Below are 144,179 nucleotides of genomic sequence, written 5' to 3' on the forward strand. Positions count from 1 at the left end.
GCACGTTGCTCTCTTCTGCCTCTTCCAGCAGCAGATGAGGAAAGTAAGACTCACGGAAAGAAGGCAGACAAAGGCGAGACAGCAAAAAGATGAGGAAGACCTGGGAAGCATGATATTATTTAGCTCTTCGCCGGAAGTGGCAGTGGCTACAAGCATAGACAACCAAGAGGGGACTGGATAATCATATGGAGCAGAGGTCTATGTGTGGCTATTAGCCACAAGGTATGGCTGGAACACTACATCTGGAACAGTGATAATCTGTATTCTTGGTGCTTGGAGAGCAACAGTAGGAGGGCTTCTGGAGTTCTGGTTCCATTAGTGCACCTCCTGATGGAACCTAGGTTTTAGCCACTGTGTGTCATAGAATGTTGGGCTGGATGGTCCATTGGCCTGAACCAGCTTGATTTCTTTTATGTTATTATATATGTTCTTAATTTGTAATAGCCTAGCAGTACTAAAAAGTATTCTGGATTTTGGGGATGTTTCTGGAGAAAACATATTTCTGTAGGGGAGCACTGAAGTAAGATGAACTTAACTTCTGAGTAAGCATGCATTTGATCAAGATGTAGAGCATGGGGCCACAATATATTGAAAAATGTAAGATTTGCTGACCGTCGTGTTCTGTTCATTATTCATTTCTTATGCAGAATATTAAATGGGATTGAGGTTTAACGTGTCATTGCTAAAACAGAGGAGTCCTCCCCCTCAAAAAAAAAAACCCATTGGATTGTAATGTTGTCATCATCCATGTTTACTTTAAAAGACCACACTTGTAAAAATAGACACATGCCATTTACCAAAAAATGCTTTTGTCCAAAATCTGAGTCAATGATATCTGGAGACTTACAATTCATTTCCCCCCAATAGTTCTTTATGGTTAACTGAGCTTCAGATTTTTCATATAGAGACCACAGATTTCACCATGATTAAAAGCAACATTAAATCAAAACCGTGAACCCAGCAGTTCTGATCCCCAAAGTTATTCTGCATGCACAATTAAACCTCAGAGCTTCATCTTAATTTTCCTACTTTATTAGGCAACATCTTGTGTTTTTGATGCCCAATTTAGATCTGCTCAGAAACACCAAGAAACTTCCTTTCTGAGTCGCCAGCTTTGATATGTTGTTAAAAAAAAAGAGTCCAGATTAGGACCATATGGACTATAAGTGGGGATTTAGATTGTGAAGCTCATTGTGCTGGATGCCTTGTAGCACATATGGTGGCATGCTTTGTATTAGTGTCCTCTGCTGGGTGAGCTTCTGAGTCTGTGGAGACAGAGTGGAATATAAGTTCAAATATAGGAAAAATAAATAAATCAAAATGAAAAAATAAGCAAAATTTTATAGAATCATAGAATCATACAGTTGGAAGGGGCCTAATCCAACCCCCTGCCCAATACAGGAGGGATGAGCCTAAAGCAGGGGTGGCCAAACTGTAGCTTTCCTGATGTCTATGGACTACAATTACCATGATCCCCTGTCAATTGGCCATGCCAATTTGTCCACATCTTTTTTGAAGTGAGGCCTCCAGAACTGTACACTGTACTAAGGATTTAATTCTCTTTCATGTTGCCAGCATTTTGAATAGTTCTCAAGCCCTGAAACCACACAGGCGCTACCATTAAGAAAAACCCTAGCACAGGCATATGCACTCCAGTGATGAGTGAGGCAAAGTCTCAGCAATGTGCATTCTAATCCTCTCAGAGTAAGTTGGGTCTCCCCTCCCCACACACACATCATTTTACAAGATGGATGAGATACCACAACACTCCAATAAAATGTATGTTAGCTTTATAGCAATAGCTTTTTGCAACTACCTCAGCTCTGTGATTTCCTGTTTTTTGCTTTTTTCCAGAGGGTAGCAAGCATTGCCAGCTTCCAGGAAGCAGCTGGAGATCTTCAGGAATTCCTACTCATCTCCAGGCTATAGAGTTCCATTGGTCTGGAGAAAATGGCTGTTTTGGAAGGTGGCATTATATCCTGCTGGCATGATATCCTGCTGAGGATTAGATCCCTCCCCTCCCCAAACTCCATTCTCTCTGGGTTCCACCCCACAAAGCTCCAGGAATAATTTCCCAATCTCTGCTTTCAGCAGTTCTGTGGCAGTGAATCTAGGAATTCCAATTACGGTTGTGCATGGTGGTGACCAGATCGGCTGTTCCAGGCCAATGCAGCCAGCGCCACACTGCTGGGTGGGGGGAGGGGAGTCACGGGCGCTGAGTTACGCACGGGCACCCCCGCCTCCCCCTCCCGCGGTGCAGTGCTGGCTGCGTCGGCCTGGAACGGCAGATTTGGATGCTGTCACACACAACCCTAAAACCTCCAGGAGGGGATCCCCTGGAATTATAGCACATCTGCACACTACAGAGATAGGTTCCCATGGAGGAAATGGATGCTCTGGAGGGTGGACTCTATGTCATTGTACCTCACTGAGGTCCCTGTCCTTCCCAAGCTGCATCCCTAAATCTCCATGGGTTTCCCAGCATGGATATGGCAACCAGACACCTCTATCCTCCACCACTGGCTAGGGGGGACCTGATAACCTTAGGTGGACCACAGATTTACACAAGGTAGTTTCTGTCACCTCCGCTCAATCTACGTACTTTGAGGTAAACTGAAGGACAGAAATTGGGCCAGGCAAGATATAGTAAGTGGTATGATTGTACCTGCACAGCCTGTGACCTGCCAAGTGGGCAATCACCAGCCCTGATTTGCAACCCAACGAACTTCTCGTTTCTCCTGCCTGCTGGGCCTGCAAAAACAGGGGAATGACAAGCACTCTGGTAGCAGATCGAGCTGCATTCTGCTTGGTGATTTACAAAGTATGCAGCCCTGGGAATACATATAATCCTGGTTTCTTTACTAACAATTTTTAAAGTGAGAGGTAGATGCAATAGTCCCTTCCAACCAATGCAAAATTGCTATCCTGCAGTTTGCTATTATGTAATTTATTGCTTTCCTAGAAACTCTTCCTGCCTTTCAGAGATTTGCACTTTCACCCATTTCCAATAATCTGAAGAGACCCCCCCAACCCCTGTGAAGTTTTGTAGCTGTTGGAAGTTATGTAGGCTTTGGAACAGGCCCTCTTCTCTGCCTTCCCTTCCATACTTTCTAATCCAATTTAGTCAACTAGTTAGTCCAAATCCCTCAGAGGCCTACAGTTTGTTCATTCTCCCACAGAGCTGAGATTTCCCTCCAGCCCAGCTGGCAGGAGTTTTTAGAAATAACAATATCTCAGGGGGGTGAGGGGAAAAGAGCTAAAGACTGAATGGGCCTTTTGTCCAGACTTCTATGAAGCCAGATTAATTATGCATTGCAGAACACAGTTTAAAGCACTGAATTAGGTCCTTGAAGCAATGAAAGGGGAGAGTGCGAAGACTTGAAAGTGAAAGCCGTTTCCACTGCCCATGAGAAGGACAGATTTATAATGACCAAGGAGCAGAAGAATTTCTGAAAACGGCAATCACAGTATGTTGTGGGAGCCTCTCAGTTGCAGTTATATTTAGCATTTCCAAAGATGATTCTTCAGCAACCCTCCTTCCATTATCGCTCCCATCAATGAGTGAACTGCATAGCCCGCCCCCCCTCATCTGAGTTACTAAATTGCTCCTGAAAGTAATTGGCCTGTGATATATGAGAAAAATTGTCTTTAGCTATTGCAGACCTGAATAAATAATCTTAAAGTACCACCCATACAATAAAAAACCGCCTTGCTGATACCAGAACTGAAGGCAATGTTTGCTGTTTCAAAGCTAATCTTATACTCTTTGAATATCACACTTCAGTTATACAGTAGTCAGAGAAAGGGTAATGCTTGATTGTCTCAAAATCCTTGAGTTGGCAGCACTTGCCAATCATGAGGACATTTTGAGGGTGGCACCTAGGGACAGTGTAGTACAAGCAGGATGTGATGTCACTTCCAGGTGATGTTCCATGAATTTCCCTTCATCTCTATGGTAAATGCCATTTCCCAGCCATTTCCTGTCTACTCATCAATGGTCTTTTCCATGTGTGTAAGGGTTACGTGTGCACAGCTACTCCTGATTTTTAGTGTGCTTGATCTGATATGAATGCTACACTTATAATCTGTACTCTTTCGGTACTCTCCAAGATTTCTCCATGGAATCAGTACTCATAGTACAGACATAATACATATAATAATCAGACAAAATATACAAATAGGAACAATCTAATCATAACACAAAATAGAACTTTTATATACTATTAATAAGAGTGACTAAAAGGAGCTTAAGATTTTATAAAATAACTTGGGTCTTTTTGCATGCCATAGATTTAGTGTGATACTTAGCTCCCGAAGACACTATATTCCAGGCGCTCCGTAAGATGTCGCCAACCTCCTGCTTCCGGCCAGCAAACATCAGGCTAAATCTGCCATTTTAAAGCGTTTTAAGCCTAAAAAGTGCTTTTCGCCAGTGGACAACTAGCACTCTACATGCCAAAGAAATTTATGGAGACAGTGCTATGTCCGCCTCCAAAGTCCCACCCTCGCACCCACCTGCCTCTCCCTTCTCCCGGGGACAGGATTTTTTAAAAAAGCAAACTGCCTGGAGCAACAAATAGGTGTACAAGCATTCAGGCAAAGCCAAAAATAATTCTTCCTAAAAGTTGTCACACAAAGCATGCCTCTCTAAATCCCCGCCCCCCCAATCAGGAACGAGATTAATTTTTTTTAAGATTCAACACTTGTGATTCCATAAGGGGTGGCATTATAAAAAGCTTAAATGGAGAACTATTAATTTTAAAAAAATGGAGGGCATCACTGGACCTTTAAAAAAAGGAGAAAGGGGATTGGCTGCCTGGCTTTATTGACAGGCAGAAGAGAGTCGTGTATAAACCGCATTGTTCTCTTCTACTATTTCCAGCACCACTTGTGGATGGTAAGAAGCCCAAAAAGGCAGCAGTCTACAGTGAGACAGGAAAAAGGTGAGGAATGGCTGGAGGTACAATAATATTTAGTGCTATGTCATTCAGCTGGCATAATGCTATTTTTTGCAATGTGTGGAAATGCCTGATCTTTCAGTCTTACCTATCATAAGCTAAAGACAATAAAATTGGTAGAGGAATCCATTTATGCATTCGACATCAGGAATTAGATTATGCTGCCGCAGCAGCCTGGGTATGCAAGGAAGGGCCACAAAAGACAAACACTGGTAAATCCCTTCCTGCCCACCCATTCACAATCTGCCTAAGTTCATAAAATCAGCATTTCTGTCAGATGACTATCTAGCTTCTACTTAAAAACTTCCAAAGAAGGAGAACCCACCACCTCCCAAGGAAGTCTGTTCCACTGAGGAACTGTTCTAACTCTCAGGAACTTCTTCCAGATGTTCCAACCTCGGGGGCAACAGAATACAACTGTGCTCCATCTTCTATATGGCAGCCCTTCAAATATTTGAAGATGGTTATCATATCACCACTTAGTCATCTTCTCTTCAGGCTAAATAGAACAAGCTCCCTCAACCTTTCCTCATACGAGTTGGTCTCCAGACCTCTCACCATCTTTGTAGCCCTCCTCTGGAAATGCTCCAGTTTCTCTACATCTTTCTTCAGTTGTGGTTCCCAAAACTGAACACAGTATTCCAAGAGAGGTCTTAGCAATGCAGAATAAAGTGATAACATCACCTTGTGTGATATGGACATTATTCTTATAGAATCATAGAGTTGGAAGGGGCCATACAGGCCATCTAGTCCAACCCCCTGCTCAATGCAGGATCAGCTCTAAGCATCCTAAAGCATCCAAGAAAAGTGTGTATCCAACCTTTGCTTGAAGACTGCCAGTGAGGGGGAGCTCACCACCTCCTTAGGCAGCCTATTCCACCGCTGAACTACTCTGACTGTGAAATTTTTTCCTGATATCTAGCCTATATCGTTGTACTTGTAGTTTAAACCCATTACTGCGTGTCCTCTCCTCTGCAGCCATCAGAAACAGCTGTTACAGAAACAGCTGTTAATGCAGCCCCAAATCCTATTTGCCTTTTTAGCCACGGAGTCACACTGCTGACTTATATTCAGTGTATGGTCTACTAAGATCCCCAGATCCTTTTCATGTGTACTACTGCCAAGACAAGTCTCAGTCATCCTATAGTGATTCATAGGATTTTTCCTACCTAAATGAAGAACTTTTATCACTATTGAAATTCATTTTATTCTTTTTAGCCCAGTTTTCTACTCTGTCAAAATCATCCTGTATTCTAATTCTGTCTCCTGGTGTGTTTGCTACCCCTCTCAGTTTAGTGTGATCTGCAGATTTAATAAGTAACCCCTCAATTCCTTCATCCAAATCATTTATAAATATATTGAACAACTCAAAAAAATTCAAGTAAATTACTTGGAACGCAGTAGCTTAGGAGGGCATTCGGCTGAGGATGGAAAGGTGTGCAGTTCGATCTCGGCTGTGGGAACTAATATTATTTCCTCTCTTCCCAATTCCTAATGCAGTATGCACATCTATTTCATCTTTTTTTTTTTAAGCTACCATTTAGGTTGTTATTGCTGTTGTTAGGTGCGAAGTCGTGTCTGACCCATCACGATCCCATTGACAATGATCGTCCATGCCTTCCTGTACTCTATCACAGTGGTCCCCAACTCCCGCTTTGAAGACTGGTCCCTGTCCATGGATCCGTCGGTACTGGGCCGTGGCACCTCCTGTCCTCCTCCCCGACTGTTGCCTCGGGGGCTGCCCTGCCACTCTGCCGCCAGCTCACCTTTGGTCCTCTCCAGTGGCCGTCATGGCTGGGGCTCCCTCTCGACATGGCACTGCGCAGCTGCTGCTGGCAGTGCCCCCCCCAGTGGGCAGCAGGAAGTCAGGGGTGCTGGCAGGAAAGCAAGTGGACCAGGGGCTCAGGCAGTGGCAATGTCCCTCAGCAAAAGACTACCCCCCCCCCGGGCCTCAGTAAAATTGTCAAGCATTGACTGGTCCCCGGTGATAAAAAGGTTGGGGACCACTGCTCTACCATTCCTCGAAGTCCATTTAAGTTTGCACCGACCGCTTCAGTGACTCCAGCCAGCCACCTCATTCTCTGTCGTCCCCTTCTCCTTTTGTCTTCAATCGCTCCCAGCATTAGGCTCTTCTCCAAGGAGTCCTTCCTTCTCATGAGGTGGCCAAAGTATTTGAGTTTCATCTTCAGGATCTGGCCTTCTAAGGAGCAGGCAGGGCTGATCTCCTCTAGGACTGACTGGTTTGTTCGCCTTGCAGTCCAAGGGACTCGCAAGAGTCTTCTCCAGCACCAGAGTTCAAAAGCCTCAATTCTTTGACACTCGGCCTTCCTGGAATTCTACAAGTGCTGGTGTGTGTGTGTGTGTGTGTGTGTGTGTGTTTGCAATGGGACTGGTTTCCAGTCCTCACCTCCTTCCTTCCCCTCAGCCATTTTGAAGCTTGCAAAAAGGCTGTGAGCCAGAGTGGGGTAATAATTAAGAGCGGTGGACTCTAATCTGGAGAACTGTGTGACTTTATCTAGGTTTAGCATTCAACATGTGCTTTTAGTAGACAATGCATGATGTCCTCCCCCCCAATGTAACAATTCAACAGATGTAATGAGGTAATAGAACTTATACACTGAGGGGTGAAGGCAGGTGAAAGGAAGTGGTCTCATTGTGGGTAGCAGAAGAGTGGCCTCTGAAAGCTGGGAGAAAGGTGGGGAGAGAAATGATGAAGGAATGTTCCTTCTTTTAATTTAACTTCAACTTGGGAACAAAGCAAGACTAAAAACCATGGCAAAAGCAGTCTAAAAAAACCCATGGTTAAACAGCAAAGAGAAAGCAGGCTGAGGGCTGAAGGGAAGACAACCCATGCAGAATCAAAAATAAATCTGACATGTCACATGAGTTCGTTCTAGCTTTTGAAGTCCCTCCCCTGGCCCAAGTTTCAATTATTTACTGGGCATTCTGGGCAGAAAGGGCTGAAGAATTTTTTTGCAATCCAGGAATTCACAGAGAGGGCAGGGTATATTTCTGAGGCAGCATTCCTCCTAGACACCACTAGGTATGAGTCTGGTGATTTACCAGGCAAAAGTTCATAAACCCTCTCAAGAAATTTAAGTTTGGAGCCTGATTAGGGGTGTCACACACTTCATGGTGAACATGTTTAATAAGTGAATGTAATATGTTTGATTACATCTATGAGTCAGATTTCTGTCTGCCATCCACCCCTAACAGCTAGCAAACAGCTTTGTAACTTTACAGTAGCTGTGGAGGAAAACTTTCATTTCCTTTGGTGATGGAATTTCATTTCCTTGCCCATAGAGGCCTTTGCATCTGCATAGCAGGTGAAGTAATTTTGTTTAGGGAAATGAATACTCATGTTAGGCAACTGTGAGAAGTTGCATTATACCTCCCATAAGGCTATGTGAAAATGTACTTGTCCAAATAACTGTGATAAGTAAATTTAAATATCAGTTTGTAAGATCTTTTTTAAATCACTGTTTATAATCACTGACACCCTGACCTGAATGACTCAGGGTAGCCCAATCACATCATATCTTTGAAGCTATGTAAGGTCAACCTTAGTTACTATTTGGATGGGAGACCAATAAGGAATTCCAGGGTTGCTACACAGAGGAAAGCAATGGCAAGCCACCTCTGAGTGTCTCTTGCCTTACAAACCCTGTCACCTTAATTCAGCTACAACTTGATGGCAGTTTACACACACAATTACTGTTAGACTGATTTATCTCCCCCCCACACATTTAATGACAGCTCAGTGGGTACAATGACAATATCTATTTGGGGAAGGGGGAAAGAGTACTCTTTGAGTTGTGTGGCAATGTGCATGCATGAAAAATATTGTCAATTGCATTGTAAGCTTGAACTGTGAGTGAACAGCCGAACCATCTGATGAAAAATTGGCTCCCTGTTTTTGACTGGTAAACAAACCATGTGATGAACTGGTGAGTGAAGGTCTCTAAACCTAATAACTCAATTCAAACTCTAAACCCAGTTCTTCCAGATCACTTTTATTCAAATATTTTTCTGTAGATCTAGGATGGCATGATAAATTTCGCAAAAGGATCCTTGGGAAACAATGCATCATACATGATTTTCAACCTATCTTGAGTTGCTTTCCTCACTCGCAGGAGTGATTTCTTATTTGAGTGATTAATGTGTGACCTAGGCCCTTCTGGATCATTTGCAGCCATGGCAACTTCTGAAAAGAACTTTTCCTCACTTTAGGGATTGTGGAATTTGCTGTGGCTCAAAATCATGAGCTCCCAGCTCCCTGGTTACACTGCTCACATAACACATAACACTCTTATGAGTGAAGTCAGCAGCCAACAGAAACATAGCTGTTCTGTTCCAATTGTAAAACAAAGCTCTGTGCTAGAATGTATATTTTGCAGTCGTCAGGCCCCAGGGTCAGTCCTCACATCTCCACTTAAAAGACTCTCAGGTAGCAGGGCTGGGAAAGAGTTCTAAATGAGACCTTGGAGAACTCATGCTTGTTATAGGAGTCATGGTGTAATGATCTGACTCAGTGTAAAACCACTTCATATGTAACTCTGGGATAAAATGGAATGAGCGCCAACTCCTTATTCTATATTTCTGATCTTTGATTCCTCCTGAATGCTCTATGACTTGATTAAATTTAATTGGAAACTTGATAGATGTTATGCATGTTTGATGCTCAATGATTCTGAAATTAGAAAAATTGATTTCCTATATGGAACCTTCCAATGTACAAAGCATAGTATGCATGGACTGCAGCCAACATGTGAAGAGAAATAGAAACCATCAGGCATGGAGTTGATTTGATTTTTTTTTAATGGTAGAAAAAATTGAATAGCCAAAGAATATGTTAAGCCACATACCTTTCTTGCTGGGAGGCTGGAGTATGCTTAGTTCACAATAAAGTATCTGTTACAGAGGTCAGAATTTTGTTATATCTGAAATATAACTGACGTGGATCTCCTGTCACATTGAGCCACCACAAAAGGTGGGATATAAATATTTTAATGAATACATAAAAATAATGTACAAAGAGAAATTATAATTATATTTATTAAATTAGTTTTCTTTCCTTATGAAAGTGGTATAGCACAGGACTTTCCCTTCACCTTTCTCTTCACAGATGGGATTAGATTAAGTAATTGAGGGAGGTGAGTTGGATTGACAAGTGGATTTTTCCTTGGGCCTTTTAAAGTATTAACTGTAATAATTGTTTTTGAATATTTTCCTTGTTAACAGCCACACAGCTTCTTTCCAGACACCACCAGGAGGCAGATGACCTCTCCTCCAAACAGTAACTCTTTCTTAATTTTGCCATGGTTACATGTATGCATGCTAACTTTTTTTTGTCAGAGAATAAAGGAAAAGATTTCAGTATGAAGCTGATATTTGGTGAGGAAAAAACCTCAGAACAAACTCAGTCTCTGACATGGCAAATATTAGCAAAGCTTTCTTTATTTTTGGGGGGTGGGTGGGTGGGAAGGAGGTATTCACTGGAAGTATTTGCCCTTTGAAATTGTTGCGATAAAATATTATGATAACTTATTTTGATGAAACAGGATGTCTTTCACAATTACTTTTGCTGTATCATAAATAAATAACTAAATAAAAATAACGTGTGAATTGGCTTCTACACAAAGCAAAGCGATAGAATCTTGTTTCTTCTGGCTGAGAAGGAATTAATGTAGAGTTTTACAAATATGGCCATTTTCTGGCTGCTCCCTCACACATGTTTTCAGTTAAAAGTAATATCAGGAGCAGCTTTTCATGGGTGAAAACTGACACAGCCTCTTCCTACGCAGGCCTCCTTATGTATTCCACAAATGGTTATATAACTTACCCTAGTAAAGTCACTGGATGTAATCCTAGACAGCTATACTGCGGGTGGGGGAGAAACGCGTGGAGCCAGAGGCATTCTGAGAATTTATTTATTTATTGGAGACATTTATGTACTGTTCTGAACAAAGCTGTTGAGGTCACCTAGCTGAACAATCAAGTTGGGGTTAAATGGAAGGGTAGCTTGCTTGTCCTGCTGAGTGTTTGGCTGCTACAGAACACTTTTCCAAAATTCTTCCCAGCCATGCACAAGCCACTGGCCATTTTCCCAATCGCTTTGGAACGAAGTCCAACCCAAGCGGCATTCCGTGGCAGGATCATCACGGAGGGGCATGCTGAATCCATAATTCATGAAAGAATTCATGAAAGAACCCCAAAGGGGATAATGTTACAAAAACAAAAAGCAACAAACTTAACCAACAGGTAGTTAGAACCCCAAAGGTTAGGTGTCCACAAAATATAAATAATCAAATTATTTTAACATTTATTGCACACAATTTATAAAGTTAAAAACTTTAAAATATAATCATTGGCTAATCATTGAAATAATGTAATATGCACTATCCAACTGTTTTTTCCCCCAATAATATGTCTTTAGGAAATTGTTCTATTTTCATATATATTTTTGATGAACAAATTTTTTTAAATTTGTCTATTTTACACGTGTGTACTTTGGATTCTCTATAGTGTGTATTATTTATTTCCCGGGTTATTCAACAATAAGCTGTGACTTTGTCAAAACTATTTACATTATACGATTTCTGGGTGTGCATATGTAAATAAGATTTTCTTTGGTTCATCAAAAATATAGGAAAGTGGAACATTATTTATTTAACTTGTATACATTTTCTGTTAGTTTATCAAAACAAAAATTGAATCCAATAGCACCTTTAAGGCCAACAAAGATTTGTTCAGGACATGCATTTTCAAGTGCATCTCTGTTGATCTCAAATCTTTGTTGGTCTTAAAGGTGCTATTGGACTCAGTTTTTGTTTTGCTGCTTTAGACCAACATGGCTACCCACTTGAATATGTTAATCAGTTATGCCACTGTTTAAAATGATATTGAAAATGTGTAAATAACTGGTTTGTGTTTTGGCTTGACTGAAGAACTGTTTTAATAAAGAAGATTTTCCAGCTACTTGGGCTGATTCTGGAACCTGCTGAATTCAGATAGATTTGAACTCGAATCTTCCTCTATCCCCCCCTCCAATTGAAACAGAAAGTGTTGTGCACTTGATTGGGGAAGCTCAGTGGGGAGGGGAGCCAAGCACAGCAGGAGTCTCTTTCTTTTGTTGAATGGTGTGCGGGGGAGGATTGCAGACAGCAGAGGAGGGGGAAATAAATCCAAGAGGCAAATCTCTGCTGAGAGAAGTTAGGGCTTTTGGAGCACAGTCACTTTAAGGGACGCCTTGCAACTGGGAAGCAGAAAGTCTTTGAACTGATGCCCTGGCCAATCAGGGAAGACTGCTTTGCTATCAGGCACGGAGAAGGGAGTTTATTTGCACAAAGCAGGAATGTGCACACTTCCTGATGCCGATTTTTTTAAATATCAAGCGTTATATTAATTTCTGGATATCGTGGGAGAAATGTAGGATCACTCCTGATCAGTCATGCATGTTGCAGAGGGAAAATTTAAAGCGCCCAAAATCAAATGGAAATCAAATTCAGTGTAGATGACTGGTAGTGGGGAAAAAGTCCCATGCAGATTACACCTAGAATGGTAGCCCTTGGAGTTGTGCGCTTTGGCATCCAAAGCAGCTGTTCCAGGCTGAAGCAGCTAGTGCCACGGTGTGTGTGGGGGAGGGGTGGTGCTGGCGCATGAGTCGGTGCACATAAACAGGCGCAAAGCTCTACACCTGCGTGCAGGCACCAGGTTGCACACCCCCACTGGTGCCTCCCTCCCCTGTGCTGTGGTGCTGGCTGTTTCAGCCTGGAACGGCCACTTCGGACACCGAAGCACACAACCCTAGTAGCCCTACTGTCAATTTTTGCTCATTTGCTTTCTGCAACACTAACAGGTTGCCCTCATCTTGGCTTTAGTCTCCAGGTGGTGCCTGGAGATCTCCTGGGATTAAAAGTGATCTTCAGGCTGCAGAGATCACGTCCTCTAGAGAAAATGGCTGTTTTGGAGGGGGGGACTCTATGGCATTATACAATGTTGAGGTCTGTCCCTCCCAACCCCCCTCCTCAGGCTCCACCCCTGAAGTCACCGGGCATTTCTCAACCCGGAGCTGGCAAACCTATGCTACTGAGAGAACTCTCTTAATTATTGCACTAATAACTAGGCAGCATTCTGTACAGCAGTCATCCCACACCTTTAGAATTCCTGCCTATTGGGATTCAACAACCCCTGAGTTGGAGGCAATTCAGTTGGTAGTCAGGGTATCAGACAGAGATTAGGTAGACCCATTTCTGTGTGAAAATCACTGCATAACCATGGGCCAGTCATTCTCCTTTAGCCTAACCTTCTTCGTAATATGGTAATGAGGATTCCATTGCTGAACTACTCTGACTGTGAAATTTTTTTCCTGATATGTAGCCTATATCGTTGTACTTGTAGTTTAAACCCATTACTGCATGTCCTCTCCTCTGCAGCCAACAGAAACAGCATCCTGCTCTCCTCCAAGTGACAACCTTTCAAATACTTAAAGAGGGCTATTGTGTCCCCTCTCAACCTCCTTTTCTCCAGGCTGAACATTCCAAGTGTCATAATGCAAGTTTCATTTATTATTCTGTATTCTATTTTTTTTAAAAAAAATATTATATAGAAAAGAGAAGAGAAGAAATAGAATAAGAGGAAACCAATAGAAGACTGGAATTTTCAGAAGCTGAATAAAAAAACAACAACCCAATATCAGAAACTGTAGCAATGTTTAATTGGAATCTAATGGGATATTTCCCTTCTAATCCTACTGCTCCAAAACCCAAGCTTTGGGACAAGGTGAACTATAAACACATAAACAAAACCCCATAAAAGGTGAAAAGAGGGGCTTGTGGGAAGCAGAGTAAAATGACACAGAGCTTGGTTTATTAAACTGTGATGAAAACCAGGATCGTGTTGGGGGAGGGCAAGAGAGAGGGAAAGATAGGCCTGCCTGTTTCATGCTTGGCTCAGATTTGAGAGAGAGAGAGAAAGCAGCTGAGCGCAGTGCTTCTGGCTGCATCTTTCTGTATGTTCCCAGTCGCCACTGCTCACAAAGAGTGTGTTATGTAATGTGCTCCTATCAGGAATCCAAGTTCAAAAACATTTCATGAAGTCTCATGCTGTGCTTGCCTAAGTAATTGTTTCAGATAATGAAAAGTCTGTATCAGCGCATTTCAGCTGCCTTGGCTCTCAGCATGCAACCGCACTGCTCTGTCCTCCCTCCCTGCAGTCTCTAGGTTACAATCTCTGCTCATTCCTTGCGGAAAATATTTCTCCTCAAAAACACTTGGTTGGCTGGAGAAAGGAAATGGAGATAATTGCCAGGTGTATCCTCCTTCTAGAGCTTCTAACTTAGATCTCTGAAACACCCCCTTGTGCATTGTTTGCAGGGTTCAACCGGATCCCAGTACATGCTGGGACACAGCAAACAGCTAGCTTCAGAGTTGTTTGTTTACACTGCAATCCTAAACTGAGTTGCACTGAAGGCAATATTAGAGGTAGTGGTTTTCTGAACCTAGTTTTAATTGTTTCCCGTCAAGTTTTTCATTTAAAAAATCACTTTAAACTTAAAAAGTCACTTACGTTTCAACAAACCAAAGAACAGATGATTCTTTTGTGGATGGAGCTGCAGGCCAAAGTTTTATGATTGACAACAATGGGCTAGGAAGGTGTATATTTGCTTATGATTACCCTCCGTATGAATGTACAACTCACTAAGGCACATCACCACCTACCAAATAAGTATTGCATGCTAGAACAAAAATAACTGATCGTCCTAAAGGCTGGTGGCATGAATACAGGAAATGCCATCATGTCACTGGTATGATGGCATTGCACCAGTGCTCTAGGATTTGGGCAATACTCTATGGCAGGGGTAGTCAAACTGCGGCCCTCCAGATGTCCATGGACTACAATTCCCAGGAACCCCCTGCCAGCGAACGCTGGCAGGGGGCTCCTGGGAATTGTAGTCCATGGACATCTGGAGGGCCGCAGTTTGACTACCCCTGCTCTATGGTAACACCAATGGCATAGTAACATCTTCTTTAAAAATTTCTTTCCACTGGCACTCAACTGGTCAGTATGCAAAGTAAGGGGGAGAAACGGGATGCCTCCTTTCTTAAAGACTTGTCATTAAAATGACTGTGATGCCTCCAGGACCTATTATGCACAGCGGTCACTACCCCGGGCAGCCGCAGTGTTGTTGTGGCAGGGCAGGATGTCCCGCCATTCCCCATGTACGCACAAGGGGCGGGGCTCCCCAACATACACCGACACCCTGGCTTAGCGCACACACATGTGCTATGCTGGGGCCGGGTAGCCCAGGATGCTGCCCTCAGTGGCAGCGGCCGGGGGGGATGGGGAGGGGCTGGCCCCCCACTGTACGTTACGGTGGGGCAGGAGGATGCCCCTGCCAGCTTCGTGACTCCACAGAGCTCGCAGGGGCATGTGGTGTCCCTACAGGGACACCATAGGTTAAGGCTGGGCGGGCCAAAAGGGTGGGCTGGGCCATGCCCATGCTGGCAGCAGGGGGGGGGGTGCATCATCAGTGATTTTCCCCAATGCCCTGCCGCCGCCAGCATGGGCATTCTGGCTCATGCATAATGGGTCCAGATGAGCTTCATTGGTTGATAGCTCATCTTTTCATAGCTGTCTCTTCATTGGACAGTCAAGAGAACATTTTCCTGTGATTTTAGTTCGTAGCCAGAAAAAGGTTCTTCAGATATCTCTGTCCCAAGCCATGTAGGGCTTTAAAGGTGAAAATCAGCACTGTATATTGGGCTCAGGGACAGATCAGTAGCCAGTGTAATTGCTGTAAGACTGAGATCACTTAATCCTGGTAAATGACCCCAGCCCACAATTTAGAGGAAGAATAGTTGGTTCTTTTATTCCACATTTCTCTACCTGAGTGAGTCTCAAAGTGGCTTACAGTTGCCTTCCCTTCCCCCACAACAGACACCCTGTGAGGTAGGTGAGGCTGAGCCTTGATATTACTGCTGGGACAGAACAGCTTTATCAGTGCTTTGGCAAGGCCAAGGTCACCCAGGTGGCTGCATGTGGAGGAGGAGTGGGGAATCAAAGTTGGCTCACCAGATTAGAAGCCACTAAACCAAGCTAGCTTCTTAAGCACTAAACCAAGCTAGCCTCAGCACTCTGCACTAGCTACAGTTTCTGAACATTCTTCAAGCGTGGTCCCAAGTAGAACACACTGCAATAGTCCAGTCTACATGTAACTAAGGCATGGATCACTGTGGCTGGATCAGACTTAGCCAGGACCAAGCTGTAAGCCTGACTTTTCAAGAGGAGTATAGCCCCATTCAAAACAGGGAAGATCTCATCCCCTGGTCTGCCTTTCTCCTCACCCAGAGCACTTCTGTGTTGTCAGGATTGTTTCAGTTTAAAATATCACTTTCAAAATCAAAATTCAAATAATGTTTAATGATGAAAGTGGACAGTTTACTGAATTTACATTGCTTGTCATCTTTATATCCTACTTAGGAGTCATAGAACTCAAGACAGTGTACATAAGGATTCCAGGTCCTACCCAGGCATTGAACACACTCATATTTGCTTTGGTTCAATAAGGCCAGGAAATCATACACCCTCAGACCACATAGTCTTCAACTGTACTTACTAATAATCCACAGTATGATGATGCAAGATATGCCCACACTGTCCCTAAAAGCCAGTGTACCTCTTAATATTTTCATCAGCTCTTCATGCACAGATTTGAAATGGGGTGATCTAAAAATCTGAATGAATGAATGACTGTCTCTTCACTAGTAAGTTAATTAATGAATGGGTTCATTCAGGGAAGACAAAGGCCACAAGGTAATGCATATTTCATTTGTGTAGCTTCTTAAAGAAGAGAGTGAAAACTTCAACTACCAAGTTTCATTTCAATATTGACTGCAGAATGTGTCATTGGAGACTCCAAATAAATGAAAACCATTTTGTTTGTTAGCCATCTCCTTCAACCAAAAGCATTATGAATGAAACATGGAAGGAGAATGGCTGGATAGGCATTGATTAAAGTCTCTGGGAAATGTTTATGACTTGAAGTCACTGACTATCTTAGCAAAGGGAGCTATTTACTGCAACAAGCTTTACATGAATGCATGTGTTTTTTTCTTCCAAAAGGATTAATTATTGCAATCAGAATGACTCATTCATAATGCCTGCACCATTCAAATATAGTTCAGTGGGGGGGAAAGTGCATTGTTTATTGGCTATTATCAGCAGCAAACATAGTGTAAGCTATATTTAGAAGCTGATAATTTATTCTCCCAAGTTTTTTGATTTTCTGAAGCTAGTGGTATGAATACATGGTATATCTCAAGAATACAGAACATGCTTTGTCATAGAGGATCCCAGTTTTAGTCACTGCAAACTTGCACTGAAATCATCTTAGTCAGATGCCTGAGAACATGGGTAGCTGTCATAATCAGCTTTTTGATATATATGGTAGAACCCATAGACCTCCTCTAGAATACAGATGTTGCAACTAGGGAGTCCCTAATATCTATAGATTAAAAGCAGTAAACTAGAAAATAATCTTTGCCTGAGACCATGGAAAACCATTAGTAGGACTGAACTTACTAGGCAATATAGAACCATAGAGTTGGAAGTATCCATGGAGGCCATCTAGTCTATCCCACCTCCACCCCTGCTCAATGCAGGATCAGCTTAAAGCATCCAGGATAAGTATCTGTACAGCTGCTGCTTGAAGACTGCTGGAGTCTTTCAGTCAGGCTATAATCAGCACTATATGTTCCAGTTGGATGATGAAAAAATCGGATGAGAGAAGAATCCATTTGTTTGAACTCTGGTGTTGGAGAAGGCTTATGTGGGTTCCATGGACAGCAAAAGCCACCAACAAGGAAATACTACAGCGAATAAAGTCTGATGTATCTTTAGTAGGCAAAATCAAGAAAATTCGGCTCACCTACTTTGGTTATATCATGCGATCTGACTCAATGGAGAAAGCAATTCTGTTAGGATTGGTCAGGGGAAAAAGGAAGCCGGGCCAACAAAGAACAAAATGGACACTGGCCTGAACATTGCATGGCTGAGGGAGTTGGTGTCGGATTGGAGATTGTGGTGATGGCTGTGCCATGGGATTGCCAAGAGTCGGGCACAACAACAACAAATATGTTCCAGTTATGTACATATATGCATGTTGTCAAATCAAACTAAGGTGATCCTAGTAAGGGCTTTCAAGGCAAGCAAGAAGTAGAGGTGGTTGGCCATTGTCCCTTTCTGCACAGACAGCTTACTTTCAATTCAAAATTTGAGTGGCACCGTTAAGACCAACAAAGTTTTATTCAAGGTGTGTGTTTTTGTGTGCATTCATACTTCCTCAGACAATGGAACAGGGATCATAAGAGTACAGATATAAGGAGACAGTAAATTAGTAGTAAATTAGTAAACAGCATCACAAAGGCATCCACAAATATGCAGAAACTCCCTGATTGAAACTTACATGGGACAGACGTAGGGTATGCCCCATAGATGCCTCTTGTGTCCCACTGCCACTTGGAGTAGTAGTGGGAGCATTTTTTAAAATGGCCATCAGGCTAGTGACATTTCCACATCTGTGGAAACTCTGGAAGCAACATCCTGCCTGTCTAGGAATCCCAAAAATCTGGTGATTCCTAGAGAGGCCTGATGTCATGTCTGGGATTTTCCTCAGAAGTGATGTCATGCCATTGCCTCAGGAGGCTCCCGTGTCCCCCCATGTCTCCCAGTGGTTGCCAGGCAAGCAGACCGCATAAATAAACATGACTGCTCTCCTAATGCCTAGTGTAGCTCTGAGCCAGGTACTCAGCTGACCTATATGATCCAGCCTCATGTGATACTGCAATAAGTTCAGCTGTCATCCAAAAGCTGTCATCTAAAAGCATTTTAGTCAACATCTCATTTAAGATAGTCAGGTATACAAAGAAGAACGCATTTTGGCCCAAAGGAAGACAGCCATATGAAAATAAGTATTTTTGAAGGAGCTGTGCCACAAGATTCTGTTTTGAGCATTCAGGACGGAAAGAAAGTTCAATTTTATTCACTTCAGAATCTTCTATTTTCATGACAAATGTTTCTCTGTTCAGTTTTGCCAAGATGCCTGCTTTCCCTATTTTTCAGATCTCCATGGTACCTTTGAGTTAACAAAAGACTATTTTAGCAAATGAGGCATTTGAATGACTGAATTTCTGAAGTTTTCTTGTTTACACAGAATAGGGTGGGGGGATTTGAAACCTTTATTCTTCCGTGTTTATTTTACATTCCTTCAGGGAGAAAGTAATCAGGCATTTGTATTGGAAGAAATGCTTTTACCAAGAGTAAAGTCCATCTTACTTGGAAAAACACAAAGCTCTGTTTTCAGTCAGATGTTAGGGAGAGAGCTTCAGGGACGTGGGCCAGCCGCCAAGGAGGCCTGATTTTCCCTCCACCCACTCTACTCAGCTCCATTCTTGGCACTGCATCTTGATGATTCCAGCTGTCATGCTGGGTCATGGTTAGCTGTCAAGGGAGATAATACATATGATAACCAAGGCCTAGTCTACTGGGAGTTTTTTAACTGGAACCTAAACAAGACAGCATGTGAAGAAGACGATAATCCTAACATCCAGCTATTGTCATGAAGATTGAGATATTAAACAGAGTTGAGGGGTTATTTTTGAATCCCATTTTTTACCAAAGGAGTCTCAAAGTGGCTTATAATAGCCTACTCTTCCTTTCCCCACAACAGACACTCTGCTAGGTAGAGAGCTCTGAGAGAACTGTAACTGGTCCAGGGTAAAAGGTCACTGGCCCAAGGTCATCCAGCTGGCTACATGTGGAGGAGAAGGAAATCAAATCTGGTTCTCCAGATCAGAGGCTGCTGCTCTTAACCACTACACCAAGCTGACTCTTGAAGCAAGTGAAGCTATTACATGGTTAGTCCCATGGACAAATAATATATGTGAATTCTTGCAGGGATCAAACGCAAGGACATGATAGAAGCCTCATTTTAGAGTTAAGCACCAAAATAATGACTGTCCATATCCAAAATGTTGTTTGTAGATTTAAGGGTTAACTCTGTCCTACCTCAGATATTGACAGAGGAATCAGGATCCTGTTGGGGAAGAAAGCAAATAAGATCCAGCAGTTAATCCACATCTGAAAAAACCCGGCCTCTTAGATAGAAGCAGTCACCAAAAGATTGGGATTTATGTCTTACACATGAAGAGTAATCCTGGGAGGTGGGTACAGGAAATATGAGCAGTTGTGAAGAGCTGTGTATCAGAGGAAGAAGAGAGGTGCTGAGGAGGATGGGTCTTCTGAGCTGCTTTTCCAGTCAGACAAGGTGGAAAGGGAATGTATTTATCAGCCCCCTTATCTCTTTTTGCTTCTTGTGATGTGCTGATGGGGCCACAGCAGGTATGTGCAAGATGCCTTCATAATCTGCGCATGCAGCATGATGCAAGGAGGTAAGTAGAAAGTCCCTGGCTCAAATGTCATTTCTTCTGTGTACGCACTAGGTTATTATTTATTTATTTCATGGCTTATGTGTAGTATAGCCAGGAGTTCCTAATATTATCTCGCACTCAGACAAAATATATTCAGAGGTGGTTTGCCATTGCCCACCTCCATGTCATGACTCTAATGTTCCTTGTGGTCTTTCATCCAAATACTAGCCAGGTTCAACCCTACATAGCTTCCAAAATCTGACAAGATCAGGGTTGCCTGGGCTATCTAGGATAGTTTCCACATTTGAGACATACCTTATTTTAGCTTTGCTTTGGTTTTCCATTGGATGCTGTGAGCTGATACTTTGCTTTCCACATTTGGGCTTTCCTCCTGTCATTTCCCAATTTATCATATGTTTTCTGCACTGATAGTCAGAAGGAGGCAGCTCTCACACTGCTTTGCTCCCTTCCTCTTTTCTATTTTTCTTGGTAAGATGGTATCTGCTTGCACCTTTCTTTTTTTGTGCCCCTTAATTCCACCATTGTGTGCCCTTGATCGCCTCTGCTTTCTCCCCCAAGTATACTGGATGTGATTTTTTTTTAAGTAGGTCATTGCATTATAACACATCCGCAGTGTGATGAGCAAGACGGCTGCTATTTTTCTATGGTTAGAAACAGCGTTGTAACACAATCACGCCCTTTAAAAAAAATAGTCAGATTATCAGGACAAAGGGAGGGAGGGGGAGGAAGAGAGGGCTGATGGGGATGGCAACAAGGAAAGGAGTGTGCACAAATGACTCGAAATGGCGGCTGCTGGAAAAAAAATGAATGCAAGGATTTCTCCATTGGGCAGCCCCTAATTAGATTCTGGCTCAAAAATAAAATTGCTGGAACCAGGAATTCAATAACCACAAGTTAAGTGAGAGGGAAATTCAGGTATGCGCCTGGAAGGGTAGATTTTAATGCAAAAATAGGTGGAAAAGTTGGCCCTTTAAAAGTGCAAAACTGAGCAATATCACTAGTGTGGAAATGGTCCAGGTCAGGGCACTCACCAGGTGGTCTTGAATAAGCTGCTATAATTCCAGTGCCAGCATAGTGGAGCTGTTATAAGAAGTACTGAGATAATGTATGTCTTAAGTGCTTTGGAGGATGTGTTCATACAGAGCTGGTGAGCCCTAAACATGTTTCTCATTCTGAAGGATCCTTATGGTGTGTCCTTACAGTCCCAGAAGATATTGCATCCACACACCCTGCCGACTTGGTCGTCTCCCATGCTCCAGGGGACTATAAATGAATGATTCTCCAATTAGGCAGAGCAAAAATTATCACTCTTTATCCCTGTGCTCCTCTTCCAAAAAGCTCAAAATGCATGAAAAATTTCAGTTTGGTTATAATAGTGAAAGTACATTTAAAAATGTAATATTGTCTTCTACCAAATCCAGCAAGACACAACAGTCATAGAAAAATGTCACCATTATAGTGACTGTATCACTGTTAGACAGAATCTGCTCTTCAATAATGCATGAGTTATCTACTTAGAAGATGCACAGATTGCTTTCCCCCAAGTCCACAAAGCAAAAGTGCAATCCTAAGCATTTTTCTTAGTCCAGCAAAAGCAATGACTTCTGAAGGATGCAAGGCCTGCTTAGGCTCGCACTGCAGTTTTAGAAGAAATAACAAAAACTATGAGAGCTGCTTCTGGCTGATGTGATTCTTTCATAGGAGTTGAAAGGATGAGCAGAGAAACTGCTCAGCACTGTCGAATATCAGCTTTAACAAATATTTAAAAGTATGAGTATACAGGCCTGTATTCATTCAATTTGCAATGTGCTAAATATTCTAAATCTGTTGCACCACTTTTGTATTATTTGACACCATTATATAATGGAATGCCCATCATTCAGATGGGCAGCACTGAGTGTCTGGATTTCAGGGACTACAATGAGCCTCTGTGTACTGTATAGACAAAGATACATTGTCCCTTTCTGAAGGAGTAGACCCCTCTAAGCTGAGGGTAAAGAACAGGTTTTCCTTCCTTATCAATTCATTGCACTATCTTCTATTGGAGTGAACTGTAGCCACAGCTCGGGACAATAATATAGTACGCTAAGAGACCCTATCCGCATTGGGGCTAAGCCCACTTCTGGTGACTCCAGAGTATGGCCTGGTTTTGATCCCAACTACATCTCAAATGTTAGCCTATTGACTTTCCCCCATTTACTTCAGCAGAGGCCACTGAATGTAGAGCCAGTCTTTTCATGCATAGCCCTATCCATTTGTTTTGGAAGCTACCTTTTAGAAGAGTACTTTTTTAAAAATGAGTTTTTTTATTTTAAAAAGTTTACTAAAAATGCTTTGTTGCAAACAGATAAAATCCCCAAGAAGTTCATGGGCCCTGCTCTCATGTAGTTTCATAATGATGACTTCTGGAACTGCAGCAAAACATCTGCTACATCTCCCAGTGAGACATAACATTTGCCCAATCTGTGTCAAAGACTCTGTGACTCTCTCATTCCCCTGACCGATATATATTTCGTCTCTTTGCTCAATTCTCCCCAAAGCCATAAGGCATTTAAATAATGATATTGCCATATGAAGAATTTCAGGATTCCAGCCCTCAGACTCCCCTGTTTGTGTCTGTTGTATCAGCTCTGGATCTACATGTTACCTGTCAGATTCTTGCATGCTCTTCCATGTGTATAATCTCCACAGGCTAAATCAAGCATTCTTAAAATGGAGCATTCTTTTTCTTGTTTACCTGTCTACCTATGACACTTGATTTATTTCTTATACAGATTTAGTTGGAATATGCAAGATCTGTAGTGTGCATAATTGAACGGAATATAGGGGATGTCCTGCAGGGGCATTGGAGAAGATGTTAGCATATTTAGTTAGCATATTTAGGTCAGGAACTTCCTGATATTAAAAAAATAATAATCTCCTTTGTGCCGTGATTGGCTCAACTGGAGACTTCCTGAACCCTTGAACACGCTTCCTCCCTGCTTGTCTCCAGAAAAGACAAAACATTATTTAAATAGTTAGATTATCAGGACTCTTTTTCTATACAAAGTTGTTTCTCTCTTCACAGTAAAACTATTTTATTCTTTTAAGCAGCCTTCATGTAATTAAACCCTGCCAAAAGATAAACATCAGGATAACACAGCTGGTGATCTAAGGAAAGGCAAACCATTAGCTTGGTCCTTACTAGTAGGTTTAGCAGTTTAGGGAGGTAGTGGTTTTGCTGCAGTAGTTGATAGAAGGGACAGATTGTGCTGCACAGGTTCTTTTTGTTGCACATGCCTCTGCATGCTTTAGGAACAACAGGGAGAGCTCATTGCAGACATGAAGCAAAAAAGAAGCATGCAAGAAGTGAGGGATCATCCCAAAATGGCAAGTAAGTCCGTCTGGCTTGTACCTAGATGTGTGTGTGTGTGTGTGTGTGTGTGTGTGTGTGTGTGTGTGACCTCCAGAAAGAATGGACTTGTTTATTAAAACTATTTTGGTCACACCTTTCTAAGTCCATCCAAGGCAAACAATGCAACTATCAGTCATAACGATGAACAAATTTAGATTACCCAGAAGCAGAAAATTGTTCACCCAAAGAACTGGAATGCTTTGTATTTCGTACAAATGCTTCACTATATTTTGTAGTCTTTAACATGCTTAAAAGCTAGTTGCTAGTTGTCTATGAAATCAGTCCAGAGACTCCAGTTGGACTCCAGAATGATGCAGGTTTCTTATTATCAGAAGCTAGATTGGGCATGCACATTCAGTCTATTCTATGGTCATTCTGATGACTGCGCGCCAGCTACTGAGTCCAGTTCGAGGTACAAAATCCTGCATTGCCTTGGACCCTCATACCTGCAGGACTACCTCTCTTTCCATGTTCTGTTATGACAGCTCCCCTCATCTGTTCTGGGCCTCCTGAAAAATCCTGAATACTTTTCTATTTTATTTTTCAGGTTCAGCCATTTTGGTAGTTGAAAAAAATATATAGCAAAAATAAATAAATAATTCTGACTGAATCAATACCCCAAAAGTACTGATAAGATATTTTGGGGTTTTTTTCCATCTTAGATTAGCTGAATGCATGGCCCTGCTATGGTCCCACCTTGTGGAATGCCTACCTAAGAAAATCAGGAAAGCTCCCATGTCGCTGTCATTCTGCAAACTATGTAAAATTGAATGGTTCAGGGGAGCTTTTCTGTAACATTGTAGCTCAGGAACTTGCTTGATAACGGGAAGTTACCGTTGATTGTACCACTGTGTAGAAGTGCTGCAAATATTGCTTTGTTTCTTTGTCTTCTAGTGATGTAATACAAATTTTCTTCATTATATCCACACTGTATCATGCCCAATATTTTACATGCATTCAGATTTTAGTAAGCCTAGTCCTAGTACATTGCTCATTTACCTTTAAGGCCATATGCGGTTTGGACCCAGTGTTCCCGAGGGACTGCCTCTCTGCCTACATACCTCAAAGAGCTATATGCTCCACTACCTTCGACTGCCTGGTGATCCCTGGCCCCAAGGAAGCTTGCCTAACCTCAGCCAAGGCCAGAGCTTTCTCCATCCTGCCCCTCACCTGGTGGAATGAGCTCCCAGAGGAGATCAGAGCCCTGATGGAAATCTAACAATTCTGTAGGGCCCACAAAAGGGAGCTCCGCCAGGCATTTGTTTGAGGTCAACCTGAACCAATCACTTTCCATTGGCCCCCATCCTCCCTCCCATGAAAACACCACGGATTAATCCAACCCACAGGGCCATCAATATGCTGTAGTTTGAATTACTGTTCCCACCATTGTTCTACTGTTCTATCATATTGTTCTATTTGTTATTGTTCTATTGTTGCTGTTTTTAACTACTGAGTTATCTTGACTGTTCTGTGTTCTGCTAGGTTTTATATAAACTGCCCTGAGCCTCAGGGGAAGGTGGCAAATAAACAAACAAACAAACAAATAAAATAAAGATGTCTCATTAATTTCATCAATCTACACTGTGGCTATTAAGTCACTTTGTATGATCTATTGATTTACTTCCCAATCTGCTTTGAATCTCAGTGACAAAGGCATACTATAAATACAATAAAATATATAGGCACATTCCTAAGAATGGCAGATTGTAGAATGAAAACCATAATTTTTGTATAAGAATTTTCAAAAATGAACTAATAAACTTGCTTTTTAGTGTGCCTGTGAATGCCAGTGTCTACAACTACAACTGTATTTTGAATTTGTTTGTTCCTCAATAGGCTCTAACTATGCAATGCACAAACCTCATCATAGTGTGCTGCCATGCTACCTGCACATGCATCTGTAGGGTAAGGGAGACAAAGCTTTTTTGAGCCTTTTGGAATACTTTGTGTGCAGAGACTGCACCTGTGATGGGGATGTACCATGACCAATCTATATGATTAAAATTAAATGACAAAGGCTAATGCCATTTCTAATTTCACCCCAACCACACTATTGTCTGGGCAGAATATTCTCTTCTTATGTTATTACCTACCCTGGGCCATTGGGGAAGGGCATGTTGTTGTTGAAGGGTGGGTGCTATCAAAACTTGAACCACAGATGGCAGTTAGGTTGGTTGGTTTATATTCAGGTGGGTAGCCATGTAGGTCTGAAGCAACAGAACAAAATTAGAATCCTGTGGCACTTTTAAGGACAACAAAGCTTGATTCAAGGTATAAGCTTTCTTGTATATGCACATTTCTTCAAATACATTGAAATGGAAGTTACCTGTCCATACATATAAACATAACGGTGAGCAGACAATTAGCATACAACATAATTAAGTTGTTTAACAGATGGAAGGACAAAGCAGGAATACCAAGCTTCATTTATATGGTCACCATTTGTTTTTAAGTTTAATTCTGGTGGGGTGGGGAACATAGTGAAGCAAATAAATATATCAAAATTGGAGATTGATTTGTACATGTGGTCTTCTTAATTGTGGGCTGTTGAAAACAATTAACTAGACCTGTTGTTTTGCTCCATCTCTCTCCTCTCAAATATGCTCATAAATAACATCATCCTTTTATTTAAGGTGAGGTGACTGGTTGTGTGGTCTTATGTCTCTTTTGTCACCAGACCAGAGAAGTACATTCCAAATCCCCACCATTCTCAATAACATTACATTCTACTATTCATTATATTACAATAATTGTTCCAATCTTCTATTTCAAATAAAAAATACAACAAAATACAATAAAATAAAGAGGATTTGACTATTTTTGGTGAGCAGACAGATGTAAGACTGAATGAGATTAACATATTTAGTGGGATAAGAAACTAATATCCCTGTTATGTCCTGGAGGTTTATTGTTCTGAGTATTGTAGTAACTTGTTTTAGAGAGGATGATATGATAGAGGTGAGAAGAACAGCCAAATAATGAAAATCTATGTAGGTTAAAATCAGCACCTTGCATTCTGTCCAGTTGGCAGCAATGTGTTTGATCCATTGTTGGATCTCTAGATGCTAAATGTCATAGATGGATATGATATTGCAGCTCAAGAGACATAAATATGATGAACATTGATGTATACCAGATTACTTAGGAGAGAATCAAGGTCTGTACTGGTGAACAGAGAAATAAACTGAATAGTTTTGAGAGTAAGAGCCAAAGACTGAGTTAATGGTTGGCACATACTAGGTAAATAGTCTGGACAGAAGCCATCTTTCTGTCTACCCCATGGACAGCAACATTCCCAGAAAGGCTATCCACTTTGGCATGGCTTGTTCTTTACTAACTAAATTCTTGGTTTGCTTTCTCCACTTTACTTACCGAAGTAAAAGATGTACTGACATAAATACATGTACACTAATGTTGCACCTTTTCTTAAATGAGGAGAATGTTTCCCCGGAATTATGTGGTATTTTGTTTTTGCCCATGTAATACAAAGTATGTGAGTGCCAAGGTTTGAGATCTAAGGAAACTCAGACGAACAGACTGAGACAACTCAAAAGTTTTTTTTTTGAAGAAAAATACATTGTTTAGTAAACTTGTCTAAATGTGCACTAGAAAGAGAGGTAGGCATAGGTACTGTCCGGTATGAGGTCACAAAATGCATATTACATATGCTGGGATGTTTGTTTCTGTTTTAAGAATGTAATTGTTGCCTTGCCGAATCAGGCCAAAATCCACCTGGTCCAGGATTCTATTTCCCTTGGTAGTCAACCAGATATACAATATGTTAAATGCTTCTGAATTTTCATGCAATCAGCATCTAGTATTCACCGGTAACCCATCTGCTTAAGTGGTGCTGTTTAGCAATCTTCATTAATAGTGGGCCATAGACCTGTCCATAAATCTGTCTAATCCCCCTTTACAGTCAGCTATGCTATTGACAGTTACTACTACATTGAATGACAATGAATTCCATAAGTATGTTCTGCATTATATGAAGAGGTATCCCTGAACCTGTGTTCAATCAACTTCATTGGTGGCCCTTAGTTCTAATATTAAGAGAGAAGGAGAAAACTTTTTCAAAAATTAATTTCTAACGATGTCCATAATTATATTTTTAAATAAAAATCTCCAGCGTTTTATGGAAGGTGCTTTATCCCTTTTATCATATGAGCTGCACATTTCGGTACTGTATCCAACTCTGCGGTTTCTTCATTTGAGAAGAATAGTCCATGTTTTGAAAAGCCGTAGAAACATACCAAACCTATTTGAACAGAGGCCATGTTGGGACATTAAAATAAAAATAAACATTTATGCCATGGGTTGAGAGAGAACAGTAACACTGACTCCAAGTTTCCAAAAAAACTATCATGATCACACCCTCAGAAAAATGCCACTAACCTACATCCATCCTGGCAGGCCCATTTGGACATACGTATGCATCAGAACTTAGGGGTCACCTATACACCTTAAAATGGAAACTGTCAAAAGTCAAAATTTAGGAAGGCTATGTCAACTCCTGCCAGATAATTAGAGAAGAATGTGCAAGTAATATTCTATATCTCTTGTTCCTCAGTCCCTTTCCAAAGCTCTTATCTTTTCTAGTTTTATATATTGTTCAGTCTAGACAGCGGAAAGTGTCTAGCATACCTATATGTCAAGAATGTAGCGGTAAATCTTTCACATAAATATAGCCGAGCATTTAAAAGTAAAAATAAATGTCTAAAGCTCTCGACTTATTAGCAGCATCTGTCTCAGGCTTGATGTGCACTTCTCAGAAATATTCTAATACCTACTGGGTCTATATTTAAGCAACCTTGTTTCTGCTCTAGTGATCACATGTCATAAACCATCTCTATATTGTTGATTTTGTTGCTAAGCCCCACTGTGACTACTGGTTTCCAGTGTTTCAGGTTACACTTTTAAACCAGGCCTTCCAACTGTTTCACACTCTACATTTAAAGATGATACTCGGGCTGATCTAACTATTCCACACTGGGTCCACTTTGGCATTAGAGAGTTACAGCTGAGGGAGGAGCTAGGGTTACAGACTTGTCATACCCTGGAGCTGCTAACTTTCCATTCTGGAAATATCATTTTAGAAGAAAGTGACAGACTTGGATGCATGGTCAACGCATTATCCCACGCTTTCCACAAATTCCTGGAGGGTTGCAGGAATCTTTACAAGCTCTCAAGAAAAAGAAAAGTCCTAGAAAACTGTACTTGTGGAGAAATGTAAGAGCACATTCACACAATCCTTTTGGGAATGAAAACGTTATGCAGTTATGGGGGAACCTTCTTAGGCAATCTATTTGCTTTAGTACAGAACATATAAAAGAAGAACATTCCCAAAAGCTGGCTGTATGGCCTCAAAGCTCTCCGGTACAGGAGAGCCTCCCCTAAGTAACCGATATTAGGAAGTTTCTTATAATATTCAGCTGAAAGCCACCTCCTTTTCCTTTTGCATCATTTGTTTCTTTTTCTTTGTTTTGCAGAGCCAATTTCTTTTTAGTAGTGTACCTATCATATTTTGAGCCCAAGGTGGATATTTATTAAAGAAGAAAAAGAAGAATTGGTTCATATATGCCACTTTTCTCTACCCAAAGTAGTCTCAAAGAGGCTTACAATCGCCTTCTCTTTCCTCTCCCTACAACAGACACCCTGTGAAGGAAGTGAGGCTGAGAGAGCCCTGATATTACTGCTCTGTCAGAACAGCTTTATCAGTGCTGTGGTGAGCCCAAGGTCACCCAGCTAGTTGCATGTGGGGGAGCAGGGAATCAAACCTGGCCTGCCAGATTAGAGGTCTGCACTCCTAACCACTACACCAAGCTGGCTCTCTAACACCTCCTCCTCCTCTTTTTTTTTTTTTTTTGCTGTCAAATCACAGTTGACTTATGGCAAGAGACATTCAGAGATGGTTTGCCATTGCCTGACTCCACACCAGCCCTCCACGCCAATCAGTGTTGGCAAAAGGTGTACATTTATTAGTATGCATTTATTTGTTCAGTTTATTACCCACCACTATCGAAATAATTGTAGCAGGTTACAGCATAAAAATAAACCCCAAGAAGATAAAACATGAAAAGCCATGACATAGCTTGATGCCTAGAAGTAAATAAATGCCCCAACCTCCTCCCTTCAACCTGAACATTTCTCTTGACAATTTCCAATTTTCTTTGAGTCAGTCCTCTATCATTCCAAGTTGCTATTCAGTGAATCTTTGTAAAGTGCAGACCCTTGCTTTCAGCACTCGCAGCATCAGAACCTGGGGTTCTGCTGGATTTGCCTCAGGCATGTCATAAAATCCAGAGCTACTTGCTGCAGGTCCCTGTTCCTCCCCAGTCACTTCTTGTGTACCTTCTGGCCTGAGAGGTTCACCATTGGGCACCATATTGAAATTGTTTGAGAACTGTACTATAGGATTTTCTTGACAAAATTTTTTACAAGGTAGGTTGCCAGGTCTTTCCTTAACCCTTCCGATTTACCCAGGCTTGGGACCGGCATGCTCAGGTATGCGTGGCTGAGTTTTAAAAAATGGAATACATAGAAGCAAATTTGTGTACCTATGTCTGAAAGACAATATTAAAACAACATTTATAAGACAGAAACCTGGGAGAACTTGCATCCTTCTACTTATCATCCTTTTTGACACTGGCTGAGGTACAGACTCCCTACACTTGCCTCAGGGTACATCCCTCTGTGAGAATGGCTGTAACAGGACTGTGATTAGCCCAAGGTCATCCAGCTGGCTGCATGTGGAAGAGTGGAGATCACTCAGCTCTCCAGATTAGAAACTGCTGGTCTTGATGACTACTTCCTCCTCCCATCACCACAGTCTCTGGCTTTGCTTCCCACCTTGCCAGCTTTGTGTCTACTCCCTGCCCCTCTAGCTGTGGCCTCCTCCTGCTAATTCCTCACTACCTCAGCTCCTTCTCCAAATGGATAGGATATCTGGTAAGGATTAAGAGTGTTCATTGTGTATACTGGAAGTTTCTCTTGAAGTGTGAGATGACTTGCAGTATTCGGAACATACATTTAATATTTTATTATAGCTTCAGAAAACCAGAATCGGGAATGTTTCCAGCCTAAGTGTTTCATATGGCTTGGGATAAGCTGCTTCTTATGAAGAACTGTGGTAAGCCCTGTGTTCTTTCTCTGTTGATTCCAAAGTTTGGCAGATGGGACAGATCCAGAAAAGGGTTAGAATGTAAGAGAACAGGATTGATAGAAGAAAATGTGGGGACAGACCAGTACAAAAGAGGGGAAAGAAGAGACAATACTGCCTTAACAAACCAGCACATTAGAGAGATGCACAGAAAAGTGATGCATGTGGGATGCTACCAAGGAAAAGTGAGGGCCATTTCGCACGGCTTCAAAGTAGCAGAATGGTTGCTATTTGGAAACACTACTAATTTGCCATAACCCACGACGTCGTAGACAATCTGCAACAATCCTGAAACCAATCAGCAAAAAGCGCTTCGTTGTGGCGCTTTCAGGGGAATCCAGAAAAGTGGATTCACCCTCCGGATAGCGATACACTCCTGCAACCAATCTGCAACAGTAGCGCTAAAGACCTGTGCGTTACCATTGTTGCTGGTTCTTCAAAGTCCCTCCCCCTGGCTCTCTCCTCCAAACTTCCGGCGAAGCGATCGCCATTTTTTTTTCTCCGAGCGAGCGGGGATAAACGCACCGGCGAGCCTCTTTCTGTTTAGAGGCTTCCCTGGCTTCAGTCCTTCACCTTTAGTCACTAAGCACAAACCACTGAAAAGCCCGTTTGCTGAAATAAAGTCCCTTTATTTTTTACAAATAAATTCAGCCGAAAATCGGGCCCGTGAGAGGGGGGGGGATTTTTTTTTTATCACTCGAGGCAGCGTGCAAACAATCATACAATCAAACGACAGCTCACATTAGGCAGCTGGATGGGTCTCTCCGTAGCAATGAATCTACCTAGATTCGTTGCTATGGGTCGTTTTTTTTTTTAAAAAACCTTTCTTAAAGGGAAAGGGGCTGTTTGGGAGCATGCTAACGGCTGCCCATTGGCTGCTTGACGGCCAGGGGCGGGACGAGCTTGGCAATAGCGCTTCCTTTCTAGCGATTTCTGCCAAGACCGGAAGCCTGTGGGAAACGCTAAAAAACGCAACTGATTCCACTACAAAGGCAGGTATGCATAACGACGAATTCCACTATTTTAAATGGCGATTTTTCATTCCGCAAACAATTTGCAACAAAGATCCCTGTGCGAAAAGGCCCAGAATGTTACTTTACTTCTTAGTGAATTTCATTTGCTGAACGGCAAGAAACTTGGATTGAGCATACAGACCTGAGTGGGAATACGGGAATTGTACATAGGCCTCCTGCTTACCTAGTGATCTATCATGTGCAGAAAAAGAAAATATAAGAGGTCTGTATTACATCCAAGGTAACCTTCCATGCGTGATGCTATATTGACAGAGAGACTAGTATGGGGGTGTGGGAAGGGGGTTGGTTCAGTTCTGCTCTCTCTCTGTACTATGCTGGGGTCCTAATAAAGAACTTAAATCACTTCTAGTGTCATGCTCTTCCGAACCAACAGATGTAACAGACATATATTTCCTCTATCTACTTGCCCAGCTGACCCAGAGCTGTGCAACTGTATCTATCTAGCTCTCTCCCCATGACCTTGTGCACAAATAACTCAAGAAAGATACTAACTTGAATTTGTTCACGCAACATTAAGGTTGGTGGAATGCAACTGTATTATTTTTTCCCCAATTTTCCAAATTAATTTCAGCCCAGCTGACAGTGATTGCATGCTGTAGATATTTTTCAGCAAACCCATTATTCAGCCACAATTGTAAATTGGCCTTTTCCTTTGGTAGGGTGTAATACGGTCTTAAATTTCAGCATATTGAATGTTACACACAAAAAAAGGGTTGGCTAGGTATCTGAAATAAGAAGCCTTTTTTCAATGTATGTGGAAAACACAGCTGTCTTCAGTCCCAGACCCCATTATAACATAGAAGTGATACGTGAGGGAAAGACAAACCTTTCTCCTTTTACCTGTTATATAATTACAACCTTGGGACATGTTAGTCTTGGTTGGGTTTTTATATTCACCAGTACTGGAGCTGTCTTTTTGCAACAATTTATCCCCAAGAGGTTCCTGAAATCCTATATGGTTAACTGATGTCAAGGAAATCATCAAGGAATTACCATTCAGAAAATTCTATATTTTATTATTCAACAAAAGAGCAATGTAGAAGAAGAAGAGTTGTTTTTTATACCCTGGTTTTCACTGCCCGAAGGAGTCTCAAAGTGGCTTACAATTGCCTTTCCTTCCTTCCCCCAGAACAGATTCCCTGTGGGGTAGGTGAGGCTGAGAGAGCTCTGAGACAAACTGCTCTGTGAGACTAGCCCAAGATCACCCAGCTGGCTGCAAGTGAAGGTGTGGGGAAACAAACCCAGCTCTCCAGATTAGAATCCACTGCTCTTAACCACTACTCCAGTTGCAATAAACAAAACCATTCCGTTCAATTCAATTTATTGATCTGTTATAAGCCATTTCAAACAGATTAAAAAGAGTATACAGAATTCGTGGAATAGATTGTGGATCGTGGAAATTCGGTTGATGTCGTTTACTTGGATTTTAGTAAAGCTTTTGATAAGGTTCCCCTTGATGTTCTGATGGGTAAATTGAAGGACTGCAATCTGGATTTTCAGATAGTTAGCTGGATAGGGAATTGGTTAGAGAACCGCACTCAAAGAGTTGTTGTCAATGGTGTTTCATCAGACTGGAGGGAGGTGAGTAGCGAGGTACCTCAGGGCTCGGTGCTCGGCCCGGTACTTTTAAACATATTTATTAATGATCTAGATGAGGGGGTGGAGGGACTACTCATCAAGTTTGCAGATGACACCAAATTGGGAGGACTGGCAAATACTCCAGAAGATAGAGACAGAGTTCGACGAGATCTGAACACAATGGAAAAATGGGCAAATAAGAACAAGATGCAATTTAATAAGGATAAGTATAAAGTTCTGCATCTGGGTCAGAAAAATGAAAAGCATACCTACTGGATGGGGGACAAGCTTCTAGGTAACACTGTGTGTGAACGAGACCTTGGGGTACTTGTGGATTGTAAACTAAACATGAGCAGGCAGTGTGATGCAGTGGTAAAAAAGGCAAATGCCATTTTGGGCTATATTAACAGGGGCATCACATCAAAATCAGAAGATGTCATAGTCCCATTGTATACGGCACTGGTCAGACCACACCTGGAGTACTGTGTGCAGTCCTGGAGCCCTCACTTCAAGAAGGACATAGATAAAATTGAAAGGGTACAGAGGAGAGCGACGAAGATGATCTGGGGCCAAGGGACCAAGCCCTATGAAGATAGGTTGAGGGACTTGGGAATGTTTAGCCTGGAGAAAAGGAGGTTGAGAGGGGACATGATAGCCCTCTTTAAGTATTTGAAAGGTTGTCATTTGGAGGAGGGCAGGATGCTGTTCCCATTGGCTGCAGAGGAAAGGACACGCAATAATGTGTTTAAACTACAAGTACAACGATATAGGCTAAATATCAGGAAAAACATTTTCACAGTCAGAGTAGTTCAGCAGTGGAATAGGCTGCCTAAGGAGGTGGTGAGCTCCCCCTCACTGGCAGTCTTCAAGCAAAGGCTGGATACACACTTTTCTTGGATGCTCTAGGATGCTTTCGGCTGATCCTGCATTGAGAAGGGGGTTGGACTAGATGGCCTGTATGGCCCCTTCCAACTCTATGATTCTATGATCAAGATTTGAATATAGCATGCATAAAAAGACAAAACAATACTAATATAAATAAAAGATGAAGAATAAGAGATGGTTTTTATACCTCATTTTTCTCTATCCTGAGAAGTCTCAAAGTGGCTTACAATGGCCTTCCCTTCCTCTCCACATATTTGAATCCATCTCCCCACAGTAATTACCTTGTGAGGGAGGTGGGGCTGAGTTCTGACAGAAATGTGACTGGCCCAAGGTCATCCAGCAGACTTCACGTGGAGGAGTGGGGAATCAAACCTAAACAGTTGAGCAGCATGGGACCATTTCTGCTTTTTGCTCCCCATGAAAAATGGTGGGAAGCAGAAAACAGGGTTCATAAACCACTAAGAACTGGTTTCATTTGCAAACAAACTTACATTTATATTGGTTCGCAGTTCAGCCACAAACCATGAACCAAAATAAAAGGCAAAAATGCAGCACGCCCATCCTTGTCTGCCACTCTTAACCACTACACCATGCTAGCTCTCAAATATATAGTAATTTTACTTCCTTTGGTGCTGTGCACTGTTCAGCTGAACTCTAGTTGCTGTATGGCATAGGGAGCTTTTGGTGGGGCTCAACACTCCTTGCCATAATCGTGTGCAGAAAATACAGTGTTATTCTCACCACCCTGTCTTGTTTTAATAATAGGCAGCAGTGCACCATGTTAAAAAATGGCAACTGATGTTAAAAAAATGGCACCATGTTAAAAATGGCAACTGGTGAAGGGACAGTGTTTATGCCATGTTCTTCATATTCCCAGCTTTTTTAAAAAGTCACTTTAGGCAATAAAAATACAACCACCTCTATTATGTAAAACATCACCAGAACATAATATATTCATACTATTTTATTTTGGACCAGATTTCAAATGAATGGAAGACAAGCATAGTTGTTTACTCCTTAGCTCATCTTCTTTCTTCCAAAAAAAAAAAAACTTTCTGATTCTGTGCTAAATCAGCTCCATAGCAAACAACAAACCAATCAAGGGTAGGAAAGCAGCAGCCGCAGGATATTTCGAAAACAGTAGTTGTATGTGTGGTGGCGTTTTAGCACTTTTTTTTTAGAACTGAGCCAACTTTCCCTCATTGCTGACACAGTAACTTGCAGTGGAATCCTAAGCAAAATTACACCCTTCTAAGCCATTGAATGGGCTTAGGGGTGGGTAACTCTGCTTAGGATGGCACAGTTAGTGACTTGCTGTTTTCACCTACTCATTCCTGTGCGTAGACTGTAATATGGAGAAAGGCAGGAAGACAGGATAAGATTATTCTTTTATAAAATGTGTTCACTTTATTTGGGGTGACGGCTCCTGAGTCAGTTTTAGTAGCCTTCCAGTGCCATGTTGTTGCGTTGTCATTGCAAGTAGGAATTTGCAGGAAATTGTCTTCCCAGGATTTAACATTATAAAGGAACACCAGCTGTACCACTGCCCTGTCTTTCTGCAATTCAAAGTACCTTTTTGGAAATCTGAGTGAGCGGGCTTATTATTTCTTCATTCTAGGTGTTGAAAGTTCAGGCTGGACATGCCATGTTTGCCTGGAAGAGCCTGCAATTAAAATTCTTGAGCATTTTGATAAGATAAAGTTGGAGATCAAGGGAAAGCACACCTGCAGAGCAATACCAGCTCCAAGAGATTGGTAAGGTAGTTTCACAATGAGAAAGTTGTACGAAAAGCAATTAGAGATCTCATATCCCAGCTCTCAAAGAAAAGGGAGGGCAACTAATGTTAGGACAGAACTTATAAAGAGAGGATTCATCCTGCTTCAGCAAGGGAAGAAATGGTCAGCTTGATGGCCAGCATGGTTTAATGCAAAGGCCCCCACTTTTTTGAGCATGTCATCATGTATGGAATTCTGTCATGGTGGTGGATGCAGCCACAAAAAAGGCTGTCAAAGGAGGTGAAGCCAACTGCACATGTCAGAGAGTGAGGTTATGCATAACTGTAATACTAACTCTTCAACATTTAAGTTAGAAGTTTTGTTTAACATGACACCTTTTAAAATGAACAAATTGTTTTAAAACATTTGCTTGTATGCGTGTAACATATCTTCAGTCATGCATTGAAGATTAGGCTTGGGTGCTTCGGCATCCAAAGTGGCCATTCCCACCTGAAGCAGCCAGCAGCTGAAGCACCCAACCCTACTGAAGATCCTTGTGATATGGTTTTAGCTGCTACCTGAGTAAAAGTTTTAAAACACTGCACAGCCAATCAGTGCCCCAGTGGCTATTCAGAAGCCCTGCAGGGCAAAAGCCCCACCCCCTGGCTCTGCCTAGTTCCTAAAAACAGTTGACAGGCACCACAAAAGATAGCACCATTGTGTGCATCTTTGTGAAAAAAAGCTCACCTGAGGCCATAATTTGCTCATCATAGGCACAAACCTGGTTAATTGTAAGGCTCGTGTGCTCCCAGTCTGATCCCATCTCCTTTTCATGAGAGTCAAGGTGACACATGCAGCAGCTCGATAAAAGTCAGGTCCTTGGTGGTGGGAACGTATCCTGCACATCTTAAAACTCTGACTGCCAGTTGTTTCCAAGACCAAGTCCTTTAAAATCAATGAGTCCTTCAAAGCCCTAGGAGACATAGACCGAACAGAACATCCATCTCATATATCTCCATGCTCCAACTATACTGTTAAGGCTACCACCCTCTTGCTGTTTGCCCTGTTAAGGTAGTCCACCTGGCATCAATCATAACTTGGGCCTTTTGCGTTGTAGGTCCAACTTTGTGAAACAGAGTACCAGAGGAGGTGGTGAGAACACCACCTTCATACATTTTCAGGAAGCACTGCAAGGCTATTTTGTTTGCCAGGCCTTTTAATTATAGGGTATAAACTGCAGGCATCATTTGGTGAGGTGGGATTTGTAATACTTTAATTTTGACTCGTAAGTCACCTTGAGTCATGAGGAATATTTTAATACATAAATATGAATGAGGATGTTCTACTACATTGATAACAAAGTTTGAGTCCAGTGGCATCTTTATGAAGTGGCACTTTATTGATACTTTGTTAGTCTGAAAGGTGTTACTGGATTCAGATTTTGTTCTGCTGCTTCACACCAACATGGCTACTCACCTGAATCTATCTTAGTATATTGAGGTTAGTTTCTTTTCTAGGAACAGGTTACTTAACTGCAGTTTGATCCTGGTTTAAGAATCCTTCTTGAAAGGGGACAAAAAGAAGCTCAGTGCTTTCAAGCAAAGGGTTGAAGGGAAGGGAGAGGCAGGAAGGAAATCATTCACCAGGTTGTCCCTATCATGAAAAAAAAACTTAACTTTGCTCAAAATATTTGAATGCAGCATATAGAAAGGATTGGATTCTATTTCCTAGCATTTTGTTGTCTCTGCTGCCCTCTGGTCCATTCCTGTTGTTTAAAGGCTGCATGGTTTTCCCTCCTCAGTCTCTTGCAGCTACATTTCTTCCTTTGCTGTAGTTGTTTTTGGGTACCTGCTTCACTTATTGCTGGGACAGGGTAATTAGCTGTCAGCCTGTCAGAATATGTTGATTTCACTTTACCATTCTTTATTTCACTTCAGGTTTGCTAATTTCACTCTTGTTGGCTCAAATCCTGGCTGTTCTTGCCAAGTCAGTGGTGGAATAGCTGTTGAAGAAAGGCGCCAAATCAAACTTGAAATGGAGTAAGTGGCATTTACACAAAGATGGTTCCTCAGAGAGTGGGATGTTTAAGGAAATGAGGTATATCTACTTGCATACAAGACACACAAAATGTTGACATTTCTCGATGACATTTGCCTTGCTTGCTTGAGCTCCACTTTGCCAACCTCGGTCACAAACTGGAGACTTGACATATTCTGTGTGCCGAGGTTTCTACTTCAAATGGTGTGGCCTGGAAGACATAACCTTTTGTACATATTTAACTCCTCCCCACAATGAGTTTGAAATGGATGGAGCTGCCAACATTATTTTCTTTTATTCCAATCAATGACGAGTATTGTCATTTTTGGCAAGTATCGCCAGTTCTAAGGCCAAGCTCCCCCCTCAGGGAAAACAGCCCTGAACAATTTAGAACTGAAAATGTACAAATAGCAGAACAGATTTAGGATTGAATCCAACCATCTTTTACAATGATGAAAAAGAGAGCAGGTGGTCTCCTTTACTCAAAAGACATATTCAACAAAGGTTGGAGAGAAATTAGGTGAGGTTACATTAAAAATCTGGCTGGATACAACACTTTGGCTGATTCCGCATGGCTGATTCTGCTAATCCCCACTTTCACATGACACTGCCACCAGGCCAGCCCCCTCTCAGGCCTGCCATGGATCGGGCCTTCATTTGCCACATGTGAAGGAACATGGAAGAATCTGTGTTCCCTTCTTCAAAGCTGGGGTGAACGAGGCCTGTCCAGAGGCAGGCCCATGTGGACAGGGAGGCCCGGAGGGGAGACAAAATGCCCTGTTCAGCTTTGGTGTGCATTGCTGCATTGTGGGACATTTGTTTTTTGTTTTGGAGGAAGGTGGGATTGCGTTTTCATACAATCCTTCCTTCCTGCAAAACAACCCCACCACCACTCCCCCACATGGTAGAACCATTCTGCCATGGCTGCATCTCCCATGGGAATACATTTCAGCAGTGAACCTGCTCCGCTGCCATAATGTGTCCCCACAGGTGACACAAAAGCGGCAGAACATATAGATCCCCTGCAACGCACCGGTAGCAGCCCAGAATAGAGCTGCTGGTGCGGAATTGGCCTTTAAATGGACATTCAATTATGAATACTCATGACCACAGGTTTTTTTTTTTTACCACCAATAGGTGAAATTTTCAAAATGGATTGGAAGCTTTAATGTTCAGGGTAATGAACCTACTGAATGTCCCTTTACTGTTACTGGAAATTGAAAGGTCAAGAATTTCTTGTTGGTTTATAGTGCATTTCCATTTGGAGTTACACCTGTCTAAGCCCTTTGAAATCAATGTCTGACAATTGTACTGTCAAGCACGTACCTCTGGAAGAAGGACAAGAGTTGTTTTTTGTTCTCTGTTTTTCATTACCGGAAGAAGTCTCAAAGTAGCTCGCAATTGGATTCCCTTCTTCTTCCTACAACAGATAGCTGGAGCTGAGAAATTTCTGAGAGAACAGTGACTTGCACAAGGGCACCCAACAGGCTTCATGTGGAGAACTGGGACCTGTGGAATCAAAACCAGTTCTCCAAACTGGAGGCTATTGATCTGAACCACTCTGGTTCTCATTGTGAGACTCCAGTTTGAATCCCCATTCTGCACTGAAGCTTGCTAGGTGATCTTGGGCCAGAGTAACCTACCTCACAGGGTTGTCATGAAGATAAAATGGTGGATACAAGACTGATGTAAGCTCCCCATAAGACATAAAGTGTATTATTATTGTTGTTGTTGTTGTTGTTGTTGTTGTTGTTGTTATTATTATTATTATTATTATTATTATTATTATTATTATTCCTCGCCACTATCAGCAAGCTGTCTCACAGCAGGGTGCACAGTAATACTCTCACATATATTAGGTATAATACCCCATTAAAATTATGTACCCCGGCGGCAAAAAAACTATCCTCCCATCCCCGCAACAAACAACTACCTCTCGATGCACCACAGGGGGATCTATGGATGCCGGTGGTCTGCCACAAGGCGATGGTCTCTTTGAAGTGTTCCTGCTGAATACTCAAAAATATTTGCTGGACATCTGCAGGCACCTGAGATGCTCTCACTATTTATGGCCATGCACATATACTACCTTACCTTTTTGCTGGGTGGGGTAGGGTGACAGTTTAAGGAGGACAGGCTCTAATTGGGGCTTATCATTCCTGTAAACTAGTCTTTCCAGTCTTCTCCAGCATCTTTGCCAGGGCTGATGGGAGTTTTCATGGCCACCTGAACTCAATCACCCAGCAAGTAAGTTGTGAGCATGCACCAGTGATGGCTAGCAGTCTGTGTAATGCTCAATGACAAACAGCTCAGAGGATGCATACTTTCTTTAAGCACTACATGTTTTAAATAGCAAATAAAATGTCTGTGTAGTCTCTGGGTTGTATGAGAGGAAAAAATGAGGCCAATTTTCAAACTAATCGTTTGTAAAGTTTTCAACATCACTGGATTTTACTTACGGAAAGTGGAGCAGTCCCTAGGACTAGCTTGGCAACAATACTCTAAGAATGAGCAAGGAAAGGCAGGGTGAGAGGTGGGGGGGGGGACACACCAATGATTTGAAGGATCTGGGCTTTGTTTTCCTGTGAGACATTCTGGAAAGAGGCAGGTCACCTCTGCAGCTGTCTAGACTTAACAGATGAAGTGCAACTGTCCAGTGTCACCATCAGCAAAAGCTGTTAGCTTGGCTTTGCCTGTTTTCAAAGTGAGATAAACCCTTAAGTGTAGCTGCAGGTGTTGAAAGGTGTGATAGCATGCAGAGAGCTTGCTCAATTTGTAATAGGGCTGGTACAGTTCTGGTTTTTTGGCAGCTCTCGCCTGCAAGCTTTCTAAGAATTATGCAAACACACAGAACAGTTCATTGATATAAATATAAATGCAGCCTTGGCAGCATTGTTTGATCCCAGCTATAAAAGGGAAATGAAACAAAGGGTACATTCAGATGGGCATTTTGAGGAGGCAAACTGATGGTGTGCTTTCATTGTATTTTTAATTTTCTGGAACCTGTGGGACAAGTTTTTTGGTAAGCTTCCTTGTCCCACCATGAGTACTAGAAAAGATGGCATTAGAACGCTTAAATAAATCTTTGTATTGATAATGCTGTGTACTTGGTGGGTGGCGGAAGCACTGTGTTAGGCAGGATCATAACACCAGTTAGTCATGCTGACCTGCCATACTTAGTCAGATACTTAGCTCTGAGCTGGATAGCCCAGGTAAATCCGATCCTGTTAGATCTCAGAAGCTAAGTAGGGCCGACCCAGCTAGGATTTGGAAGGGAGATCTCCAAGGATTTGGATGGAGTTCTCCACGGAACACTAGGGGTTATGACATGGAGGCTGGCAATGGCAAACCACCTCTGAATATCCAAACCACCTTGGATCTCCTGCCTACACTACACACGCCATACAGTAAATAAATATCAGTCCCTCTGGGGAAAATGGCTGCTTTGGAAGGTGGCATCTATAGCATTATATACTTCTGAGGTCACTCCCTTGCCCAAACCCTGCACTCATCAGGCTGTACACCCCACCCCACCCTGCAAATCTTCAGGTATTTCCCAATTTGGAGCTGTAACCATAGTCTTTCTGTCTAAGATGTCAAGAATTGTATTTGAGTCTGTATAGAAGGTTATATGTCTTCTGACACAAAGTAATGTTTCCCCCTCCCTACCCTGTCTATGCTGAATAGCACTGAGCTTTCCAATGACTGCATCATCATGTTCTACTTTTGGATTATCCCGCTCTTACTGCATTGTTTTCTCCTTTTGTAACTTTATTTTCTGCATCACTTGACATATCAGCTGTGATACTTTTTTGCATATATATTTTTTTTAATCCTGATCCTACTGTGCTGTTCATTAAATCTCTCTTGCTCTTGGAGTCTCCAGGTGGACAATAAAGGAAGTAAACAAAAAATAGTATATTTGCAATTTTGCTTGTGAAATATGAGAGCTTTTTATACATTTAGATTCCATAAATATAGCAATCTATATAATGTTAATTAAATAAATAAAATACATTTCATGTTGGTAAGGCAGTAAAATAGGCTTAGGTTTGATAAGAAATTATTTCCTAGTAGTGGAACACTCCCCCCCAAACACACTGAGGGTCAATCACCATTGGTTTTAAGGAGTGCTTCATCACAGCCACAACTTGGGTTTTATTCAATGGAAGGTAAAGAAATATGAGCCACCTTTTGTGCTGCTCAGTTTTCTTTACTGTTAATCTTAATGTTAATCATGTTTATTATACAAAAATATGTATACACATGGTTCCTTTGAAAGCCAACAGTGGAAAACCGCTTTTGGGGTGCTAATAAATGCACACAGAGTTTAGGAAAGACTGAAATGGGATGTTTAGGCCTTGTGACACTTGAGAAATATTGAGATACTGTTTGGTTAATATAGCCTCAGGTAGCAACCCAAAGAACGAACAATTCAAACGAGGGACAGTGACATAATTTTCTGTACACAGGATGAAGCAAAGTTCCTTAGCGAAATGGACGTTTGCATGGATGGGAAGCCTCTGGACAGTAGAAACACAGCCATGCTGATGGTCGAGTTCCTGGGTTTAGACTGGCTGTCAAAACGGAAAGAAAGCAGTTGGTATGAGCTCAGCATTATGTGGATCTTGGAACATGCTATTCAACCTGATGGATTGGTCTATGCTGTGCACTAAGTAGATGGGGGGGGGGAGGGTTGTGTGCTGTTATATTTTTCTTTACACATATACTGAGACCTGCCAGAGACAAACCTGTCATTATGAAGGATGAGTGGTGTACATCAGGAAGATTTCTGGATGCCATTTAAAATAGCAATTGTATTTATTATTTATTTACCTTGTTTATATTTTGCCTTTATCTTATATGAGCACGCGCAGCAGCTTACATCACTCTCTTTTCTTCCATTTTCTCTTCACAAGAACCACGTGAGTTCGATATGGCTGAGAGAGTGTGGCTGACCCAAGGTCACCCAGCCTGTTTCCATGGCCCAGTGGAGATTTAAACCTGGGTCTCCCAGATACTAGTCCAACATATTCACCACTAGACCATGCTGGCTCGGTGCTACATTATTGCATTTGATTGCTAAGGAGGAAAGAACACTATTTCAGTTTTTCTATTATCATTATCATTATCATTATCATTATTTGTATGGCATGTGTGTAAAATAGCCAGGAGGTCCTGAAATTGTCTAGTTGCCAGCCAAGAGATGCCATTGCCTACCCTCCATGTCACAACCCTTGAATTACTAAGATAATGTCAGTGAAGCATTTCAAGAAGTGCAGAGCACACATTAAGCTGGGATGGTAGATTCTGCAGATTTCAGGCAGATGCTTCCCCATTTGAAAGTGTTGTGGCACACTCATAACGCAAAGGACCATGCCACATGGGAAAATGTTTCAACATCAGCAACAAATCAGTCTGGTAAACTTTTATTCCTAGTCTGCACTTACAGCCACAGGTTGCCCAGAAGATTAAAAAAACAAAAAAGCCAGGATACTATTCTTAGTGCTATGCTTACGTAGCTGCAGCCTTTCTCAGTGCTTTGAAATACTTGACAAAATTATAAGGGAAAAGGAGACTGGTGACAGGGAGGGCAGAAATCTCATGCAGCCATTGCACTGAACATGGCACCTCGGAGTCCTGAGCATGTTCAGGACCATCATTTCCTGTGGGGATCATGGGATAACTACAGCCCTATTCAGACTCTTTCAAAGCCAGGGTTGCTGAACACTTAGATGAGAATCTAACAGCCAACGGAACTTCCCTTGTTCAAACTCCCTCACTTATATATGGGGAGAGTTCCTGATTGGATTGCTTTAGTACTTTTCTTCAATACTGGTTTAGAGTATGGAGCTGAGCTGTTTTCTGTTTGCATCATAGCCACTAAAGCTACAGGGCCAAGTCATGTCTTTGGAATGAGTTTGTAATGTTTGACCAGTTTTACACTTGAACCAAATCTTGATCACTGAAGGAGAGTTGTGTATTGCCAGGGGTCATGGTTAGGTTGTTAAAGCAACCTTGTGGTCAAGCACCCAGTCCATCCCCGTTCACTGCCTCTTTGCATATGTATGTTGTATATAGCTTGTGGACATGTAGGATCATGTGTTGAATAACACTAAAGATTATAAGACTAAGATTATAAGACTAAAGATTATAAGGAAATGTTGGAGGGCATGTAGCTAATGAAATGGTTAAAAAAATATGCTGTTGCCTTCTGTGCTGGGCTGCCTTTGAACACAGCTTTGAAGCTTCTAAACTCATGCTGGCCTTTCTTTTGATTGAATCATAGAATCATAGAATCATAGAGTTGGAAGGGGCCATACAGGCCATCTAGTCCAACCCCCTGCTCAATGCAGGATCAGCCCTAAGCATCCTAAAGCATCCAAGAAAAGTGTGTATTCAACCTTTGATTGCAGACTGCCAGTGAGGGGGAGCTCACCACCTCCTTAGGCAGCCTATTCCACTGCTGAAGTACTCTGACTGTGAAAATTTTTTTCCTAATATCTAGCCTATATTGTTGTACTTGTAGTTTAAACCCATTACTGCGTGTCCTCTCCTCTGCAGCCAACAGAAACAGCATCCTGCCCTCCTCCAAGTGACAACCTTTCAAATACTTAAAGAGGGCTATCATGTTTCCAGTGCATATCCATAGTGCCAGCTCTTACCTTTCATAGATCTGGGATTCACATATTTGAAGGACCATCTCTTCTGCAATATCTTCTGCACATGCTTTGTTCTTCCTCCCACTCTTTGCAGCTTGTCGAATCATCTTATAGGGTAGCATGCAAATCACCTTTGCACTTCTTTAGACTTGACTGCCAAGACAGGTAAGGAGAACATCCTCTCTGCTAATTTTTAGAAGGTGCTGCAAGAACACTATTCCAGTAAGCTTTCTGCTAGTATATTGTGGCTATTTTGTTGGTATATTGTTGTTTCTCTAGTTATGTAGGGGGTTGTTGATTTTCATGTGTTATATTTGTCTGCATATAGTTTGTAAGTTGCCTTGGGGCTCTGTTTATAGGAAGAAAGGTAAAAAATTTAAAATAAACACAGTTTAATCTCAAATATATGGAAAAGTGGATCTCTGACTTTGTTGCATGCATTTCCCTGAATTTGTGACAGCTGCTAGCTAGGGATGCCAGCTCTGGGTTGGGGAATTTGGGAGTGGAACTTAGGGTGCATGGAGTTTGGGCAAGGACCTCAGTAACTTACCGTGAGATGATTTGCTGATAGCAGTGGGTAACAAATCTAATAACAAAAACATACCCCTGCCAGGGTTGGGAGAACCCCCATTTTTGCACCTCCCCGTACTTTAGTGGTTTAATAAAGTAGGGAAATCCACCCCAATCCCCAAAAAACGTGCAGAGTACCATTTGTGGCTTTGCTGGAGATGCCACCTGCCGCCATCATGCATGCTCACTCCCCCCTGCACATGAAACTTACAGAGCCTACACAGATGCTGCTGGTCCCCATCATGGGCACCTCCCCCCTCCTGCACCTGAAACTTGCGGAGGTGGCACCGTTGCATGCAGCTGCTGCACAGTGATCACCAGGACAAAGGAAAACACAGTAGTGGAAGCAAGGCAAGGGGGCATATCCATTATTGCTGAGCAAATATCTGATGGCCAGCTGGTAGCCCTTGGTGTGGTTATGGGCTGCTGATGGCCATGAAGAATGCTTGCTCAGGACTGCTCGACCTTACCACTGCTTCTTGATCATTACTGGGAAATTGCATGCTTTCCCCCTCCCACTCAGTCACCAGAGTACCACCTCACTGGCTATGTTTTTCAAGCTGGACCCAGAGAAGGATAAATTAGATTTTAAAAGGGTTCCAGAAAAGAATCATACAGGACTTTGTAGTCTGTATATCAGGGTGGATATTGTTGAGGATTCCTCAAAATAGAATGATGAAGAAAGAGTGTGAGAGAGTAATTGTAATTGTAAACACAAACAACTTAATTGTATACAAAATAAAATCAAAAGAATAAAATGTAAAGAACCTACACTAGGTCCCTGCAAACAGATTTCCTATTCAATTGCACATGCATACCTACAAGAAAGCACACTTATAAAAGACAGAAGAGAAGAAATTGGAAAGTTTTAGGAATGGGGTATCTCACCTTGAATCCTGGGCTTGAGGTCTGCCTGTGAAGGTGTGTTTGTTTGTGTGGGGGGATTTAAGGGGAATGGGCAGCTGCCTAACAGCAGCTCACCCCCTTTAAATTTCTCACCAAGCTGGGAGTGGATGGAGCGGCTGTCAACAGCTGTTAGGCAGTGGCTCACTCTCTTTAAATCCCTCCCCCTATCTTTGTAGGCATCTTTGTGTGTGACAGTGGGGAGGGGAGCATGCATGTGCAAAATCCCCCAAACTTTCTTGATTCAGCAACATTGATTCATCTGAATGCCAAAACATTAAGGGGTATCAATACGTTTTGAATTCGGCCCAAATAGTTTCAGGTCAAATCCGAAATAGTACAATTTTGTGGGTGTGCGTGCGTACTAATAACATCTGGTTTAGAGTGGTAATGTGAAAATCTTCAATAACTTGTGCCCTTCTTCATCTAAAAAAATGGATAAAGAAGATCCAGGTTTGGTTAGTGGAACAGCAACTTTCTTGGCCTGGGCTGACACCTCTAGGTATGTCAGGGTATTGGGTGATGTCTGCAGTGTTGAAAAGTCATTTGTTATTGAGAGTGATATCTACCCTGAGCTGGGGGAAATTGCACTTAATCAGTTTCTAATTCCAGCATTCCCTTCCTCTTCTCCCCTGGGATTTTCCAATGTTGTGACTGTACCCAAGTGCCTTTATGACACCCCCCAACTTTCAGTTCCCTAGTACATAGAAGGGAGCGCCTATTAAAACAATTAAGTCCAAAATAAGAAGGGGATCCTACTATCCAAGGTGCTCCCAGCTGGAAGTGGGGGTGGGATCTTCACAATTACTGCTGACTTCATGAATCAGACCAAATAAACCTACTGACAGGTTCTACTTCCCTCTGCACATGTGCCTTTAACATTGAGACAATGAACCCCTAATGTCTCTCTCATCATCATTGAAGTCGTTCCTCCCCTCCAGAATGATGGAAATCAAATTAGAGGGAAATTTCTTCACAGCCATTTGTCCAAATTAGGAGTGGTAATCTATTTTATTGTGAAGTTAAAAGTACTTAGTATTTTCATCTGTGATATATGTTACATATCAGTGATATATACTTTAGCCAATTACTTGGCCATACAAAGGATTTCTGAAGACACGAAACCACTTTCCATCAAAACAGCTAATTCTTCAATGTGAAAATAATCAAAGGATGAGCTCATTTCCGATTTCACATATTATGCCAAACTTTTTTTTCGTTTAAGTAAACAAGATATGCTGGCAGAGCCTTCATCTCTTTGTATGCTTTTTATTAACTGGGAAACAGGCAGTTGATTCTTATCTATTCTAGCTGGCCAAATAAAATACATATTTCAGAATAGAAGACTTGTGTAAACTAGCTGGCTGTCTCCATGTGAGGAGCCAAAAGTGTTAGCAAACATTATTTAGAAATGGGTTTGCAGCACACAAGTTCCTGATAATGACAGGAAAAACAGTGCAAAATCCCAGACCTTAAATCACCGCTCCCAGAGCCAGAACTGAAAGAAACTTTTCCGTCAAGAGCTCATATTTCTGAAGGATGAAAAATAAATTGGGGCAGCATGCAGTTATGCCACAGGGACTTTTCTAATTAAAATGGATAGCTGAGTTGTCTGATGCATTACATTGTTTCTAATTATAACTCCCTCCCCTTCAAGAGTGTTGAAAAACTAAATAGTTAAGGAGTAGGCACTGATTCCTTTGTCAAACAGAACAAAACTCTGAATTCCTACAAGATTCATCACCCATTTCCTCAATAACTAATAAGAGTGCTGATTTTTGCATCGATTTTTACATCTGGGATAGAACATCCTCTAACAATTACTCTTGATCATTTTGCTCAGTATGGCACTGCCTTTGCTTCACTTCCAAAGAAGGATATTTTCAAGTCAAGATGGACCATAGAACAGCCTGGGACTTTTAGAGTCATGAGAGCCTCTTCCACATGGAGATTTACCCCAGGGAACTGCTGAAATGAGGGTTTAAAGGGCTTCCAGCAGGATGGATCTATCAAGATGTTAAGTTTAAATGGCTCCATGAAGACAAGGACAAGCTTACTTCAAGGCTCACAAGTAGATTTATTGAAAGGTGTTCAATCAACCAATTTGCCCTTCTCTTCGTGGAGTTCTTCAGTTGACTGGTCTTTGTTTCTGTATCTAAGTTTAAATGGCTGGCAGCCATTTCAGTGATAGATTTCACTCCTTCCTGCTTCCAAGCATGGAGAAAGCAAAATGGAGACTGGAAGGGAGAGAAAAATAGACAGTTTAAGAGGCTCACAGTGGATGGTTTAAATTTGTTCCAGCAGAGACCTCTTGCTCTCTACTACTGAGCCACAGCCACAACTGAAAAAAGACTACTGACACTGCCATTCTTAAGCTTGTATGTAGCAGGATCTGTTCAGATATTATTCATGACTTCCCTTCAGGGATAAGGATTTTTTTAAAAATGCTATACAAGTTTAATGCACTGCAGATGTCTTAATTTTTTTAAAAAATGTTTTACTGTTGTGGTGTTCCCACATGGCAACATAGAAGTGTATTAAAAAAAATTAAGTTTGGAGCTTGAGGAATGGGGAAACACACATAGATGTTTAGGTCCCCAAAACAACCACTGTGAAGGGATTGGTGTCTTGCATTGATTGACAACCCAAGGTCTCCCATCAGGAACCATGCAATTGTGTGGTTTCCAAATGCACATTTGTAAGCAGGAGGCGGGCTGCATTTTACGCCTCCGTGCAGAATCAGTCATAGATTAGGCCATATTAAGTAAAGGTAAAGGTATCCCCTGTGCAAGCACCGAGTCATGTCTGACCCTTGGGGTGACGCCCTCCAGCGTTTTCATGGCAGACTCAATATGGGGTGGTTTGCCAGTGCCTTCCCCAGTCATTACCATTTACCCCCCCAGCAGCAAGCTGGGTACTCATTTTACCGACCTCGGAAGGATGGAAGGCTGAGTCAACCTTGAGCCGGCTGCTGGGATTGAACTCCCAGCCTCATGGGCAAAGCTTTCAGACGGCTGCCTTACCACTCTGCGCCACAAGAGGCTCTTAGGCCATATTACCTGAGCCATTTTGGCTTATATGAATAAGAAGGTAACTGTGGCAGGTCTCCTTTCAGTGCCATTCTTTGGCTGGAGTTAGCTTATGCTTAGGCTAAATGCCATCCTTCATTTAGCTTCAGCCAGATTGTCAATCCCCCAATAATCATTTTTTATGTTTCACGAGAGACTGATAAATAACAATCCTTACCACAGTTCCTCTATATATTTCTGAAAGGCCCATCTGGGCAGTGCTGTCCGGGTCTCAGGGCTGCTATCCGGGCCTGTCCGGCCCTCTGAAACCACAGGCAGTGGGCCAATCCGGATGCACCCAGCAAAGCTGGGCGCGTCTGGATTGGGCTGGCCCCTGGAGAGACCGCGCCACCCAGAGACCATGCAGGCCCACCAATCAGAGGCCACGCACCTGGGTAAGCTGCTGTCACCAAGACAGGCAAGCGTTCTAGCCAGTCGGGAGGCACAAAGCCAGTCAGGAAGCCAAATCACCGGGCCAAAGTTCTGACAGGGCCTGCCCACCCAGGGGCAATCTGGAGACAAAACCGCCAGTCCGCTCCTGACCACCGCTGGGAGAGGAGATCTGTAGGGATGCCAAGGGGGATGAGAACAGAGGCTTGGACAGGCTGCACCAGCCCTTTTTGCCCCAAGGTTGTACTAACTGTCATGTCCAACTGCAAATTGCCTCAGAACACTGACAGAGCTGGCCGGAGGCTGCAGAATGCTCTCCCTCCCCCTCCTCCCTTCAGGCCTGCTGCGAAGGAGCCTTTAACAGCCCCTGACTGAGGGGAGGGAGGCGTTTCCAAGAGCAATGCAGGGGAGTCTGAGGGCATGGGGGTGGGCCTTCCTTTTGAGGGGAGGACTTTCCCCTCCTGCCAAACAGTTGGCTGACAGTGAAGCCACAAAAAAACCCTTTCTCACTTAAATACTGTTGTGGCCAGCCATGCTGCTGGAGGGAAGAAACAGCCAAGCAACTCTCTGCAGATTTGAGACCTACCACACATGGTTGTTGTGCAGGTGAAACTGGAAGCTGTTGCAGAGGTTCTTTTGCCTCCTCTTTCATCTGCACAACAACCCTGTGCAGTAGGCCTTAAGTGTTTCAGCTCCACAACAACCGGCGTGGGAGACCTTTAATGTTTCTTCTCCTCAACCGTGTCCAAACTTCATAGGAGCCTGAAACTGTAAATAAAGGTAAGGTAAAGGTATCCCCTGTGCAAGCACTGGGTCATGTCTGACCCTTGGGGTGATGCCCTCTAGCGTTTTCACGGCAGACTCAATACGGGGTGGTTTGCCAGTGCCTTCCCCAGTCATTACCGTTTTCCCCCCAGCAAGCTGGGTACTCATTTTACCGACCTCGGAAGGATGGAAGGCTGAGTCAACCTTGAGCCGAATGCTGGGATTGAACTCCCAGCCTCATGGGCAGAGGTTCAGACTGCATCTCTGTTGCATTACCACTCTGCGCCACAAGAGGCTCTGAAACTGTAAATAGTGAACAAGTAAATAGCTGGAGAGACATAGGAACTAAAGTGACTTTTTTCAAGCTTGGGCCTGGCAAATAAAAACTCCTATGAACTCGAAGTCATAAGTGGCCCAGAATTTCAAGTGTAGTTAGCTTTACAGGAAAGTAGACAGTGAGACTTTGGGGAAAACTCGGTGATTCACTTTTACTACGCAACGACTTGGCCTTGCAGGTAATAACAGGGACTGCAGTTGCCTGCAGTAGGTCTGAGGCTTCAGAAGGGCAGAATCACCAACCAAGCAACCAAGTGGATTCTGGGGCCACGTGTATTCCTTTCGAAGGGATGCATGTGAGGGGAGAGAGCTTTCCCTTCAACCTAACTGCCTAGAGATGAGCTGTACTTCCAGGGGATTCTCGGACCCCACCTGTAGGTTGGCATCCGTAAACCTCAGGGGGATACAATGCTACACAGTCACCCCTCCAAAGTATCCATTTTTGCCTGCGGAGCTCGTCTATATAGTCTGGAGATGAGCAGCAATTCCAGACGCCACCTGGAGTTTGGCTGTCCCTGGTCTGAACATATTCCTTGAAGTCTGAAAGTGGTGCCTCAAAAGTGTGTAATGCCCCCACAGCTACCTAGCACCCCCTGATCTATTTTAGGTCAAGAAAACATTGCAGAGAGGAGGTAAGGTTGCCAGATTGGTGTAGACTCATCTTCTGGAATTCCACACTACCTAGGTGCGCATAAACCTGACTAAGGTCAAGACTGCTGTGCACAGAGGGACCTCCTCTTAGTTTTGCCATCTTCCAAGTGAGGCTCTCTAACCCACCACCTTCACGGAAAGTCTGCTATGGGGAGAGGAAGGGAAGGGGATTGAAAACTGCTTTGAGACACCTGATGTCTGCTGGGTCACTGTGGCCCATTCCCAGTTCTCTCAGACCTCTCACAGCCCCACATCCCTCACAGGTTGTCTATTGTGGGGAGATTAAGGGGAAAGGTATTTGTAAACCACTTTGAGACTCCTTTGGGTAGTAAACAGCAGGGTACAAAACTCCAGCTCTTCTTCTTCTAAGGAGCAACCGTGAAAGAAGCAATTGGGCACATAATATTTTATCAACAGTAAAAAATGGAGACAGAAGAAGCAGGGTGGACACCTGTGTACTGTGACTACCCTGATTGTATTAGGGCAGGTGACAAGAAGGAAAATGATGTTGAATGCAGAACTGGGAGGAATTGGTTGCCATGTAATTTCCCCCTAAGAAGAGTCTCCAGTCTGATTTTTCCTTCACATATCTGAAGACATGGCTCTGGAAAGCTCATCTGTAAGCACTAGGCCACAATTCCCAAAGTTCAGACCTCTCCCATACTCAATGAACATTCCACACTACAGGTTCTTGACACCCATATCTCCACACCCATGCCCTCATTTGTCTCCATGCCACCACAACCACCCACACAAATCACACATTCAACCTCATGCCCTTACAGACTGGACAACTTCTCCCCTTCCTCTTCCCACTGCCAAACTCTAGTGCCCGTTGTATTCCTGGATACAATGAGCTTTGCTTCTAGTAATATACATAATTTGTTTTCAGTGTTCTGTTGTTAAAGTTTATTATCATTCCCATCTGTAGATACTTAAATCTAGTGACTGGAGCCATGAAGAACAAGACAGATCTTTTTTTAAAACCTAAAACAAACCCAAGGTTTCCAGAAAAATCTGAAAAAAAATATTGCTATTCTGTCCCCCACAAAATGAATAGAAGTAGAGTACCTTTAAGTAATTAATATCCTCTGAGATATAAGTAATTATGGGGGGGGGGGTTCTAGGTAACCATAACAATATCACCAGCTTACAAACCTTGATTTATGTCAGAAGAAGACTGGGGTAGGGCTCTTTCCATGGCATTTCTGGTGCCACATTCTATTATTGTTTCCTTCACTTCCAACTGGAGAGAGGACTCATCGATGCAAACCCAGCAGTAGCCACTGGTCATCTTGGTACTATGCAATGTGTGTGATCCACCCAGGTGTGGCAGTGGCTATCATACAACTTTCCTGGGCCCAATGACAGCCAGTGTACAATTTGCATGAGTTGGCTGGGCTCATCTGTGGCCATTGCACAAGTCACCTAATTTCCTACCACATGACCTTTGCAGCTTGTCTAGATTTTTCCCAGGGAGAAGCTTCCAGGGGGAGGCAAGAAAGGAAATCCAAGAGTTACTGTGAAATAGTGGTTACTGTCAGGGCTGGATCTAGCCTTTGAGAAAGCATTCATCAAGGCCAGGCCCAGTATCAATGAGCATCAAAGCCAGTGTTGTGCAGTAGTTAGAGTTTCAGACTAGGGTCTTGGGTTCAAATCCCCAGTTTGTCATGGAAGCTCACAGGGTGACCTTGGGTCAGTCACGCAAACTCAGCTTAAACTACCTCACAGGGTAAACTATATATGTGTGTTTATATCTATCTGTCTATCTGTATATATCTTTATGTATGTAAGTTGCGTGATAGCCACTGCCACATCTGGGTGGATCACATACAAACATACATACATCTTTAATCCGCTCCTGCGGAGCGGATTAAATAAAAGAGTAAGGGCTGTTGGGGAATAGTTAGGGCGGGACCCGTCGGGGATAAATACTCTGAGGAGTGATTCGCTCCTCAGAGTGGCAATCCAGGGCCAAGTGGCCAATTGGGAGGCGCGCAAAGCTCCGGGGAATGGTAGAGGACAGGAAGGCCTGGAGGATCATTGTCCATGGGGTCGCGATGGGTCGGACACGACTTTACACCTAACAACAACAATAGATACAGATACACACATCTGTATATATCTGTATGTATGCATGCATGTGTGTATGTGTATGTGTATAAGATTGGGCGGGAGAGGGAGATAAGGTACATTGTTTAGTGAGTGGGAAGAAGAGAAGGGAGCAGAGAAATGGGAAGATGTGGGGTTTCCTAGAGAATGAAAAGAGGAAATAATGTAGGGCGGAGGATACAGGGGGCAATGAAGTACCCTAGGCAGGTCTTTCCAGATTCTCCAACCTTGTTTGGCGAATGGGAAGGAGAGAAAACAGCAGGGGAAAGGAAGAAACTGTGGAGGCTTTCTTGGAATGGAAAGAGAAAATATCAAGGTAGGAGGAAAGTGAGATGGACCCACAAATTCTTGTGGGCTGCCTGGTTGTACAACACAATACTTTTTTGGGCATGCTTGTTGGCTAAGCTCATATCCTGTTGATATACAGCAATCTTAGGAGCCTACTGTTTGACGGGCTTTTTGTGTGCATTTGAACAGCTCAAACATGGCAGATTGTGGATGAAACATGACTGTAAATGCACAACTACATGCTGATTTCTTATAGCTGCCCTCCCCCCACAAAACCACCAAATTAAAAGGCATATGTATTATGTATTCTGTTTGTATGCCACCCTTCCCTGAAGGCTCACTAAAGAGAAGATAAAAAGAAAAACAAAGATTCAGATTTTATGTGGAAATTTACTCTTTGGCGTTTCTGCGTGCCTATAATTGATTCTGGTTTTAATTTTGTTGCTTTAAATTCTTGTACACCTCCCTGGGCCAAGAAAGTCAGTCTTATAAACCTAATTATAAAAAATAAAATATAATAGATAAGTCTTGCAATCACAGTTAGATGCCCTTGACTGTGCAGGTGCATAGCACAGACAATGCATCTATCTGTATCACTTTCTAAAGTGATGCATGACCCTGAAGTGCAAGTAGCTACTACACAGTCACAAAGCAATGTGGTGCTCAAATTGGATACCCAACTGTAACAATGAGGCAATCCAAGGACAGTATGTGTGTGTGTGTGTGCGCGTGCACTTATGTTTCAGTTAACGAAGTTTGACTGGCACTTGAGTGCATGGTGCATGGTGCCAAAGTTCTCAGAATCTCTCCACTTTGTATAAAGCCCTTAGTTTTTGTTTTGCAAATGAATAGAAGCCCTGAATCCAGATTTCTCTCCCCACATCTTTTAAGCATGACAAAATCCAACAGTAAACAAGTTTTCCTGCAGATTATTTTTTTTAAATGTGTTGTTCTTTTATTTTTTAGAATTCACTGGAGGCCCCTGTTTATGGCTCTGATCTGCTCACTGAATGCCCTGTTGAACTTTTCTGTCTTGAGAATAAAATAAAAAGGCAAAAAGGATACATTTTTAACCCTTCCTTAGCCTCTGGGATAGACCAAGGGAAGAAGTAAACAGCCAATTGCCCTTAAACCCCTTCTCTTCATAGTTGTGAATACCTCTGTGTTGATAGGATTTTATTTTAAAGGCCTCACAGAAACTTTTAAAAAATTAATCATGAAGCAGATGCTGGGGGGTGTCTCTGACAAAGCCCATCTCCTCTTAGAATTTTCTCCACAATGAAACCAAGTAACGAGAGTTCTTGGAGATTCAGTGAAGTCAAAGGGACTTAGAACACACCTTGATCTGCACAGGATTTACAATCAAAGTGATAAAAAAGCAGCAGTTGTATATCTTTGGCGCCTCTTCTCTTCTCTGGAAAACTACCAAGTTCCACTTTTGCTTGGGCCTTAATCTGTCATATTTCGCCCCATATTAAAGAATGAGTCCTACCTGTCTGCTTTACTATAACCTAACTTCCCTTTGTAAACCAACCCGAAGCTAACAGCAATGACCAACTAATAGCAAAGGGGATCAACTAAATTAATGGCAGGCAGGGAAAGGCTGTTATGCAAAATGACTGACTACCTAGTCTTGAAACTGCAGATCTAAACATTTGGATAACTGAATAGAGGAAGAAGCGGGTTTTTTTTTTAATATCCTACTTTTCTCTACCTGAAGGAGTCTCAAAGCAGTTTGCAACTGCAGCTTCCTCTCCTTACAACAGTCACATGGTGAGGTAAGTGGGGCTGAGAGAGCTTTGAGGGTCCCCTAGCTGGCTGCAAACCCAGATCTCCAGCTCAGAGTATGCTGCTCCTCATCTCTATACCATGATGACTGAATATTCATGCATATATGTATTTAAAATCAACTATATTTTACCTGTATTTATATTTTCACTTCATTTATACCCTACTTCTTTCCTTAAAGTATATCATCCTTTGACCATCTTGAGGATGTTTGTTGACACAGCCCTCTGCCACCTGTTGGCAGGTGTTCTATTTGGGGAAGGATTGTTTCCACCAGGTTGGTTTTTTTAATTGGTTGTAATTTTAATGGGGTCTTATTGGGGGTTTATTATTGTGAGGTTTTTATCTTAGAACCCACCATGAGCTGGCATGCTAAGAGTGACGGGTAATAAATGTAGTAGTAGTAGTAGTAGTAGTAGTAGTAGTAGTAGTAGTAGTAGTAGTAGTAACAATAAAATGAAGAAAGTAGGGAAAAGCACTAGGCCACTCAGGTATGAACTAAATCATATCCCTAATGAATATACAGTAGAGGTGACAAATAGATTTAAGGAATTAGATCTGATAGACAGAGTGCCTGAAGAACTATGGACGGAGGTTCGCGACATTGTACAAGAGGTAGCAACTAAAACCATCCCAAAGAAAAAAAAATGCAAGAAAGCAAAATGGCTGTCTGAGGAAGCTTTACAAATAGCTGAGGAGAGAAGGGAACTGAAAGGCAAGGGAGAAAGAGAAAGATACACCCAACTGAATGCAGAATTCCAAAGAATAGCTAGAAGAGATAAGAATGCCTTCTTAAATGAACAGTGCAAACAAATAGAAGAAAACAATAGAATGGGGAGGACCAGAGATCTCTTCAAAAATTGGAGATATGAAGAGAACATTTCATGTAAAAATGGGTATGATAAATAGGACCAAAATGGTAGGGACCTCACAGAAGCAGAAGAGATTTTTAAAAGGTGGCAAAATTATACAGAAGAACTATACAAGAATGAGCTTAACATCCCCGATAACCGCAAGGGGGTAGTTACTGACCTGGAGTCAGACATCCTGGAATGTGAAGTCAAATGGGCCTTAGGAAATCTGAGCAACAATAAAGCGAGTGGAGGTGATAAGCATTCCAGTTGAACTATTCAAAATCTTAAAAGACGATGCAGTAAAGTTGCTACACTCAATATGCCAGCAAATTGGAAAACTCAACAGTGGCCACAGGATTGGAAACGGTCAGTTTACATTCCAAACCCAAAGAAGGGCAACGCCAAAGAATGTTCAAACTACCGCAACATTGCACTTATTTCTCATGCTAGCAAAGTTATGCTCAAAATCCTACAAGCTAGGCTCCAGCAATAAGTGGACTGAGAACTTTCAGAAGTACAGGCAGGATTTCGAAGAGGCAGAGGAACTAGAGATCAAATTGCCAACATACGCTGGATGATGGAGAATGCTAGAGAGTTCCAGTAGAACATCTACTTCTGTTTCATTGACTATGCTAAAGCCTTTGATTGTGTGGAGCACAACAAATTGTGGCAAGTAATTAAAGAGATGGGAATACCAGAGCATCTTATCTGTCTCTTGGGAAACCTATATGGAGGAAAAGAAGCAACAGTGAGAACCGAGCATGGAATCACTGGTTCAAAATTGAAAAAGGAGTTCGGCAAGGCTGTATACTGTCGCCTTGCCTATTTAACTTGTATGCGGAGCACATCATGAGAAAGGCGGGGTTAGATGAGTCAGAAATTGGGATCAAGATTGCAGAGAGAAATATCAACAACCACAGATATGCAGATGATACAACTCTAATGGCAGAAAGTGAAGAGGAACTAAAGATTCTAGTGATGCGGGTGAAGGAGGAGAGTGCAAAAGTTGGCTTGAAACTCAATATCAAGAAAACGAGGGCATCCAGCCCTCTCAATTCCTGGCAAATAGATGGGGAAGAAATGGAGGTGGTGACAGATTTTATTTTCTGGGGCTTCAAGATCACTGTAGATGGGGACTGCAGCAAAGAAATTAAAAGACGCTTGCTCCTGGGGAGGAAAGCTATGGCAAATCTAGACAGCATCCTAAAAAGCAGAGACATCACCCTGCCAACCAAAGTGCATTTAGTCAAGGCTATGGTCTTCCCAGTTGCAATGTATGGCTGTGAAAGCTGGACCATAAGGAAGGCCAAGCATCAAAGAATTGAGGCTTTTGAACTTTGGTGCTGGAGAAGACTCTTGCGATTCCCTTGGACTGCAAGGCGAACAAACCGGTCAGTCCTAGAGGAGATCAGCCCTGACTGCTCCTTAGAAGGCCAGATCCTGAAGATGAAACTCAAATACTTTGGCCACCTCATGAGAAGAAAGGACTCCCTGGAGAAGAGCCTAATGCTGGGAGCGATTGCGGGCAAAAGAAGAAGGGGATGACAGAGAATGAGGTGGCTGGATGGAGTCACTGAAGCAGTGGGTACAAACTTAAATGGACTCTGGGGAATGGTAGAGGACAAGAAGGCCTGAAGGATCATTGTCCATGAGGTCGCGATGGGTTGGACACGACTTTGCACCTAACAACAACAAATAATAGTAGTAATAATAATAGGAAACCAACTTGAATTACATCCATCTCTCCACCATTTTATGCTCATAATAGGTAGGTTAGGTTGAGAATGTGACAGACCCAACAATACCCAGAAAGGTTCCCTGGGATTCAAACTTTGTTCTCCTGGATCCTAGTCTGACACTCTAGCAATTATACTACATGTCCCTTCTTAAACTACTTTTGTACCATGGGAACTGCTGTAACTTAGCTGGTTTTTATATGAGCTAGGTAACATTAGAACCTTGGCCATGTGGGAGCACATGCTGTTGTTCTTCACATCAGTGTTGTCCCTTCTGGAAACAGGGATACTGCAGGGGACAGTTATAAGGTACAAAGGGTATCTATATATGTCTGCAGAGAAGAAAGAGTAAGGGTTGGTCCTGTGACCCACCACAGGTCGTCCATGCTAAGGGGATGTATGATCTGGAGATGAAGAGGCTGGCTATGATTGCCTACCTGGGGTGAGAGAATGCTCTGTTTGCATTCTTGTTCAGAGTTAATCTCTTTCTGATTGCTACATATGCTTAATAGATTGGCCCCAGAAAATAAAGCAGATTAGGGGCTTCTGCTGTTGTGCAAATTAGGCCCCATGTTGTCTTTTGCCATCTGGGGGTATGTCTTTGCAGCCTGAAATTCCCAATCCTCCTTTATAGTGACAAGACAGACACATGGTTTAAAATTATATATGAATTGGAGAGAGAGAGAGAGAGAGAATGTTTGCAGTGAGAATTATTTTTAAACGATTCCATATGCTGTTAGGATGAAAAGCCAATGTTTCAGAATGCAAATATTTGCCTTTTTTTGGGTTTGGTTTGTTCAATCTGTTTAAATTCTTTGTGCGGCATCCTGTGGAGGAGAAAACATCCCAGAAGTCAGTCATGCAATGCAAACAAGTTACTTTTTTTTTTTGTTGGGTTTGGCAAACTTCATGACGAACCCGCTGATGACGATACCAGCACTAAAAGGGTGTAATGGATGTTCTGCTCCCCACCAGCTGTCCATGGAAGCTGAACTTTCCCCATTTGTTTAGTATCCCTCCCCCCTAGCTGAGTGGAGATGTCCTACTGACAAGAGAGGGAGCTGTGTTTTTTTCTCATCACCTCATAAACAGTGAGATGGGGGGGGGAGTGAGTGTGGATGTTAGGTAATACTTGCCACAGACAGGACTCTAAAGGGGTATGACTTTCCTTCTGTAGTCTTAAAGGTCCGTGACAAGCACTTTTAAACCATAGCATATTCTTACTCCTCCCCCACTCCCTGCTTTTTGTTGGACTTTGTTGCTGATTTTATTTGACAGCTGTGTTTGGACTTAGTTAGCTTACATTTTCTAGTCAAGGGAGAAACATTGGGCAGATTCAAAGCAATAAAATCTCAGGTTTAAAAATCCAGTTTAGGCCCTCATAGCTTCAGGGTAGGACTAGGCATTGGTTTGGCACAGCTATAATACTGAACAATGGGCTAGTGGTGTGATACGAGTTTGCTTGTAAGACTGTTCCTCCCCCCCCCACTTCCTGCGCCTTCCTGCAAGATAATGCATTATTTCTTGTTTTCCTTTTGGATTCTAGTTTCCCTTTTGGATTCTAAATCAGGGAAATATCAGAAAATATCAGGAAAATATGGTTTCTCTTGATTGGCTGCATCTGCACATGGTTGGATATTGTGCTGTCATTGTACAAAAACCGTCATTTGCGACAGGGACAGTTTCCGCATGGAGGGGTAAAATGTGCTTGGCCTCCTGCTTGAAAACATGGGATGGTAAACCTCATTTTGCAGTCCTCATCACAGGAGACCCCTCCCGCGTTTTCCCTCTGCTCCGTCGTGGCTTTTTGCCTCCTGACAAGGCTTCAGGCTGAACTTCTTCCCTCACTATTTGGGTTGTCAATCATAGCAAGCCACCAATCACAGCACAGCAGTTCTCTCGTGGGCTGAAACTTTCTCTCCCCACCAAGGCCTAACATTAATTATTTTTTTAAAAAGGCTCTTCTGTATCGTTATGTGGTGATGCCACAAAACAGATGCAGTTTAAAGAAAAATCAACACTGCTGTGTCACTATGGAGAAACACAGCATGATACAGTATTCCCCCACTTTTTGGGATTTGAGTTCTTTTGAATATTATTTATGTCTGCGTGGATTTCTGAGATGCTGAACATGGTCCCTGGATCCCAAAAAGTCATTTTGTGTAAATGGTTGGCTTAAAAACAAAGTGCTCAGACCCCTGTATGATTGGGAGAAGAATGCTTGAGCACCGGCCCTCTCCCTCTTTCCCAGCTCATTTCCCACCTCCAGAAAATAGAAATTGGACTGTTTTTGCCTGCCTAATCCCAAAAAGATCATGGACACTTTGCAGAAGATTTTATTATACCTTTGACAATGTACCTTTGCAGTCGTACTGCAAAGAGCACTACGCCATTAAAAAAAATTACTCAGAGTAGGAAATGGAGAGGGGAGGGCGGGTGCGAGGCTGGGACAATGCTTCAGAGGCTATTGTGCCTTTCCCCTCCATATGGGCTTGCCTCTGGTTGCTCCCTGATGGGATGCAAGACAGAAAGTGACAGATCCACTTTTTGCAATTTCCTTAATCCTGAATTAAATCTGGTCAAAACATAAGCCAGCCTGTCCACAGCTTTGGGATCCAGGCAACATCATGGAGAGGGTGCTTTAAAACCTGCCAGCAACTGGAGGCTGTTCAGGGGCAGATTCCTCGTGCAGAAACGGTCAGGATTTTTCATGTGGTCAATAAGACCATCCAGTTGCAGGTGAATGCTATAGCATCCAATGATGGGTGGATTGTAGTAGTTGTTAGGTGCGAAGTCGTGTCCGACTCATCGCGATCCCAAGGACCATGATCCTCCAGGCCTTCCTGTCCTCTACCATTCCCCGGAGTCCATTTAAGTTTGATGGGTGGATACAGCCTTATAAAACAAGATGGCAACTGTGGAAGAAATCCTAGGATTTACTATCTTGGTTTGCAGGGCAAGTCCAAACCAGCCCTTGGTGGTTTAGATATAATGGCAAAATGGGTTTTGTTGTGCACAGGACAAACTGAGGCGCCAATTTTTAAAACTCTTGTCTATGTATATTGCTCCCTTCTTAGTGAAAACTGGGCTTTCTTGGAGACAGCACTACTTATTGGGGAAGATGCCCGGTTTTGGGGGTCTTGAGGAAGGTACTCTTCAATGGGTCCCTGCACTAAATGCATTGCCCCTTATGTATTTACATATAGAGCTCCCTGGATGAGGAAGTAGAGTGCGACTCCATAGCAATTCTACAAACTTGTCAGTGCTGTTAGGGCTCCACAAAGGAGCTGATAAGGCTTAAAGCAGTTCATTCCCTCCTCCAAATGTACTACCAGTAGCAAATGGTAGGTCTCTTGAGATCCCCCCCCCTTTCCTGATGAATGTAGATGTGCCTAGAATCCCACGCGGGCTGCTGGCTTTGTACTGAGTACTGGGTCTTGACAGATGCCCAACCATGTTGGCTCTGGAAGAGACAACAATTTGAACAGCTGCCAATTCCATAACAACAACAACAACAAATTACACTGATAACCATCATAATAGCCAATCGTTGTGAACATGGCTGTCAGGTACTCTGTAGAGGGAAGAAATATTTTGTGTATTTTACCTCTCTTAAGGTCCAAACTACGCAATACTCTTTTGGAGCTGTGGCTCTAAAGTTATGCAAATAATTTCCCCCTCCCCCTAAACACATACATGAAAAACAATGTTACCCAGAGCTTCTGTGTGGCTGTAGGAAAAGCAGAGGAACCTAAACTTGTTTAAAAATGTAACATGTAGCTTGGTTCTTACAGTGCCACACTACATAGAACAATATGCTTCTAAGAGCAATGGACTTAGTAGGGTGTAACTCTATTTAGACACATAATGTAAGCTTGGTGTCTAACATGCAAGTCCTGATTTTTCAGGGAAAGAGCATAGGGTAACTTTTTGGTGTTGTTAGATACACACAGATCTTCAGTAGTTTTAAGGCTACAGTTTGGTTCCAAAATATACTTAATTATTCCTGGACCTATAGATTTGGATAGAGTGAAGTTGTTTGACCAACTTCCCTAGCTTAAATGGTTTGTGGATTACTGCTATCATCTGCATAACCCAAGGAAAATAGAAGAATGCATTTATTCACAGTATAAGGATCAATTTTCACCCACTCTTCTCATAAAACCCCATATGCTTGTTAAAACTGTTTCTTGCTTTCAATTTTAGTGGAGTTTTTTTATTTGTCAGTCTTATAAAATTTTAATTTATTGCAGCTTCTTCCTATTAAAAATAGAAAAGATCAAGGGTATGTGTGGTGTGTGTGTGGGGAGGGGGATGGGAGAGAAGCAGAGAGCATATGCATAGCAGACTCATGAAAATGATTCGTGCTTCTTCTAGTCCTCTTAACCATCCCAGGCTGATTCTGGTACATTTGAACTCGTCGCCTTCCACAACACTGTGTTGAACTCTACGTTTATTGATTGTTGGAGTTCAAGGGCCTTTAAATCATTAACTCATCATTCATAATCACAACAACCTTATGAAAGATCACAAATATTCTGAATTAACTGAACATGGATGATAATGATATGTTCAAGGCCACTTTGTTGAATTTATGGCTTCATGAGAATTGCTTGAGATTTGACTTGTAGAAATGCACAGTAAAGAAGAAGTCAATCACTGTAGGGCAGTCCTCAAGGATGCCTCTCTTTTAAGTGCCCCTGCAGTACCCCCAATCTATTATACTGACTTCCAAATGTGTCACTATCTGCAGATACCTCAATGCGTGGATCAGGGCCACAAATAGACTTTAGGTATTCCAAGTTTGCAGTAAAATGTGACATCTTTGAATAATATGGGAGAGGTAATCCCCCCCCCCCTGCATGTAAAATAGTATTGTCTGTGCATGTTCTCCAGCTACTGCGGTGGCTATAGTGGTGTGTGAACCTAGCAACAGTAGCTGCTGTGGTGGTAGAGCCTGGTTGTGGCAGACCCCAGGAGCCTTTCTGGGACTCACTCCTCAGTGAGAGCAATTGTTGGGAGCTGCTCCAGGCCTGACTGCAGTGATGGTAGATGCTGGGATCTGCTCCTGGCTTGGCTGCAGTGATGGGGAATGCTGGGAACTGCTCCAGGCCTAGCTGTGGCAGCAGGAGAGATTCCAGACCTAACCATGGCAGCAGGTGCCGGGAGCCACTCCAGGCCTGGCTGCGGTGGTGGTGAGCACAGCCTTGGAACAGCTCACAGGCACCACCATCACTGCCGGGCTCAAAGGCAGCAAAGAAGATGAGGGGAAGAGACAGAAGGGGGTATTGGCCTGAGGGGGAGAGAACAGAAAGAAGGATTGTCTGAGGGAGGTTGAAAACAGAAAAGGGGGTGTGTGTCTGGAGAGAGAAAGAGAGGGGCAAATTGAGAAGGGGGAAGAAAGGGGGACATTGTTTGAGAAAGGGTCGGGTAAGAGAGGGGCAGATTGACAAACAAGGAAGAGCGGAGAAAGAGGGGTAGGAGAGGATTCTAGAGGAGGGATTTGGCAGATAGGTAGGAGAAAACTTACATAGAGGGGGTGAGGGGAGAAGGGGGAGTGAGGGGAGATGAGGGATCTTTGACAGGGAACAGATGAGGGATGGGGAAGAAAGAGAGAGGAGGGATCTTTGACAGGGAACAGAGGAGAGGCGAGGAAGCAAAGGTTGGGGGAATGCCCCCTTCCCCCAAGTTTCTTGCAGGTCCCCGTTTGTCACATGATGGCAATAGATACTGCCTTGTAGCAAGATGTTTCCCCCTCTTAGGTTTCCAAATCTACACAAACTGTTCTGCAGGGTTTGGCTCAGCAGAGCATCTATAGACCAGTAGTGGGAAGTCTCATCTGCTCCCAGCTGGAAATGAGATATCATTCCAGAAAATGGTGAGATGTCACAGGGGACTTTGGGAGGTAATGGAGCATGTCTTTTTTAATGAGAGCATTGCTCTTCATTCTGTCCAAGTGACTCTCCTGCCAGGAAGTAGAGGATCTCCTCAAAGGGCTGTGCAATATCTCTATGGAGAGACACAGTTGGAAGTGTAGCAGACTCTCTGCCTCATCATTCCCAGAGAGGTAGGTTGGTAATGTGTGTATGTGATGCCATGAATGCATGTACGCAAAATAGAGCAATGAAGGACAAAGCAAAATGGCATATTAATCAATGGAGGACGCCAGAAGATACCTTTTCTTGCACAATCCCCCATAACACTTGGAGTCAGTGCTACCAGTATAACATAACTCCTTCATGCTTGGCTCGCATAATGCCAAAAGTCAGATCACATGAGAAGTATCCACATTGTGACTCCTTTCCACATCAGCCCCTGCAGTTTCTGGGAAGCCCAATGCTGTCATAAGTAAGAGCTACATTTATCGGTTTAGTTAGAATAATTTATTACACCCATCTTTCTTCCAAGCACCTCAGATCCCAAAGCAAAGGTCAGGCACTCAAATAACACAACAAAATGGACAGGAGCAGAGATGCAGTATTTTTTATGTAATGAAATATGATATTAGAGGATGTCAACTACAGACCATCAAGCATGTGGCTTACGTAGCTTGTACTAGTATCTGTAAGCTGTATGGCACAAGAGCAGCATGCATTGGTACACAATACAATAAGGAAGTCTTAAGTGGCTGATAAGATTGCTGAAATTAGGCCCTGTTCATACAGGAGTCATACTGCACATAATGAGAAGTCACCAGGTGCCACTAGCAGCTACCACTTCGGAAGCTGCCAAAGTCATTGCCAGAGAGCCCTTTCCCAGCCTTACCTCTGCCCCCGTTTTCAGCCCTTGGATTCAGAAGCAGAATGGGAAAATTGCTGCTTGCTGTTCCACAGAACGATGCCATCTGCACATCACATTCAGAAAGAATAGAAGCTGACCCCAATAGCAGGAGTCTCTTTCGCTGGACACTCACCTGAAACCTCAGCAAACCTCCACAGTGAGAACATTTTGTACTCCTTGTAAAATTGCTTTGACTTTTGGCTGCTGGTGTTAAATTGAGCGAAATGAGATCCCCCCCCCATTCCTATTCCTCGTAGACGTTTCAAGAAACATACATCTAATTCTTTCTATTTTTATGAAGCCCAAGTTTTGCCACGTGCTGGGTTCCCACACAGAAAGAAACAATCTTAAATTTGTTTAGCAGGATTGGCAGTATGTTATCTAGTAAAACAAAGTCTGACTCAGATTAAAAATTTATCCCAAGAACTCTACCCCCCCCCCCACATCCCTGGCACTTCGACTTTTCATTTCTTCTTGCATTGCTTGGCCTTTTCGAGTGCTCGTTCTCAGGCTGTTGAATAAGGGGAGCTGGGAAATTGTTTACAATATTTTCACATGATTGCGATGGCAGCATTCTGCTGCTCTCTGAAAGGCCTTCTGTTTTCAGATGGCATTGAAAGTTTACCGTCTTTCCAGACAAAAGGAAGAGAGCCTGTTGCCAGTGGATGAGTAATGAGCATAGCTTCAGCACAATGCCCTCCTATCCAGTTCTAAATCTACATGGTGTTCTAAGGCTTCCCTCCTTCTCCAAAGCAACCATTGTCTAGCCTCCGGGAGACCAAGGCCTCTCGTTGGGCGAGTGGGGAAGCAGCCAAGGAAGGGGAGGGGCGGGGGGGACTGTTTCTCTGACAACAGTTGCTCAGTGCTCACTGCCCACTGTCAGCCTTTTTACTCTTTTACTATAAGGCTTGGAAAACTTTCAGTCATGGAGATGGTTCTATATATTGGTATGTTGCTGACCATCTGTGGCCCTCCTCTTTCCAAACAATTACAGTAACTCAGCAAAGTTTGAAGGCTTTTCTGCTTTATTGACTTATGCCGATCAAATGTCCTGGGAGAAGTTACAAAAAGGCATCATTTATTTCGTAGCAGATAAGAATTCAGAAAATGCTCGTTCCCTTATCTGTATTCTCATTGGCTATTCCTAGAATGCATATACATGTGAGTTTTTAAAAATCAAGTTAAAATATAACTATTTTTTTTCACTTGGCTGAGTGAAGGCATGTTTATAGTAAAACTTTTCTGGTGGTCCTTTTTAAGCAGTCTGAGTAAAACACACCATATAAAGGTTCTCTGCCATTTACCCAAATTGGTGGTGGGGGGGCGTGCTCTTAAGGTTAGTATTTTAAAAGCAAACATATATTTTAGCAGACATACACTCGTCATTGAATGTCTCACTCAGCATAATTCTGAGTTGTGCATTTCTCAGTCTATGAAGTTATTTTCTCACAGCCCAATTGAAAAGTCCAGTCAACCTACCAACAAACCACTAATCCAAAAATCTTTGTTTTCCTACTTAACTGTCAAAGATGGGCAGTTGAGAATCAGTTCCTGGGACTTAATGATACATTTGCTAGATGTGACAAAATTAATTAATTAATAATAAAAGGCTGCTAATAAACACAGCATTAAGTTTTATTTTTTCTTAATAACTCGATGCTTCACAAACATTGTGTTATTGAGCACAGCAAAGAGCTGAGATATAGGATATGTCATGCATGCATTTTTCTTCATTGTCTTCTTTTATGTTAATGAGAGCTATCTCCAGAATATATCATTAGATAAACCACTTTATTTGAGTTTGTGTCATCAATAAATCAAAACTACTTTTAAAATCTATTTACCAGGTGAATTAAGTTGAAGTATTATCAGTTTAGAGGGGACCTTTCTTTCTTTCTTTCTTTCTTTCTTTCTTTCTTTCTTTCTTTCTTTCTTTCTTTCTTTCTTTCTTTCTTTCTTTCTTTCTTTCTTTCAAGAGGTGAATGTTTAAAACTCCATTAGAATAGTTTGGCATTGTTCCCTGCCTTGAATACGATGTCAGCTGAAACACATTGCTAAAGAAAATGGAAAGACAGTTTGAAAGAGCATGACCATACAGAATTCTCCTGTGGTTACTGTTACAGAGGTCTTGTTCTTTTTTCTTTTTTTTAAGTTAGTAAACACAAACTATTTTCAGAAATGCTTGCATCTTGAGTTTGAAATATTTTTCAAGTTTGTGCAAATCAAGAAACTGGCCTGCACGTGCCTCATTTTTTTAAATTAGAAAAGCAATTGCCAAAAAGTACAGTTGTGACATTGTATTCTTGTGAAGCCTCTGTTTCTTTCAAAGGGTTATGTGTAGAAGTTATGGGTGGATTTTGCTGAGCTTAGTGTTTTGTTTTCCTTCTTCCCTGAGTCACAGGAAGTTCAGTTTCCTGAATGTGATTAGCAGTAGAATCAAGACAGACAAAGCTATCTTCTGCACACAACTTATAGAACTCATTGCCATAAGATGTAGTAAGCTTGGGGATGCCACTAAAACACAGCTGACATGGTGATCTCATAGAGTTTTTGATGCAAGAGATATTCAGAGGTGGTTTGCCACTGCCTGTCTCCCCATCACAGGAAGAACTGCTTCAATATTGCCAACGGGAAGAAAACAGAAAATTTACCTGTGTTTTTGATTTTTCTTATTTTGCTTCTGACATTAACAAAGTATATCATGGGGAACCTTTTGACAAGGTTCCCCATGATGTTCTGATGGACAAATTGAAGGACTGCAATCTGGATTTTCAGACAGTTAGGTGGATAGGGAATTGGTTAGAGAACCGCACTCAAAGAGTTGTTGTCAATGGTGTTTCATCATACTGGAGGGAGGTGCGTAGCAGGGTACCTCAGGGCTCAGTGCTCGGCCCGGTACTTTTTAACATATTTATTAATGATCTAGATGAGGGGGTGGAGGGACTACTCATCAAGTTTGCAGATGACACCAAATTGGAAGGACTGGCAAATACTCCGGAAGATAGAGACAGAGTTCAACGAGATCTGAACACAATGGAAAAATGGGCAAATGAGAACAAGATGCAATTTAATAAAGATAAGTGTAAAGTTCTGCATCTGGGTCAGAAAAATGAAAAGTATGCCTACTGGATGGGGGATACACTTCTAGGTAACACTGTGTGTGAACGAGACCTTGGGGTACTTGTGGATTGTAAACTAAACATGAGCAGGCAGTGTGATGCAGCAGTAAAAAAGGCAAATGCCATTTGGGGCTGTATTAACAGGGGCATCACATCCAAATCACAAGATGTCATTGTCCCATTGTATACAGCACTGGTCAGACCACACCTGGAGTACTGTGTGCAGTTCTGAAGGCCTCACTTCAAGAAGGACGTAGATAAAATTGAAAGGGTACAGAGGAGAGCGACGAAGATGATCTGGGGCCAAGGGATCAAGCCCTATGAAGATAGGCTGAGGGACTTGGGAATGTTCAGCCTGGAGAAAAGGAGGTTGAGAGGGGACATGATAGCCCTCTTTAAGTATTTGAAAGGTTGTCACTTGGAGGAGGGCAGGATGCTGTTTCCGTTGGCTGCAGAGGAGAGGACACGCAGTAATGGGTTTAAACTACAAGTACAACGATATAGGCTTCTTGTTGTTAGGTGCGAAGCCGTGTCTGACCCATCACGACCCCATGGACAATGATCCTCCAGGCCTTCCTGTCCTCAACCATTCCCCGGAGTCCATTTAAGTTTGCACGATATAGGCTAGATATCAGGGGAAAAAATTCCACAGTCACAGTAGTTCAGCAATGGAATAGGCTGCCTAAGGAGGTGGTGAGTTCTCCCTCACTGGCAGTCTTCAAGCAAAGGTTGGATATATACTTTTCTTGGATGCTTTAGGATGCTTAGGGCTGATCCTGCGTTGAGCAGGGGGTTGGACTAGATGGCCTGTATGGACCCTTCCAACTCTGATTCCATGGTTCTATTGCAGAAACATTGACACTTGATTAGTGACATTCCAGGTTGTGAAAATTGCTATAGATTGGCAAGGAGGAGAAGCCATAACATTGGGGAATTGGTAAGAAAGAGGGTACAAAGCAGGAAGGCAGGTGTGGCTCATGTACATGCTGCAAATACTTACTAAAAATCAAGGAGTTTAAACAATCAGAAAATGTTTTTTTCTGTTAAAATCAATCAATACATAAACCTCCTGAGCAAAAATGTAGTATATGCTATGATGTCCTTGCTCCAGATTGTATATTTGCATCAGCACTCATCACTTGATACAAATCCAGGAGCACCCGAGCAGATTAAGAAATCACCTTATGGATGCAAAATGGTGAGCCATTTTGTAGAAATGGGACACACACCAGAAAGCCTGCAATTCTTTGGACTTGAACAATTCCATCATCAGGGACACCATAAAATTGACATGAATAGACTACTAAGACAACATGAATGCTTCTTAATTTACTCTCTAGATACACTTAGCCCTAGAGGACTGAATACATCTTTAGAAATGTCTTGCTTTCTGTAAGTCTTGACTTTGAAGTACCTCTTTATAATAGTAATGTACCTTTAAGAATGCTGCTGTGTGTAAGTGAGATCTGGTAAGATTTTTTGATTTATAGTCAGGTAGCAACCCTAAACCTTTGGGAGTGGTCATTGACTAGCATTCCCTGCAGTACCCTAGAGAGCCTTTGGCCTATTGATACTAAAATATTAACAATAGTAATATAAGGTAAGGTTTCAGTATTCATTGTGACAATATGAATCCAAATATTGATATATAGAAGATTAGATGTATATTTGTGTTGTTAATTTTATAGGAAAGGCGATAGGATTTTGCCACCTTTGATACTACAAACTGTTTTTGAAGGGATGTGTTTTTGAAATAATTCTTTGCTGCATTGTTTAATTTGAGTAATATGAATAATAATCTGTACATTTTGGATTTAGGATTGGAGGTTTCAACCACTTATGAAGCCAATGAAAATGGAATTGATCTAGAAGCCGTTATGGTTGTTGCTTCTGGTATATAAAAGATGTAAAAGAAATTGTATTTATTGTATATATTACAAACATATTGCCTTAGAAAGGTTCCCTTTCTTTTCTGTTGATTGTTCATTGTGAACCTTTCTTTCTTTGTACCAAAGCACAGCTGACATGGTGATCTCATAGAGTTTTTGATGCAAGAGATATTCAGAGGTGGTTTGCTACTTCCTGTCTTCCCATCACAGCCCTGGTATTTCACTGAGATCTCCGATCAAATACTAGCCATGGCCAACCATGCTTAGTTTCTGAAATCTGACCTGGGCCATCCAGGTCATGGCATAGCAAGCTTAGATGGCTTTCAAAGGGAACTAGAGAAATATATGGATGATCTATCAATGACTAGTAGCATTTTAATGCCATTTTCCCAGCTTAATCTCCCTCTTTCAAAATGCTTAAAATGCAAAGTATAAAAAACATTTAAAGTAGCCATTAAACTGATAACATACAAGAAAAAGATACAGAGGAAGGAAAGTCAGTAATAGAACACAATACGAAACAGATAAGTGTTCATCTGCAGTCAGAAAACTGATTGAAAGAGACAGATGGGTCTCCTGGAGGAAAGAATGCCATAATTTTGGTGCTACAGTCAAGAAGGGTCTTTCTCACATTGCCACTTAATCTAGTCTATGGTGACATGAGACCCCTTAAGATGACCACAGTTACCAGGTAGGTTTATATAGGAGTAAGCGGTCTTGTTCCCAAGAAGGGTTGCCAGCTCCCTGGTTGGAGGGTGTGGGGTGGTTCTCTGCCCCTGGCTCTCATTTCCCTGAGCTACTCAAAGTGGTGCTGGGAGAAAATTTCTTTTTAAAATGACTGTTTAGCCAATGATGTGATGTCATTTGGAAGGAAAATCAGAATGCAATGTTAACCCTCTCTAGAAATCACAGGAAACTATAGTTTTATTATGATTTTCCTGGAAATGATGGCATACCATTACAGGTAGCCAGACTCCCAGATCTCTGAGCCCCTGGTCTCTCACTTTTTGCCAGGCCATGCTTATAAGACAAGCAATATAGGGCATTCAAGATCATTACCAGCACCTTGAAGTGGGTCCAGAATCTAACTGGGTCCTAGTGCAGGCAAAATAAAACTGGAGCCGTGCAGTCTCTATGATTTACTCCAGTCAGCATTCTATACCAACTGTAACTCTCAAGCACTTTCCAGGGGCAACCCCAGATACAGCACACTGTAGTAGTCTAATCTAGATGTTACCAGGATCTGCATCACAGTGGCAAGTAGCCCACAGTTGGCCCACAGTGGGAAATGAGATGCTGTTGGATTTCGTAAAGAACAAAAATCCCTTCATGTGAAAAAAAGAATCACTGCACCTGTCTTTGCATCCCAGGATATAATTCTCACATTCAATGAAAAGGAAGTATGAGAATTTCAGGACATCCTCCACTGATTTGTTAGTTTCCACTCCTAACTTCTCTGTCAATTAATTTTCCTGAGAAAGCTTTCAAGGCTTTCCAAGCTCCATGGTATTTATTTTTTTAATGCGTCTGATTTCCTCAAATATCAGTACGCTTAATTAAAATCTCACTGTATGAACATTTACACAATCAGTTCTACCAACAACAGGTCCATCCATGTTTTTGGAACTAAATCTGTACCCAAACTTTTGAACCCAGGTCATCTGAAGCAGACTGTTCAAAGTGACGTTCTTGAGTAACCAGGTCAGTATTACTGTTGTTGTTGTTGGTTTCCCCCCCCCCCCTTAAATCTTGCAGAAATGCTCTATAAGGTGGCCTGGTTCACACGAGAAATGAAGTATAAGATCTCATAAAGACATTATACCATGAATGCTCTCTTTCTGCTACTCTAAGAATGGGTGGCTTGGAGGGTGAAAGGGTAGCATTTACATTTAAATACACCTATTGGGAACACAGAAACAGAAGGCTAAAACCATGGCACCCTCTTTGGGAGTTTTTGCAGCGTCTTTGAGTCTTTATATAACAGCCCTTTGCTCTTTCCCAAGCAAGCAAATATGGGAAGCAAAAGGACTTCTCTCCTGAAAAGAAACCCCAAAGATCTTTGCATTAGTGGGACTAAGTGGCTAATTATTTTTTAAAGGATCATTCTAATTTCCCTACACATCCAATGCCCTGGTGCCTTACTAAATTCTAAATACTTTTCTTGAAAGTATGATCCCATCCAGTCATTTCCAAGTAACACATTAACACTGATCTTCCATAATAATGTTCCATACATATGTCAGTCTGCCTACAGCTTGCTTCAAACTTCACATGAAAGCATGGCTTAATTAAACTAACTAGGTTAGTGTAATCATCCAAACCTTGATCATTCCACCAACTATTGATAATTAGGGTATAATAAACTGAGAACTGCAAGGGTTGAATTGTGCTTATTAATCACTGTGTTATCACATGAAATATGAATGCGTCCATACTGGGTTAGATCCAGCCTAAAGTGGCAATTTCCACCAATTTCCTTTTTCAGCTGCAGCCTTCCTTATGTCATTTCTCAGGGCCCCCTATTGCCCAGAGGAATTTGTGGGGAATCACTGGGCTGGGGTTTGACAAGTGGCAGTCAGCAAAGTTTTATTACACTGATGGAAAATTTAGTCTTGATCCAACCAACTAACTTAATTCTTCCAACAATATAGGCTGGAATACCAGCTGGAGCTGAATCGGCATTTACTTTGTTTATTCCATTGTGGATCCTGCTCAATTCAGATTGATTTGAACTCTGGTCTTCCTCTACCCCCCTCCCCATTGAAACAGAAAGTATTCTACATGTGATTAGGAAAGCTCAGAAGGGGGGTGAAGTCAAGTGCTCCCCCCTTCTTTTCTTGAAGGAAGGGGGGTAGGATTGGAGACAGCAGAGGAGGGGGAATAAATCTAAGAGGAAAATCTCTGCTGAGAGAAATTAGGGCTTCTGGAGCCTCTGCAGAGAAAAGTTGGGGCTTTCCCTTTAAGGGAAGCTTGCAACCTGGGAACCAGAAACTGACCAATCAGGGCCAGGAAAAGCCCTGGCCAGTCAGGGCTTTTCTACAAGCTAGAGGCAGCAAATTAGTTTGGGGGAAAGCAGAGAGCTGCACCTTTACTCATGCTGATTTTTCAAATATTGAGGGTTATATTCACTCCAGGATATCGCGGGGGAAATGTAGGATCATTCCGGATCAATCATGCTTGTTACAGATGAAAAATTTAAATCACCCAAAATAAAAATGGAAATTGCATTCAGTGTAGATGGCATGGATTTAATCAACCTGGGATTGGAATAAAAGCTCCGTGCAGATTCAGTCCAGGTCTCTGCGGGAAAGGTGGGAGGAAAGAGAGAAATCAACATGGCAAAGACATGAAATCAACATGGCAAACATAATTTTTTTGCACAAGATCCTAATTTCAGAAACCAAACCATAATTCATGGCTTTCCATTATGTCTGACCAGAGCCATTTTTCTGACAGCCTTCTGAACCACTTTGTGAGTCTGGAAACCCAAAACACCTTTTGAAGGAAAATAATATAGTAGGTGGGCTCAGTTAAGACATGTTTTTTACCCCCTAAATATGGTCAGTTTGCAAAACCAGGATATAATTCATAAGGATTGGCACGAACCAGGTAAATGCTGTTCAGTTCATGGCATGCCCAATTTGTGAACAATCATGAACTTTTAGGAGCCAAACAAACCAGTTCAGTTCATGACCCAATAGAACAGCCCCTCTGGGATGAAAGGGGTACCAGGGTATCCTATCTCAGAAAAGTCCCAAAAGTTTTATGAGGATTGGATTTACAGAGTGTATTTTATTTTTATTTTATTATTTGACTTATATACCACCACTCTTGGCCAGGCCAGCTCATGGCAGTTTATATTAGAATCATAGAATCACTAGATTTTAAGCCCATTTTAAAAAGGAAGAAAATGGGCGCTAGAAGAGGGAGATAGATGGCACGGTGATGTGCAAAGAGTTCTGTGTGGGCAGGGAGGCAAGGGGAAGAAGGGTTAGAGTTCCGCAGGGGAACCTACCTGGGCGAGGCATCTGCGGCGTGAAGGAGGCGAGGAGGGCATCCGCGGCCATGTTGTGGTGGACGGGAGAGCGAGGACTGAGCGCAGAGCAGGGGGCGGCGCGGTGGATTGCGGGCGGCAAAGCAAAGGGCGTGCGGCGATGTCTGGGGCTGCGTGTCCCGCAGAGCGGCTCGGCGGCGGCCTCCTCCTATCGGCAGCGATCTTCAAGGGCGTTGTCTGGGCGCGGCAGCATCTGTGAAGCAGGCCTCATGCCGGGGGCGATCGCGGAGGTCGCAGGCTGGGTGCGGTCGGCGCGGCCATTTTGAACTGCGGGCGGCGGCTCGGCAGCGTCATTGTCTTTGCGGCGAGGAGGCACAATAGGCGAGCAGGTAGGACATGGGGTCCGGCGTTGGGTGGTTGGTGGCCCCATCATGTCGGCGGCGGCCTCTCCGTTGTGGTGGCGAAGTTGGAGCGCGGGCGTCGGGTCATTCGCAGGTGGCTGGGCTGTGTGTCGTTGTTGGAGGTCGGGCCGCGGCGGCGGCAAGCGCGGTTTGAGGGGGCGAGCGAGGAGAGTTTGGGAAGGGCCTCCTGTGGGCGGAGGGGAAGCGATTTTCCCCGTGCCCAGGGAAGTGGGGTGAGGCTCCTGCATGGCAGCCATCCGGCCAGGATGGCTGCTCGGGGAGGACTGGAGTGTGTGGCGCAGCGTCCGGGAGACGGGCCAAGTGTCCAACAGGGAGGCGCACTTTGCGGCTCCTGATTCGCTCCTCCGAGTTTTTATCCCGGACCGGTTCCGCCCTAACTCCTCCCACACAGCCCTTACTCTTTTATTCCGTCCGTGGCGCCCGCGGCGCCACGGGCGGTTTAAAGATAGAATTGGAAGGAGCCATACAGGCCATCTAGTCCAACCCCCTGCTCAACGCAGGATCAGCCCTAAGCATCCTAAAGCATCCAAGAAAAGTGTGTATCCAACCTTTGCTTGAAGACTGCCAGTGAGGGGGAGTTCACCACCTCCTTAGGCAGCCTATTCCACTGCTGAACTACTCTGACTGTGAAATTTTTTTCCTGATATCTAGCCTATATCGTTGTACTTGAAGTTTAAACCCATTACTGCGTGTCGTCTCCTCTGCAGCCAACAGAAACAGCATCCTGCCCTCCTCCAAGTGACAACCTTTCAAATACTTAAAGAGGGCTATCATGTCCCCTCTCAACCTCCTTTTCTCCTGGCTGAACATTCCCAAGTCCCTAAACCTATCTTCATAGGGCTTGGTCCCTTGGCCACAGATCATCTTCGTCGCTCTCCTCTGTACCCTTTCAATTTTATCTACGTCCTTCATGAAGTGAGGCCTTCAGAACTGTACACAGTACTCCAGGTGTGGTCTGACCAGTGCCGTATACAATGGGACTATGACATCTTGTGATTTTGATGTGATGCCCCTGTTGATACAGCCCCAGATGGCATTTGTCTTTTTTACCACTGAATCACACTGCCTGCTCATGTTTAGTTTACAATCTACAAGTACCCCAAGGTCTCATTCACACACAGTGTTACCTAGAAGCGTATCCCCCATCCAGTAGGCATGCTTTTCATTTTTCTGACCCAGATGCAGAACTTTACACTTATCTTTATTAAATTGCATCTTGTTCTCATTTGCCCATGTTTCCATTGTGTTCAGATCTCATTGAACTCTGTCTCTATCTTCCGGAGTATTTGCCAGTCCTCCCAATTTGGTGTCATCTGCAAACTTGATGAGTCCCTCCACCCCCTCATCTAGATCATTAATAAATATGTTTAAAAGTACCGGGCCGAGCACCGAGCCCTGAGGTACCCCGCTACTCACCTCTCTCCAGTCTGATGATACACCATTGACAACAACTCTTTGAGTGTGGTTCTCTAACCAATTCCCTATCCACTTAACTATCTGAAAATCCAGATTGCAGTCCTTCAACTTATCCATCAGAACATCATGGGGAACCTTGTCAAAAGCTTTACTAAAATCCAAGTAAATGACATCAACCGAATTTCCACGATCCAGCAAACCTGTTACTTGGTCAAAAAAGGAAACCAGGTTGGTCTGGCAAGACCGGTTGGAGACAAATCCATGCTGACTTCCTTGGATCACCAAATTGTCCTCCAGATATTTGCAGATCGCTCCCTTTAATATCTGCTCCATTATCTTCCCCACAACAGAGGTCAGACTCACTGGTCTGTTTTCTCCCGGGTCATCCTTCCTCCCTTTTTTGAAGATCGGAATAACGTTTGCTCTCTTCCAGTCCTCCGGGACATCTCCAGTCCTTAAAGAGGTCCTGAAGATGATGGACAAGGGCTGTGCAAGTTCTCTGGAAAGTTCTTTGAGAACTCTCGGGTGCATTTCATCCGGACCAGGGGATTTGAACTCATCCAGTGCAGCTAAATGCCTTTCGACAACCTCTCTATCCATGTTAACCTGCCACCCAGACACTAACCTTTGGCTACTGCCATCTCTAGATATGCCTAAACCCCTTGACCTGTGGGAAAAAACAGATGTAAAATAGGCACTAAGCCTTTCTGCTTTCTCTGCATCTTCCATTAGAGTTTGTCCATCCGTACCCAACAGTGGGCCTATTGCCTCCTTTACTTTACGTTTGCTCCTCACATAACTGAAAAATCTTTTCTTGTTACAATGGGCTTCCCTGGCCAATCTTAGCTCACTCTCAGCTTTGGCCTTTCTGATGATTGATCTACAGTGCCTAGTAACCTGTAGGTATTCTTCTTTAGAGCTCTGTCCTTCCATCCATTTCCTGAACATTTTCCTTTTCTTTCTTTAAAAACACCCACATTAAAACTAACCCATACAATTTCCCAAAATACAATTTACAATTTTAAACAACTTACATGAGCACTGATGGTGGTAAACATATGCCCTACTCCACCACACCTCAGTGCCTCAACTCTCCCGTTCTCAGTTTCCTGTCCAATAGTTGATAGGTGATATTCGGCCCATGGGGGAAATGATAACCAATGAAGTTACAGTGTCCCAAAGAAAACGTTCCAAGGAATGCATTTTTTGGGCAAGCTAGAGACATCAAAGTTGCAGGGAACCGTCCCCTGATGCTCCTCCAAAGCAATGTAGGTCCAAGAAATCCAAATCTGAGCAATAGTTATTTATTTCTTTAGAATATTTATTTAGAGTCTTTCTATGCTGCCTGTTCAGATTGTTGTTTGAGACCGTTTACAATATCTGAATCCTGGATTTATGACATATAGCTCCAAAGTATACAGTTTTAAATCTAATCTACTTTCCTGCTAGATATAATTGCATTCTTGCTAATAAATCTGCCGTGGATATAACTTCATGATTGTTGTTGTTACTATTACTTTCAAGTGAACCCAACATCCATCTGTCAAGGTTTTTGTCTCAATGAAAGAGCAGCCTAAATTTTTATAATGGAGGAGACAAAAAGAACAGGGGAACTACAGTAAACAAAACTTCCTACCACATTTTATGCTGTCCTACCACCAAGGAAGAGCCTCTTGTGGCGCAGAGTGGTAAGGCAGCCGCCTGAAAGCTTTGCCCATGAGGTTGGGAGTTCAATCCCAGCAGCCGGCTCAAGGTTGACTCAGCCTTCCATCCTTCCGAGGTCGGTAAAATGAGTACCCAGCTTGCTGGGGGGTAAACGGTAATGACTGGGGAAGGCACTGGCAAACCACCCCGTATTGAGTCTGCCATGAAAACGCTAGAGGGCGTCACCCCAAGGGTCAGACATGACTCGGTGCTTGCACAGGGGACACCTTTACCTTTACCTTACCACCAAGGAATTCAAGGACCATTTGTGCATGGAGGGGTTCCAATCACAGTACAGAAGTTATCTCATGGACCACCCCCCCAGCCCTAAAATTAATTTAAAAAAAGGAACTTCTGCTTTGCTATGCAGTGATGCCACAACACAGATGCATTTTAATAAAAATCAACACTGCTGCATAGCTATGGAAAAATGCCAGAATATGCAGCATTCCTTCCCCCTTTTGGAATTTGTGTTCTTTTGGATACTATTTCTATCTGGGTGGATTTCTAAGACACTGAACATGGTCCCTGGAGCTCCAAAAGACATTTTGTATTAATGGTTGGCTTTAAAACAGAGCACTCAGACCCCTGTATGATCAGAAGAAGGCAGCCCGATCACCAGCCCCCCCCCCCTCTTTCCCAGCTCATTTCCCACTTCCAGAAAACAAAAACAGGGCTGTTTTTGCCTGCCCAAGTTCTGAGAAGGTTAGACAGGTAACTGAAGCTCAAAAAGAAATTTGATGTAAATGATTGGCTTAAAAGCAACGTGCCAAGACCCCCGTATGATCAGGAGAAGGATGCTTAATCACCCACTCCCCTTCTTTCCCAGCTCATTCCTCACCGCAGAATAGGGGTTGTGTTTTGCCTGCCTGATTCCAAAAAGAGCATGGATAGTTTAAAGAAGTTTTTATATCACCTTTGACAATGTAAGTTTGACAATGTAAGTTTGCGGTCACACTGCAGCATGGACCGTGCTATCAAAAAAAAAAAATTACTCGGAGCCGGGAATGGAGAGAGGAAGGTGGGTGCAAGAGCGGGACAAAGCTGCCGAGGCTATCGCACGTTTCCCTTTCCATACAGTTTTATCCCTAGTTGTTCCCTGGTTGCTCACTGATGGGATGCATGGTAAATCCAGTGGTGGTAAATCCAGTTTGGGCGATTGCCAAAATCATGAGTTAAAAATGGCCAAATCTCGACCTGGCTACTGATGCAGCCTCGGGATGCAGGCGACATCATGTGGAGGGGGGCTCTAAAAGCCACCAACATTTGAAGGCTGTCCAGGTAAAAGTCAGTTTTCTGTCCTCCATGTTATCCTCACAACAATCCTGTGAGGAAGTAAATGCAAATGAATGTCCTACCCCTTTCCAAATTCATTTCTCATTTTATGTAAATTAAATCAGTAAGTCTTTCTTTATAAGCCATTTTCTAATCCCTTGTGTGCCAAATATTTCCCCTGGGCATTTAAAGAGCAAATAATGGATAAAGTATTAAAAATGAACCGGACACACTGGCTACCATAAACAGCAGAGTGGCAAGGTTCACCATGCCAATGTATTCAGACAAAAAGAAACGGGTTTCTGATGAATAAAAGTGATTGAGCTTAGTAATGTTAAACTTTTGCAAATGGCAGCATATCGTTCTAAACATTAAAAAAACATTGGCTCAAAATGAATCTTGGCATTTGAATTATAAATGGGAAAAGCCTGATTAGCTTCAGGCCTAGCTAGAGTTCAATGGAATTTGGATCCTGATTTAGAGCAACTCTTCTCATGCTATAGCAAATTTCCAGCGAAGGCTTTAGTGAAATGTTGGAGTGGAGTTTTAAGCTTGGTTTACTTATTGCCCAGCTGAGAATGCCAAGTTTTGATTAGTCTGTGAGCCCTGTTACAACTCCTGTCTCGCAGTACATAAAATTGGCAGCCTTGCATTTTCAAAAATGCCATACAGATTATATACTTGATTAAAAGACCACCATCCTCACCCTTCATGAGTATTTGTAAAACTCTATGTGACTAGGCTGGGTGAAGAGCTGGGAGTATTAATGATTCGTTGGACTAGTCATAGGGTTGCCAACCTCAAAGTGGGCCCTAGAGTTCTCCTAGAATGACATCCAGGAGACCTGGAGCAACTGGCAGTCTGGAGGACATGGTATCACATCCCCACTGAGCTGCCTCCACACCCTTCACTCTGCCTTCTCTAAGCTCTAGATGTTCACAAATGTCCATAGCTGCAGTAGTCACTTGTATCTCCAGATGAACTCGGCTTCACCACTGAAATTCCCCTCCTTAAGACCCTAATTCCTCTGTTTAGGCATTTCTCTGGGGACAGATGGGACAGGATTATACCCAGTGACTTATTCCCAACCTCCACACATGAAGCCTATGAATGCTTACCTATGAATGCTTGGATCCTACATTTTCCATAGTACCCTATTGCCTATGTCCTATGACACATGCTCTTGAATACTTGCAGGTTGGGGCCTGGACCAGCAGAAGTGATTCCAGTTTGATCCTCCATATGCTTACTGAAGACCTGAAGAGGGACAAAGCTGAGAATAATTTAAAAAAACATGTCATCTATGAATAAAGCTTGTCTACTCCTGATCTTATATCAGAAGAATCTTTAATAAAAGTTTTGAGAAACATCAGAGTTACTTGGAAAACAATTTTAAGAGCTTATGAGGGACTGTAGCAAGAGGGGACAGTTAGAAATCCTTTCCTCCTTCCCAAATATTCCCTCTCCAATCTGTATAAACTTTCAGAGGTTTGAGGAGACCATACTGGCTGATCAACAAATGTTATGTACACTGTTCTCTAATTTTAATTACAATGTGTATGAGGGACAGGAACTGTTACATAAGCAGGGACATTTGTAAGCTTTGCATTCATATGAGGTAAAGTTGCCATGGTTGCCACAAGGACTTTATACTGCATGTGCACCAGAGGTTCTGTGTACCCCAGGTACATGGAAGCCCTTTTCTGCTCACATAATTGGTTGTGTCAGTAAAGGAAACATTGGGTTGTATGGTACCAGTTTCACTACAAGTGTACACCTGAATGTTTTATGAAGTTTTATAGGAACTGACAAGTATCATACTAGTATCAAACTAGTATCATACTATTATCAAACTAGTATGATACTAGTATGGATATAAAAATGTAAAACATGTAATTTATCTTCTTGAGCAGATTGTAATCTGAGATGCCGTTTCCCTTAAATCTACCCTGATCCTTCTTTGCCCACAATTTTTTTTAATGAGCCAGCCTCTAACTATAGAAATAAAACTTGTTAAAGGAGGGAGGATGGTGGTCAGAGAGGATGGTTGACTGGGAAAGAACTGGAGTAGCAGTAGCAATTTTGGAAAGATTGTAATAAAATACGTTATCATTAATAAAAAGCAGCCTCTTTGCTTTTGAATTTCTCTCCCTGCCCACACAACAGATCTTTTGGTTTCAGTCAGTGTTTTGAGCCAAAGTCAAGCCTTTAATAGGGAAGAAAATTTTATTTAGCTCAATTTTTAACACTGATACTGCAGATACTGCCAGTAAGCAGAAGATGGTGGGATCAAAATCAGCTTTTCCACCGGTATAAAAGAAAGATTTTGATTATTTACAGCATGTATTTATTTGCTGTATTCATAGCCTGCCTTTCTCACTGAGGATAAAGCAAGATTATAGAATAAAGTACACTTACAGCATAAGATACTCAAGAAACATAATATAATAAGACTAGTAAAAGAGCCCATTGTATCCTAAATACAATGGGCGATAGGAGGCAGTGGGAGAGTAAAAGATTTCTTACCCGGCGCTGGGTTTTCTGACTGGCGGCCATTTTTAGGGGCGGCTTGATGGCGGCGGCGGCGGCTTGATCGGCGGTGGCGGAGGCGGCTTAACGGCGGAGGCGAGGGCTTGATCGGCGGCAGCAGAGGCTTGAGGGCGGAGGCGGCTTTACAGCGAAGGCTTGAGCGGCGGCTTGACGCGGCGAGAGGCGCTTCGCGCCTCTCACCGCGCCAAGCCGCCGGCCAGGGAGCCCCCGGCAGCCGCGCTTCGCGCGACTGCCGGGGGCTCCCTGGGCGGCGGGCTGACGCGTCAGAGGCGCTTCGCGCCTCCGACGCATCAGCCCGCCAGCAAGGAAGCAACTGCGAGCCGCGTGAAGCTTTCTTGAGCGCTTCGCGCCTCTCGCCGCGCCAAGCCGGCAGCAAGGAAGCAACTGCGAGCCGCGCAAAGCGCGGCTCGCAGTTGCTTCCTTGTGAGTGGGGTGGGAATCGACCGAGCCAATCGGCAGGCGCTTCGCGCCTGCCTATTGGCTCGGCCGATGGTCCGTCAAGAGGAAGGGGCCAATCGGCACCCTTCCTCATCCCGGACCGAGCCCGCCCTAACTCCTCCTACACAGCCCTTACGGCTTTATTTAGCGGTGTAAAGATTATGATTAGGTAAAGGTAAAGGTATCCCCTGTGCAAGCACCAGGTCATGTCTGACCCTTGGGGTGACGCCCACTAGCATTTTCATGGTAGACTCAATACGGGGTGGTTTGCCAATGCCTTCCCCAGTCATTACCGTTTATCCCCCAGCAGCAAGCTGGGTACTCATTTTACTGACCTCGGAAGGATGGAAGGCTGAGTCAACCTTGAGATGGCTGCTGGGACTGAACTCCCAGCCTCATGGGCAGAGCTTCAGACTGCATGTCTGTTGCCTTACCACTCTGCACCACAAGAAGTTCTTAAGATTATGATTAAAAAAACAAAATTTGAGTCTGGTAGCCCCTTAAAGACCAACATAACCTTTCAGGATATAAGCTTTTCCAAGTCAAAAATCATTAAGATTCATGAGCCCTTATATCCCGATTAGAAAGTGGGAGGGGAATTACCTGTGCAATTTTTTCATCTGGTGGATCTGTTTCCATTCCATATGATGGAATGTGGAGCTTTTCAAGAATCAGAAGGCAATGCAACCAACAAACTGCCTAATCCTATAAAAATTAGTAAGTAGAATTACAAAGGTAGAAGACAATGCAGTAAAATAAGAAGAAAAAGAAGAGTTGGTTCTTACATGCTGCTTTTCTCTACCCGAAGGAGGCTCAAAGCAGCATACAGTCACCTTCCCTTTCCTCTCCCCACAACAGACACCCTGTGAGGTAGGTGAGGTTGAGAAAGCCCTGATATTCCTGCTTGGTCAGAACAGCTTTATCAGTGCCATGGCGAGCCCAAGATCACTCAGCTGAATGCATGTGGGGTGTGTTTGTGTGTGTGTGCAGAATCGAACCCGACATGCCAGATTAGAAGTCCGCACTCCTAACCACTACACCAAACGGCTCTAGTTTGGTGGATAATCCCTAAACGAATCAATGCTGTAGAAGTCAATCCTATTCCATTATACAAGTGCACTTCTGGGCCATTCCATTCTGCTCCAGTTCCGGGTGGTGAAAAGTGTCCTCAAATCGAATCTGATTTATGGAAACCTCCATACAGTTTCCAAGGTAAGAGACATTCATAAGTGGTTTGCCATTGCCTGCCTCTGCATCATGACCCTGGTATTCCTTGGAAGTCTCCCATCTACATTCTAGTCAAGGCCAACCCTGCTTAGCTTCCAAGATCTGACAAGATCCAGCAAGACTGAGGTTTTAGCCATTCATCAATATGTCCCCTCATTGAAGGGACCGGTACAGATAATAATGTGTAAGATAGAGACTGTAGAAAGATAGAGACTGTAGAAATCTCACATTGTGTGAGGTTGAGTGAACAATTTGGCTGAATCCCAGCATATTTTAAAGGTTTGAAATCTTTTATATACACTATTACAACTAGAGACACCAAGTATTCTGTTTCAGCAGGAGATACCTGAGCCGCCTTTCTCATTGGCCAAAATGTGTTGTTGTGATGATGGCACACTATCACTTGCAGTGAATACCAGAGGTGACATCACCACACTGGCATGCTAGGCCCCATCCCCAACTTCTTCTGAAGAACTGGGAAGCTTGCATACTGTGCTGGGCTATCTTGTTGGCATGAATATTTTTTGTTTCTGATTTTTTTTAAAAATAACATTTTAAATTTCTCTTATGTATACACTGAAATCTGAACTCTTGTCCATGTACTTTTTTTGGTTTGTTTCTGTTCAAGGCCCCATATTTCTGATGACATGTCTGAGGGCCTGTGTTGTAATATAATATTTGGCAACCGTTAAGCCCATGAAAATTTGTTCAAGTTTCAAGCAAAGGCAGACATCCAAATCTAAGGACCTAAATATTCATAGGCTCATGCTGTTCTTGAGATTAAGGACAGTTTGGGCATGATTTTCTACCTTCCCTCCCACTACCTAAATTTAGATTGCAAGCTTCTCAGGGCAGAGGCCTGACTCCAAAGAGCACATCTGGATGCTCTAGCGATCGCACTTAATTGGTTTTCCAAAACTTATTTGTCAAAATTTTCCAAAAGATTGTCTGATACGTTTTGAGTATTAAGATCTTTGTCTTCAAAGATATCACAAAAATTATGAAGAAACAAGGCATTTCTTTCTTTTTCCTCATTTGTTGTGAGCATTTCCTTTGTATAGGAAAAATGAAAGAACGGTCATAATTTGTTTCTTCATAATTTGGTACTGCTTCTGAGAGAGTATTTTTGTATACAACATGTCAGGCATAGTAACTTGAAATGCATTAACCAATAAATACACATTTTATCCAGCATCATTCTGTGGTTCACCTCTCTTTCTTTCTTGTGGTTTGTAGATTGATGCAGCATTCCATACTTCTTCAGCATAGAAATATCCATTAAACAAACAAACAAAAAAACCCAAAGGAGATGCCATTCCTTAATAAACATCAGCTCTATTCAGATGCTCTGACAATATGCAGCATCAACATGTGGGATCAGTTTGTGTGTTACCAATAATTTGGACAGCTTATAGGAACATAAGACTCTGCATACACACAATTTACCAGAGGTGAGAACTGGAATATGACCAGGGAACGCCATCTCAAACCTCACCTGCTGCACCGGTGGGAAGAGTATGTGTGGCCCAGTGGTGACCCCCAACCCAGTGAGCAGGAGGCAAGGGATGTGAAGCTGTGGAGTATGAGAATGGGGAAAGAGCTTGGGATAATGGACTGTAGTTCACTTAGAGGGGAGAGCCTGATGTAATATATGCCCAGTAAGGTGAGGGTTGCACGGAATATCCACAGCTGTGGGGGAAGAATGTACCCCTGGAATTGAGGCAGTTGGAGAGGTGGCATGAGATATGGGCTGGAAGAAGGTTTTGGGAATAAACACTAAAGGCTGATGATCAAGCACAGTTAGGGTAGATGGGGGAGGAATGGAAGTGGGGAAATCCATCAGAGGAAAAGGTGACACATAGGATGAACTGCATGTAAACTCCAGAATAACGGATAGGCTGGATAGTTTCTCTGTGACCTGTGGATCTTTGGGTGCCATAGAGGAAATATGGAACTGCAACCCTTACCCAGACTGCTGAGGGCTCCATCCCTGCGAGTTCCCTGCTGCTGCTACTGGGAATGCCACAGTATTCACAACCTGAGAGATCTCACTACTTAACCTAACTAGCTGGGAGCCTCAGGCAAAGCCTCTATCACAAAAGATTCTCAGTCTTTTGTCTTAGATTACTTCTGAGTCTCTGAGATTAAAACAGCAACATCTATTGCCAGAAAGCTATATGTACACTGTGGGGTCCTAGGGCTATTATGCATATACAGGTTTTCACTGAAGCCAGCACGAATAACCTTTTAAATCATCATTTTAAAAAATGGTCATGTTTTTCTGCAAGGGTTATGCATTTGAAAGATGGACTTACAACGGCAAATTGTGTGTGTGTGTGTGTGTGGGGGGGGAGACGACAATTCTTCTGTTGTGCTAGGCACTCATTGGCAGGCCATGGTCAGCAGCAATGTCAAATGATTGCCACTCTGGCACATGCTACTGAAGAAAAAGAGTTGGTTCTTATATGCCGCTTTTCTCTACCCGAAGGAGGCTCAAAGCGGCTTACAGTTGCCTTCCCATTCCTCTCCCCACAACAGACACCCTGTGAGGTGGGTGAGGCTGACAGAGCCCTGATATCACTGCCTGGTCAGAACAGTTTTATCAGTGCCATGGTGAGCCCAAGGTCACCCAGCTGGTTGCATGTGGGGGAGCGCAGAATCGAACCCGGCATGCCAGATTAGAAGTCGCACTCCTAACCACTACACCAAACTGACAGGACCTTATGGAAATTGTAGCTCATGGACATGGAGATCTCAACAAAAAAATTCTGTGGGGGGCACACAGCCTTTTAAAAACACTACAGCCTTTCCCCCTCAAAGATATGCTGTTCATGGAATCATAGAATCATAGAGTTGGAAGGGGCCATACAGGCCATCTAGTCCAACCCCCTGCTCAACGCAGGATCAGCCCTAAGCATCCAAAAGCATCCAAGAAAAGTGTGTATCCAACCTTTGCTTGAATGCCAGTGAAGGGGAGCTCACCACCTCTTTAGGCAGCCTATTCCACTGCTGAACTACTCTGACTGTGAAAAATTTTTTCCTGATATCTAGCCTATATCGTTGTACTTGAAGTTTAAACCCATTACTGTGTGTCCTCTCCTCTGCAGCCAACAGAAACAGCATCCTGCCCTCCTCCAAGTGACAACCTTTCAAATACTTAAAGAGGGCTATCATGTCCCCTCTCAACCTCCTTTTCTCCAAACTGAACATTCCCAAGTCCCTCAACCTATCTTCATAGGGCTTGGTCCCTTGGCCCCAGATCATCTTCGTTGCTCTCCTCTGTACCCTTTCAATTTTATCTACGTCCTTCTTGAAGTGAGGCCTCCAGAACTGCACACAGTACTCAGGTGTGGTCTGACCAGTGCTGTATACAATGGAACTATGACATCTTGTGATTTTGATGTGATGCCCCTGTTGATACAGCTCAAAATGGCATTTGCCTTTTTTACCACTGCATCACACTGCCTGCTCATGTTTAGTTTACAATCCACAAGTACCCCAAGGTCTCGTTCACACACAGTGTTCCCTAGAAGCGTATCCCCCATCCAGTAGGCATGCTTTTCATTTTTCTGACCCAGATGCAGAACTTTACACTTATCTTTATTAAATTGCATCTTGTTCTCATTTGCCCATTTTTCCATTGTGTTCAGATCTCGTTGAACTCTGTCTCTATCTGGTCTGTAGTTTCCCGGGTCATCCTTCCTCCCTTTTTTGAAGATCAGAATAACGTTCCTCATACAGAGTGGATTGAAATGCTTGCAAATGCCTCTGAGGGAATGAATAAATTAATTTCTGCTGGTGTAATGTTGTCATAGCAAAGGTGGGAGAATCTGCATCGAACAAGGGGTGCCTCACGCTCCCATTGGGGGAAGAGGGACTAGAGGCTTTCCATTTCCCCATTGGTGCATGATGGAACAGGGTAGGAAATCAAAAACATGCTAGTATTTATACATGGAAAAGCAGGCATTTTCATGATCATTGTAAAAGAAAAGTCATTTTAAAGCTTGTCTTAAATACTGCACTGAAGAGACGTAGTGACTGTTATGATAGCGGAATGCTGTGCAAGATCAAAAATACTGCAGTGGCTTTTCCATGGTGGAACCTCCTCCACATGCAGAAATTTAAAAAACAATGTCTTTGGGGCAGACTTTTTGTGAGGTTTCCTGCCATGCATAATACACCCTAGTGCTGCAAAAGTTCTGGAATATGACATCAATTATTTTCTTATACAGCACCATTTCTAGTAGAAGAAGAAGAAGAGTTGGTTCTTATATGCCGTTTTTCCCTACCCGAAGGAGGCTCAAAGCGGCTTACAGTCGCCTTCCCATTCCTCTCCCCACAACAGACACCTTGTGGGGTGGGTAAGGCTGAGAGAGCCCTGATATTATTATTTATTATTATTATTATTATTTAATTTTTAGACTGCCCTTCTCCAAATAGGTCTCAGGGCGGTTTACAACATAAATAGTTAAAACACAATAAAATCCCCGTAAAAACGCCAATTAACATGAGCAAAAGTTACATATAACATATAGCGGTGGTGGTCACAATTCTGATCTTAGTTCAGCCTGGTGGAGAGAATAATATTCAGAAGAGGGTGGCACCAATACAATAGATCTAACAATGATCTCGATGTTAGAGATCTCAATATTGGAGGGGATCCTCTGATGGATTAGTGGGAGAGCTGCCCTGGCCTCAACCATATGCCTGGCGGAAGAGCTCCGTCTTGCAGGCCCTGCGGAAAGCTGGTAGATCCCGCAGGGCCCTTAGCTCTTCTGGGAGCTCATTCCACCAGGTTGGGGCCAGGACTTAAAAGACCCTGGCCCGGGTCGAGGCCAGGCGAACATCCTGTGGGCCCGGGACAACCAGTAAATTCATACCCGCAGAGCGGAGTGCCCTGCGGGGGGCATAAGCAACCAAGCGGTCCCGCGGGTAGATGGGACCCAGGCTGCGTATAGCCTTAAAGGTCAATACCAATACCTTGAATCTGATTCAGAAACAGACTGGTAACCAGTGCAGATGATGAAGCACCAGCTGAATGTAGGCCCTCAAAGGTGTTCTAGTGAGGACCCTGGCAGCCGCATTTTGGACCAGCTGTAACTTCCGAGTCAAAGACAAGGGAAGGCCCGCATAGAGCGAGTTACAGAAGTCTAATCTGGAAGTGACCGTTGCATGGATCACTGTGGCCAGGTGTTCCAAGGACAGGTAGGGCGCTAGTAGCCGGGCTTGGCGAAGATGGAAAAATGCTGTCCGAGCTACATTGGTGACCTGAGCCTCCATAGAGAGGGAGGCATCAAATGTCACTCCCAAATTCCTGGCAACTGGTGCAGGTGTTAATTGCACCCCGTGCAGGCATGGGAGGTGCGCTTCCTGGTCCTGCCCTCTTCTGCCCAGCCACAGGACCTCCGTCTTGGAGGGGTTGAGTTTCAGGCGACTCTGCCTGAGCCATCCAGCCAGTGCTTCCAAACAGCTGGCAAATGTATCCGGGGTGGAGTCCGGCCGGCCGTCCATTAGGAAGTAGAGTTGGGTGTCATCCGCATATTGGTGGCAACCCAGCCCATAGCACCGGACCAGCTGGGCTAGAGGGCGCATATAGATGTTAAAAAGTGTGGGAGAGAGTATCGCCCTCTGCGGAACCCCACAAGGGAGCTCACAAGGGCTCGACATACTCTCCCCCATCGCAACCCTCTGCATCCGGTTCTGCTCAATCAGAATAGTTTTATCAGTGCCGTGGCAAGCCCACTGGTTACATGTGGGGGAGCACAGAATCGAACCTGGCATGCCAGATTAGGAGTCCACACTCCTAACCACGACACCAAACTGGCTCTGAAAATGCTGTAAAGAAACTACAGATCTGTCCATGTTTGGAGTGCCTGAACTGGGTCATCAGCAAATTGTGCAGTTCAGCCCGCTCTCTAAAAATTGTCAAGTTACCAGTCACCCTATATTCTCATTTCCTTATTCCCTGGGCTACGGTTGTGATGACTTGGACAGACAGTCTCTTCACTGCTGTGATAAACATGATGTTTCCCTCACACAGAGTTCCTGTCATGAATGACCTTTCATTTTGAACTGCCCCGACCTTTTTATTAATGCTACACTATGAAGCTTGCAGAAGTTTGTCTCTCTCTGTGCGTGCATGTGTGTGTGTGTGCATGGATCTTTTGTTTCTTGACCGATTACAGGGAAAGGACATGATATGGCTCTTGTTTTTAATCCAGCTAATTAAAATCTGCATGCGCGGAGTGTAACTGAGAATGTAGCCTTCGCCCACCACTTTCCCACAGGCCAGGAATAAAGGTCTTCAGTGTGGCAGAAGCTAACCAGGCTTTGGAAAACAGAGAACAGAGCTCACAATTCATCCCAGGATCCCTTATCAACTCTGTGGAATCCCCTCCCCAATCTCGCCCCTCCCTTCTCCACCGACAATCTACTGCTACAACAAAATGCCTTACTGTCAGGGTACTCTTTGCTCAATTCATCCCACCAGAATGGGAGAAAGCTAAAAATATGTCCATTCTTATTTGTCAAGCTCCAAATAGAATCTCCTTCCAGCGACCATTTCGAACTTGACGTGTTTTGTAGTAAACTTATTTACTCACAGGCAGTTTAGTCTGCCAAGAAATGATTTGAATGGCATGCTTTCGCAGTTTGGCTTTCCAGATGGTCACAGTGTGCAATTGTATTTTCTGAAATGTAACTGTTTACTAATAAGGAAGCTTTTTTTTAAAGGTAGTTGCAGGGCAAAAATAGATTTGGATCAAACTGTGCAGAAAAGCATGAAAAGAGTAATGGCCATGGGAAAAGAAACCAGAACCATCTGAAAGTTAATATCACCATAAGCTCACCATATAATATAAATAATTCTTGTGTATAGTTGTGTTTGTCTGAAGCAACAGAACAAAGTTTGAGTCCAGTGGCACTTTTAAGACCAACAAAGTTTAATTCTGGTTATAAGCTTTCGTGTGCATTATACCCAGAATTCAAAAATGATCTAAACACACTTATTGTTTTATTCAAAACTGGTAAACATTCTAAAACTACAAGGATTTTAAAGTATTTTTGTTCAGATTACCGTGTAAAATTTTGAAAACATACTGTAGAACAAAAGAATGAGCCTTGCTGGATCAAATTTAGTCTATATTCCACTTTCCTATAGTGGTCAACCAGGTGTCTATGAAAGCCTCCTAGCCAGGGCTCATTCCCCTCCTGTAGGATAATGCACTTTCAATGTGCTTTGCAGCTGGATTTCCCTGTGCAGAAAAGGAAAATCTACTTCGAAAGTGATTGAAAGTGTATTAACTGTTGTGTGCAGAATGGGCCCAGGATGCCCCCCCCCCCCCACACACACACAGTGCACAAATACTTGGGTGGCACGTTACCCATCCTCTGCCTGGGAGCTTTTTGAAACCAACAGAGATCAATAAGCAATGAAGGTTACAGAGAAATGCTTTAGGATGCTTTGGGCTGATCCTGCGTTGAGCAGGGGGTTGGACTAGATGGCCTGTATGGCCCCTTCCAACTCTATGATTCTATGATTCTATGAAATAAGCAGGAAAGAAGAGTAAGTAACAAAAGGAAGAAAGGAAGATGCACTAAAAATAATGAGGAAAAATAGGAACACACCTATTTTTATCAGTTATTTGAGAATGAGTTTCTTTATCCTCATTCTATAACCTACATTTGTGTGTGGATACTCTCTCTTCTCATAAAAAAGGATAACTGAGTGGTTAACTCCCCTTTATAATTCTAGTGACTAGGATTTACCCTCACATGTATAGGTGTCGTGGTTCGGTCCTTGGTGGCTTGGGAACCGGACCGAACCCCGCCATCAGAGGCGCCCGCGATCACGGAGGTAGGGCATGGTGATCATAGGCAAGCCGGCAGCTGGGCGCCCCACCCGATCGTTGAGGTGGCAATGGCCGCTAAAGAACCTCAATGTCCCCCTCCACCTTTTGACAAGGGCCCGGAGATGGCCCTTTGTTCCAGGAAAATGGGCCATCAGGAACCCCGGAAAACCTCGCATATGTGCATGAGTCATGATTGTATCAGCATGTTCCCTCCGCAAGTACTGGGTGGGGCAATACAGCCTAAGGAGGTGGGTTTTGTATAAAAGGGAGCTTCCACCTGGAGTTCGGTGGAAGCTCTTACTCCATACCAGCGGACTCCACGTTGCTGAAATAAAGCTTGTTCCTGTTGTATCGTTCACCAGGCCTGGCGTGACGTTTTCTTCAAAGGGGCACCCTGTTTTTTCAGTTAGCAAGCGGGTCCCCGACATCGTAAGAGCTTCCCACCGAACTCCAGGGTCGGCATCGCATCCGAGCGCTTATCGGGACGGATCCAGAGATGGCGTTTTCAAGCAACGGGGCGGTCTCGACCCCCACGAACCCCGGGAACATGAGTTTAATGTCCCCGGGAGATTTCCTCCGAAAATCGGGGGGCCAGGAGCAGCTGTCCGGGACCCCGAGACCCTCGGCAGCGGCGGCCAAGGGAAGGCGCCGGGCCATGGGGTTCCCAAGCACGGCGGGGAGCGCGCCGAGGTCTGGGGGGTTGGCCCCAACCTGGGACACCCAGCTGAGGCAGGCGCTCCGCCCGGTAGGACCTGAGGAATCCCTAGAGGACCTGCGGCGGGCCATGGCGGACTTGGCCAGGCGCTTGCAGGCAGCTGAAGCCCGTGAGCAAGCTCGGGCCGGGCCCGGAGGGACTGGTAATACAACGGCGGAGGGGATCGCGTCGAGTGAGGACGTCTCCAGCGACGAGGACGAGCCCGGCACTGGTGAGCGGGCCCCGGACCCCGACCCGGAGCAGTTTTCAGTCCCGAGTAGGCGAGACGGCCAGCGGAGAGGCGAGACAGCAGAGGATCTCGGGGGAGCGGGTGAGCCGACGGGGCGGCGAGAGCCGGACCAACGCAGGAGCGACGTGCAAGGCAGGGAGCGGCACGGCGTCGTTGGGCAAGTTGGTAGCCGGTGGAGCGGAGCAGGACGAGACGGCGGACGCCGAGAATCCCGGATCCGGAGGGGGTCGGACTACTCTCCAAAACGTTCCCCCCCAGAGCTTAAGGCGCGTTTCGACGGGACGCCGGACGACCTCCCGCAGTTCCTCCTCCACGCGCTGACGCATGCCCGGAGGTATGGAGACCGGTATGAGGACTCCGAGGACTTGGTCTGGGGGGTGGCCTCGTGTCTCCAGGGCAAGGCGGGTCAGTGGTACCTAGGGTTGGCCGAGCGCGGCGACCCGGCAACGCGGGACCTGCAGGACTTCGTGGTCGCGCTCCGCCGACGATTCCAGGACCCCCAGGCCGAGGACAAGGCAAAGAGTCGGATCAAGGGACTTCGACAGGGTACTAGGGGGGTTATGGACTATATAGACATTTTCCGGAGGGAAGCAGGCAAGGTGTTCTCCTGGAACGAGGAGACCCAAATCGAGTACTTCCGGGAGGGCCTTAACCCGAAGCTCAGGGAATGGGCCGTGATCAAGGGGACGGAAGAAGATCTGTCTACACTGGAGGGGTGGTGTTTTGTGGTCGCCAAGCTGGAAGCCAGCCTGGGTTGGGCCGCCGCACCCCCCCGGGAGGCCAAAGGCGGGTCAGCCGAGGCGCCGAGACCGGGCCCCGACAACTCTCGCCCCAAACGACCCCCGAACCCCGAGCGGGAAAGGAGACGCCGGGAAGGTCTGTGCCTGAAATGCGGGGGGTCAGGACATTTCGCAGCAGCGTGCCAACGGCAAGGGGGGGAGGACCGCGGGCTCTCCCAGGGGGGAGGTGCGACACGCCCCCAGCAGGCACGCCGGGCGGAGGACCTCCGCAACGAACCGGGAAGCGCCCAGGCGACGGGAAACGGCCAGGACCTGCTGTAGACGGCGCCGGGCAGCAGGTCCCGCGGTGCGAGGGAAAACCCCTACAGCATGAGGCGCGACCTCCGAACGTGGTAATTTTAGAGCTCCGGAACCCGGAGAACGGACTAAGTTGGGTGGGGGAGGCTCTTTTGGACTCTGGATGCGACCACAACATTGTCCACCCCCAGATAGCCCGGGCTTTGGGGCTACCGAAGCGCATTCGGAAGGTTCCCCTGGTTTTCGTCCAGATGGACGGCAGCCCGATTCAGGGGGGACCTTTCGGGGAGGAGGTGGGTCCTATCGCCATCCACATAGGGGACCACCAAGAGCTGCGGTGGCTGATCCAGGTCCCCGTAGCGGGATATCGGGCGGTGTTGGGCCTGGATTGGCTGAAGGAACACAACCCCGTGGTGGACTGGTGGGCGGGGACCCTGAAGTTCGACTTGACGGTGGGTGCACGGCATCGGGTCCCCCACGAGAATTCCAGCCACAAGAGGACGGCGGCGCGTCCCAGGGGAGCGGCGGCGGCGCAGCAGGAGATACCAGAGCCCGAGGTCCCGCCAGAGTACCGAGACCTCGCAGCCGTTTTCAGCGAGCGGGAAGCGGACGAGCTACCCCCACACCGCCGCACGGACTGCGCTATCAACATCCCAGAGGGGGCGGTACTACCCAAAGGGCGCATCTACAAGATGAGTGAGGGTGAGCTCAAGGACCTCCGGGAGTTTTTGGGTAAAAATCTGGCCCGAGGTTTCATCCGGCCCGCTTCCAGTCCCATGGGAGCTCCAGTCTTGTTCGTCCGGAAAAAGGATGGGTCCCGACGGCTGTGCCAGGACTACCGGGGCCTCAACGCCATCGCAGCGGGGAACGCTTACCCCCTCCCGCTGATCCCGGATTTGCTGGCCCGGCTGGGCAAAGGGACTCTGTTCACTAAGCTGGACCTAAGGGAGGCGTACTACCGGGTACGCATCCGGGAGGGGGATGAGTGGAAAACAGCGTTTAACTGTCAATTGGGACAATTCGAATTTAAAGTGATGCCGTTCGGTTTAAGCGGGGCACCTGGGGTTTTCATGAGTCTAATTAATGAGGTGTTGCAGGACCTTCTGTTTCAGGGGGTGGTTGTTTATTTGGATGACGTCCTGATCTACAGCCAAGATCCCCAAGAGCACGTGACCCTGGTGAGGGAGGTGTTAAAGCGCCTGCTGGCAAACCACCTATACGTGAAGCTGGCTAAGTGCGAATTCCACCGTCCCTCCCTGGACTATTTGGGCTACCGCATCTCAGCCCAGGGCATAGCTATGGACCCCGAGAAGGTGCAGGCGGTGCTGGCCTGGGAAAGGCCCCGCACCCGGAAACAGCTACAAAGCTTCCTGGGGTTTGCTAACTTTTTTAGAGGCTTCATCCCCAGATACTCCTCCGTAGTGGCTCCCCTCACGGACTTGCTAGGTACCAAGGGGAGAGGTCCTCGCGCCACGCGGCCCAGCGCAGCGCACGGCTGGAATGAGAAATCGGAGGCAGCGTTCCTGGCCCTCAAGCAAGCTTTCGCGTCTGAGCCCACGCTACTGCACGTCGACCCAACCCAGCCGATGGTGGTACAAGTCGACGCCAGCGACGCAGCAGCCGGGGCGGTTCTCCTGCAGCGAGACAAGGCGGGACAGCTGAGGCCGGCGGCCTACCTCTCACGAAAATTCGCCGAAACGGAGCGGAACTGGTCTACCTGGGAGAAGGAGGCGTTTGCGATTAAGTTCGCCCTCACCGAATGGCGGCATTGGCTGGAGGAAACAGAGGAGCCGTTCGAGGTCTGGACAGATCACAAGAATCTGGAGGCGCTCCGGCAACCGCGATCCCTGAACGCCAAGCAGATGAGGTGGGCGGAGTTCTTTTCGCGGTACAATTTCAAGCTTGGTCACATCCCCGGCAAAGAGAATTTCCTCGCGGACGCCCTCTCCCGTCTGCCGCATTATGGGGAGGGGTACGCTCCCTGCACCAGGTCCGTGTTTGGTGAGGAGCAGCTGGGACGGGGGGTCGTCACTAGGCGTCGGGCCAGGGAGGAATGGGAGCCCGACCCGGCGACCGCCCCGCTCCGAGACCGCCTAGTGGCAGCCTACGGGACAGACGAGGAGCTGGCTGAGCTCCGGGACTCTTTGATTTTGGACTCCGGTCTCTGGCGGAGGGGGGAGGCTGTCTACGTCCCGGAAGGGCTACGACGGGAAGCCCTCAGCCTCTGCCACGATGCTAAGACCGCCGGGCACTTCGGTTTCGTAAAATCCTGGAAGTTGGCCCGGCGGCGGTTTTGGTGGCCCAGTCTGCGGCGGGACACAAAAGCTTACGTCAGTGGTTGTCCTGTCTGCCTGACCTGCAAGCCGGGGGTTGGCAAGCCGAAAGGTCTGCTGCACCCGCTCGAGGTCCCGACCCGGCCGTGGTCAGTGATCTCCATGGACTTTATAACAGACTTGCCTCCCAGCAAGGGGAAAACGGTGATCTGGGTGGTGGTAGATCTATTTTCCAAACAGGCCCATTTCATTCCTTGCGCCAGTGTCCCCAGTGCTTCACAGTTGGCTCGGATGTTCCTGGATCACGTGTTCCGACTGCACGGGCTGCCGGACAAGGTGATTTCCGATCGGGGCTCACAATTCGTGTCCCGGTTTTGGCAAGCTTTCCTGCGCCTGTTAGACATCGAGCAAGGGCTGAGCTCCGCTTACCACCCCCAGACGGACGGGCAGACCGAGCGGGTTAATCAAGTACTGGAGCAGTACTTGCGGTGTTTCGGTTCCTATCATCAAGACACCTGGGTGCCCCTGCTCCCCCTGGCCGAGTTCGCGTACAACAACGCAGACCACAGCAGCACGGAGATGTCGCCTTTTGCCGTCGTCTACGGGACAGACCTGAGACACTTCCCGGAGCTTGGAGAGGTCCCCGCCCGGGAATCGGCCGACCTTCGCGAGTGGGGGAAGCGTGCCGGGAGCTGCGGGAAGTCGCTGCAGGAGCAGCTCCACAAAGTCAAGGCAGCGCAGAAAGAGGACGCCGACCGGAAGAGACGACCAGCTGAGGAGATCCGACCGGGGGATCGAGTTTACCTTTCCACCCGGAACCTACGGTTGAATTTGCCCAGCAAGAAGCTAGGCCCTCGGTTTTTGGGGCCTTTCGAGGTCTTGGCCCCGATCAACGAAGTTTCGGTCAAGCTCAAGCTCCCCAAGAACCTCCGGCACATCCATCCCGTCTTTCACGTGAGCCTTCTAAAAAAAACTCCGGACGGTGACGTTTGGCACCCCGTGTTTTCCCCGCCAGCGCCCGAGGTCCTGCCGGGGGGGGGAGCACCACGAGGTGGCGGATATCCTGGACTCTAGACTCCACAGGGGGAAGTTGCAGTACCTCGTGGAATGGAAGGACTTCGCTTTGGGGGACCGGGAATGGGTCTGGGCAGCGGACGTCCTTGCGCCCCGACTCACTGAACGTTTCCACAAGCGGTATCCTGGCCGTCCCGGGGGGTTGGAGAATGGACCTTTGGGGGGGCAGAATGTCGTGGTTCGGTCCTTGGTGGCTTGGGAACCGGACCGAACCCCGCCATCAGAGGCGCCCGCGATCACGGAGGTAGGGCATGGTGATCATAGGCAAGCCGGCAGCTGGGCGCCCCACCCGATCGTTGAGGTGGCAATGGCCGCTAAAGAACCTCAATGTCCCCCTCCACCTTTTGACAAGGGCCCGGAGATGGCCCTTTGTTCCAGGAAAATGGGCCATCAGGAACCCCGGAAAACCTCGCATATGTGCATGAGTCATGATTGTATCAGCATGTTCCCTCCGCAAGTACTGGGTGGGGCAATACAGCCTAAGGAGGTGGGTTTTGTATAAAAGGGAGCTTCCACCTGGAGTTCGGTGGAAGCTCTTACTCCATACCAGCGGACTCCACGTTGCTGAAATAAAGCTTGTTCCTGTTGTATCGTTCACCAGGCCTGGCGTGACGTTTTCTTCAAAGGGGCACCCTGTTTTTTCAGTTAGCAAGCGGGTCCCCGACAATAGGAGTGCATAGAAAAACCATATGTTTTCCAGTTCCTAGGAATCAGAGACCATTCACATTGTGTGCATCATGGGGACAGGATACCTATTTCCTAATGAACCTACCCAATCACTACAGTCATCTTTGGAGACCCTGCATTTGGTGCCCCAACCATCTAAGATTAAGTGGGTGACAACCTGGAGAAATTAAGTAGAGAACAACCTGGAATTCTCCCTGCAGGAACATTCATCTGTCCCCTCCTTTTGCCATCTTTTTGTTTGACATTCCTTCAGTGATCCCTCCTTCCTAACCAATGTTTTAATTGCTGTTTAATAAATCCCTGTGTGAATTTTAGTTCAATTTTTAATAGTTTTAATGGTGTGTGCATGTTTTGGGAGGTTAATTTTAATGTTTTTAAAATGTAATTTCATTATATATGTTTTAATGTATTAGCCATCTTAGTGTTCCTTGTGAGGACAAAAAGATACTTTAATACTCATGATCAACAGGCTCCTAATTTGTAAGGACAAAATGCGGCTGCTAGGGTCCTCACAGGAACACCTTGGAGGGCCCATATCCAGCCTGTGCTAAGGCAGCTGCACTGGTTACCGGTTGCTACTCAGATCCAGTTCAAGGTTTGGGTACTTACCTTTAAGGCCCTGCATGATCTGGGACCCACATACTTAAGGGACCACCTTTCGCCCTATGCCCCCCACAGGGTTTTACGCTCTGCGGGTGCAAATTTGTTGGTCATCCCTGGCCCCTGGGAAGCACGTCTGGCCTCGACCAGGGCCAGGACCTTTTCGGTCCTGGCCTCTACCTGGTGGAATGAGCTCCCGGAGGAGTTATAGGCAATGCGGGAGCTTCCAGCGTTCCGCAGATCCTGCAAGATGGAGCTCTTCCCCCAGGTATATGATTGAGGCAGCACAGTGAGGAAGATCTAGACCCCCCCCCCCGAATTACTCTATTAAGATCAGTATCCCTGTCCACCCCCGGGGGTAATAGTGTGGGGGGATCTGGTTGTAGATTTTTGTGTCGTTATGTCTTGGACGTTTTGTATATGGACTGCTGTGCATTTTATAGATTATGGGATTGTTTTCGGGGGTAATTTTATTGGGATTTCTATGCACGTTTTGTAACCCGCCATGAGCCTTTTGGGAGTGGCAGGCTAGAAATTTAATTAATTAATTAATAATAATAATCTGAAGAGGCCTTGTGAGAGCTTTTCTGGGTTTGTTTTGTTTAGTTTTACAACTGTGTAAAACACCAGGCCGGGGGGGGGGGAGGGGCCTCCCATCATGGAAAGAGGTGTCATTCTGTCCTTAAAGATGGCAAAAAGGGAGGAAAGAGGCTACGGCCCTGATCAATGGTAAGGAAGGCACTGCACGGGGCCCTTGGAAGAGTGGGGCCCGTAACATGTGCTGCCTGAATAAACCAGCCCTGGATGGGCCTTGTCAGAATCCTAGAATGCAGCTTGAATCCCATTATGTATTCCCCCCAAAAGACACTACATTCTATTATTTCTTTATTCAGTCTTTGCTGAGTTTTGGAATATTTAACCTTGGGAGGCAAGGTTGGGAGGCAATGGTGTCAGCACTCTGAGGCTATCTCCACTTCAAAAGGGAAGAAAGAAAATTATTTGCTTGGGAACAGGCCTCCCTCCCTCCTTTCAAACTAATAACAGTGTCTCAGGTAATTGCTTTCTTTATAATTCAAGTACACACCAGGATCTGCTGGATATTTAATAGTGACATAAAAACCCATCCTTGTCTCTGATAATACTTTTATACCTCAATGTTTTTTCTCTGCAATCCTATCTTATCAAACTGATTCAATATAAATTTATTATTCTTTGAGAACTGTAGTTTCCAGTTCAAGGTTAACAGCAGACCTGCATAGAATGAGGTTCAATAATCTAACCAAGAGGTGATCATTGCATGGATCATTGTGGCTAGGTTTTCCAGGGTCAGATAGTTGCTACAAGCTCCAAGACTCCCAACAGTTGGTTCCAACTTGGCTGGTACCAATTCACATTTCCAGCATGTCAGAAAAACAGTCAATGTCTTTTCCGTTACTTTCTGCCTCTGTGACTCAGAGCAGACCTCAGAGCACCTCACCTGTCTCTCCCAGTGAACCTCCTCAGACTTTATCTTCTTGACAGGTTCTTACATTTTATCTTAACCTCTTTCCTTCATTAGGCTTGCATGTATTAGAATTTATTTATAGATCAGGCGTTTTTCATTTGTTCGTATGAATGTACTCTTTGTACTTATTATATTCTTCTCACTAATTTCCTATGCTGTTAGAGTTCTTATTAAACAGCAAACATAAACACCTACGTCTCTTTATTTCTAGGAGCCTCCCTTTTCTTACATCAAGGGTTGCCCAAATCCAGTACCCTGGAAGAGACTCTCAATAATTACTCCGGATATGTGTGTTGGTGTGCAGGACATGAAACACGGGGATTCTCCTATAATCAAGGTCCACTCACATAGAGGCTATTCTTATGTAAATTGCTTTGTGGGCCATGATGGAAGAAAAGTGGGGTAATACATGCAGTAAACGAAATAAATAAAACACAAAGTGCAAGTTCCGTGAGATCCAGGACTTGGCCTGGATCTGTTGTTGGCCATGGTGACACTAGGGTTTTTGCAGTTGGCTGCAGGTCCCATTCATCAGGCTGTCTACTGCCTTGATTTGATCTTTGGCACTGGGTTAAAGGTGGACCTGATGGTGACAGATGTCATCCCATGGTCAGACAACTATGCCCTGAAGGCCCAGCTAAGGGTATTCTGTTTGAGTGATGAGTGTATTTTAGCCTGCCTATGGAGACTTCTGGATCTGGTTGGATTCCTGAATGCTCTGCAAAACCCAATGCCTCCTGGTGACTCATGGGTGGTGCTGGTGGAGGACTGGCTGTCCCACCTGTCTGCTGCCATTAACGAGCTTGCTCCTCGATGCCTTGTCTCACATAGGATCCCTGGTTTACCAGGCAGCTTTGAGAGCGGAAGAGGGAGGTAAGACAGCTAGAGTGAGTGTGGAGAAGGACCCATGATGAAGCTTCAAGAACATCTTATTGCATGCTTATGAAGGCATATGAGATGGAAATGCCCGCAAGCCTGGCACAGTTGTTTAGGGAGGTCTACTCTTTACTGCAAAAAACCCATCACTATATCCATGGAACTTGGTCAACTACCGCCCAGTTTTGCATCTTGCATTTCGGGGTAAGGTGGTTGAAAGGGCTGCTGCAGATCAGCTCCTGGAATTCTTGGAGGAAATTTCAGCACTTGGCCCCAGTCTGGCTTCCATCCTGGCTACAGGGTGGAGATGGTGTTGGATACCTGGGTGGTTGATCTCCAGTGCCAGCTGGATTGGGACAGCTTGGTCATCCTTATCATGCTAGATCTGTTGACTACGTTTGACATGACTGACCACGAGTTATTGGCTTGCTACCTTGCTGGAGCTACAGTACATGGGACAGCCCTTCAGTAGTTGATCTCCTTTTTCCAGAACCAGACACAGAGGGTTGCAGACGGGGAAGAGTTATCTCACTCCTTTCAACTATCTTGTGGGTTTCCACAGGGGTGGTTCTCTTCCCTATGCTCTTTAGCATCTTCATGCACCCTGTGGCTCAGCTGGTCTGGGATTTTGTGCTGGGTTGCTACCAGTATGCAGATGACACTCTGCTCTATCTCCTGATGGATGGCTGCCTGGGCTCCCCCTGGAAATATTTGCCAGATGCTTGGAAACCTTGACTGGACAGTTGGAGCAGAGTTGCCAGAAACTCAACCCCTCCAAGACAGAGGTCCTATGGCTAGGCAGGAAGGGGGAAGATAAGGAAGCATGCTTACCCAACTTAACATTGCACCATCTGCCAGGAATCTGGCGTTATCCTCCCCTACGATGGAGGCACAGGTCATGAAAGTAGCCCAGCAGGTCTTTTCTCATTTATACCATGTGAGGCTTCTAGTACCCACTCTGTCCTCTGAGCACCTGGTTACAGTGATCCATACAACAGTCACCTCCAGCATTGACATCTGTAACTCACTGTACATGAGCCAACCTTTATCTTTGACCCAGAAATTATAGCTGGTGCAGAATACAGTGGCTAGAGTCCTCACGGGAACACCTTGCCAGTTGCATTCTGGATCAGGTTCAAGGTTTTGGTATTAACCTTCAAGGCCATCTGTGGTCTGGGCCCCACATATTTGAGGGACCACCTATTTCCCTATACCCCCACAGGGCCTTGTGCTCAGTGGGTATGAATCCCCAACCCACAGGAAGTATGGCTGGCCCTGACCTGGTGGAATTAACTCCTAGAACAACTAAGAGCCCTGACAGAACTTTCACAGTTCTGCAGGGCCTGAAAGATGGAGCTCTTCCACTGGGCATTCATTTGAGGTCAGGTGTCAGTTAAGATCAGGGGCCCTTCCTCAGATTGGCCGGGACATCAGGCCTTTCCCCTCTATTTACATCTTAATACCCTGAGGAACCAGGTGGGGTGGAGATTTGGAACAGATGTTGTGTGTGTGTTAGCAGTCTCATTGAAGGAATGATGGGTTTTAATGCAGGAATCATTTTACTGTGGGGTTTTAATGTTGTAAGTCACTGTGAGCCAGATTGTTGGGAGCAGCAGGTAAAAAAATCTAATAATAAAAATAAATAATAATTCTGTGAGGGGTCTGGTAGCATTCATTGTTCTGGATAGCATTCATTGTTCTTCCTTGCAGGACAATGGATTCACATTCCTTACCTCTGGTTCTTTTTCTTAGCTTGGTTTGATTTGTTTCTATCTTACTCTATCTTGGTATCCCTCTCTTTGCTCTGGGCATCCCTTTGTATGATCAAATACTGCCAGCTGTTTTATGAACTGGCATGAGTTTCCAGCACATGACCATCACCCTTGGCAAAAGATATGTCCCATCCTGGCTTTTCCAAGGCCTCCACAGACTTATGTCCAAACAAGATTGCGGTCCTATACACATGCCAGAAAATGAGCAAATGGGAATGAGTGGGATCTCTTTTTCCAGCTGGGTAAATGGTAATGCTATAAGTCTAGACCCTGGAAGAGCTTCGGTAAATTTTAGGCTTTGATAGAAAGTATCATTCCACCAGATGCAACTTCTCCTGTTACTGGAACATTGTCTTGGATAAAAATTCATTTTATCACATGATCTCTTTTGTGAAAATCTGGGAAAGGTGCTCTCAGCAACTGGGAGATGAAGTCTTCTCCCAGCAAGTGATATACATGGACATGAGTACACACCTCCTTTTCCATGGTTTGGAGCTGAGACACCTGGCATTATAAACAGGCTTTCAGGCTAAGGTCTGCGGAATCTTTCTTCAAATTTAGTGTTTTTGATCTCCTCTTTACTTACTAGAGAATGATACATTCTGCCACAATTTCCTGCCAGGATTCAGCACTTGGAAGGTTACTGGGCCACGTGAATTGAAAATGCAGCCCAAAGGAAAGCCTCTTTTCACTGTTCCCATGAGCAAAATGTCTGCATGTGAGCATTTCTGAGTGATGATCACAAGGAATTGCTTGAACAGCTGTGCGCTTGGCTTTGCCCATACCACTTTCACATGTGTTTGTTCAACTCTGCAGCATCACATACTGAATTTTCTCTGAAGTCAAACATAATGAAAGTGTACATCCAATGGGAATGAACAATTTCTCCCCCAAATTATGCAACTTTTGAAATAACTAACCTATTGCCATATGGCAATAATACTTTCCACTAGAACATTGTATACCCTAACCTGGATGGCTGAGGATAGCCCAATCTTGTCAGAATCTAAGCAGGATCAGCCCTGGTCAGTATTTGGGTGGGAAATCAACAAGGAATTCTAGGGTCACTATCCAGAAACAGGCAATAGCAAATCACCTTGAAAACCTCACAGGGTTGCAGCTGAAATTGGATGCCTCTCTCCAAAGCCCATCGTGTTCCATAAGCAAGAAGTTACTGGTCCAGTGGTAACTCTCCCGGATCCAGTCTGCATCTGTTGGGTAACACACTTTCAGTATGCTTTTGCAGCTGGATTTTCCTGAGTGGAACAGGATTATCTACTTCTAAAGTGCATTGAGTGTGCATTATCTAATGTGTTCAGAATGGGCCCTGGTCATAGCTCCTCTATTAATTTAGGTCTATCTTTGACACAATACACATACAAATTAGATGTAGTGGATTGTTTGAATACTTTCCAATTCAGGCCTGGCTGTGGAACTGAAACACCTTAATCTCCCTGGTGCATGACATGTGTGGAGAGATGGACACAATGAATGCAATTTTGTGGATTCTCTCATACCTTTCAGCGGTTTTTGATATCACCAGTCATGGTATCCTTCTGGGACCACCTTTCCAGCTTGGGACTGGGAAGTATTGTTCTAATCCCACCAGGAAGGCAGGTTTCAGAAGGTGTTGCTGCTTGGCACTCCTTCCTTACTGAACTGAAGAAAGCAGCCCTAGCTCTTCCACAAAGCAGTATTCCTACAGGTTTCCTATTAATATAGTTGAATTCTGTGATGTAGATGTGCTCATTGTATAAAACATGCTTCAGGGATCAAGAAGAAAAATGCAGACTAGCCAGTGTAAACTTTCTTTAAAATATAGTTTTGGAGAAATTATTTAAATTGCAGAATTTGTGATGCCACATAATTGTTTGCATATGACAAATTGTTTGACTGTTGTATGGACATTATAAAATGGATTTGTAATTTCTGATTGCATCGCTTTTGTCCCCTCAAATCATATAACTGATCTGATTATTTGCTGTTAGCATCTAATATGAGAACTTGGCTTGAGGTACACTGAGGTTCTTCCCTACCCACCTCCATCTGTATCTTGTTGTGTTTGTTGTTAAATGAAGACACATATTTTGTCAATTTGGAATATAAAAATGTCTCAAGTGCCATTTAAGTTAAAGTTAAGTTAAATCCTTCCCTCAGGTTCCTGTACTGAACAAAGAGCCAAACTATTATACTGTGACAAGTCGGGATAGCCAGAATTCTTCAAGAAAGAAGACAAATTGTTATTAGGGTGGCTTAGTCAGTCAGGGAAAGGAAAACTGAGGGAAATCTGGCCTCTGAGGGCAGGGATGTCATAACAGCTTATAAACATGCAAATCATTGAATGAACAACAAAAATTATACTGAGAGACACAGCCCTTTAAGTATGGGCGTCCCAGATGGAAATGCTTATTCCAGGTTGGGAAATTCTTGGAGATTTGGGGGCAGAGACAAGAAAGGGCAGGATTTAGGGAGGGAAGGATCTCCCAGAGTATAATGCCTTCGTATCCACCAGCCTCCAGCCCTTCTCTATATGGGAATAGATTTCTGTGATCTGGAGATGAGTTTTAATTCTGGGCAATCTCTAGGCCCTACCTGGAAGTTGATTACCTTTGTCTCATGTTGAGAAATGCTTTACATGTAAGAACTAGAGGTGGTTTGGCTGGGGCTCTTTTGATCAGTCCTTTTAAACCAGACTGGCCAAAAGAGCTCACAAGGGACCCAATCCTGGTCTGGCGCTTTTCTAGGCAGCCTGTCTTAAACCAGAGAACCAAAACCAAAACCCCAAAAGAGCAGGCCTGGGGTTCTGCTGGGCAACCTGGATTCAATTGGACTACCCAACAGAGCTTTCCAAGCAACTGATTCTGTGGAGAGTTCTTCCTGCAGGGTGGGCTTAGTCTCTGCTGAGCAGTCTCGTTTAAACCAGACTACCCAACAGAGCACACCAAGGAGCTGATTCTGTGCGGTGAACTCTCCCTGTAGACTGGGCTGGGGCTCTGCTGGTTTAAACTGGATTGTCCAACAGAGCCCACAAAACACCTTTTTAAAGCCCCTTTAAACAGCCCCTGTTTAAAGAGACTATAGGAGAAAGTCCAAAAATAGCTGAGTGGTGCGAGCAATCTGCTCTAGTCCCTCATCTGTTGTTTGGGTTTGCTAGTAATTCCCAAATGTATCTGGGATTTTTTCCAGGGATTTCCTGCCCAATTCTCCCAAAAAGTCTCAAATACATTTGGGATACAAAAATGTACTTGGAAGTACTGATAAGGTACTTATCAGGTATTCTTCACACCTATAGTAAGAGACAGGCATGATTTCAAAGAGGCAGAGGAACTAGAGATCAAATTGCCAACATACGCTGGATCATGGAGAAAGCTAGGGAGTTCCAGAAGAACATCTACTTCTGCTTCATTGACTATGCTAAAGCCTTTGATTGTGTGGAACACAACAAATTGTGGCAAGTTCTTAAGGAGATGGGAATACCAGAGCATCTTATTTGTCTCTTGAGAAACATATATGCAGGTCAAGAAGCAACAGTGAGAACCGAGCATGGAATCAATGATTGGTTCAAAATTGAGAAAGGAGTTCGGCAAGGCTGTATACTGTCGCCTTGCCTATTTAACTTGTATGCGGAACACATCATGAGAAAGGCGGGATTAGAGGAGTCACAAATTGGGATCAAGATTGCAGGGAGAAATATCAACAACCTCAGATATGCAGATGATACCACTCTAATGGCAGAAAGTGAAGAGGAACTAAAGAGCCTGTTGATGCGGGTGAAGGAGGAGAGTGCAAAAGTTGGCTTGAAACTCAACATCAAGAAAATAAAGATCATGGCATCCGGCCCTCTCAATTCCTGGCAAATAGATGGGGAAGAAATGGAGATCGTGACAGATTTTATTTTCCTGGGCTCCAAGATCACTGCAGATGGGGACTGCAGCAAAGAAATTAAAAGACGCTTGCTCCTGGGGAAGAAAGCTATGACAAATCTAGACAGCATCCTAAAAAGCAGAGACATCACCCTGCCAAGAAAAGTGTGTTTAGTCAAGGCTATGGTATTCCCAGTTGCAATGTATGGCTGTGAAAGTTGGACCATAAGGAAGGTCGAGCGTCAAAGAATTGAGGCTTTTGAACTCTGGTGCTGGAAAAGACTCTTGTGAGTCCCTTGGACTACAAGGCAAACAAACCGGTCAGTCCTAGAGGAGATCAGCCCTGACTGCTCCTTAGAAGGCCAGATCCTGAAGATGAAACTCAAATACTTTGGCCACCTCATGAGAAGGAAAGACTCCCTGGAGAAGAGCCTAATGCTGGGAGCGATCGAGGGCAAAAGAAGAGGGGACGACAGAGAATGAGGTGGCTGGATGGAGTAACTGAAGCAGTAGGTGCAAACTTAAATGGACTCTGGGAAATGGTAGGCCTGGAGTCCATGGGGTCGTGATGGGTCGGACACGACTTCGCATCTAACAACAACAATAGTTAGAAACCTCCATTGACTCTCTCCTTCCTTCCTTCCTTCCTTCCTTCCTTCCTTCCTTCCTTCCTTCCTTCCTTCCTTCCTTCCTTCCTTCCTTCCTTCCTTCCTTCCTTCCTTCCTTCCTTCCTTCCTTCCTTCCTTCCTTCCTTCCGTATAACAGACATTCAAGATGGCTTAATGATCAGTAAGACAACAGTACATATTGCTTTAAATGCTACAAGAGATAACACCTGAAGGAATAGCCCAAGCAAACTACACATCCAGCAACTCCTGGTATTTGGAATGTTATTATGTTCCTGGTGCCAAGGAAGAGGAGGAAGAATAGAGGACAAAGAATGAGATAGAAAGAGATGTCACTGTAGAAGAAGAAGAAAAAGATGTAGGAGAAGAAAAATAATATTTTTATACTCTGCTTTTCTCTCCCTTAAAGAATCTCAAAGTGTCTTATAGTAGCATTCTGTTTCCCTCCCCACCACAGGCACCTTGTGAGGTAGGTGGGGCTAGCCCAATGTCACCCAGCTGGCTGCCTGTGGAGGAATGAGAAATCAAACCCTGTTCTCTTGATTAGAGCTCTCTGCTCTTAACCACTCTGGCATGCTGGCTCTCTACACCTCTGCACCAACTTGGTATAAGGAGTGGTGGGTAGCTGCCAGACAGGAGGGAGTCATTCTCGTCCAACTTAAATGAAAAGCCAAGCTGCAGTAGAATTTAGGGGCCATATTGCTCACTTCATGTTGAAGGTCAGTGATACAAGATTCCGTGGCTTGTATTCCAAGCCAAGACATAATGAGTATCTGTGATATTAGTAGTACTTCACACATTCCTGGCATTAAAACTGAGACTCTGGGACTGGGTTTCAGGCAGGCCTATGGCTGCATTTCACCAATAAGCCTCTTGTCTTGGAATAAGTGGTTAGAGAGACATGCAAGATGTATATAATGCTAGATTTCATCAAATAAGAGAGATGCACGCAAGGCAAAATACCCATTGGAGGCTGTCAATGGCCTGGTACAGGATGATAGGCATATTCATCATTTCAGCGAAGCCTGGGATTTTCCCCCTGTTAATATGAAATATTCATGGACATAACTGTCTTGGTGAGGCACAAGGCTGTTTCTCATTAGCGGTGGTTGTCAGAAAAAATGAATATGCTGCTGAGTGTTCAGTTTCTGGGAAAACGTGGTTGAAACATGAGCAGCTCTCTCAATTCTGAGCTTGGAGTCAGATGTTTGCAGATGGGATGTTCCCCATTAAGTAATGACTGAGGGCCATATGGAACACATTACAAATCAAAATACTGATTGATGAAGTGCCTGTGGTCAACTTTCTACAGAAATGAGAAATTTGAATTTATTATCACATCAGCATGGGGCTGCTCTCACGTACAATCACATTCTGTTTGCCTCTGCATCCCCCCCCCAAGCCTCCTGTCTTGTCCCCCCCAATCTCAGATCCACTTGTCCATGATAAACAAAGCATGAACAGTTCTTTTGGTTTGGTGTCATTAACTTAACTGATCTGGGCTGAGTCAGGATGTGCCATTAGGTAATAATATAACACAGCAACCGTCTTTTCATGACATCTTCAGTTATTTTCATATGCAGATTCCATACATATGGATGAATTGGGTATTTGGTGTGAAGGGGAATGGGACTTACTCTGGGTGTGATTGGTTGCTGCGGGGGATCCCCATACCTGAAAGGACCTGGCATAGTGTGGACGGGGCCTTCAAGTCCCAGAGCCCCCACATGAGCAGCGAGGCATGCATTGGTGGTACAGGGGAGAAGAGGAATGTGTCAGGCCTCTTATAAAGGGCAGGCTGGAGGCATGCTGTCTCTTTCTCTCTTCCCCTGACAAGGCTACCAACCCTGCCGTCCCTGTTATCTTGTTGGTTGTTTTAAAACAAATCTAATGTTATACGTTAAAGAATTTATTACAAGTTGCAACTGCAGGAAATTGAGCATTTGTGGAGCACACCATGCCTGCATGTTAGCCTGCTCAGAGGCTGGGGGCAAGCAGAACCAGTGGCCCTCCATTTATAGAGGAGGGTGTCTTGATGGCAGAGCCACATTTTTGGGTGTCAAGTGAACCCAACAGAGGCTCACACGTCATTGGGTTCCCAACCACTGCCGGCTCCCTGTGGAACCAGCAGGCCATTGGGGGCTCAGGGATCCTGGTGGGCTCACCAGATGTACCGAGGCATTCCTGCTAATGTTAAGGGGCTGCCTTGTGGCTGGCAGGCCACAAAAGGGCCGGATCCTGATACCTCATGATGTTCAATGCTCTTTTATCAATAAGGTTGTTACGCTTGTCAGTGTCCTGATCATTGCATGGATGGTATCCCACTGCAAAGGTGGAGATCCATTAGGAGAAAAAGGGAACCTACTCATTTTCTTCTCTGTTTTGGCTTTGGAAGTGAGATACAAAACAAACTTGGTGTTTCAAAGTGAATTCTTTTTACCTTCATAAAAACATTTTCTTTGAACAAGCTCTCAGCTTTATTTGAATAACTTGTTTACAGAGTTCCCTTAGCCGAACCTTTTATCAATGAGCCTAGCCCCAACTGAAGGTCATTTTACAAATTACAGTGAATTCAGGTTTTGATTTATGTATTTTAACTATGTTTTATAATTGCACATGTTGACACTTTGTAAGCTGCCAGGCACTGTGGAAAGGTGAAATCTAAGTATTTTATATAGATCAACAAACAAACAAACAAACAAACAAACATACATACATACATACATACATACATACGTACGTACGTACATACGTACATACATACATACATACATACATACATTATGTAGAGTTTAGGATGGATAGCAATACTGAATTTTGTAGTGTTGTCCTGTCATCAAAATGCTTCACAAACATTACTTTAATTCTTACAAAGACTCTGGGTAGCATTGTGATGCCCATATTGCAAGTGGAAGAGTCTGAGATATGTTTATGAACCTCAAGGTGGGACTTGGTTCTTCAGGATTTACTACTGATTTGCAGGCTACAAAGATATGTTCCCCTGGATCAAATGAAAATTCAGAAGGAGTTCCCTCTTCTCTGTCTCCCTAGATAATACCCCCCCCCAAAATCCCCAAGAATTTCCCAAGGATTCCCAAGTTGGCAGCTCTTGCAAATGGCTATAGGGAGACTTTGTGATTGAGATGAAATTTGAAGCAGCAGCTCCCTGGATCACCATTCTCTTGGCCAGTATGGTACATCAATTCCAAATCCCTGATCCTAAACAACATCCCAGAAGACCCAAATTGTAGGTTGGTCTCTCCTAGGTTTTCTGATGGACTGATAGGGAACAGGGCACTTTGGTAGGGAAAAAGAAACAGGGAATACTTTAGCTTTATATCTGTATGGATCTGGAAATGATGAAATTGTTGGCACTTTAACTCTTGTTGCCTGTTATTTTTGTTGGTTCCAGTACACAGAATGACATAACAGAGTCAAACATCAACAAGAAAATTGGCATTGTGTTTTTTAATTAGGTACAGTAACTGAGAATGATTAGTAACTTGAAGCAAAAGCTCATGTAATCCATTACCCTCAGGGCTAATTTAGTCATTAATTACCCCATGTGAAAGTTGTGGCTGTGCATATACCAGTGTTGCATGCTGTGGGCCCTGCGGGAGCTTCCAGCATTCCACAGGGCCTGCAAAATGGAGCTCCTCTACCAGGTCTATGGTTGAAGCCGCATGGCAAGGAAAATCTCTATGGCTCCCCTTCCAGGATAGAGTGATGTGAATGGTGGCTGCGGGTTCCATCTGTGCCTCTCTTCCCCCCACCCCTCTATGAGATTTTTATTGGGGGAATTGATAGTTCTTCAAATTGTTTTTCCCCGCCATATCTCCTTTTTGTATTGTGATTACTGGATCTATGTTTGTTTTATGTCTGGGGTTTTAATGGGGAGTTTATTGAGATTTTATTCAGACTATTTTAATCCACCATGAACTATTTGAGAGTGGAGGGATATAAATAAATAAATAAATAAATAAATAAATAAATAAATAAATAAACAAATAAATAAATAAATAAATAGATGATGATGATGATGAAGAAGGGGCATAATATTTAACAGTACAGTCCTATACAGAGTTACACCAGTTTAAACCAATTTATTTCAATAATCTTAGTCTGGGATAGCAATGTATAAAATGGCATTGTAGTGGTGCAATACTAAGCAGGTCTGGTCTGTTAATGTATTTCAGAAAATCCACCATTGAGCAATTTTTGAAGAAGTAGTTTAAGAACCATAGATTACAATGACACTTGGGATTCTACAGGGTCTACAATAAATAATACAATACGGTGGAAATTAAAGGGATATTGATGAAAAATCCTATATCCAGAATGTCAGCAATGAGATACCACTACAGTGAATGGCTTTGTGAGGAACACTTCTATGATCCCATGAGATCTCATAATCTAGTCTGTCTTCCTTCATGAATTCCTGCCATCTCTTCCCTAGATATTTTTCCTATTTGGACCACAGTGCTCCACAGATGTACTTTGTCTTTTACTATATGAGATATTTGGTTCTGACAAATTTCCCACATACCTAGGTGTCCAGATTGTTAGCAGTGGAACTCAGGGTTGTAATGTACATATCTTTCAACTTTTCCATAAGTTTTCAGTCCTCATTCTAAAAACATCTTCACTGCCTGGTCTTGAAGATTTATTTTGGGAGAAAATAGACACACATGGTGTGATATATAGCAATGGGGAATTAGGGCACCTGGTGCTTCAGCAGTGGAGTTAATATCTAATTCTAAATTATGGTTAAAAATGTAACAGTCTTGACGGTGCTACATTAAAAAGAGCAGACATTTTTAAATGAAGCACTTCCTCATTTCTGAACAGAGGAATAGCAAGTTATATGCAAACAAAAATTATTAATATAAGGACATGAGAACTTTGCTGGATCATAACAGTGGTCTATTTAGTCTAATATTCTGTCTCACACTATGGCCAACCAGTTCCTCTGGAGGGCCAACAACAGGGCATAAAGGTTGAGGCCTTTCCCTGATGTTGCCTCCTGATTCAGAGATTTAGTGCCTCTGAATGTGAAGATTCCCCTCAATCCCCTTGGCTAGTAGCCATTGAAAAACTTTTCCTCCATGAATCTACTGGATCCCCTTTTAAAATTGTTTATTTCTGTGGCCATCAGTACACTCTCTGGCAGCGAATTTTACATTTTAATTCTTCCCTATGTAAAGTAGTATTTACTTTTCTCGGTTCTGAACATATTGTATATCAGCTTATTGGTGTCTTCAAGTTCTAGAATTTTGGGAGGGAGAGAAAAAGTTTCCTTTGTCAACTCTCTCTACTTCATACATAATTTTATATCATATCCTCCCATAGTTGCCTCTTTTCTAAATTGAAACATTCAAGACTCTTCACCTATCTTCATAGGGAAGGTTCTCCAACCTTTGGTTGCCCTCCTCTGTAGTTCTTCCAACTTTGGAGATATTCTTTTGGAGATATGGTAGCCAGAACTGTACACAGTATTCCAAATAAGGCTGCACCATAGATCGATGCAGGGCATCACAATATCAACTGTCTTATTCGCAGTATCTTTTCTAATGTTCCTTAACATAGAGTTTACCTTTTTCACCACTGCAGTGCACTGGGTTGACACTTTCATAGAGCTATCCACTATGACCAAGACCTTTTTCACTATCAGTTTCAGCAAATTCTATTAGCCTTTACCTGAGGTTGGGAATTTTTGTCCTGAAGTCTATCACCTAATGTTTACCAACACTGAACATCATTTGCCACATTGTCACACACTCACCCAGCTTGTGGAGGTCCTCTAGGAGCTCTTCACAGCCAGACTTGGTTTTCACTATCCTGAATAATTTTTGTGTCTTCTTCAAATTTGGCCACTACACTACTCATCCCAGTTCCAGATCATTTATGAATAAATTAAAGAGTTCCAGCCCCAATCCAATCCTTATGGACCTCACTGCTTACTTCCCTCCATTGAGACCATTTCTGCAGTAGAAGAAACACCTGCTTTGTCCTTCTTAATGATACAAACAATGTAAAAAGTTCTGCACAACATTCTACCTCTCCAGGAAACCACCAAAGAAGTCCAGGACTCCTACACAGAGTCATGCAATAGCACACTACCTCTGAGCATTTCTTGACTTGAAAGTCCTGTGGGACTGCCATAAATTGGTTGCAGCTTGATGGCACTTTGCGATACTATGCTCCTTTCCTATCTGCTGTTGAGCAGGGTGCAGGAATTAGAAATGTGTTGTTTTTTATTTAACTCCTAAAGCAATCAGAAAGGCAAGGTGTACATGGAGTTTCTTCTTCTTTACTCTTTCCCCGTGTACTTTCCATCCTGATCATCTCGATCAACCCCAGTAAAAAAGAGCTCATTTGCTGAAAAACTGTAATGAAAGACTGGAAAATCCTCTGTAGGCCCATAGAGGACTAAAATTACTTAATTAATGTCAAGGCCATTACATGCACTTATCATATGAATGACTGTCTGAGTTCCAGAGCAAAAAAGAAGAGAGGATATCTGAGGTCAGCCTTATTGGGATAAAGGGATTTCAAACAATGAAGGCATTGCTTTAAGATTTGAGGATTCTTTTTTTTTCCCCTAAAAAGAGAGACCTTTGAGAAAGAGAGTAAATGAAGCATGATAGAATATTAGCAAAGCTCTGAAGGAATCTAGAAGAGCCAGCTGCTTCAAAAACATGCAAGTTTAGTAGTGTTGCTGAGAGGGAATTGAGGGGACACTGTTGGAGTTTGACTAAAAAGCATTCTCTTGAAGAATATTAAAGCTTCCCCCTCTCCTCTCTTTTATTGACTTTGGATGGCAAATGTGGCCCTCACTAGCTAGTTACCATTGAGGTAACAAAGGTATGCAGGACTTCAATGGGAATTTGGTTTTCCCAATTAGAGTTGGAGGGTCACTTGCTGGCAGGAGACAAGTTGCTGCAAAAGAAAAGCAGCTCAAAGCAGATGGTTTGAAAGGAAAGATGAAACAGGGAACTGATTTAACTTCACCACTGAATCCACTGATAATTAAGCTCTGCATTAAAAAAAACAAGGAAGTAGATTTGTACAGGTATTTAAAAAGGAACATAACACATTGCTTTGGCAAACAGTACTCTTTAATTTAAAACTGAAACATGACATTTGGGGTAATTTTCTGTTACAGAATTTGTGGAAACCATTTCAAAAAACCCAGTGCCTTCCATATTTCTAAGATGCCATAGAGCAGAATCACATAAGAAAATATTTTTTTTTGCCAACTGAGGGGGAAATAAAGACTGTTAGCCATCAAGGAGGCTGTCCCTGTTTGCTCAAATTGCTGCAGTTAAAGGAAAATCAGGATATAAGTATTTAACAACATTATAAAAGTAAATATTTATATATTGCCTTTCTTTCATTGTAGATTTTAAGATGGTATACATATTATTCCAGTATTATAGCAGTTCATACATTCTGTGTATCAAAGTGAGTGAACAATCTGAATTCATTCCCCTATAAATGCACCAGTACTGTTTGACTGGGGGTATGAGCTGCTGCGTTTGCCTGGGCATTCCAGCATTTCCCATGAACTAGGGGTGTTGTGAATTTCTTCATGAACCTGTTAAGCATGCAGACGTGCCTTGTTCATCTTTCACAGTCAGATGGTGAGCTGAACAGGGATGTGTCCAAATTGCAACCCAAACAGCTGCTGAACATGTTTGCAGTTGACTGTTGGTCAGAAGACAACTCACAAACAGATTGGGACAAAATAGCTATACAGTGAAATACAGTGAAATTGTAGAAGGAAGAGGAGAAAGAGATCCATTCTCTCCCCCCTCCCCCGAAGCTGTATGGGGAAAGAAGCGATGCTTTTAATGTATATCTGGCAAAAGGCAGGGATAAAGAGCTCATTTCTCTTTTCCTCCTCCAAACAGGATGGGGACAGTAGCAATACTTCTGAGCTCCCTATTGCAAAACAGGGAGAAGAAAGCTTGTTTCTCACTTTTTCTCTGCAGCTTGTTTCTCACATTTTGAGGCGAGGAAAAGAAAAAAAAACTATCACTACCCTCCCCCCAGAATGTCTGGCAGCCAGCAAAATTTCCAGTATGGAAGATCAGGAGATGCAACTAGAGATGAGCAAGAACTAGCTCACAAATGAACATTCATAATGAATTTTAACCAGTTCATGAAGCATTGTTCACACACTGCGAGAGATATGGCTCCGGGCTGATGGGTGTTTCAGCACTCAGTGGGGCTGCTGGCTCTGCTGCATTTCTTTTTTTGTCAGCAGAAGGAAGGAAGAGAAGGCGGTGGAGGAGAGAAAGGAAGAGCCAGTGAAGGAACAGCAACAGTTGGTCCTGAGTGGGGGATTGCCCTCTCCTTATTGGGTGCATATCCCCCACTGAGGGCCAACTGAGGTGTTTTATCCAGTATTTCATCTGTCCCACAAACTGAGAAATATTAGGGGGGGATCTTTCTTCACAAGTGTGGTTTTAGTGTATGCATGTATTCATAAAAAGCCATTAACTAAATTTCAGTATTGTCTTAACATTTAGAAACCAGTGATCTCTGCACTCTTCAGAGCCAACTCCCTGTTTGATGATCTATCTACTTTCCTTGGCCTGAATGAGAGACTCCTTCTAACTTCCCACTTGTCCTTGCCAACTCCCCAGTTCTCCTCCTGCCTGTATTAAACTGCTCTCAGTGAGGGCTAAATCCCAAAACAATCAGGGCTTTTCTGCACATTGGGCATTGTAGAGTGAAGCTGGCTGTACTGTAAAGTGTGAGAAATAATTGCAACTCACCAGCAGTCCACACTTCTCAAGCTGTCTCACATATTTCTGGTTGCCTTTTCTGCTTTAGTCTTGTGCTTAGGGCTGCCTACCAGTGTCAATCACTTTGGCCAGTCAATCCCATTCCATCATGGTTGATTGACAGATGAACTTCCAGTGATAGCTGTTTTTTTAAATAGACTTTTTCATTTAAACGCCTATCCAAATCTTCATAGAAGCACAGACAATCTCAGCCAAGGTACGTGTCCACCCATTTGTTGCTCCAGGCTGTTCTCCATTTTCAAAAAGCACTTCCTGTCTCCCTAGAAGAAGGGAGAGGGAGGTGGGTGCAAGGGTGGGACACTGGAGGCGGATGTAGCACTTCTTTGCCTCCATACCTTTCTTTTGCTGGTAACCTGCTGGCTGTCTGCTGGGGGAAAGCACTTTTAGTTTGGTGAATACACTTTATGCGATTCCCCAAATGGCACTTTAAAATGGTGGATGTAGCTAGCAGTTTGCTGGCCAGACGTGGGAGGTTGGCAATGTCATGCGGAGCGGCTGGAATATACTGTCTTCACAAGGTAAGCATTTCACTATATTTATCGCGTGCAGGAAAACCCTCAGTATTGAATCCTCTCCCCTCATCCATTTCCAAAGTCTCTCTCTCTCTCTCTCTCTGCTCAGCTGATTCTAACCAATCAGATTGCTTGGAGCAGTCTGTCACTCAAGGCTCTCTGTCTTTGTGAAGAATTAACCCTTCACAGTGTTCTACCTGTTTACAGAGCACTTCTAGGCTTTTAAAAGTGTATTACATTTATTTAAAAGTGCAGGAAGAATTTATTAACTGGAGAATTAATCCTCCACTTATGAATTACTGATCCACTATTAGAAATCCAGTTTAGTAGCAACAGCTTATTTTCTTTAATGAAACTTCTTAGGGAAATATCTAGATGTAGTTATTAGCATAAAAGGCCTTATTGTTTATGTCTTTTGATTACTGTAGCGTTCTGGCAGGAAGCTGCATTTCAGTATTCTTGAGAGGGATGAGTAGGCTTTTGACTGCCATCCAGAGCTTTTGTCGGTAACTGTATACGTCTATGATCTTCAAGATGTGGGCAGATACCATCTTATTTCCTCTCATCAAATGCTTTCATAATAAATGTACTTTTTGTTATGTTATGCTAGACACTGTCCAAAGAATTCCTAGAGAAGCAAATTACTTTGGGAGGAAAGAAAGAGCATACTCTTTCTCTCCCCCTCCCTTTTGGTAGGCCAAATCACCATAGGCTACACAGATTTGCAGAAGAAATCATGCAGAGAGATGTAGATAATTCATGATTAGAACAGTGAGTATTTTACCATGACCTATGGCAGGAATAAGCACCTGTGAGACCACAAGACAGATTGGACCCTTGAGGGGGTCCTGGCACATTTTAAATAAAGGTGCAGAGTTTTTTTAATGTGCTGGTTTACACTTGAGTGGAAAACAGAATTCTTTCCAAATGTGGTGAAAATTCCACATGTTAATATTATCTATCTTGATCATTCTTTTATGCAAAACGCCCTGTCCAATGGGAGAATTATTTTTATTTCATTTATAGCCTGCCTTTCTCCATAATGGGGATCCTAAATGACTTTCTTAATTCTCCTTTCCTCTATTCAAGCTTCTCAACCACCCCGTGAGATAAAATGACTGGCCCAAAGTTACTCCATAGACTGAGAGAACGTGGCTCCCCTATCCCCATCATACTTCTCAAGGTGAAAGTATTAGAAAGTATCCCATGATTTTATTTATTTGGCTTATTTGTAGTACACCTTCCCCAGCAAGACTCAAGGTGAATTACAGCATACAGAGAGGGGACCAATGTAATCATACAGTATAGGGCTGACTGAACAATGCAAAGGACTCTAGCTGAATCTCTAGGCAAAGACAATCATGTATTATATTCAGTAGGGATAGGGATGCTAGCCTGGCAACCAACAGTGGAGGCCAGGACAGGCATCATAAGATGATGCAACTTCCAGCATGACTCAGAAGTCATATCATTGTGCCAGAGTGAGACTTTAGCATGTGACCTGATACCAGAACTGTAGATTCCTCAATATAAACTCAGAAGAACAAAAACAAGAATCACAAATGCAATGTTTATGTGTTTATTTACATTGTAGAGCAACCACTGATGAAGACAGGCAGAAAGTGGGTTATTTAACTTAGGATCCCATTCTGGTTGACTCTTTATTTTGATCTAATATTAAACATACAGTGAGGAAATTACTGCACAATGTTGCCTTTGTGATTCCTGTTTTTGTTCTTCTTAGCATGGGATCCAGCGTGTAGTGGTTAAAGTGGCTGACTCTAATCTGGAGAACTGGATTTAATTCCCTGTTCTTCCACATGCAGCCAGTTGGGTGACCTTGGGCTACTCACAATTCTCTTAGGTCTGTTTTCAAGCAGTTCTGTTAGAGCTTTCTCAGGGTGTCTGTTGTGGAGAGAGCAAGGAAAGGTGTTTGTAAACCACTTTTGGGCTCCCTCATGTATTGAAAATCAGGGTATAAAAAACCCCAGTTCTTCTCTTTATCTCTCACTTGTCACCCGATGTGATGGCATCACTTCTGGGTCATGTCATCATGATGCTGAGGATGTGGGGATGCTGTTTATTGGTTTTCATGCAGCATATAATTAATGTATGGGATATGTAATGATGACCTATCACTTTGTGTTGTCAGAAGAACCCATGTACCTATGCACATAGCCATGTGAATTCTGCCCACTTACCAATTCAGCCCAAATTCGTACTAAGATAAACGGAGCATAATGTAACTATCTTCCTTTTGTGGAGTCTTAGTCATAGGAAATGCTGTTAGCTTAAACAAATGTGTGCAATCTATTTAGGACTATGACTCTAAACTGAAGCAAAGGGATCATTGACAAAATGACAAAGCTCCTAGTGTGTTAGACCTTGGATATGGTGAGATCACACAGGAGGATAATTTGCACTCAAGCAGTCATAGTGGCCTAGCAATAATATTAAACATTAAAATGCTCATATTGAGATACAAATATTACAAATGCCCACACCCGCAATACGATGTGAATTACCTAAGAAAGGAAAATGAGGCTGAAGAAGTAGAGCAAAACAACAATGATATCCACCAATCCACGCACGGCTGGCAAAGGTCTGTTAACTCCAAAAGACTCCAAATATTTAGGCAGACAATAATTGATAAAAAGGTAATTCACAGCAAGGAACATGATAGGGTGTCCACTGCTGGGAATCTTGCTGCTTGTTAGGGTTCCAGGATACAAAAACAAATTGGGACACATTCTGACTTCATTGATATGGATATAGGCTTGAACTCTAGAACAAAAGTCCCCCCCCCCTCAATCCTAGCCTGGAACATGAGGATGGACCAGGTAAGATGACCCCTCCAGTTGGGTAAAGGTGAAAGAGAGGTCCATTCTGCAAAACGGGCAGTGTTGCGAAATCTGTGCACTATTGAAAAGCGCTGCAATCAAAAGCGGCAGTTCTCAGTAACGCACACAGCCGTTTCTATTGAAAAAAATCCTCTCCCAATAGCGCAGTTCTCGTAACACACAAGTTTTCGGTCTCGCCGAAATCGCAACAAAGGAGGCGATATTTTTCCGCGCTTCCTCCCTCCCCTGGACGTCAATCAAACAGCACAGCCAATTAACTGTTCTGTTCGTGCTTCCCTTTAAAAACTGTTTTTTAAAAACCAAAAAATACCAGTAGCAACGCATATTTGTTCATTCAGTGTATCAGAAAGGCCTTTTTCACTGGCATAGGAGCTGGTGCTTAATCATTTACATGCTCTTAAAGTAAAAAAAAAAAAATCCCGCCCCCATGCTATTTCTGGCTGAAATTATGGGCAGTGTTGAACGGGGGGCTGTATTGTGCTTGGAAACTTTACAGACAATTGCTTGTGGAGGTATTTCAGCCAAAGTAGCATCGCTTATTCTTTGCTTTTGCCGGTTTAAGGGGAAAAATGGTGATCGTAATGCCAGAAGCTTGGGTGCAAGAACTTAGGGACATGCTTGCTACCGCTACATTGAGAACGCACGTGTCTTTTTTGGTTGTTCTCAAGAGTCTAGCATATATTTTTAGGGAGAATGATTCCCTGAAAAGTGCTACAACAAAGCAATTTTTGCGGGCGTGTTGCAGGAGTGTTGCAGATTGTGTACAACGTCATGATTAATGAAAAATAAATAGCGTTACACACTTCAGCAACATATAGTGGCCGTGACTTACCGTGGCCGCCGTTGATGCCACGGGGGAGCCTGGCAGTCATCAGGCCGCACCACGGCTCATCAGAGCGGGGTGGGGCGGCTGACCTTAAATAGGCGGGCGCGAGGCAACCAGCCCTTTCTCCACGTCCAGCATTTGTCATGCAGCTGAAAGAGGTCAGGCTCCCCTACCAGGCATTCGGGTCAACCCTCCGTTGGGGAGGGGATTAGGTTAATAAACGGCTGCGGCCAATTTGTTTGCAAAAAAACTGGGTTCGCGTTGTTACTGGGTCAGTCGCCATCTGCCAGTCAATAACGCTGTGCAGAATGGCCAAGAGAATCCTGAGAAGATGTTTAAATAAGGAAAGAGAATGGTGGACAAGAGGTGAGGTTGGAGATAGTCCTGATTATCATATGGAGTTGAGTTTTAGTGTACTTTATGTACTTTAATCTCCCCCCCCCCAAGCTTTACTGCTAAGACAGCTGACCCCTTTGTAGTAAAGGAGTACTGATTAATTCCTGAGCAGTGGTCTGAGGATTTGGTAAAGGGAGAAGCTTGTTTCTTCCTGAGGCTACCATTATTGCCCATCAGCAATGTATGAAGCAGTGCCTTTGTTGGCTCTCACCTTTTGTCTTGGAGAACCTCATTTTCTGGGGTCCGTGTCACAGGCTGAAAATAGCTTATCGTGATCACTGGGATGGAGGGGTGAGAGAGGGTCCAACAAAATAGAGTTTTGTTTTGGCAACAGTTCATTATGACTTCTATAAAAAGAATTAGACAAAATTCGTATAGGGTATGTCTCCAAACAACTATCACCCATGAATGCTAACTAGAACTTTCTATTTAATTTGGATGTAGTAATTTCAGTGTTCAAACACTTCACATGTTTCAACACTGCTATATTTATAACAGCCCTCTTATGCCAATATCTTTATCCCCATATCTTATATGCAGAGAAATGGCTTTCTGCAAAGTCACCAAGTAGATTCATGACTGGTTTGAACTAGTACTGCCTTGGTTCACAGGTATTATTGAAACTCTGCTGAAACTAAGCAGTTCTTGGTCTGCCAATGCCTGGATGTGATTGTGGGCCTATTGGGAACTGCTGTTTTCATGTATGCCATTCTGAGTTCCATGAAGGAAGTCTATAAATAATCTCCCAAAATAAGAGAATTAAAAGAAGCCTTCATTTCAAACCACATTCACAATGCCTGTTATTATATCATATTGATCCATCCTGACAATAAAAATTCAGTTAGGATTCTGTACCCCTTTAGCCATTTCTATTGGATATCACAAAAAACGAACAGTTCTGTTGTGCCAATGTACAAAGGAGCTTTAAATTAATAATTAATTGAGAACATTTTAATGTTACCTCACAAGGAACCTGCCCAAGGTGATTGGAGACATACAGAGAGATGTGCTGTCAAGTTGCAACCAACTTATGGTGACCCCAGTATGACACCTTAAAAACAAATAAGAAGCAGAGGTGGCTTGCCATTGTCTTCTTCTACATAGCCTCCCTTGGTGGTCTCCCATACAAGTACTTACCCTGCTTAGCTTCCAATATCTGACAAGATTGGTCTATACCATGCCAACTTCCCTCATCCTAAAATGGCTTTGTTGTTGTTGTTGTTATGTGCGAAGTCATGTCCGACCCATCGCGACCCCATGGACAATGATCCTCCAGGCCTTCCTGTCCTCCACCATTCCCCGGAGTCCATTTAAGTTTGCACCTATTGCTTCAGTGACTCCATCCAGCCACCTCATTCTCTGTCGTCCCCTTCTTCTTTTGCCCTCGATCACTCCCAGCATTAGGCTCTTCTCCAGAGAAGCTTTCCTTCTCATGAGGTGGCCAAAGTATTTGAGTTTCATCTTCAGGATCTGGCCTTCTAAAGAGCAGTCAGGGTTGATCTCCTCTAGGACTGACCGGTTTGTTCGCCTTGCAGTCCAAGGGACTCGCAAGAGTCTTCTCCAGCACCAGAGTTCAAAAGCCTCAATTCTTTGACGCTCGGCCTTCCTTATGGTCCAACTTTCGCAGCCATACATTGCAACTGGGAATACCATAGCCTTGACTAAACGCACTTTTGTTGGTAGGGTGATGTCTCTGCTTTTTAGGATGCTGTCTAGATTTGCCATAGCTTTCCTCCCTAGGAGCAAGCGTCTTTTAATTTCTTTGCTGCAGTCCCCATCTGCAGTGATCTTGGAGCCGAGGAAAATAAAATCTGTCACTATCTCCATTTCTTCCCCATCTATTTGCCAGGAATTGAGAGGGCCGGATGCCATGATCTTTGTTTTCTTGATGTTGAGTTTCAAGCCAACTTTTGCACTCTCCTCCTTCACCCGTATCAACAGGCTCTTTAGTTCCTCTTCACTTTCTGCCATTAGAGTGGTATCATCTGCATATCTGAGGTTGTTGATATTTCTCCCTGCAATCTTGATCCCAATTTGTGACTCCTCTAATCCCGCCTTTCTCATGATGTGCTCCGCATACAAGTTAAATAGGCAAGGCGACAGTATACAGCCTTGCCGAACTCCTTTCTCAATTTTGAACCAATCCGTGATTCCATGTTCAGTTCTCACTGTTGCTTCTTGACCTGCATATAAATTTCTCAAGAGACAAATAAGATGCTCTGGTATTCCCATCTCTTTAAGAACTTGCCACAATTTGTTGTGCTCCACACAATCAAAGGCTTTAGCATAGTCAATGAAGCAGAAGTAGATGTTCTTCTGGAACTCCCTAGCTTTTTCCATGATCCAGCGTATGTTGGCAATTTGATCTCTAGTTCCTCTACCTCTTCGAAATCCTGCCTGTACTTCTGGAAGTTCTCGGTCCACATATTGCTGGAGCCTAGCTTGTAGGATTTTGAGCATAACTTTGCTAGCATGAGAAATGAGTGCAATGGTGCGGTAGTTTGAACATTCTTTGGCATTGCCCTTCTTTGGGATTGGAATGTAAACTGACCTTTTCCAATCCTGTGGCCATTGCTGAGTTTTCCAAATTTGCTGGCATATTGAGTGTAGCACTTTTACTGCATCGTCCTTTAAGATTTTGAATAGTTCAACTGGAATGCTGTCACCACCACTAGCTTTATTGTTGCTCAGACTTCCTAAGGCCCATTTGACTTCACATTCCAGGATGTCTGGCTCCAGGTCAGTAACTACCCCACTGTGGTCATCAGGGATGTTAAGCTCGCTCTTGTATAGTTCTTCTGTATAATTTTGCCACCTTTGCTTAATCTCTTCTGCTTCTGTGAGGTCCCTACCATTTTGGTCCCTTATCATACCCATCTTTGGCTTACAAAATAAATGGCTTACAAAATAAATGGCTTACAAAATAATAAAATGGCTTACAAAATAATAAAAACAAAACAAAAGATGTTAATTAAAATCCACTACTGAAAGCCCACCTCAGATATGCAGATGATACCACTCTAATGGCAGAAAGCGAAGAGGATCTAAAGAACCAGTTGATGCGGGTGAGAGAGGAGAGTGCAAAAGTTGGCTTGAAACTCAACATCAAGAAAATGAAGATCATGGCATCCGGCCCTCTCAATTCCTGGCAAATAGATGGGGAAGAAATGGAGGTAGTGACAGATTTTATTTTCCTGGGCTCCAGGTTCACTGCAGATGGGGACTACAGCAAAGAAATTAAAAGATGCTTGCTCCTGGAGATGAAAGCTATGGCAAATCTAGACAGCATCCTAAAAAGCAGAGACATCACCCTGCCAACAAAAGTGCGTCTAGTTAAGGCTGTGGTCTTCCCAGTTGCAATGTATGGCTGTGAAAGTTGGACCATAAGGGTCAAAGAACTGAGGCTTTTGAACTCCGGTGCTGGAGAAGACTCTTGTGAACCCTTGGACTGCAAGGTGAACAAACCAGTCAGTCCCAGAGGAGATCAGCCCTGCCTGCTCCTTAGAAGGCCAGATCCTGAAGACGAAACTCAAATACTTTGTCCACCTCATGAGAAGGAAGGACTCCCTGGAGAAGAGCCTAATGCTGGGAGCGATTGAGGGCAAAAGAATAAGGGGATGACAGAGAATGAGGTGGCTGGATGGAATCACTGAAGCAGTCGGTGCAAACTTAAATGGACTTTGAGGAATGGTAGAGGACAGGAAGGCCGGGAGGATCATTGTCCATGGGGTTGCGATGGATCAGACACAACTTCGCACCTAACTACAACAACAACAACAACTGAAAACCCATTCCAGCATAAATGTTGTAAACCACCCCAAGCCCACTTGCAGGGAGGGGTTGTCTAGCAATTAAATAATAATTATATAGTAAAAAATAAATAAAATTTAAGCACAAAGCCATTGCTTCTGCTTATGGTAGTTTGAAGAATGGGGTAAGAGACCTTGCTATAGTTTCTCCAACCCTTTTCCTGCTTAGATCCCACCTAGCCATCAACTCAGATGGGAGAGTTGGGCAAGGAGGAGACTGCAGACTCAAGGAGGAGAAGATGCTAGCCATGATAGTGTGTGGTCCTTGCTTTGTGGCCTCCGGCCAAACCAAGAGCCAAATAGTATCCAGCAGCACATTGTGGCCTTGCCAACAGTAACTGCAATGCATATGGATGGGATTTGGAGCAGTCACCCTGTAGACAGCTTGAGAATATTGAACTCTGCCCTCATGTTGTAATTAGCTTGATAAATTATATAGATTCATTGTTGCTGCCAGCTGGAGGAGCACAGTCTAAAACCTGGCAGAATGTGTGGATTCCATCAATGCTGCTTTGGTTTCTTGAATCATGTGCACCAGTAAAATTTGATCCGGAAAATGAATTACAGCACAGTTTAATAGGGATGAAGCAAGGAATGATAAGGTAGAATGGTTTTCTTCATGGTATATGTGTAGAACAGTTTTCAGAACTGTAGGGCTAAGAGGAGCAAAACAGCAATGTAGTTCATTAATCCTGTGAAGACACAAGAGCTCCAAATGGTTTTTCAGGTCTGCAGTGTGTCTTGACAAATAAACATTGTTAGAGGTATCCCCTACTCTATACCTACTGGAGGACAAAGCAGCAGTAATCCCTTCTGACCCTGCCAGTAAACCATGATATAATCCTGACGTAGCCAATGCGACAGTGTCTGGGCACGGGCAATCCCAGGACAATCAAATAAAGCTCTGTGTCCAAAGGACAACACTGAATATTCCAAAAATATCAGAAGTCAGAAAAGAAATAATTGAACCTATAAGGCTCATAAAACATTAAAGCTTCTCTTGAAGCTCCTCCAGAAACTCCAACTGGTCCAGAGCAGCAGCTCAGGTCCTTGTGAAGTTCCAGTGAAGATCACAGATTACATCTATGCTCTCCCAACTACACTGGTTCCAGATTGGAAACTGAATCAGGTTCAAGGTTTTGACTCTTACTTTCAAACCTGTAAATGGTCTAGGACCCTTGTTATCTATGGGACCACCTTTTCTCCCATACCTTCCAGAGAATATTATGATCAAGCAATCAAAACCTGTTCAGGGTCCCCAGCCCCTGGGGACTGGCCTTGACCAGGGCCAGGGCTTTTTTGGCCATGGCCTTGGCCTGATGGACCACTCTGCCTAAGGAGTTCAAGTCCCCCCAGGGCCTTAAACAGTTCCAGTGGGCCTGCAAAACCAAGCTTTTTGCCAGGCCTAAGGTTGAGGCCAGGTATAAACATCAAGATATCAGCTCCCTGCATGAGAACCCATCCACCAGCAGAAGCCCCTCCAAGCTCTGATCAAGCTCAGAAAAGTATAAACTATCATTATCATTAGGAGAAGACCATTGGATTATTTAATGTGTTTATTAACATTTTCTGTTAATTTTGTATGATTGTTTTGAAGTCACTTGTTACCCTCCCTGAGCAGATCAGGGAAGGGCAGGATAGAAATTATATATATGCTAGTATCAACGCCCATTTTAAAAATGGGCTTTGAAAGGGGTGGCAGGCAGGAGGGCATGAGAGGGTGGCCACAGCAAAGCGGGCTAAAGGGAGTGGAAAGCCCCCCCACTGGCGTCAACAGGGCTTTGCGGCCTGCAGGGAGGCTTCAAACTCTCCCCCCCCCCGGCTCCCTCCCAGCAGTAGCATACCTGCAGGCCACAAAGCCCTGTTGCTGCCGCTCTCCCCGTGGGCAACAATGGAGGCTGCAGCCACAAGGCTTCTAGCAGGCAAGGGGGGAGGGTGGGAGCTGGAGGGGGAGGGCCAGTCAGGGTGGACCTGGATGGACAGGGCCCCAGACAGTCTCCTCCCAGGAGGCTGTTTCCCAAATATATAAGGGAGCAAAATAGTGTTAAGGATATAAACAACAACAATATAAAAATACACTGAAATGCCATAGACAAATCTATGTATAATGAAAAGGATGCTTAAAATTTACGGGCCTTTTACAGATAGCCACACAGAGAGCCACACAAATTCTAATACATGCATGCCTTTTGAATTCTGGATAACACGTTTCAATAATACTTCTTCAGTCATACAATATACACAAAAACATTTTCCTGCCTGAGTCAACATAGCACCATTGGGGAAACTCCCTACTTAGCAAAGTGTCTTCTGCTGATAAGCTATGGACCAAAAGGAATCATATGGGGCCCACGAATTCATCAAAATACAAAGTGCAGCATTGCCTGTTAGTATCATGTGCTTTCACAACAAGGCTCTTACTCTGTAAATGGGGGATACGAGATATAAAGGGGAAAACAACTATAGTGCTGAATCCCAGGAGAATCTTCATCCCTCACACAAATCTAATCCTAAATCCTGCCTAAGAATGGGATGCTATATCAAAGCTTGCAGTTAGTAGATATTGAGAAAACAATCATAAGCAGGTCTCCCTAGAAGCAAAGGCCATTTTCTTTTAGGGAGCTTTCTCCCAGGAAAATTTTCCGAGGAACTTTTCCGGAATGTTGATGAAATGCTTTTATTATATGAAATGATCAATCAATCCTTGTCGAGATCAGGACCAATTTATCCATGTAGCACATGCTACAGGCCTGTACTTCCAAGGGTGCCTTTCCTCCATAGTGCCTTCCCTCCACAGTGCCTTCCCTCCATAGATAGAGCTGTAACCTCTCTCCTCCCCCCTATTCCTTCTTTAAGGACAACCCCTTTAAGTGAAACCCCTTTTCACTTGGGGGGGCTTGCACCCCCAGTCTTGCTGCTCCCTCTGCAACTGTACTTTGCTAGGGCCCCACAAATCCTTAAACAATTCCTGGTCGAGTTAGTGTTTTGCACCCCCTTGGAACTTCACTAGTGCTAGCTAGCCATGTCAAATGGTATCCCCCTTCACCACATCCCAGAAGCAATAAAAGGTTGCAGAGGGACACCTGAGACATTTTAGTGGCAGAAAGTATGTCCATCATAATGAAAGGTGAGGTCTCAGAGTCAAATGATATTTTGGGGGAAATTTCTGATGCCAAGGGACCGTGGGTCTGTGGAACAGCCTCAGCATGAAGAAGGTCTCAGGTTCACACCCCAGCATCTCCAGTTAAAGGATGGTCTGATTCACTATAAAGCACCTTCTAAAGTATTACATTGGTAGCACGTTTGCTGCAAATGTGAAAATTCAGAGCAGTACTACAAAGTTTACATAATTAACATGTTTGACTTGAATAGCCCAAGATTTTTTTAAACACTTGTTAGAGGTTTAGTATTATAGAATGCCTAATGGGTTGCAAGAATCAACAGTTGCTCCAGGTCCCAGAATAATTAAATAAAGATACCAATGAAGTCTTTTGATTTCTATTCTGGTGTACTATTTGATATTCCTTCTGAGACTTGTTTTCTTCCTCTTTTTTTCTGGAATTCTAGGAACTAATTTATACTGAGATTGTTCAGTATAGCACTATGAAAAAATTGCTTGCCAAAATATCAAATAATTTGAATATTTCCTTTCGTAACATTCATGTATGGATGTTGGAATGAGACATTAACAAAAATAAACTAGATGTAAAAATATTTAGTTTGGCAAGTTGGTACTTTGCCCAGTAAAGTTCCTTCCTTGGTTTATTTAAACCTTCCTGCTTCTTAAAGCATAAGACAAACTTGTATTCCTCTCTAGCCTTTATCAGCTGGGCCTTGGACCTTCCCATTAGAGTTAGCATTCCCATTAAACCCTCAAATTCCAAATGTTTACTGAACTTTCCTGCCAGTTACACAAACAGGTAACTATTTCAAAGTCATGCTTCATTTCTACAAGAAAAAAAGGCACTGGAGTAATTGTGATAATTGGCATATGTTCTCCCCTCCCCCATCACTCGCTCTGTATTAGTGATAGAAATCTGAGATCAGCAGCCAACATACTGATCAGTTCAAGGATGGTAACTGGCAAGGAAATCACTGCACAATTTTCGGTACCATATTTGTATTGCTCACACTGAAATGAGCCCATTGCTTTCTGAACAGCATTTTGTGGAGAAAAAAGGAAGTTGGTGCCAGACATAATTAACTCTTTTGCTGTCTAAGGGAGCAAATTGCTTCCACACAAATTGACCTCACACCTAATGAAACAGAATATTGGTCCTTTTTCCTTTTTGATCCCCCCCCCCTGCCTTATATTTTTACTCTCTATCCTATATGATTTTCATATTCCCTTTGCCTGTTTCAAACAGGAAGATACATTCTCTGGCATGCAGCAGTTGTACAGTGGGGCAGAATCCTGCTTCAGATATCCTGTGTATCAAAACCAAAGATTCAGAGGGCAAATCTGGGAGCCATATGAGCTCCAAATTGTTTAGTGGAATACTAAAATGCTTGCTAAGTCTTCATTTTAATTAGTGAAGGGTTTGCATGCCTTTAAGCAAAGGGAAGAAGGAGGGGGGAGCCCCCAGCAGGGCAGAAATCACTGATACCATCTGAACTGCTTCTGCACAAGGGCTTTGGGCTGTGATCACCGCTCATTTGGGATTGGGTCGAATTCCCACTTCCTGATGGAATCGGGCCTAGTCTGGGGCAGTCCCAGGCTTGGCCCGACTCTGGCCGTCAGATGCCCTGTAGCAAGGAAACGTGGATAAATCTGCATTCCCTTTTTTTCTGTGAGCTAGAACAGGGCATATGTCAGACCTGGGCCATCTGGAAGCAGAAAATCCAGGCCACATTCTTCCCCCCTCCCCCCTAAATGTTACTTCCATCCACAAACCTGCCCACAACATACATCCCAAGGCTTTTAAAAAAATGGCTGGAATTGCGGTACAATGCAATTGTCCTCCCCCCCCCCCTTCTTATTATATCTATATAAAATAAATGCATGGTGCAGTACAGTAGAATGAGTGAAATCTCCTGTTCACTGACTCAAGGCTGAATAGCAATCTAAACAGGCCGGGCAACAAGCCAACCACTGCCCAACTGAGGGGTGGGGAAGAAAGCCAGCGAAGCAGAAGGAGAAAGTAGGCTGGCAGAGGATTCCAGGAAGAAGGAGCCACCACTGCTAGCAAGAACTTGCCCTTCCCTGCTCCCTTGTCATCCCTCACCTGTCCCCCTCCTCTTGTCTCCCTTCTTTTCTCTCCTCTCCCCTCCCTTCCCTCTTGCTGGCCATTAGCATTGGGAGCCAGCGGATGCCCTCTCTGGGTTCTCTGCATCATAGGCCGGGACAGGAGATATCTGGTGGACCAGGTCTGTGTTTGATGGATCTCTGGATCACCTGGTTCCAACCAGAGCAGCTTGGGCCTATGGATGCAGATCTAGGAGAGCACACAAGGCATCTTCAACCTCTAATTCCAGCAGCAACAGCAGCAAAGTGCCTTTGGGTCAGGGAGGCTCTGCTGTGCTAGAACCCCCCCCCCCCGCCGCCCCAACTTGGAGCAGTGCTACCGGCTGGTGTTGGGCATTTCTGGTATTTTTAAGAGAGTGTTCTAGCATTATTATGTCGCAGAGAATCCCGGACTTGGAGCACCGCTGTGGGCTGGCATGGGGCATTTTTGGTATTTTAAGGAGTGTGTTGTTCTGTAATAGCCATGCAAATCAGGGGGCTGCAGTGGAGGAAAGAGGATAATAAATCTAGGATTGCAAGCTCCAGGTTGGAAAATACTAGGGGATTTTGGGGACAGAGTCTGAGGAGAGCAGGTGTAGCAAGGGGAGTCTGTGCCACTTGACAATGACTGGTAAGCCAAACACACACACCCACAAAACCCAGTCAGGAAGTTCCACTTCCTGTCCACCGACTACCTCTTGTGGGAGCAAAAATCTGGGGTAAACAGGGGGTGAAGCGAGCCAAAGGTTCCTATGTGGTAGTGGGAAAACTCGAGACAGCTGGCCCCAGACCAAAAACCAGTAGTGATTCCTCCCACTCCCTCCAAATGGATGCAGACATCAAAAATGTTTCTGCTAAGCTTGGCCTCTTCTCCAGTGAGAGAATTCTCACAACCGTAGCAATTTGGGTAGCTGTCTTAGTAAACTGTATGAAAGATGTTCTAGTTATTGGGGCCATCTACCAAATGCCGCTGCTCTGAATTCATTTCAATGAAGATTTCAGGCATGGTTTGGTTAATTTGCCCTTTGTCTTCACAGCACACACCTCGTGCTTTGTAACAGTAATACCAAGGGGGAAATTAGCCAGGAGGATGGGAGTCCTTAGTCCTATTTATTAATTTATTTCCTGAAAAATCACTCCCTGTCCTGTAGTTTTGAGACTGGAAGAAACTTCCCTGGGATGAAAAACAGAGCAAACAACAGCTGGGGGCAATCTACCGGGAGAGAACTGGCTAGTGCGGGAAGGGAGAAATGTCCTCCCATTGGCCGACCTCCCATGCTAAATTGCCCCTGGCCTCTGCATTCATGTTAACCAGCAGCCACCTTTGAGAAACAAGTACTTGCTGGTATGATGTGTAGTTCTGCCCTTAGAGAATTGCCGGGTATGACATCCCTCTGCTGTGAATGCCAGACTGAAATAACATTAAATAAAGTTTGGCATCACTCTGTGCTTTCCTCTCCTGAAAGGCCAGTTCTCAGTTGGTGCCATTTGACTCCAAAGCCAAAAGAAACAGAAACATATTACACAATTTTGTGTGGTACCGAATGTTGAACTGACTCCTAACTGCATTCTCTCACTCACAGACTGCCTCGCCTCTCTTTTTGGGGGACCACTTTTGTTAAGTCTCTCCAGCTTACTTTCTTAATATCCAGCCACTGATTAAAACCACTGGTTTTAACTGTGCTGTTATTATTGCAAACCACCCTGAGACTGCTTGCAGGGAGGGGCGGTATAGGAATTGAACAAACAAACAAATAATTTGTGCTGTGCGTGCTGTGAATAAGGTTAAAATGAAATAGATTGACTCCCCCACCCATTGCTCTTTCCTTATGTGCTTTTCTTCCAGGAATCTGGTATGTTTCTATTGCTCTGGCAACAAAAAAAGTAATGCATAGAACTGGCAAGCTGGTAAACGTGGCAGACTACCACATGGCAGCCAGAATTCTATGGGAGGTGAGTCCCTCATTACAAAATGTCTCCTGGTTGTTCTAGGGCAGGGGTGGCCAACCTGTGCCTCTCCAGATGTCTGTGGACTAAAATTCCCAGAGAGGCCAGTCCCTTCCAACAGTTAAAGAATGGCGGCCTCTAAACTGGAGAGCTCTCTCAGCCCCATCTCCCTCACAGGGTGTCTGTTATGGGGAGAGGAAGGCCTCTCCCCCCACCTCAGAAACCAACCCACCTCCCATTTGCATTCCCTTCAAACTTTCCCCAACCAAGCTCAACTGCAATGCAGCTATCATGGCCAGGCCCTGGACCCCTTTCTCCAACAAAATGCTGCCATGGACTCCGAGGCAGGCACCAGGGCAGCTGCACGCTGTTCCCCTCTCTGCAAAAGCCCTCCCCACCACACTCTGCCACTCAGGTCCCTTGAAGCCAGCAACCATTCCTATCCAACCTTCCCTGCTACACTTTCTTCACACCCATGTCACCACTACCACGCCCCCATTTGCCACCATACCACTACAACCCCCCTCCACAAAACACCTCTTCATCCCCACACCCTTGCATGTGGGACAACACTCCCCTTCCTCCTCCCACCCTCAAGCTCTAGAACCCATTGTAATTCTGGATACAACAGATTTTAACCCTAGTTAATAAATTATATTTAATAATTTCAGAAAGGTATACCTAGTATTGCAGTAGTCTGGGCATAGCTGTGGATCAGAATGGCCCTCAGCGAGAACATGGGAGGTAGTTGTATTGTCTCTGAGTTACAGATATGTTCTGAAACAGCTACATTATCATTCCTCTAAAGCAGGGGTAGTCAAACTGCGGCCCTCCAGATGTCCATGGACTACAATTCCCAGGAGCCCCTGCCAGCGTTCGCTGGCAGGGGCTCCTGGGAATTGTAGTCCATGGACATCTGGAGGGCCGCAGTTTGACTACCCCTGCTCTAAAGGATCTGCTTTAACTGTTTTATTTGCATGCAGTCCCCAAACCATATGAATCTCCAGACCTTCACAATCCCAGCTTGTGATCTCACATACCTATTGAAAGAGAATGATGCAAGAAAGATTTCTGTGGGAGTCCACAGGGACAACCTGGGGAAAGATGAACAGTTATGCCCTGTGACCTTCCTGACAGAAATGATTGGAACCACTCAAGAGTAATCCCACAATTTTTTTCCAAATCCTTTAGCCGAGAGATCAGCGCTTCATGATCAAAAGTACCAAAGAGTGCAGAAAGAGTTCAACCATTCTTTCCCTTTCCAAAATGTTTGTTCCACACAGTTTTCATTTCTTGGTTTGTGTCTAATAAAAAGGATGGGCAGAAGGTAGATATTTTCTTGGAACCACCACCGTTTATTTCCATGAATGTTTACTTACAAAAAGCAGGCATTCTGTGGGAGATTTAGACTAGCTAGTAAACCTTTTTCACCCCCATAAAAACTTTAGATTTGGTCTGAATTTGGCTGAGGTCCCAGAACTTGTCATAACTTAATTTTATTATGAAGCTGTAGTTCTGCTAGAGTGCAGCTCACTCTACAACAACCAGCCTTTGCCCTTAAATAAGATTACAAGCATTTTTTTTCTTTGTTCATGCTTTGGACATTGTTGGTATGTTGAGGGAAATGCTATTAGAAAACAAAAACTATTCCGATAGTTTGAGGATTAGATGGCCACCAGGGATTAGAAGAAAACTAATGTTGCTCTCTGCAGTGGATAAAATGATATATTTGCAATTTAGAGTAGACCAAAGAGCACTTAATCGTGTAAACAAAGGGCTTACTCTCCCACAAACATTCTTTGGGGTAATGAGAAAGCACAAGCACATAGTGCTAAAGAAGAGCCAGAAGATCAACAGAAGACGTAACCATGATGTTTAGGATGGAAAAGCTCTCTCCAACCCCCAACTCACAACTCAAAGCTGTTGCAATTTCTGTGCTCTAGACTATTACAAATGGCTGTTGGGAACCCAAAATGGTAATCCACTGAGTTCATCTCTTTTGTCTGCAATGCTTTATTCAAATTATCCCATGTCTTCCTATCGCTGCAGTGCTTCCTTATCATAAACATAGACAACCACCAATATAGATGGGAATACATATCATGGCAGTCTAGTATGTAATTTCCCCACTCCTGAACAGCTTGTCTTTCAGTCATCTTTATCACAGAATCATAGAGTTGGAAGGGGCCATACAGGCCATCTAGTCCAACCCCCTGCTCAATGCAGGATCAGCCCTAAGCATCCTAAAGCATCCAAGAAAAGTGTGTATCCAACCTTTGCTTGAAGACTGCCAGTGAGGGGGAGCTCACCACCTCCTTAGGAAGCCTATTTCACTGCTGAACTACTCTGACTGATATCAAACCTATATCGTTGTACTTGTAGTTTAAACCCATTACTGCATGTCCTCTCCTCTGCAGCCAACAGAAACAGCATCCTGCCCTCCTCCAAGTGACAACCTTTCAAATACTTAAAGAGGGCTATCATGTCCCCTCTCAACCTCCTTTTCTCCAGGCTGAACATTCCCAAGTCCCTCAACCCATCTTCATAGGGCTTGGTCCCTTGGCCCCAGATCATCCTCGTCGCTCTCCTCTGTACCCTTTCAATTTTATCTATGTCCTTCTTGAAGTGAAGCCTCCAGAACTCCACACAGTACTCCAGGTGTGGTCTGATCATTGCCGCATACAATGGGACTATGACATCTTGTGATTTTGATGTGATGCCCCTGTTGATACAGCCCAAAATGGCATTTGCCTTTTTTACCGCTGCATCACACTGCCTGCTCATGTTTAGTTTACAATCCACAAGTACCCCAAGGTCTCGTTCACACACAGTGTTACCTAGAAGTGTATCCCCCATCCAGTAGGCATGCTTTTCATTTTTCTGACCCAGATGCAGAATTTACACTTATCTTTATTAAATTGCATCTTGTTCTCATTTGCCCATTTTCCCATTGTGTTCAGATCTCGTTGAACTCTGTCTTTATCTTCTGGAGTATTTGCAGGTCCTCCCAATTTGGTGTCATCTGCAAACTTGATGAGTAGTCCCTCCACCCCCTCATCTAGATCATTAATAAATATGTTAAAAACTATCGGACCGAGCCCCGAGCCCTGAGGTACCCCGCTACTCACCTCCCTCCAGTATGATGAAACATCTTTGACAACAACTCTTTGAGTGCGGTTCTCTAACTAATTCCCTATCCACCTAATTATCTGAAAATCCAGATTGCAGTCCTTCAACCTATCCATCAGAACATCATGGGGAACCTCATCAAAAGCTTTACTAAAATCCAAGTAAACAACATCAACCGAATTTCCACCATCTAGCAAACCTGTTACTTGGTCAAATAAGGAAACCAGGTTGGTCTGACAGGACCTGTTGGAGACAAATCCATGCTGACTTCCTTGGATCACCAAATTGTCCTCCAGATGTTTGCAGATTGCTCCCTTTAATATCTGCTCCATTATCTTCCCCACAACAGAGATCAGACTCACTGGTCTGTAGTTTCCTAGGTCATCCTTCCTCCCTTTTTTAAAGACCGGAATAACATTAGCTCTCTTCCAGTCCTCCAGGACATCTCCAGTCCTTAAAGAGGTTCCGAAGATGATGGACAAGGGCTGTGCAAGTTCTCTGGAAAGTTCTTTGAGCACTCTCGGGTGCATTTCATCCGGACCAGGGGATTTGAACTCATCCAGTGCAGCTAAATGCCTCTCGACAATCTCTCTATCCATGTCAACCTGCCACCCAGACGCTATCTCTTGGCTACTGTCATCTCTAGATGAGCCTAAACCCTTTGACCTGTGGGAAAAAACAGATGTAAAATAGCCGCTGAGCCTTTATGCTTTCTCTGCATCCTCCGTTAGGGTTTGTCCATCCGCACCCAACAGCGGGCCTATTTCCTCCTTTACTTTACGTTTGCTCCTCACATAACTGAAAAATCTTTTCTTGTTACAGTGGGCTTCTCTGGCCAATCGTAGCTCACTCTCAGCATTGGCCTTTCTGATGATAGATCTACAGTGCCTAGTAACCTGTAGGTACTCTTCTTTAGAGCTCTGTCCTTCCCTCCATTTCCTGAACATTTTCCTTTTCTTTCTTAGTTCCTCTTGAAGTTCTCTGTTCATCCAAATAGGCTTCTCAGAGCTCCTGCAGTGATTTCGTCTTTCTGGGATAGTCATTGATTAAGCATGCTATAGCTCTTGTTTGAGTAGCGCCCACCCTTCACATGCTCCCTTCCCTACCAGCATTCTCATCCATGGTATGACACTCATCATGTCTCTGAGTTTGTTAAAGTTTGCCCTACGAAAATCCAACATCCGCGTCTAGCTACAAGCTTCCTTGCCCCCCCCATCTCAAAAGGAATTCTATGGGTATATGGTCACTTCCCCCTAGAGTCCCCACCTCCTTCACCTCATCCACCAACTCTTGCCTGTTGGTCAGTATTAAGTCCAGTATGGCTGAACATCTTGTAGTTTCATCTACCATTTGATAAATGAAATTGTCAGCCAGGCAGGTCAGAAAGTTGCATGACTGAGGATGCTTCGCAGAGTTTGTTTCCCAGCACACATCTGGGAAATTGAAGTCACCCATGATGACAAGGTCCTGCCGCTTGGATATTTTCTCAAGCTGCTCGCAAAGTGCAGCATCCACATCCTCTCATTGGTCAGGCGGTTGGTAGCAGACACCAACCACCACACTGTTTGTTTTCCCCTCACTTTTTTCACCCAGATGCTTTCCACTGTAGATATATTCTCCTTCACTAGAATTTCCTGACTGGTAAGCCCTTTCCTCACATACAGTGCCACTCCTCCACCTCTTCGATCTATTCTGTTTTTTCTGAACAGTTCATATCCATCCACTATTACATTCCAGTCACGAGAATCATTCCATCAAGTTTCTGTGATGCCTACTAGATCATAACTTTTATTCTAGTCTTGTGTTATGCATATCTTTTGCCAATCTGTTGGGGCTAGGGCTCAGAGCCAGGGCATTTGCTGTCTACGCAGAAGGCCCCAGATTCAATCCCTGGCATTTTCAGTTATAAGTGTTAAGAAGAAGTTGAGGTAAATAACCTCTGTCAAATACTCTGGAGAATCACTGCCAGTCAAAATAGACAGTACTGACCTTGATAGACCAGTGGTCTGATTCAGTATAAAGTAACAAAATTATTGTTTTTATTTTTTAGCCTGGCTCACCTCACAGGATTGTTGTAGCTAAATCTGTATATGTTGTCCTGAGTCCCTTCGAGGTAGTACAGGATCGAAATACTGATAAATACCAAAACAATTCTGTGAGCTTTTTACCAACAAAATTCAGCATTCTTCAGGACATATGGATATGGGTGTTTTCAGCCATAATCTCATAGTATGGTATTCCACTTACAGTCAAGGATATTGAGTTTGAAACCCACCTTTTCTTTCAACTTCTGTTCCACAAAACAGATTTCTTTTTGTAGCCTTATGAACCCACATCTGATCAGTGTCCCTATGCTGACACCCTCAATATTAAGGAGAGAACTGGAATATTAAATATACTTCTTGTTGATACAAGCCATGCTGTGTGGATTGGTTAATTAATGTACCACACATCCCCTCAAGGAAAATTTCCAGGGTCATGTTTTTGCTGCCTCAGCAACCCAGGATGTTTCAGCTACTAACCAGTTTCAGATGCTCTCTGCCTTTCAAGAAAGAACAGCCATTTTGTTCTCAGGGGGGGGGGGGAGAATGGTTTTTGAAAGATCTGGCCTTTTAACCAGCTGCTTTGTATTGCGTTAATGGATGGCTGGAGTGAAGGATTATATCCTCCAAATTCTTCTAAAGTGGCAAAATATTTATTCTGAAGTTGAGATAGCTGACTTGAATGTGTCTTTGGGGCTCCATCATTTTTATTGAATTGCTGATTGACTCGACTTGATTTAACCTCAAAGTAGCTGTTCTGGCTGAGAAACACCAAGTTAGAGGTTTGTATGTATGTACACAACCTGCCTGGCCTCCCAGGAGTTGACATAAGTCATATTTTAAATATTTGTAAATGGGACAATTTAGCTAGAAGGATGAAATCTGAGTCTCTAAGCCCAGTGAAGGCAAACAGAAGGTCTGCTTAATGCAACAAAGAGCAAATGCCACAAAATGCGGGGAAGAGTTTGTAAAAAGAGAGGAATATCTGTGAATGAAACTGCTTAATGGTCAGGCAGTGTGGATAATAAGCTACATTCCTTTCCAAAGGCCAAAGTTCACCAAGCCTTTTTATATTTTAATGGCAAAAAATAACTCAGATTAAAAAAAAATAAAGAAACAGAAACCAAATTAGATTTTATTTACCTAGTAGAATAAAATTAAATTTCCCCAGACCATTTTTACTAACAGTCAGAAAGAACAATGGTGACTTTGGTAAGATGTATGCCTAGCATTGCTGTTTCTTATTTCTAAGCAAATCCTGTAAAATGCTGTTTAGTGAGGCTGCCAAAGTACATATTCCCTATGACAGACTGCAATGCCTTAGAATCTAAGGCAAGCCTTATAACCTGAGAATTGTTCTCCAACCCAAATTCTATGTACAAGCCAGAGAAAAAAAATCTTGCCCTCCTCTTTTCTGGAGCATAAGTATACTGTGTCAAGTATACTGAAAAGGAGATATACCTGTAATCGGTGGACTCTTGGTCAGGGAGTTCTGTCCAGTTGTAACTCTGCCATTTATCTCTGAGTTGTTAGTGCAGCCTTTTTCAACTTTTTTACCTTTGAGAACCCCCTGAAACATTCTTCAGGCATTGAGACACCCCAGAAGAGCACAAGACTAAATATAATTAACTGGTATTACTGGAGGGTGCTGTGAAAACACATGAAATTGTCTAGTACACCGTCGGACTGTTGCTTTATCAAAGTCGCTATAATGATCTGAAATATGGTGGTCACAGCTATTACAGTGCAAAGTGTTGACAAGCTGTAGTCAACTTAGTTTTCAGGTCAAGAGATAAATAGAGGTAGTTTGCTATTGCCTGCCTCGGCATAGTCGTCACCCATTCAAGAACTAACCATGGGAGGCCCTGCTTCACCTCTGAGATTAAATGGGACTAGCCTGGGCCACTGAGGTCAGTTATGGTCACTATGTCACCCACCAATGTGTGGGTTTTTGCTCCCATTTCTTCTCCAAAGCATCTCTTCCCCAAGCCAGAAAGCTAGTTGCAGCCTCCCATTGCCTCATCAAGGCAAGAAGCATTTCACAAGAGATCAAAGGCATTACGTTTCTCTGTGTAGGTAATGCTTACTAAGAAACAGCTGCTTTCAACATTGGGGCTTCATTATATTTTGTGATTGATCCCATTTTACTCAGCAGCCATTTTGCTGTGGTGTTCATTACTTGTTCTAAAAAATTCAGTAATGCCCACAAGATCAACAAGGCTGGGAATTCCTGTTCTGTACTGACCATCAGCAGCTCTCCATAGTCCCCAGGGCAAGTCTTTCACATCACCTAATACCTGATTCTTCTTTGGCTGGGGATGGAACCTGGGAGCTTCTACATGAAAAGCAGATAGTCTAGCAATGAGCCATGACCTCAAATCAATTTCAGTTTAACATTAGCAAAACATTTCTAACAGTAAGAACAGTTTAACCATGAAAGTCCTTATCTAGGGTAAAGGTGGCCAAATTGTGGCTCTCCAGATGCCCATGGACTACAATTCTCATGAGCATGTGCATGTGCAGGCAGGGGATCATGGGAATTGTAGTTCATGGACATCTGGGGAGCCACAGTTTGGCCACCTCTAGGGGATAAGTTCGCTTTCCCTTTTAATCAGATTTTAGTCATCTCTTGGCTATGCTCAAGTTTGGATTTTCTAACTATCAAGGCCTACAAAGCCATGTCCAGCTAAATGATTCTAATCTGTACTATGGATTACATTTACTTTTAATTTCATTATAGTAATACCTCCCCAATATATATAAGGCTACCTTATACTTAGTCAGATCAGTGGTCCATCCAGCTCAGTGGTCCATCCAGCTCAGTGTTGACCACTTAAAGAGGGGTTGGCACTCTTAAGGGCTCAGGTAGAGCCCTCTTAGCTGAAATTCTTTCCAGACAAAGCATACAATGTACAACTGAGTCGCATTGCATAGCTAGTTGCATAATTTTCTCACCATCAGGTTGGCATTAGTCCACTGTGTGCTAATGACTTATTGTGTGAGTAACACTGTTTAAGATTTGCTCTTAAGGAAGGGTCAGGGGTATTAATAACTTGGTATTGCGAACTGGCTAGAATTCTCACACAGCAATAATGTGCGTCAGCAGTTTTCAAAGCCCAGATGGCCGTTTATGTAACTCTGTTTGCAATTGTGGCTCTGTTCGACGGCAACAGGAAAATGGACTACATCTGCACACTGGGAAGAAAATAGATATGAAAGCGAAGCTATGCCAACATTTAAATTATGGTGAAATGGGACTGGGATAAATGTTAAACTATATGAGCAGGAAGAGAACCCTAGCCTCACCCATACTCTGAAAAAAATGGCCCAATTATGACCCACTCTGCTCTATTGAATGAAGGTTTGTTTGTGTATAACCTTCCTTCCTCCAGGGTTTCCTCTGAGAGGAAATGGCGTCACTTTCCTATGGGGCTCAATTGTTGTACAGGCATATCTGAATGCAAAATGCCATCCATAAATATAGCTTAACAGACAAGAAGTAAGCAGTGGAAACTCACTATTAGGGTTGCTAGGTCTTCTATATTTTTCACAAGATCTACAGAAATCTATAAGATGGAGCTGGAAACTTCAACTTGGCCACTAGAGGGAAAACATACATCCTTTCCCACCACCATCACCATTTAACTCATTCAAAGAAAAGGATTAGGGCAGCAAGGAAGGGCCAGAAGAGGCCAACAATGGCACATTCCTTCCTGATCATTCACTCACTATCTGCCTAAGTTAACAAAATCAGCATTTCTGTCATATAACTATCTAGCCTCCGATTAAAAATTTCCAAAGAAGGAGAACTCACCACCTACCAAGGAAGCCTGTTCCACTGAGGAACCGCTCTGTCAGGAACTTCTGGATGTTTAGCCAAAAATTCTTTTGAATTAATTTCAACCCATTGGTTCTGGTCTGACCCTCTGGGGCAACAGAAGACAACTCTGCTCCATCTTCAGAGAATTTATAACCTTCAAGTATTTGAAGATGGTTATCATATCCCCTCTGAGTCATCTTCTCTCCAGGCTAAACAGACCAAGCTCCCTCAACCTTTTCTCATACAACTTGGTATCCAAACCCCTCACCATCTTTGTAACCCTCCTCTGGACATGCTCCAGTTTCTCTACATCTTTCTTCAGTTGTGGTGCCCAAAAGTGAACACAGTTCTCCAAGTGAAGTTTAACCAGTGGAGTGAAGTGATAACATCACCTCATGTGATCTGGACACTATACTTCCTTTAATACAGCCCATGACAAGTCTTACCCATCCTATAGTGATGCATTTGATTACCAAATGTTGTGGCACAACAATAGGGAATGACTATCTTTAACATTCCATGTTTGAGAGCTTTACAAAGATAGATTATGGAACTAGGTTGTGTTTTTAGCCTGATCTGACAAAGCTGTTTTGGCATCCTACAGAAGAACAGACTCTTTTAACCTTACCCTGGTAGGCTTTTCGTGTTGTGAATGTACTTAGTTAATGAGACAAGCTGTCAAAGAATTCTGAATTTTGTGAGCTTTATCAGCTTGAAGCTGAGAAATTTGAGTGCAAACTGTATGGTTAGGAACCATGCCCATGTACAGCTCAGGTCAATGTGAAGTGACCAAGATGTTTTCTATCCTGTTTGTTTGTTTTGTTTGTTTTCTTCTTTTCATAACATGGTTTTGTTTCAGTACATTAATTATTAAAGTTTTAAGTTTAATTTTTTTATTTGCTTTCCTCTTAAACTGGGGCAAAATCCCTGATAATTTCATTCCACTTGGATGGAGATAAAAAATACTGACAAAAATGTATTTCGATTGAAACCAGTGAGAATTAAAATTAAACAGAATAACTGAAATTATTTTAATCGTTAAAATAAACCCATTCAAAATTTTAAAACAACAAAATACAGGCCAAACACAAAATATAAAAATAGTGTGCATATCCCCAATAAATAAGTAAAATGCTATTGGGACCTTATTTAGCAGGAGCCTAGTTCTGTACCGGCCATGCAAAGATCTAATGATGCAATGAGGACATAGTTTGCAGGGCCCCTGCCCACTCTCCCTGCCCATTTTTTGGAGGAGTGTGAGTGTTTCCTTCTTTCCTTTTCTCTTAGGAGCAAATTAAAAGTGTATCAAATGTTTGTATCAGCCCCCCACCTCTATATATTCGTACTGCCTGTATGTCGGGGTGCATAAGTGTAACTTCTGTTTGTGGGTTGTGTGAGGCAGAACTTGGAACGAATCTTGCAACAGTTCAGAGAGAATAAACATTTTTATTTTTTACATACCACCATAACACATAACAAAAACATAGAACTTAGTAACACAACAGAACATGATCTTTTAAAGTCCAAACAATTAACTTTTCCCTCCTTCACAGCCTGCCATGCCCTAAGTCTGTCTTTACCCTTTTGTTGGTAGGCCAAGAAGTCTCCAGCTGAACACTTTGTGCATCAGCTTCCAAAATGAGGGTTTCCACTAGATAAGACAGCCCTGAAACAATAATTCTAAAATTACAATTTAGAACTAAGGTCTCCTTCCTTCACCAGTCTCCATAGATAAATCATAGTTATCTTAAAGGTGTTAGGAGCATAATATTAAGGTTTAAGCTCCCCAACAGTCTTGCTTCTCTCTTAAGCTTTCTATACCTTCCGCACCTAGAGGATCTACCCCTTCCTAGCTCAACAAGCAAAACATTATTTATATATGTCTTCAAAACCTTTGATCCTATCTTATCTCCTTAGACTCCATGTAACTAACAAATCAACAAAACTTGCAAGTTTCTTCCTATTCCAAGCAGGCACAGCTACCTATCAGAGAAAAGCTTATACAAACAGGACCAATACTTTTTCCAGTGCATAGGGTTGAAATGTGATTGCTATAAACAGTAGACTTGGGAAAGGAAGACCTCTCAATACAGTCTTCTTCGGTATCGAGTAGTGAAACGTTCCAATTTCTATCTCTATTGCCTGCTGCCCCTTAGTGGGCCAGTGTGGGGAAAAAGAGGTGTTTTACCATAGAGTTTTGTCCAAATCCTAGACTGTTACATTGATGTCATGCTAGTGACAATTTCATTTCCAGGAATTTTCTGGAAGTGATGTTGAGACAATGACATAATGTCATTACTCCATCACCACCTGTGCCCCCCTCTCCTGTTGGCTGCCAGCAAATGGCTGGTAACTCTAAGATCTATGTATCAGTTGATTCACTCTTTATGAACTCTCCTACCTCTGATCTCTTTGAACTCTAATCCTGACCTGAAAGCACCAGAATAACATACAGATCTAAAGATTTATAAGAGAAACCATGTTGGATCAGGCCAATGGACCATCCATTCCAACATTCTGTGTCACAATGTAGCCAGGTGCCATCAGGAGGTCTGCCAGCAGGGCCAGAATTCTAACCCTCCCACTGTTACCCCACCATGAATACAGAGCATCACTGCCCCAGACATAGTTTTCTATTTATAAAAAAGGTAAAGGTAAAGGTATCCCCTGTGCAAGCACCGAGTCATGTCTGACCCTTGGGGTGACGCCCTCCAGCGTTTTCATGGCAGACTCAATACGGGGTGGTTTGCCAGTGCCTTCCCCAGTCATTACCGTTTACCCCCCAGCAAGCTGGGTACTCATTTTACCGACCTCGGAAGGATGGAAGGCTGAGTCAACCTTGAGCCGGCTACTGGGATTGAACTCCCAGCCTCATGGGCAAAACTTTCAGACGGCTGCCTTACCACTCTGCGCCACAAGAGGCTCTTTTCTATTTATACCGTGTGGCTAATAGTTAATCTCTGCTCCATATATTGCCAAACCCTTGTTGAAGCTATGAATGTAGCTGTCACCACTTCTTGTGGCAGTGAATTCCACATATTAATTACTTCTTATACAGAATATTATTAACTGACACTATTCTTTCAATTTGGATAAGCTATCTCCTCCCAAATAACACTGGGTTTTTGCCTACGATAATGCACCAGTTAAAATTCTCCCTGATTGGCCCTCAGTGGAGGATATGCATCGAAAAGGGTGAGGGCACTCCCCCATTCAGAGCCAATTGCTGGTCTTCCCTCCCCTCTTCTGCCTCCTCCCCCTCCTTGCTGTTTCTGGGCACTTACCAGAGTGGGAGAAGAGCCAGCTATGCTCCATGGAAAGGCACTGAAGCTAAGCCAGGACAGTAGGCAGAGGTCTGGCTGCTCTGCTCCCCACGTGTGCTCCAGCCTTCTGGAGAGCAGGGAGAGGATGGCTGGCCATGCTTGGTGTGCCACAGGTGGAGGGCCGGCTCCAGCAGCCCTGCTTGCCAGCTGTGCTGGTCCACTGTGGACGTCCCATCCCGTCCACCAGAGAGTGGGGGGTAAGGAAAGCCAGCCATGCTCACTGGCTTTGCCTCTCCACAGTTGATGCCACCTCCCACATGTGGTGCCACGAAACATGGACAGCCCTCCCCTCAATTCTCTGACAGGTGATGGGACATATGTGCCTGCTGTCCCAGTTCACCTTTGGTGTCTTGCATGGATCATGGCTGGCTGTGCTACCCTGCCAGGCCACACTTAATCTGAGTCACTACACCTGCTGCCAGGGAGCTGCAGCCTAAACAGTCCGAGAGCAAGGTCATGCACAGTCCGTAGCCCAGTTGGGAGTGAGCAACAGGTCCAGAGAACAGAGCCAAAGTCCAAAGCAGGCCAGGAGTTGTTACCAGAAGTCAGTCCTGGGGCCAATAAGGCAGATGAGGAACAGGACATTGATGCAGGTAAGACAGGATGGGTTGCAAGAACAAAGACACAGGAGTCAGGTTACCGGCAGGAGAGAGAAAATCACAGATGCAAAAGGCAGGCCGAGGTCATAGTCTGGGAGTTCCAACCAGCAATATTTCACCCTAGTGAGACAGGAGTCAGGCAGACTGGTAGGGAATGTGAGTGTTGTACATACAAAGCAGCCTGGGCCAAAGTGCCCTTTAAGTACAGTCTCTGCCTTGCTCAACAGCCCTGCAGTGCTTTCAGCTGCACTCAGTTCTTAGCAAAAGGGCCCTCAGCTGCACCCTATCTAGTTTGACAGTGCACAGCCAGCTGAGGGCTCCGCCAACACACTATCAAACTTTCCCACTAGGGCTGTCTTCAGAGTTCCGGAGAGCCATTTGGATTGGACACTGACAGTGGCATGGGCTCTGGTAGTTCTGGCAGGGGTACTGGGGATGGCTCTCGACTAAGGCCTGGTAGGTCCATCTGTGGGGGTCAGGGTAGGTCCTGATCCTCTCCTGCTTCCTCACCCACTGGTTCCATGCCTGGAACCATCTTCCATGCCTGGAGGCATGGCCCTTGGCCCCCGTGGCCTCCTCAGAAGCCCCTTTGGCCAATTGTGCACCCTCGCCACCGGCTCTTCTTC

The 144,179-nt window shown here is 43.8% G+C and overlaps 1 protein-coding gene and 1 long non-coding RNA gene across 2 annotated transcripts; one reads left to right on the plus strand and one right to left on the minus strand.

The window, feature by feature from the left end:
- Nucleotides 1-30,893: 30,893 nt before the first annotated feature.
- Nucleotides 30,894-80,523, plus strand: LOC143836773 (uncharacterized). The gene is made up of 5 exons (XM_077336314.1): nucleotides 30,894-30,930; nucleotides 36,076-36,211; nucleotides 38,110-38,211; nucleotides 71,777-71,821; nucleotides 80,129-80,523. Exons 1-4 carry the CDS (start codon nucleotides 30,894-30,896, stop codon nucleotides 71,802-71,804), a joined length of 303 nt encoding a protein of 100 aa, XP_077192429.1. The 3' UTR covers nucleotides 71,805-71,821; nucleotides 80,129-80,523.
- Nucleotides 39,362-65,269, minus strand: LOC143836881 (uncharacterized). The gene is made up of 3 exons (XR_013230832.1): nucleotides 65,098-65,269; nucleotides 44,875-45,220; nucleotides 39,362-39,629 (listed from the first exon to the last, which is right to left on the minus strand). It is a non-coding gene; the product is annotated as an uncharacterized LOC143836881 (long non-coding RNA).
- Nucleotides 80,524-144,179: the final 63,656 nt, after the last annotated feature.

This window comes from Paroedura picta, chromosome 1, assembly GCF_049243985.1.
Source record: "Paroedura picta isolate Pp20150507F chromosome 1, Ppicta_v3.0, whole genome shotgun sequence".
NCBI lineage: Eukaryota > Metazoa > Chordata > Lepidosauria > Squamata > Gekkonidae > Paroedura > Paroedura picta.

Bases quoted from the DNA above. Each gene is read 5' to 3' on its own strand.
- LOC143836773 (XM_077336314.1), top strand. From the start codon at position 30,894: ATGGCTTGGGATAAGCTGCTTCTTATGAAGAACTGTG. The intron at 30,931-36,075 runs GTAAGCCCTGTG...TCTTCATTCTAG, and splicing joins GCTTCTTATGAAGAACTGTG to GTGTTGAAAGTTCAGGCTGG. The intron at 38,212-71,776 runs GTAAGTGGCATT...TTTTGAACCCAG, and splicing joins CAAATCAAACTTGAAATGGA to GTCATCTGAAGCAGACTGTT.